Genomic DNA, 144,179 nt, shown 5'->3' on the forward strand with positions numbered 1-144,179 from the left:
GCAATGCTTCTACTAATGCAGTCCAATGTGCCGTTAGCCTTCTTGGCAACAAGGGGACACTGTTGACTCATATGCAGCTTCTCATTCACTGTAATCCCCAGGTCCTTTTCTGCAGAATTGCCGCTTAGCCAGTCGGTCCTCAGCCTGTAGCAGTGCATGGGATTCTTCCATCCTAACTGCAGGACTCTGCACTTGTCCTTGTTGAACCTCATGAGATTTCTTTTGGCCCAATCCTCCAATTTGTCTAGGTCACTCTGGACCCTATCCCTACCCACCAGCATATCTACCTCTTTCCCCATCTTAGTGTCATCCACAAACTTGCTGAGGGTGTAATCCATCCCATCATCCAGCTCATTAGTGAAGATGTTGAACAAAACTGGCCCCAGAACAGACCCCTGGGGTATTCTGCTTGATACCGGCTGCCAACTAGACATGGAGCCATTGATCACTACCCGTTGAGCCCAACGATCTAGCCAGCTTTCTGTCCACCTTATAGTCCATTCATCCAGCCCATACTTCTTTAACTTGCTGGCAAGAATACTGTGGAAGACCTTATAAAAAGCTTTGCTAAATTCAAGATATAACACGTCCACCGCTTTTCCCATATCCAAAGAGCCAGTTATTTCATCAGATATACTCATTCTTCTCTTAGAACCATACCTCCACCCTGAAGTTTTCTCATTTCTCTCATCTCTTGGCATCTTTCTCTTTGTTTCTGTGGCCTTCCTTCCTCTCTTTCTTCTCATGCTGTGTTGCCTTTTTCCATGTCCTATATTGTCCACCTACCTTTCAATGTTTCCCACCAGGTTCTGACTCCCTTCCCAGGTTTTCTCTTACCTCATCCCCGAGGCAGCAACAAGTGATGCTCATCAGAGTAAATGGGCTGTTACCTTGGCTACTTCTGGGCAATCTTTCCTCTTTGTACCCATTTGTTGCACACTGGAATCATGCTGGCAATGCCCTTGCTTCCAGTGTGAAATATATTTAGGAATGCTTCCACTATCTTCAGTATCAGAGAGACGCCCACATGCAGTTAGAGAGGATTTCTTTACTGTGCTGCTGCAGTGAGGGATGGCACAAAGGACCCTGCAGACATAGGCGCCGACTTCTGCTCCCACTAATTCTATCTGTTGCAGTGGTAAACTTTTATGTCGAACCATGGCCATCTATTTTTAATCAAGCCTCCAAATAATTATGGTAAGAAGTTTGGTCTTTTATTAAGAGGAAGAGTTGATTTTTTGGTCTCTTCTACATGAGAACATAAGAACGGCCATACTGGGTCAGACCAAAGTTCCATCTAGCCCATTATTCTGTCTTCCAATAGTGGCCAATGCCAGGTGCCCAAGAGGGAATGAACAGAATAGGTAATCATCAAGTGATCCATTCCCTGTTGCCCATTCCCAGCTTCTGGCAAACACAGGCTAGGGATATCATCCCTGCCCATCCTGGCTAATAGCCATTGATGGACCTATTGTCCATGAATTTATCTAGTTCTTTTTGGAACCCTATTATAGTCTTGGCCTTCACAACATCCTCTAGCAAAGAGTTCCACAGTGTGTGTTGTGTGAAGAAATACTTCCTTTTTTTTGTTTTAAACCTGCTGACTAGTAATTTCATTTGGTGACCCCTAGTTCTTGTGTTATGAAAAGGAGTAAATAATATTTCCTTATTTACTTTCTCCACACCAGTCATGATTTTATAGACCTCAATCGTACCCCCCCCTTAGTTGTCTCTTTTCCAATCTGAAGAGTCCCAGACTTATTAATCTCTCCTCTTATGGAAGCCATTCTATACCCTTAATCATTTTTGTTTCCCTTTTTTGAATCTCTTGCAATTCCAATATATCTTTTTTGAGATGGGGCAACCACATGTGCATGCAGTATTCAAGATGTGGGCATACCATGGATTTATAGAGAGGCAATAAGATATTTTCTGTCTTATTAGCTATCCCTTTCTTAATGATGCCCAACATTCTGTTCACTTTTATGACTGCTTCTGCACATTGAGTGGATGTTTTCAGAGAACTATCCACAATGACTCCAAGATCTCTTTCTTGAGTGGTAAAAGCTAATTTAGACCCCATCATTTTATGTGTATAGTTAGGATTATGTTTTCCAATGTGCATTACTTTGCATTTATCAACATTAAACTTCATCTGCCATTTTGTTGCCCAGTCACCCAGTTTTGAGAGATCCTTTTGTAGCTCGTCGCAGTCTGCCTGGGACTTAACTGTCTTGAGTAATTTTGTATCATCTGCACATTTTGCCACCTCACTGTTTACCCCTTTTTCCAGATCATTTATGAACATGTTGAATAGGACTGGTCCCAGGACAGACCCTTGGGGGACACCATTCTTTACCACTCTCCATTCTGAAAACTGACCATTTATTCCTACCCTTTGTTTCCTATCTTTTAACCAGTTACCAATCCATGAGAGAATCTTCCCTCTTATCCCATGACAGCTTACTTTGCTTAAGAGCCTTTGGTGAGGGACCTTGTCAAAGGCTTTCTGAAAATCTAAGTATACTATATCCATTGGATCCCCCTTGTTCACATGCTTGTTGACCTCCCCTGCCTCAAAGAATTCTAGTAGATTGGTGAGGCATGATTTCCCTTTACAAAAACTATGTTGACTCTTTTCCAACAAATTATGTTCATCTATGTATCTGACAACTTTGTTCTTTACTATAGTTTCAACCAGTTTGCCCAGTAATGAAGTCAGGCTTACCGGCCTGTAATTGCTGGGATCACCTCTGGAACCCTTTTTAAAAATTGGTGTCACATTAGCTATCCTCAAGTCATTTGGTACAGAAGCTGATTTAAATGATAGATTACAGACTACAATTAATAATTCTGCAATTTCACCTTTGAGTTCTTTCAGAACTCTTGGGTGAATACAATCTGGTCCTGGTGACTTATTACTGTTTAGTTTATTAATTTGTTCCAAAACCTCCTCTAATAACACCTCAATCTAGGGCATTTCCTCAGATGTGTCATCTGAAAAGAATGGCTCAGGTTTGGGAATCTCCCTCACATCCTCAGCTGTGAAGAGTGATGCAAAGAATTCATTTAGTTTCTCTGCAATGGCCTTATTGCCCTTGTGTGCTCCTTTAGCATCTTGATTGACCAATGGCCCCACTGGTTGTTTAGCAGGCTTCCTATTTCTTATGTACTTTCTGATGTAAATTGCTATTACTTTTTAAGTCTTTGGCTAGCTGTTCTTCAAATTCTTTTTTGGCCTTCCTAATTATATTTTTACACTTAATTTGCCAGAGTTTATGCTCCTTTCTATTTTCCTCACTAGGATTTAACTTCTACTTTTTAAAGGATGCCTTTTTGCCTCTCACTGATTCTTTTATTTGTTGTTTAGCCATGGTGACACTTTTTTGGTTTTCTTACTATGTTTTTAAATTTGGGGTACACATTTAAGTTAATCCTCTAATATGGTGTTTTTAAAAAGTTTCCATGCAGCTTGCAGGGATTTCACTTTTGGCGCTGTACCTTTTAATTTCTGTTTCACTAACTTTCTCATTTTTGTGTAGCCCCCCCCCCCCCCTTTTCTGAAATAAATGCTACAGTGTTGGGCTGCTGTGGTGTTTTCCCCACCACAGGGATGTTAAATTTAATTATATTATGGTCACTATTACCAAGCGGTCCAGCTATATTCACCTTTTGGACCAGATCCTGTGCTGCACTTATGACTAAATCAAGACTTACCTCTCCTCTTGTGGGTTCTAGAACTAGCTGCTCCAAGAAGCAGTCATTTGGTTAATTTAAGATTTTTACATCCTTTGACTCTACTCTTTGTTTCAAATATAGTGCCACTACCCACCAGCATAATCGGTTCTGTCCTTCCAATATATTTTGTACCCTGGTACTACTGTGTGCCATTGATTATCCTCATTCCACCAAGTTTCTGTGATGCCTATTATATCAATATCCTAATTTAATACTAGGCAATCTGGTTCACCCATCTTACTGTTTAGACTTCTAGCATTGGTATATAAGCACTTTAAAAACTTGTCACTTTTTAGCTGTCTGCCATTACATGATGTAATTGAACGGGACTTTTTTTCAGTTGACTGTTTCTCATTAGATCCTACCTGTATTTTATCATCTTCCATCCTCTCCTCCTTACTAGGACATAGAGAATCTCCTTTAATAGATCCTCCCCTAAGGAATGCCTCTGCTTGAACCATGTGCTCCTCCACACCTGTCAGCTTTCCCCCAGCCCTCTGTTTAAAAACGGCACTACACATAAGTCTATCTAGATGTCTCAAGAGATCTGCAACCTTTGCACCAGGCAGACAAGTTACCATGCGGTTCTCCCCGTCATTGCAAACCCAGCTATCTAGATTTCTAATGATCCAATCACCCATTATTAATACCTGTCTCTTCCTAAAAACTGGAGTTCCCGCCCCTGAAGATGTATCCTCAGTGTGAGAGGATACCACAACATCATCTGGAAGGAGGGTCCCAACTATAGGATCATTTCCCTCTGCTCCAGTTGGATGTTCTCCTTCCCTGAGACTTTCATCCTCCTCAATAGCACATAGGCTGTCAGAATGGGGGTGGAACCATTCTACTGTGTCCTGGAAAGTCTCTTCTATGTACCTCTCTGTCTCCCTTAGCTCCTCCATTTCAGCCACTCTGGTCTCCAAAGCTCGTACATGGTCTCTGAGGGCCAGGAGCTCCTTGCACTGAATGCACACGTACGCCACCTGCCCATAGGGCAGATAATCATACATACTGCATTGGGTGCAATAAACTCTGTCGCTGGACTTCTGCTTGCATTATCTTTTTACTCCTGAAGCTCATTCCTTTGTTGTTGTTTTGTTTTTATCAGGGAGTGGGTTTGGCTTTAAGTTTAAAAAATGTTACGTTTATCTAGCCTCTGCACCCACGCTTCCCCTGGAGAACTCCCTCGCAAAACTCCCATTAGCAGCTCCTGTTCGCTAGCTTTTCTGGTTGCTTAGGAGCAGACTTTTTAAACCCCTGGTCTTCCTGAGTAACCTCTCTGGTTAACGGTTAATAGGTGCTAAAGGGCTTAGGGAACAAAGCCTCGTTAAGAAGCTGTCAGCCTTGCCCTAGAAGGCCGCTTGGCTCAGCATTAACATGGTCAGCACACATTCCCCCAAACAAAAAGACCACACGGTATATTTCAGTCAAGCAGCAAGCACACCACAAACACAAACACACACACTGCAGACAACAGACTTATCCCAAGGGCAGGGATGAACGTAACTTAAAGGATTTACTGGTACGCCGGAGTCCTGAGCAGGGGGCGGGGTCTGGACCAGAAGGGGCGGGACCTCAAACGGAAGAGCCCCAGGCCCTTTAAATCCCTGGGCCCTTTAAATGAAGATTTAAAGGGTCTGGGCTCGATTTAAAGGGCCTGGGGCTCCGGTTGCGGTAGAGGTATCTGGGAGCTCTGGGCCCTTTAAATCACTGCCAGTGCTACCAGCTGCAGAGGTGGCTGGGAGCCTTGTGGCTTGGGGGTGATTTAAAGGGCCTGAGGCTCCAGCCACTGCTACTGCAGTGCAGCCCCAGACCCTTTAAATCGCCGCTACCCCAGGGCTCTGGCAGCGGGGCTCGGGTGGCGATTTAAAGGGCCCAGGGCTCCCCGCAGCGGCCAGAACCCCATGCTCTTTAAATTGCTGTCCGAGCCCCGCTGCCGGAGCCCCTAGGGTAGTGGCAGCAGCTGGGGGCTCCGGCAGTGATTTAAAGGGCCCAAGACTCCCAGCCGCCACTACCACAGCGGAGCCCCGGGCCCTTTAAATCACCACCAGAGCCCGGGCTCCTGGCTGCTTCGGCTACCCGGAGGCTCAGGCAGTGGGGCTCTGGCTGCGATTTAAAGGGCCCAGGTCTCCGGCTGCTGCCTGGGGAAGCTGGTCCAGTACAGCGCACTGGCTCTTGCCGGTATGCCGTACTGACCCCTACCGGCTTACTTTCACCTCTGCCCAAGGGTCACGTAATTGCTTCTCCTTTACCTGGTGAACTCCCTCGCAAAACTCCCCTGTTTGCTGCTCCTTTTCTAGATAATTTATGTAGCCAAACACACCCTTCATGGATGTGCTAAGTTCTTTACAAAAATGATGTTGGAAGGGGTAAAGAAATGTTCATGAATAGGTAATTACATTTAGGGACAATAGTCATTTTAATTATATTTATTCTGCTAATCAGAGACACCGGGAATTGCATCCATTTAATGAGGGATTGACAGGTTTTATCTAAAAGCAGTTTATCTAAGAGCAGTTTACAATTAAGGTCATATATTAACTCCTTGCTTGAGGTAATAAATATTCCTAGGTATTTAATATGTGAAAGAAAATTTGTTATTCATCTGAAATGTAGACCATATTATTGGGGAGTAATTTTAAACAGAGCAGTCCCTCCACAGTTAACTCTTAATCCTGAAACTTCAAAGATTCCCTATGTTTGTCCATTTTTTTGGGTAAGGGAGACGGGGGGCTGGAGAAACAGATCCGCATACCATCATCATATAATGAGCTGTTAGTTGCAATACCAGCTCCTGCATATTATCTTTATTTAACAGCCTGATTCTATATTAATGGTTAGTGGGGTTTCTAGAACATAGAGGAAAGTTAATACTCAGTTCTCTTGCCAGGGCGGGGAGAAGATAACAGTTTGTCAGCCATCCTCTTCAGGGATGGTGAAGTCTTGTTTGTGCCATTAGCAATGTTTGATGGCCTGGGAAGGATTCACACTGAGATATAGGCATGGAGAGATCTGCACTTGGAGAGTTCCTCCACACCTAGATCTAGTCTAGTATTTCTTAATGTTCCATTACTCACGTCTCTCAGTGGAGTCATAGAATACATTTGACTACAGGATTGTGTCATTTATTTTTTACCAGATTTGTTGTCACTCTTCCATCACCAAGTTCTATGACTGGGATAATCCTTGCTGTTTCCTCTTGTTTGGTCCACCATGTGCTTTTAATGAGCACCCACAGCAGACTGTACTTCAGTTCTAGATGTCACAGTAAATTATGTAGAAATGATGAATTGGCCGTAAGGGGATTTGAATCTTTGGCCCTGAGAAATCTTGGTAATCCTAAACCACGTGCTTAGCCCGCTAAATTCTCAAAGACATCCTCTATAATGCAAATACTAAGAAATTAAATATTGCACATTTGTAATATTTCGCAAGGAAATATTTGCAGCTTTAGAAATAAAAGTGGAGCACATGCACTGGGCTACTCCATTGAATCTGCATTTTTCTTAAAGACTGGGAAGACTTATATTTCTAAAATTGAGGTTTGATTCAATTACAATTGCCCCTCTACCCAACCCAAAACTTTTCTGTGTGAATTTGCAAGGCAGGTAGGCAATGCACAACCTCACCTTCATCTATTTATAGGTACTGTAAGAATACATAAGGCACCTTTAGTTTAATAATAGCTATAAACGATTGTTAGCCTCTGCATATAAAACAAAAGCTAAGATCATAATAACCTTATGTCAAACAATAGCAAATGTAAAGTGTTATCTTGACATTTTAGTAATTGTCCTTGCATGACATTTATATAGTGTATTCTCAACAGAGCTCTTTCAGTTTATTACCTTTCCACTGCATTGGATTATGCAATATGTGTCACTAAGAAGTGAACTGATGGTGATATAAACACCAGTAGGCATACTTTTGGGTATAGTAGTGTTCTTGGTATACAAATTACATAAATGTGCCTTTTCTAGCACAGATTTGAGGCTAATTAAATACCAGTTGTGTTGTAAAACACTCTCATGATCATTCTGGATTTAAGTATTATCAAGAATTTTTAGAACTCTCAAAGTGGTACTAAACTGAAGAATGTACATACTTAAGCACTGTTCTCGTTTGCTCACTTTGTAGCTGATGTCTCCTCGTTATTCAGTTTTTAAAGGGGAGTAGCAGAGAGGTATTCATCTCTTCAACACATTCTGCTGTCTAGCTGTAATTGGCAGACTCCATTAAAATAAAAGTAGCAGACCAGCCAACAAGCACCAGAGGACATACTGTGACACTAAGACTCTGATTAGTATACTGAGAGGCAGTTGGTTATTAGTATTCACTAAAATCTTGAAAAGGTTTAGACTTCCGTGCAGTGCCCAAAGTTCTTTGGCTAAAGTCCTGATGAATCATTTTACCGAACACATGGAATGAAGCTTATGCATGCTGGTAATGCACACACATAAATTCTACAACCATCAGTCCTATTATTTCAATGGAGGATTAATAATTCAAGTATAAATGTATTGCTTTAATACAGTTCTTCCCTATACAATCATTTAAGAAAAATGTGACTCTCTGACATGTCACAGATATGGCAAACATTTAATACTACCATTTAAGTGTATTTTCCCCTGATAAATGTGCCACTGGAAATGTCTGAGTGGATTTACACACATAATATGGCCAATCAGGAGAATAAAATAACAGTTTTTCAGTATGGGAGTATAGTCTGAAAGTTATAATGAATTTCTATATTTGAAAGAACAATACAGGTGAACTGGTTTGATAGAAATGATTGTAATTTTACTCTGAGCTTTCTGTTGTTTTAAAACTTGGACTAATACAGCAAGATGTGTTTTAAAACAAATATATATATATATATATGTATATATATATATATATATATATATATATATATATATATTGATACACTGTAATGTCTTTTGGTTACAGTGGGGCAGTTCTGCTTAAAATTCAATGGGAGGATGTGTCTTTTCTTTCTACTGTTTGTTTTCTTTCTACTTGATTTGTGAAATGTCTCCTAGTGATCATTTCTGTAATTTGGTTGAGAAAGAAGCAAGATACTGTTGCATTTGAACTTGGAAAAATGTTTGTGAGAAAACTAAAGCACTCAAATGCTAAAGGGATAAGAACTATGAATCACCAATTCCCTCTGGAAGTTCTAGTCTTTTATAATAGCTTACATTTTACAGTGTATTAATGTGATATAACCGATAAAATTCAATATAGTCTTCCTAATTACATTAGAAATACAGCTTTCATATTTTTAATTATACAAATTATCCAAGGCATATTAAATACACAAGCTTTCCATATAAGAATAATGTTCTACAGCCTATTGACTTACAATAAATGTTGCCTCCTTGTTTAACATCCTGCTTCTTATTAAGTTAAAATATCATGCAGATTTTTTTTGTTTTATTTTTTTTCACTATGCTTAAGTCTTTGCCACTTTGGGTATAATAGAATCTGAAACAAAACAGTAGTACAGTCCCAGCTAAAGATGGGTTATTTTTGTGCAATCATTACATCCTTTCCCCAGGCTTTATGTTTAAATAAGAAAGCAGAGAAAAACATGGTCAGTTCTTTTATTCACTTTAATTGCTTGTTATGATAGCTATTCCTGGCAGACATGGAATTTAAAGGTCCCAGAGCTGCAGACACGCAGGGAACTACAATGTTTTTTTTCTTTCTGGTCACTAGCCTTTGAGCATTATAAAATATGTTTGCTGGTCAGGAAAGCATTGTTACAAGTCCACCTAAGTGTTGCCAGTCCTGGAAGTTCACAAGATAGCAAACTTTAAAATCACTTCTACCTTGCTGTTTTTCCCCATTTGAACACCAGCCTAATTTAGTGGAGGATGCATTTCCTCAACCATAGCTCTTTCGAGAATGCCATCTCCTCTTCAAAGACACTAAACTCATTGACTTAATCCTGCCACCATGAGAAGTCAATCTTACACCAAGTAAATCAGAGGTACGGTAATAAAAGTCCCAGCTAATAAAAGTTTGCAAGATGATGCCCTAACACAAGGTTACAGACATCTATTTTCTTGCATGTTATTCATATTAATTACTTACCCAATTCTGAATGTGTGCTTGGTGCTTGACAGACAGAAACAGTATCCATTTGTAACTACTTCGTTAGCTGTCATGATAGTATCTGGGAGTGTATGCAAACAGCGAAAGTTACGCTCCCTTGTGGATAATTAATTTTATTTATTATTCTACTATTTGTTTTATTATATTGCATATACTGTTTTACTTCAGGTTGTTTGATCTTATTCTCAGCCAGTTACATACTATTTCACTATGGAATAATAACAATTGCTCAGTTGAAACCAGAGGAAGCTATGAATGCTCAGTAGGTCTGAAAATCAGGCCATAAATAACTTATCAATGGCACAGAAGGATCTATCATTATAGGCAAGTTTAGAATGCAGGGGTCCTGAATCCCAGATCTTTACTTTGTTGATTAGATCATACATCTCTCATAAGATAAAACCTCATCATATAGTAATAATACCTCACTCTTCTCATTCATGGACCTTTACGAACAAGGTCAATGTCATTCGCCTCATTTTACAGGTGGAGAAACTGAGGCACAGAGCAGAAAAGTGATTTTCTTAGGCTCACTCAGCAGGCAGGCCATGAATACAAACCAGGTCTCCTGAGTTTTAGGCTAGTATGTACCCTCCAAAGCCACCCTGACTCTTTCGAAGCAGGTAAATAGCCAGGCAGAACTCCACCAAAATAATTACAATAAGCAAGTTTAAGGAATGGCTGTCTTCACAATACATATTTCCATTCCTTTATGAATGGAGTTGAGAAGACTGAAAATTACTGGAATTCTTTGTCAAATGTTTCCTTGCTAATCATATTACTTTAAACATTTCCCCTAATACAGTCTTATCCTATTAGTAACCATCCATCCTCATTAATTCAATAGAAACAGTGATTTATCATATTGACAGTGTTTTTTATTGAATTAGTGGAGATGATGAATGGTAGTATAATACAATGGAAACAGCTACTCAAATGTTGTGTAAGCATCCTAGCTTTTTGAGGAAGTTTCCTGTACTAAGTCATTTTTGTCATTGCATAAAAGTTAAACAGCCCAAATGTCAATATTTTTGTTGCACATAATCACAACATGGTGTTTATTAGCTTTGTACGCTGAAACCTAGTTTCCAGTACAGATAACCAGAGGAAAAGAGCACAAAAGGCAAAGAAGTTCATTCTTGAAGACTCTTCTCTTTGTCCCTGAAGATTTTCAAAGAATTTCGGTGTCTGCTCAGGGACAGAAGCAATGGACTGGATCAGAGCAGCAGAGCAATGAAGCAGTTCTGTGAAGCTGCAGAATTGTTTGACAAAAGCCCAAAGGCACATATTTGTTTATGGTTATGTTTGGGGAGATGGCAGAATTGGAACCCCAATTATTCTCCCTTGAATTCATCATTAGCCACGTTACTCAGGCACAGTGATTTTTGTGTCTCAAGGAATAAACTTCTCAGGCTTTTAGTCACATGCTGTGAATATACAGTTTTGCTCAAGCATGTGACGGGGGTAGGAAAAAACAAGGGGAAATAGGTTACCTTGCATAATGATTTAGCCACTCCCAGTCTCTATTTAAGCCTAAGTTAATTGTGTCCAATTTGCAAATGAATTCCAATTCAACAGTCTCTCGTTGGAGTCTGGGTTTGAAGTTTTTTTGTTGTAATATCACAACTTTCATGTCTGTAATCGCATGACCAGAGAGATTGAAGTGTTCTCCGACTGGTTTATGAATGTTATAATTCTTGACATCTGATTTGTGTCCATTTATTCTTTTACGTAGAGACTGTCCAGTTTGACCAATGTACATGGTAGAGGGGCATTGCTGGCACACGATGGCATATATCACATTGGTGGATGTGCAGGTGAACGAGCCTCTGATAGTGTGGCTGATGTGATTAGGCCCTGTGATGGGCCTAATAAACTTGATATGACTTTGAATGTGTGTCAGTATTATTCTCATTCCCACACATTACCAATTACAATACTGCCGCACATTCAGTCATAACAAGTTTATTTGAAAGAATAGCCTATTGTATGTACTAGTGTTAGATGTTTACAACCACATATTCTACTAGGGTCATAACCAGGGTGGGGTGAGTGGGGCAGCCGCCCAGAGCTCAAAGCCAGTGGTGGAGGGGGGAAAATGGTAGGGAATAGAACACTGCAGTGAGACTAGGATCCTCCAGATCCCATCATCATACCAGGCCATCCTTACTTCTGTGCTGCTGCTGCTGGTGGCACTGCCTTCAGAGCTGGGCACCTGGCCAGCAGCCACTGCTCTCCAGAGCAAAAAATAGAGATTTTTTTTACTTTCATAATTGACGTTGGAAGCCCAGAGGTGCCAGGGCTATGAACTGTCAAGCCTATAGATGCTGGGGCTCTGCAAAAATTAACCTCACCCCCTAACTACTCTTGTAGTTTGGCAAGAGATGCTGGTGTCCCTTTCAGGTGTAGAGGTTTTTAAGTCATCCATTGAAAACTATCTGAACCAGGCTCATCATACAACAATTCCTTTCGCCCCCTTGGCAGCCCTTTTATCCTCCTCATCTTTGTAGACTTTTCAGTGATATGGGAGCTGTCAATATTTCCTTCCCAAAATAGCAAACACAAACCAGACTGCAAGGAGACTCAAAATGTGTGGCCTAGCTGGGTACACCTCTGACTGCAGCCTTTCATTGCTGTTCCCAGTAACTCTACTGGTTGTCTTCACACCTATCCCTTTTTTGTCCTTCCAAGGTACCTTAGAATAATTTTCTCACAAACATTTTTCCAAGTGCAAATGCAACAGTATCTTGCTCCTTTCTCAACCAAACTACAGAAATGATCACTAGGAGACATTTCACAATTCAAGTAGAAAGAAAACAAACAGAATGTTAGAACAGAATAGTTTTAGACATCAAGGCCCAGATCCTCAATGAATTTGAATGGAAATTAGGATCCTAAATACCTTTGATGATCTGGGCCCCAGTGTTCTGATCATGAGGTTTTAAGCTGGCCCAGCAGGTCTGATTGAAGTCTTAGGATCTGTTTCTTCACAGCTCTGCATGCCATGCAATCATTTATACTTGTGCAAAGTGAGTGTGAAGTTTTAGTCTTCTGATTGGGTAGCTTTCTATGCCCACTTTAAACAAGTGTAGATGACTCCACAAGTTGCAAGGAAGTGGCAAATCAGGACCCCCATCACTCTCTCTTCCCTTCTTCCATCCCATATAGACCAAGTCTCTGTCCTGACAATGGCAGAGAATCAATTAGCAATATTGCCATGGGACCTGATTTTGTAAACATGTATGCATATAACTTTACTCACTTTACTTCCATGCAGATGCTGTTCCTGGGATAGATGGATGTTGCTAGCATCAGAGGAGAATGATAGTACAGAGGGGTACAGTCTGCATACTGCTAGCATCAGAAACATGGGGTGTCTCACAATTTCCCACAGTGGTTTAATGTAGAAGTTAAAAAGCTGTGGGAGAAAATTAAGCCTTATGAGTCTCTGCCAACGAATAATCCGATGGTGGAGGAACATTAACCTGTAACCACTTCCTTGAACAAAAATAATGGAATCAATTTAGTGCTTTCCTGTTGACCTCTGCTACATCTCTCAGCTGACAATGTTCCATGGTTCTATAAGTGCAGGGCTGCAGATAGATCCTGCAGTTTGCCTTTGTCTGTGGCAGAGGGGAAGTCATACATTAGCACCATCAGGGCTAATGTTCTGTTCCATGAGCTGTCTGAAACCCAGCTGTGAGATGGTCTAGGATACTGGTTGTAAATAGGTATGGTTGCTGGTGACTCAAACATCTAAATTTGTTCAAGAATGGGAGGTTGGCTATTGAGTGATAATTTCTGAAGTCTGTTCAGTCAGGGGAAGTTTTCTTGAGAATAAGCACAATTATGAGTGCTTAGAGTGAATGGTAGGGTTTTCCTTATTAAATGTATTGACGTTCTCTGGTAAAAGTGAAGCTAAGTAATTCCAGTTATGTTTAATTAACCATTGTCGGCATGGGTTTGGTTCACAGGTGATGACTTGGATTCCTTCAAGAGCTTCTATAGTCTTGCTTACTATGCTACATTTTGTGTGCAAAGGCAAGTATGTTTTCTGATATGGATTATCTTCAATAAATATGTTGACAGTTCCTTACATGGAACAGCTGGCATCTGTGGTGGCATGGAAGCATTTTGGAGTGACAAAATGGCCCACAGTGAGGAAAAATTCTGCAGGTCAGCCTTTATTTGCTGTGATGGCAGAGGAGCAGAAAGCTGATTTAGCTGCAATCATGAGTGTGTGACATAAGATTTTACAATATCCTTGTGTTAGTTTATCTGCATCTGATTGTGTTTTCTACCAGCATTACTGGAGTTTCTTTCCTTCCTGCTTCATCTGATATTCAGAAGACCATTATAATATGAATGAATTATGGAGTCAAAAGATGTATTTTGGTGGTAGAATGTCTAACACATATCTTAGTAGATCATCTTCTCATTGGCTCTTTGGTTGAGTGTGAGTTTTGCTGAGGAGGCTTTGAAATTTAGCGAGGACCGTGAGTTTATGAGGCCTGACTGTGGTGATAGAAACTTTGAAGTGTGCAGTATGGACACATTAATTGACATGTAATGGAAGATGTTACTATTGGAACTGGAGTCAAAATACAGTTTGTACTTTTTAGCATGATAGTTTCCCCCAATTAGCCAACTGAACAGTGGTACTAGCTCTGGTCAATGAAGTCCCTCATAAAATCTCATAATTCCTTACAAAAGGCAAAGCTTCCATTGCACAGCATCCTTCTGTATAACCAACTGCATTTCTGGATTTATCTGTGGGTGAGCCTGCAGGTGTTTTTTCTGCCTATAGAAATCAATATTCCTCTAGCTGTTAAATTAGAGTATGAAAAACTGAGATAAAACAAAACACTGTGGAAAAGCAGGAATAGGAAAATAATTAACTGAAACTTAAGTATAAAATATGAAAAACATCACTAGGTTAAATTAAATGGAAAACTAGAAAAGGACAAAAAAAGGAGCATGATTCTCACTCAAAAAATCAGAGGAGCTATTTTTTAGGACAGCTTTTGACATTTCAGTGTTCAAAGGACTTTTTAAACATGCATACACTTAATTACATGTACAACCCTCCATATAATGAGCTGAAAAGTACATTTTTTTACATTTGCCCTTTTTGTACCTTAGAAACACATTCCCTTGATATTAATCTGTGTTTCTCACACTCCATCTTAGGTCAGGTTACTCGTTTTGAAACACTATATATCACTAATAATGCAGTTGTAAAACTTTGACAGAACCGTTACAATGTGTTACCAATACCCCCTTTTAAAAACCCATTGTTTTACGCTGTGTGATTTCACTGCATTGTTATTAAGCAATCATGTTAAAAAATTAGTGAGCAGATGAGAATCAGGAATTGCAGGATTTTTTAAAAAACATCATTTATACTTTTATTTGGGAGGTAGCAATATCTCTTTTTCAAGTCTTTCCTGTCAACTTTTACCTTTTGCACATCTCAGCACCTCCACTATTATATAAACAAAAGGGTATTCAAAACGGAAGAGGATGAGTCTGGATGTCACACACTTCATAAATTATTACATTTTTTTTTAGAATCTGTGTAATGCACTGCACATATGCATGAGAATAATGAACTGTGGTATTCCACTACTTTATGCCTATATTGGAAGATCTACCTAGGGACCTCATTAGTATATGACTTTTTTGCAGTCAATGAATGCACGTCTTAGAATGTTATAACTCCCTGAAGAATTGACTAAGTAAAAGAAAGAGCTGAATACTCTTTTTTTTTTTTGCTCATTCTTGCCAGCTGCGACAGAGCTAAATTCAAATTGGACCTTTCTGATTCCAAGTTAATAGGATTAGAATCTTCTAAAAATAACTTAGTATGAAATACACATACATAGTATCCTAATGTGCTAGGAGAGTGGTCCTCAAACTATTGTACCGGTGACCCCTTTCACATAGCAAGCCTCTGAGTGTGCACCCCCTCACCCCCTTATAAATGAAAAACACTTGTTTATATATTTAACACCATTATAAATGCTGGAGGCAAAGCAGGGTTTGGGGTGGAGGCTGACAGCTCGCGCCCTCCCATGTAATAACCTCGCGATCCCCTGAGGGGTCCTGACCCCCAGTTTGAGAACCCCTGTGCTAGGACTTACACTCATTCATTGCCAATTCCTGTATAGCTAACATGAAAAACTTGCATGGAAAAGATAATTATATATACCATATAATTACAAGAAATCATCATTTGTCAACATGGTTTGTTCACTAATCAACAATGTATTTGACTAGTACAACATGTGGCTGGAGTAGAGTTATTTTATACGTCTAAAGCAGAATTGAAGCAGAAATGTGGGTACAAGGCTATATAATGCAAAGAATTGGTTCTGGGATCTCAGGACTTTCAACTCCAAGTAACTGAATTCAGCCCATGTCAATGGTGATTGAAACTTATCATTACCATCAAAGAGCAAATTTGTAACCGGTGAAATGAGTGTTAGCATTTGATCCTGCTGTCGATGACGTTAATGATACAAGCTCCCATCTACTTCAGTGGCTGCAGAATCAGGCCTTTAATAAGCAGACATACACATAGCAGAAACCACAACAACTGGCACAGTTGTTGGTATGCAGTGTAGCTGTAGCTGCATCAATCCCAGTATATTAGAGAGACAAATTGGTTGAGGTAACATCTTTTACTGGAACAACTTCTGCAGGGGAGGGATAGCTCAGTGGCTTGAGCATTGGCCTGCTAAACCCAGGGTTGTGAGCTCAATCCTTGAGGGGGCCATTTAGGGATCTGGGGCAAAAACTGGGGATTGGTCCTGCTTCAAGCAGGGGGTTGGACTAGATGACCTCCTGAGGTCCCTTCCAACCCTAACCTTCTATGGTGAGAAAGACAAGCTCACCAGTAAAAGATATTATCTCTCCCACTGTGTTATTCTTATTGGTAGACTCACCAAGAGGCCAAATATTAAGTGGTGACAGAACTCCCCTCTCACCTTTGGATGTGGTCACTCAAAGTCTGGGCTCATGCATACTAGTGTGGCAGCCACAAGAAATTTGTACTGTTACTGCTGTTGTTGAAGCTATCCCAGATTAACAATGTCACTGAAAACTTACTTAGTGCTTTCTGTCTCCAAGGAGCTGCACAAACGTTAGTTGATTAATATTCACAACTTCTGTATGAGGCATGTCAGAAAACATGATTATGTCCATTTTACAGATGGAAAAAATGAGGCACACAGACGTATACCAATGCTGTAGAAGAAGTCAGAGACAAAGCAAGCATACAAACAGAGGAGCCCAGACTTCTGAGTCCAACTCCCAGTAGACTGCTCCATGAGGCCTCTTACTGGAAATTCACTAACACCCACTTATAAATGCAACATTTTTTAAATATTGTAAGATTCAGGCATGAACATTGAAGCATAAATGAGTGTTTTTGAAACTACAGTGTTATCTATCCATACTAACCTGTGAATTACTTGTTAAATTAGCACAGATCAGCTCTTTCCCGATACTTTACATGGAAAACTCTCTATGCTTAAATTCACCACATTCTCATGGTATCATCCCCTCCAAGAGGGAGAAGGTTTCTCTCCTAAGGAGGGGACAGGGCTGTGACATTCCAATCAGAAGAAGCCTAGAGAGTTTCACTGAACTTTGGGGCAGCTGTGCCAAGGTCAGGAGTATCTGTGTGCAGTATATCCATGCTACAGGCTTTGTTCCCCCACTTCTAAGGAGGCCTTAGAATCAAGTTTCCATGAAGAGTTGTGCTGTCATTGAATCATAGAATCATAGAATATCAGGGTTGGAAGGGACCCCAGAAGGTCATCTAGCCCAACCCCCTGCTCGAAGCAGGACCAATTCCCAGTTAAATCATCCCAGTCAGGGCTTTGTCAAGCCTGACCTTAAAAACCTCTAAGGAAGGAGATTCTACCACCTCCCTAGGTAACGCATTCCAGTGTTTCACCACCCTCATAGTGAAAAAGTTTTTCCTAATATCCAATCTAAACCTAAATTGGTTTCATAGCAGCATCTGCCCCCTCCTTTGTATGGGAATAGGTGAAGATACTGTTGCAACAAGGAGAAGTAACACTGAGAAACTCCATTGAAACTCCCAAGGAATTGGCTGGGGACGAGCAGCCATCTCCTGGCACTGCCCAGGAACACATCCTGCCAAGCTCCATATATTGCACAAGGACCAGTTCCACACATTTTTTGCAGATGGCCTCTAGGGCTTTTCTCTTCCCCTTTCATTCACCTTCCTCTTCCTCTGTGCAAAAGAATGTGTGTGGGGGGGGATGCATGATATAGCTTATAATTATTAATAGATCAGCATGAGTATGGCATTGCTGGACCTGCCTATGGTGTTTGGTATGTAAGTATAGCTTCGGAGTAGCGATATTGTTCTGGCTGGTCGATTCCCTTCCTAATTGTTTTTCAGTTTTTGTTTTAAAAGCTAAATATAACAGTGATGTAGCAAAAACACTGATAAGCCCTCATCTCAAAGCCTTTCGAACAAGAAACAGTAGACTCCTCACACTCCAGTGCTTTTACAGCCCTTATTAGGTGAACTGAGAATTTAGTCTACTTGATTTATAATTGAAAATCATAAACTATAACATTCACCTGCTGTTCTTACGCACAAGTGAAATGATACCAGGCAGTTTCATCACTCAGTATAATAATTGGCATGAACCAGCACCAGTATGTAGTGTTCAGCTCCCCAAGGTCCACTAACAAGTTGATGAGACTACATGTAGCTGTAAGAACATAAGAATGGCCATACTGGGTCATACCAATCTAACTTAAACTCATCTGGCCCAGTATCCTGTCTTCTGACAGTGGCTGGTGCCAGATACAGAGTGAAAATGTGGACACAACATTATTTCATATCACTTTTCTGTCAGAAAAGAATGATTAGTACATTGTGGGACACTCGGAAAATATATTGGACCTCGTTCTGGTCTTACGTACATTAGGGTACATCAGAAATTATTCCATTTAAGTTAATGGCATTATATTGCTGTATGGATGCTGTTTGAGGAGAATCAGGCCTAGTAGTCAATAATGAAACTAAAACCAAAATAAAGGTAAGTTATATAATTACTCATTTCAGATTCTATTCTATGTTATCAAGGTCTGACATTGCAGTATAGACATTGCAATAGAATGACTCATTTACATTTAAAAAATCTAGAGTTCCTGTAAGAATATTTTAACCCAAAGTTCCAACTCAATGTTCACTTACAAGTATAGTAAGGACCCAATTAGTGACATACTTAAGTGTCTACATAATTTCAAGCACATGAGCAGTTTCTTTGAAGTCAACAGGACTGTCCACATGCTTCATGCTATGTATGTGATTAAGTATCTTGCTGAATTCTGGCTTTTGTTATACAAGCTGAAGAGCTAAATATGAAGTCGTGTAGACCAAGTGGAGTTTCCATGAGCTGTTCGGCCTGTGTGGGGCACGTAATTCTGAGTGTTTGGGGGCAGTGTATGCAACAGAATTCCTTAAGGCTGATCTGAAAATGAAAGGCACACAAAAAAGGCAGAATTTAGCCCCAAATATTATATAAATATGAAGGACTCAAATGACCTTGATGCAGCTTTTCTCAAATGTACAACTACCCATGAGCTGAACTAGGAAACTAATTTATTCTTTCTTATCTTTTCATTTAAACAAAAGGAGACTTGATACAATGCCTGTTAAATCAAGACCTCTGGAATCAATGTATCCTATTTCCCCTTGTTTTTTCCACTCCCCCTCTTCTTCCCCCCCCCCCCCCCCACTGTTCCTCAGACGTTCTTGTTAAACCCTGGATTTGTGCTGGAAATGGCCCACCTTGATTATCACACACATTGTAAGGAGAGTGATCACTTTAGATAAGCTATTACCAGCAGGAGAGTGGGGTGGGGGGAGAGAAAACCTTTTGAAGTGATAAACACCCATTTTTTCATGGTCTGTGTGTATAAAACATAGAATAGAATATCATAGAATCATAGAATATCAGGGTTGGAAGGGACCCCAGAAGGTCATCTAGTCCAACCCACTGCTTGAAGCAGGACCAATTCCCAGTTAAATCATCCCAGCCAGGGCTTTGTCAAGCCTGACCTTAAAAACCTCTAAGGAAGGAGATTCTACCACCTCCCTAGGTAACGCATTCCAGTGTTTCACCACCCTCTTAGTGAAAAAGTTTTTCCTAATATCCAATCTAAACCTCCCCCACTGCAACTTGAGACCATTACTCCTCGTTCTGTCATCTGCTACCATTGAGAACAGTCTAGAGCCATCCTCTTTGGAACCCCCTTTCAGGTAGTTGAAAGCAGCTATCAAATCCCCCCTCATTCTTCTCTTCTGCAGGCTAAACAATCCCAGCTCCCTCAGCCTCTCCTCATAAGTCATGTGTTCCAGACCCCTAATCATTTTTGTTGCCCTTCGCTGGACTCTCTCCAATCTATCCACATCCTTCCTGTAGTGTGGGGCCCAAAACTGGACACAGTACTCCAGATGAGGCCTCACCAATGTCGAATAGAGGGGAACGATCACGTCCCTCGATCTGCTCGCTATGCCCCTACTTATACATCCCAAAATGCCATTGGCCTTCTTGGCAACAAGGGCACACTGCTGACTCATATCCAGCTTCTCGTCCACTGTCACCCCTAGGTCCTTTTCCGCAGAACTGCTGCCTAGCCATCCGGTCCCTAGTCTGTAGCTGTGCATTGGGTTCTTCCGTCCTAAGTGCAGGACCCTGCACTTATCCTTATTGAACCTCATCAGATTTCTTTTGGCCCAATCCTCCAATTTGTCTAGGTCCTTCTGTATCCTATCCCTCCCCCCCAGCGTATCTACCACTCCTCCCAGTTTAGTATCATCCGCAAATTTGCTGAGAGTGCAATCCACACCATCCTCCAGATCATTTAGGAAGATATTGAACAAAACCGGCCCCAGGACCGACCCTTGGGGCACTCCACTTGATACCGGCTGCAAACTAGACATGGAGCCATTGATCACTACCCGTTGAGCCCGACAATCTAGCCAGCTTTCTACCCACCTTATAGTGCATTCATCCAGCCCATACTTCCTTAACTTGCTGACAAGAATACTGTGGGAGACCGTGTCAAAAGCTTTGCTAAAGTCAAGAAACAATACATCCACTGCTTTCCCTTCATCCACAGAACTAGTAATCTCATCATAAAAGGCAATTAGATTAGTCAGGCATGACCTTCCCTTGGTGAATCCATGCTGGCTGTTCCTGATCACTTTCCTCTCATGCAAGTGCTTCAGGATTGATTCTTTGAGGACCTGCTCCATGATTTTTCCAGGGACTGAGGTGAGACTGACTGGCCTGTAGTTCCCAGGATCCTCCTTCTTCCCTTTTTTAAAGATTGGCACTACATTAGCCTTTTTCCAGTCATCCGGGACTTCCCCGGTTCGCCACGAGTTTTAAAGATAATGGCCAATGGCTCTGCAATCACAGCCGCCAATTCCTTCAGCACTCTCGGATGCAACTCGTCCGGCCCCATGGACTTGTGCACGTCCAGCTTTTCTAAATAGTCCCTAACCACCTCTATCTCCACAGAGGGCTGGCCATCTCTTCCCCATTTTGTGATGCCCAGCGCAGCAGTCTGGGAGCTGACCTTGTTAGTGAAAACAGAGGCAAAAAAAGCATTGAGTACATTAGCTTTTTCCACATCCTCTGTCACTTGGTTGCCTCCCTCATTCAGTAAGGGGCCCACACTTTCCTTGGCTTTCTTCTTGTTGACAACATACCTGAAGAAACCCTTCTTGTTACTCTTGACATCTCTTGCTAGCTGCAGCTCCAGGTGCGGTTTGGCCCTACTGATATCACATCCTCACTGCATTTTCCACTTTATGCATCCGATGCAGTGAGCTGTAGCTCACGAAAGCTTATGCTCAAATACATTTGTTAGTCTCTAAGGTGCCACAAGTCCTCCTTTTCTTTTTGCGAATACAGACTAACACGGCTGCTACTCTGAAACCTATTCTTATCTTTAGGCATTTGAGTAGTCTCACTGAAACCAAAGTTGAACATGTTTTTAAGTGTTTTGCTGGATCAAGGGCATCTTTTGGGGGTAAATATACCCTTCTCTCACACTTTGCTGTAGGGGAATATATGGAGTGAAATTCTGGCCCCACTGAAGTCAATGACAAAGCTCTCTTTGATGTCAACAGGTAAGAATTTCACACGTCGCCCGTAAATTCTATGAGTTCTTTTCATTTAAACAAAAGGAGACTTGATACAATGCCTGTTAAATCAAGACCTCTGGGATCATGCACACATGACCTATTCTTACAAATCTATTAAGTATTAAAAGTTAAGGCAATTATTTATGTTCAATATATTTTATTGAACATTGTGATAAAATACAAAAAGAAAACAACAAATGCACCAAGGATTCAACATGCACGTACTTACACCTATGCAAAGAAACCAGGGATAAAACTGTTAATGTTGGAAAGGAAAATAATAACTTCATAATGAAGCTCCTTCTGAGCTTTAATTGGGTACAATGCTTATATACTGCCTAATGATAGATGCTATATAATAATCGTGGGTGGATGGATGAATTTGGCCAACTACAGTATTATGAACTGAATCTAAATTGCTCTCCCATGTCTACATGTATATACTTTCTCAGAAGTCTTTAGAATAGTCCCCATTTATCTGTAATTATTATGTTCTCTGTTATTTCTGATATTCTCCTGAAATAACGCTGGGTAAATATGGCCTTTTAATGTCACCCATTGTACCTGGGAAATAAAGAGGACTGTAAACATATTATGGACAGCCACAGCCATCCCATTATTGGAGGGAAATGTTAATGACTGCTACTGTTACCTGTATCTCTAAAGCCATTTTTATATACTGACTAATACTAGCAAAGGAGAAAAAATACTTCTTGACCTTTCAAACAATTGTGCTCTATAAAACCATTAATGGGTCGCTGACATTATAATAGAAATTATGGGAAAGGAGGTGATTGTCATTTACAAACCCATTTCTTTTACCAACCTAACTTAATGGTAGTTAAGAGAAATAATTATGTGACCTGAAGATCACATTTATGGCAGCAGCTGAATAATTAGTGCTGGCGGCCTCAAAAGGTGTCTATGTGCAGCAGTTTTAGAAATTGTTTTAAAGGGAAGGACAATCCTTTTGCTATTTTTGTTTGTTTTTTTAAGAAACAGTTTAAGCAGTTTGAGTTAAGCAGTATTCACTATTAATTTCAGGGAAAGGAAGGATTTTTTCTGTTTATCTTCGGCTGTTAATATAAAACATTACCCTAAAAATGCTTGAAAGTGTCAATACAATAGATACTGAAAAATTAAATTCTATAGGGATTCTACTGCTGTAGTGTGTACTGATTCATGGACCACCATGGCCATTCTTGTGACTCACTAGTGCTCTCATCCGTTTCTGCCAAATGTAATATTTCCTTTGGAAAATTTCAGTTTCTCTCTTTTATGGTCACAAAGATAATATTTCTAATTGCCTACATGAGTCTGTAGACAGTTGGAACTCTAACAAAGCTGTAAATTGTTCTCATTAATTCCAGTATGTTAATTCTGAATCCTAATGATAATGAGATAAATGTGAATATTATTAATTAGTTTCAAACCCCCAGATAATGTGCTTATCTGGTATGATTATGTATTTGAACTGGTTGAAATGCTTATGGTTGAAAATGCCATGTTTTATGTGGAGCAGCTCTCTTCTTTCTTCCTCCCTCAAAGACAGCACTGCTGTGGGCTCCAGGCAGCCATTTTCCCCAACTCCCAAGAAAAGCAATGACAGCAGCACTTCCAGACAGAGGCTGGCAAGAATACCAGCATGACACTGACACTTCGCTACCACCAGGGCTTGCTGGCAATTCCATAATCATCAGGTTGGCAGGAGTGGGACTTGATAGGAGAAACACTGGCATCACACAGACTGGTAGGTGGAGGATCCACCTGGTGACAGGCCCAGCCCAGGAGGCAAGGAGTGCTTGGTGTTTCTTCTCCTGGTGGGGTGCAACAGGTGTTCCATTGTTTGTGTTAATAATCCGGTCACTTTAGAGATCAGATCTCCAGCAGCTAGTTTAGCCTTAGCTCTCCCCCAGCTTGCCTTCAGCCCCCTAGAAATCATATGATTTGGAAGCAGTGTTGCTACCCAGTACCTCTGGCTCAGGCAGGTGTGTGGAAGTGGATGCTCCCTGCCCCCCTGCCTCTCACTTTTCAGGAGCACTTAGTCATTCATTGCTAAGTATCTGATATCCCAGAATTTTGCGTGGTGTCCTCTGCTGCCCCAAAATGGCAGCTATTGGCTCTCTCCTAACTTTCTTTTCAGACCCCTAATGAGAGCTGGGATGTATGCCTCATTTGTGAACAGAATCTTAAGATGGGACACAGCCTTTACTTTAAAATAAAAAGATGCTTGTATTGGGCAATGACTGTGACTGACATTACAAAGTGAAGACCAGGGATAGAGCAACACTATCTTAAAGTTATCCTCAAAGCATCCCTGTCCTAGGTGAGTTGCTGAATGCTTCTGTGGGGCTTGGAGGGAAAACGCACATTTTCTCTTAGAAGAGCTCCCACCGACTGACACAGTGTTTGATCCGATTCCTATTGAAGTCACTGGGAGTTTTGCTATTGACCTGAAGGGGAAAAGGCATAGACTGGATATTGTGTAGTCTAGATTATTTTAAAATACAAGGATTTCTGAAATCTGATTCTGATTATATTAATCTTAAACAATGAAATCAGAAACATTCAATTTTAACATGCTGGCATTCCCTGGAAAGCATGAATTCCATTACCTATGGCTAATGCATATGAGAAAACTGGCACATTTCCAGTTATTCCTCAGTTGTTTTCAGTTCTTTCTTTCAAGATGGGTTAAATGGCTCTAATATCAATATTGTACTGTGCATTAGCCCTCAGGGTTCTGTTACTGTCCCTACAAAGAGTGAACATGTTGGGCTAAAATCATCCCTGGTGTGAGACTATTGACTTCAGTAGAGTTGCTCCAGGGATAAATTTGGACAGACATCTCGAAATTGCAGTTTGCAAAAAAACAAAACAAAAACAAACCCAGTCCACATTGCTTTTGATCGCAGCATGACCACTGAAAAGCAGATTTAAGCTAGAGATATGTGAATAGTGGTGATTCTCCTCAGTTATTATTCCTCATAAATACTAAGCTATTCTAGGAACATTTGCAAGTCTATTTATTTATAATTTGATGGTTAGGAGAAAATAAGATAGCTGTTAAGAAGCCTCCCCATTGCTAAATTACTTTTACATTTTCATTGTGTTAATTGTCTATGTCACTTCTCTTTAGTCAGAAACAATACCCCCTTTTTATCTGTCCCTCAAAGATACAAAAATAAAAAGGATTTGGGACATTCAAAGTATTTAAGACATTTTTCTCTTATTTGTAGCTACAGATGTAAAACTACCCTTTTAAAACTGGACATCAGGATGTTTCTGTCACAAGTTGGCCTTAGTTACCTTCCTTAAATGGAGTGAATCCAAATGGGTGTTTAATGCCATAGATTCCATTGATTCCCATTTGGGAAAATAGGTCTTATGTGGGGCTTAAATAAGGCATGAGGCTTGTTCTGGCACTCCTATAGGAGTTAAATTCACCCTGTTCATTTATTGGAAACCCATTGCAATATTCTGGGTGTGATCCTCCTTCCCTCTTTGTTACTGTACTGATCTATAACTATTAGGGAAACAAGGACTGTAAGCAGCTCGCCATGTATACAGCAATGCATTGTTCACCTTTTAGCTTTTCTGCACAAAAAGATGATTACTTTTTTCCGTACATTTTCCTTGACATGACCTTGCATTGATCCCCCAATTCCTTCCTGGCTAACTGCCAGGAACCATCCTCCTCATTTGGCCTACACATGCTGATGCTCTTTAAAATAAAAATACCATGTTCACATCATATTCTTCCATTCCACCAAACTTAACTTATTGGTTTGGCATATGTCTGGCTTTAGCAATATCTAGCGATGTTTCAGAGATAATTGACATCAGTGGAGCAACAGTGATATATATTCACAAAGGATCTGGCTGAGTGTGGTCAGTGATATTTAGTTCCTTGCTGGTTGGTGTGGTAGTGATCACAACACAGCTGGATAGCGGGATGCTGGTACCTCTGTATGGGGCTGATCCAAACCCCATTTAAGTCAGTGGGAGTATTTAAATTGGGAGTCTCAGCCTATACACCATTTAGAGTTTCATTGTATGCCATCACCCTGATTGTGTTTAATTCTCTACCACTCATCCAAATGTACACATCCGCACTCACAATTATAGCATTGTAAAAGTGGCAGAGAGAATGTATCTGTGCTGCTTTATAACTTGTTCATAAAACCCTTTCATTCAAAACCTACATATGTTTCAAAATCATTGAAAGCAAATCAGTGGCAGTAGCAATTCCACTTCTGTATGCCAGTGCCTTTCTGTTAGATCTTGTCGCCTCAGGTTTTTTTCTTTGTTTGTTTTTAGCGACATTTGTTTACATGGAAAAGAATACTGCCAGCTGGCTTGATTTGTCAGAAAACTTTAAGAGTTCCAAAATAGTTGAAAACCTAATAAGTGACAGAACAATGAAGCATTTTCTACAGCAGCTAGAGCTTCATCCTTTACAGTCAGATTTGTTTGCAAAAAACAAACAGATAAGGAAAGAAGGACCTGCTATAGAATTTGAAATTCATGAAGTTCTTTTTCAAAGTAGTACTTTGAAACCCAACATTAAAACTTGCAAAACTGTGGGTGTCATATATTAGCAGCCATTGACTTGTCGGTGCCATATCACACATGAGCACTTTGCTCAGACTGCTGTAGTACAGTGTGGTCCAGTGGATAGGTCAGTGGATTTAGAATCAGAAGACCTGGTTTCAGTTCATGGCCTCACTAGTGACCCTCTGTGTGACCTTGAGATTGTTATTTCACCTCTCTGAGCCTCAGCAACATGGGGATGATGGCACTTACCCTTCCTCTCTAAAGTGCTTTGAGACCTAGAGATGAAAGGTGCTCTAGGTGAACTAGCTTTATTTGTTCTCCACTCTTCCATGGCAGAGGCATCTCTAAAGAACTTATCTGCCAACTAAACTGCACTTTTCCAACACAAGCAACCCTCAGCTGTCTGAAGAATCAAACTGTGAGTGCAATCAGAGACAGCTTTTTTTTCTACCTTGTTTCCATAAAGTTGCTTCACAGATATGAAATTTATGAGCTGAGCATGCACCCAGTGCATATGAGTCTCCAACAGGGAAACACAATCTCCCCATTCATTTCTATGCCTTTCTAATGAATCATCAATTCAAGCTGAACACGTTATGCTTGCTGAAACCTGTTTGAGGTTCACTCATGCTAACTAGAACAATATTTGAAACTACCAACTACGGCAGACTGTCTGGAAAGTCATCTGTTACCTATTGCTAACATAGTAAATGTTGGGATTCTGAACACATTCTCTCTCAGAAGCTTGCTGTCAACAGTCATTACAATAATCCTTTTACTTGTACCTTTTGTTTCCAGTCTCTGTCCATACTGGAGTTCTGATGCACTTTGTTTGCCAGCCAGGCAAAGTTTTTCTTTGCTTTTCTCAAAATTTGCAAATAATATTTTTTCACAGTTTTCTTAACTATAAATACACATGCTTCAAGTGCAATGGGTTTTTAATTATGCAGGCCTTTAGTTAGCCACAAAAATACTGCAGCATGGGGGAATCAAGTGGGTGATAGCAAGGGATAGCTCACTGGTTTGTGCATTGGCCTGCTAAACCCAGGGTTGTGAGTTCAATGCTTGAGGGGACCGTTTAGGAGTCTGGGGCAAAAATAGGGGATTGGCCCTGCTTTGAGCAGGGGGTTGGACTAGATGACCTCCTGAGGTCCCTTCCAACCCTGATATTCTATGATTCTATTCTCACCCCCACTCTGGGTCCTTCACACCAGCTAAGAGAGCCAGAGTGGTGTAAGGGGGCCCCAGAGCTGGCCAGGTGTTCTTGTTGGTGTAGGAATTGAGAGAAACAATTGCAGTCTGTGCTCCAAGAACCTCCTCAGCAGCTCTGGTATAGGGCATGTGTTGGGGTAGAGCTGGCAGGGGGCTGCCAGGAGATTCTGGGCAGTGCTGTTGCGTATAGGCAGGCAGGAGCAGCCAGCTACTGAAGCAGCTCAGAATCAGGATAGCACAAGGGTAGCTTAAAGTCACTGCTCCTTAGCTGTGAGTTCTAAAGGGCAGCACAGAATCACACCCACAGTTAGGCTCCCCACATCCAACCCTGGTGTGCTTCAAACCTCTTCAATGGGGTCCACTTCTTGTGGTATCAGGGTAGTTTCATCTCCACATTGTTCCATTCTGGGTTTCTTTGCTGAGATTACCAGCAATGGTTCCAATTACTCCTTCGCTTCGACCATGGGTTGAGTATTGTTCACTATTGTTCACCTTCAGCGTTTCTCCAATTTTCCAGGAAGTAAAAGTGGGTCGGTAAAAATCAAACATACTACTGTTTTTCATAAAAGAGGAGAACATTGGTTTTGGCACTTCCTTTCCTGCAAGTCTAGCTTTGTAAAATAGAGTAACAATTTTAAGGGGCGGGTGGGAGGGAAATGCCAAGCATATATAGTAGAGGATAATGGATCTGCAAACAATAAACAGGGTAAGTTTAATGTTGCCAGAAACACTTGATTGCTTTTTTAAAAAACACAGAATTACAAAATTAGAGGAAGAAGAGAAAACAGCAGATGTGATAGATGGTAGTCAAACCCTTAATACATGTTGCACACAATATTACGCTCAAAGGGCTAGACTGTGCCCTGGCCTATGCAGCCATATATTGGAAGTAAAGCCCCTCTACCAGGCCATGTGCAATGCTGTAGCGACTTTCCTGGTCTTTGTGTCTTGATATGGTGGAGGAGCAATGGGTGTTAGCCTAGTACTCCTCCACCTACGAAGCCAATAGGCGGGTATGGCACAGAGAATGGAAGGAGCCTTGGCACCTCCCTCTCCCACCACATATTGGCCACTAGCACTGGCAGGGCACAACCGGTTAATGAACAGCCCCCTTTTTAGGCCTGTAGCAAATTACTTCTTTTGTGAAACAAAAAGAAGAAAAAGGGAGAAATTGTGACTCTCTGAGCCAGGCCCTCAGCTCATTTAAATCAGCTTTAGTAGCTAGACAGGGCAAAGCATTTACAGTCCGTTACAATGAATAATCTTGTGTTAGAAGGGAGGTGGACTCTCTGACTCAGTGGCTCTTATGATGAAACCTATCTAATAGGAACTGAGTTAAGACCTCATATTTTTCTCAAACAATGTACATCTACCTTCATATAATAGTGGCTGTGAATCAAACCAAAGAATCTATTTACTGTATGAAAATGTGCTTATTGACACCAGACACCTGATTATTTTATCTTATCTTACCTTTTAATGTTGATGGTGAGCAAACAAGGTAGAATACAGGCTTTAGTATAAGTAATAGCTTCCTAGTCCCAATGTGACAGCCTAGCTCGTTATCAACATCTTGTTTGCTGCAGTTTTTGCTTGCTCTGCGTAATTACTAACCATAATGTTGGTGCATTTAGTTGCTATGGAAACCCACTACATCTTTTTGACTCTCCTGAGGACTCTGAGCAAATCTGCTGTAAGTTTGACATGACTTTGTCACCTTTTACTGTCTTCCATGAAATAAGTTATGACTCCTGGGAGGAATGTTTGAATTTCTGTCTATTAGCAAAGTTCTATAAATCTGCATAGCAATTTGTCCCTATAGAGTGTTACCAAATATAGTCTCAAGATTTCACCGCTATAGCCTAAATATACTTAATAACTTTCATTCTTGACTACAACCTTATTAATTATATCACCCAAAGGAAGGTTATTAAGCTTTCTTTCCTTATGTGAAACACTCTGTTTTGGCAATTAACATGCTTAAATTTCTCTACTAAGGTACAAATAATGTGAAACACAGCAGGCTGGTTGTTAGAATGGATAAAGTAAGGCCAAATGAGATGCAAAAGTAAAATAAGCTAGTTACATATCTTTATACAATATATTTTTCCTGAAATAAAATAGAGAGTGGAAAGACCTCAACAAATAACGAAGGTCCATTATTATTGCAGTACCAATAGTATGCTAGTAGTTTTACAGCCTAATTATGATAGAAAATAGGTGTCAATACTTTTACAGATAGCATCTGCTTTTGGTTTTTTGGATTGTTGTTTGTTCAACATGACTTGATGCATTATGCTGTGACATCTACTCCAGTTCAACCAATACTTAGAGGCTAGATACAGGGGCAGACAGAGGAGGGATTAATGGAAGTGGTAAATCAATATATGGATGTAAAAACTGTATATGTGTGATTGTTTCACTCTCCCCATCTTTCTCATGTTGCTCATCATTTGAGACTGTAAGCGCTTTGTGGAAGGATCCATGTCTGCCCATTTGATCCTGTAAAGTCTTGCACATGTGTTTAGAGTTAAGTGTTTGCATAAATGTTTGCAAGATCAGAGTCTATATTTTTACAGTCATGGTATACTGTCTTAACAATATGATCTTATCCTTGGGGATGGGTGAACAAGATATAGAAAAAGAATTATTGTTGATGATCTATGCCTGTTGGTACATGCAACTAAAATTTAGTAATGATAATAATAAATATTAAATGATGATGATAATAATAATAATAATTAATAATGACCATAGTCCCTTTTTTAGGAGCTTTCTCTTTTCTCATTCCTCTTTCTTTTTTCCCCCAAGATTGTTTGTGCATTGCCTCTATTGTGCACAAATCACTGACATTATTAGAAAATGTAATGAGGTTCCTCGTTTTCTCCCACGTATATTTGTTGCTTTATCTTAGGGTTCGAGGAAGGGTTGGATTTTCTGCCCCTATGAACTTTACAGAATAATGGATCTTTTCCTCTGATTGTTTGCTTTTTTGTTTAAACTACAGAGGAATATGACTCAGTAGACATACTATAAAAGCACAGGAATGTCATTATATCTGTTACTCTTTATAACTGGACATCGCTGTGTAATTTAAAACTATCAATGAATAATATAGAAAAGGACTCCACTAAGCTACACAAAACATTTCCAGGAGATGGAAGGGTTGCTTTCATCTTTCCAAACAATGGGTGATATTACTTCTGGAGACACAGGGTCAATAGCCCATTGTCTTTTCACAGGGAAATTAGAAGCTTAAGTGGGAGGAACTGAGGGTCTGTACAACAGTTAAGTGCTCAGTCAATTTCATATGATGGCACTGAATAGTCCTGAGGAGCCAGTGCTATTCCTGATATGTCAAATTCTGGCCATCTTCATTTTTTCAACCCTATTGAGTGGCACTTGCTGCTGCAAGTATTCCTATTGGTTTTGAATGCTTGTAGAACTGGGCCCTGCCTGAGTTGATATGAACATGAAAAAGCAAAGTAAATTGTGCACATGTATTCTGGCTGATATTGGCTGCATTATTGCTGCCAAGAACAGGAGATGCCTATATGGGGAAAGGGTGATGGTGATGTGGTGCCATGGCCAGGTCAGGACACGTATATGCTAAAGTATATAAATTGTGCCACACAACTGTTCATCTCAGTGAAAAGCCTTATCTTGGTTCCATTCACCAAGTACCTCTGAAGGATCTGTAGAATGCCCTCACCCTAGTTTCGGAGAGAAAATTTGACCTTTAGAGATATGTTAATTTAATACACTCCCTTCTCTTATTTTCAGTACATTAATTCATTAAATATTGGTGTAAGTATTTTATTACTTTGAGTGATTATTAATAATAATAGACTGTATAACCAGAAACTGCAACACCCAGTGGCAAAGCTTTACAGATTTGGGGCTAGATCCATAGCTGCGTCCAAGGTCTGTCTAGTGCAGCTGATGTGAGTGGAGAGGCAATGTTGAGTGTAAACAACATTTGTGTTCCCTCAGTCCTGGGTGTGGCTTGTGACTGGGTCCCTAGCATAACTAGAACAACCTCAAGGGGTGTTCTTACACCTGTCCCCACAGTTCCCTTCAGGCAGGTAAGGATCATTAGGACTGATATGCCTTACCATTCTCCCTGGGATGCTTCCTGCCCTGGAGGCCATACCATCCAGGGATTCTCTTTTAAGGAGATTCCTCAGGAGCTGATTTCTCTGTGTTGTGAAATTAGAATAGCCCCAATCAGCTGGAGCAGCTCTAAGAATTGGGCCTCCAGTCATTGCTGGATTGTTAAAAGTCCTCACAGAAGTGTATTGAGAGAAATTTGAATGAAGAGAGAGTGGTCTAAGCTTGCTTCCAATGAACTTAGTGGGAATTTTACAACTGATTTCAGTGGAAACAAGATCAGGCTATTGGTGCACAAGAAGAGGGAACCTGTTCCAAGAGGATGGGGCTGTGGCAGCATGGAAAATTTCATGAAGAGAAGACTATGAGAAGGATCCAAAGGGAGCTGTCATAATTATAAAGGGAAGGGTAAACCCCTTTAAAATGCCCCCTGGCCAGAGGAAAAATCCTCTCACCTGTAAAGGGTTAAGAAGCTAAAGGTAACCTCGCTGGCACCTGACCAAAATGACCAATGAGGAGACAAGATACTTTCAAAAGCTGGGAGGAGGGAGAGAAACAAAGGGTCTGTGTCTGTCTGTATGCTGGGTCTTTGCCGGGGATAGACCAGGAATGGAGTCTTAGAACTTTTAGTAAGTAATCTAGCTAGGTATGTGTTAGATTATGATTTCTTTAAATGGCTGAGAAAAGAATTGTGCTGAATAGAATGACTATTTCTGTCTGTGTGTCTTTTTTGTAACTTAAGGTTTTGCCTAGAGGGATTCTCTATGTTTTTGAATCTAATTAACCTGTAAGGTATCTACCATCCTGAGTTTACAGGGGTGATTCCTTTACTTCTATTTACTTCTATTTGTATTAAAAGTCTTCTTGTAAGAAAACTGAATGCTTTTTCATTGTTCTCAGATCCAAGGGTTTGGGTCTGTGGTCACCTGTGCAAATTGGTGAGGATTTTTACCAAACCTTTCCCAGGAAGTGGGGTGCAAGGGTTGGGAGGATTTTGGGGGGAAAGATGTGTCCAAACTACGTTTCCCAGTAAACCCAGTTAGAGTTTGGTGGTGGCAGTGGATATTCCAAGGACAAAGGATAAAATTAATTTGTACCTTGGGAAACTATTAACCTAAGCTGGTAAAAGTAAGCTTAGGAGGTTTTCATGCAGGTCCCCACATCTGTACCCTAGAGTTCAGAGTGGGGGAGGAACCTTGACAGGAGCCTTTTGCAGAGCAAACTGAATGAACCAGAGCTAGTAAGAAACAATCCAAGATGTAAATAGGAATTAAGTTATCTAGAGCTTTTAAAATGTAGCTGGGGAGCTTGAACTTGATGTGAAAAGCAAGGGGAAGCAAGTGCAGGGATTTAAATAGGGGCATGACACCGTCTGAGTGAATTACAGTATGGGAACACTCCAGGCATGATTGTCCATCACTTACACTATTATACATCAGAGGTAATTCCATTAACATATGTGTTGTTACACCAACACAAAACTGGTATATGAGATCAGAACCTGGCTCTACATTATTAAAATTATACCAAGGAACTTTGTAACTTTATTAGCAAGAAGATGAAGTTATGACTCCTCACCTTTCTCCCTTATAATTAGAAGGTGCTTTTTAATAAGCCATTTATTAATTTATTTTCCCCTTTTTAATACTGTAATAATGGGACACACCCCTTTTCCAGGTGTTATTATTATCTAGAAAAATAAATCAGCTCAGAAATAAACAAAAGCAAAAAAAGAAAAGTTTCAGAGTAACAGCCGTGTTAGTCTGTATTCGCAAAAAGAAAAGGAGTACTTGTGGCACCTTAGAGACTAACCAATTTATTTGAACATAAGCTTTCGTGAGCTACAGCTCACTTCATCGGATGCATACTGTGGAAAGTTTAGAAGATCTTTTTATATACACACAAAGCATGAAAAAATACCTCCTCCCACCCCACTCTCCTGCTGGTAATAGCTTATCTAAAGTGATCACTCCCCTTACAATGTGTATGATAATCAAGTTGGGCCATTTCCAGCACAAATCCAGGTTTTCTCACCCCCCCCGACACACACAAACTCACTCTCCTGCTGGTAATAGCTTATCTAAAGTGATCACTCCCCTTACAATGTGTATGATAATCAAGGCGGGCCATTTCTAACACAAATCCAGGTTTTCTCACCCCCCCGCCAACACTTTTCTTTCCCTTGAGGAATTCCACCATGATTTCAACAATTTCCATCCCACCATCAACCTCAGCCTGGTCCAGTCCACACAAGAGATCCACTTCCTGAACACTACAGTGCTAATAAACGATGGTCACATAACCACCACCCTATACCGGAAACCTACTAACCGCTATTCCTACCTACACACCTCCAGCTTTCACCCTGACCACACCACACGATCCATCGTCTACAGCCAACCTCTGCGATACAACCGCATTTGCTCCAACCCCTCAGACAGAGACAGACACCTACAAGATCTCTATCAAGCATTCTTACAACTACAATACCCACCTGTGGAAGTCAAGAAACAGATTGACAGAGCCAGAAGAGTTCCCAGAAGTCACCTACTACAGGACAGGCCTAACAAAGAAAATAACAGAACGCCACTAGCCGTCACCTTCAGCCCCCAACTAAAACCCCTCCAACGCATTATTAAGGATCTACAACCTATCCAGACCCAACACTCTCACAAATCTTGGGAGACAGGCCAGTCCTTGCCTACAGACAGCCCCCCCAACCTGAAGCAAATACTCACCAGCAACCACATACCACACAACAGAACCACTAACCCAGGAACCTATCCTTGCAACAAAGCCCGTTGCCAACTGTGCCCACATATCTATTCAGGGGACACCATCACAGGGCCTAATAACATCAGCCACACTATCAGAGGCTCGTTCACCTGCACATCCACCAATGTGATATATGCCATCATGTGCCAGCAATGTCCCTCTGCCATGTACATTGGTCAAACTGGACAGTCTCTACATAAAAGAATAAATGGACACAAATCAGATGTCAAGAATTATAACATTCATAAACCAGTCGGAGAACACTTCAATCTCTCTGGTCATGCGATTACAGACATGAAAGTCGCTATTTTACAACAAAAAAACTTCAAATCCAGACTCCAGCGAGAAACTGCTGAATTGGAATTCATTTGCAAATTGCATACAATTAACTTAGGCTTGAATAGAGACTGGGAGTGGCTTAGTCATTAGGCAAGGTAGCCTATTTCCCCTTGTTTTTTCCTACCCACCCCCAGACGTTCTTGTAAAACCCTGGATTTGTGCTGAAAATGGCCCACCTTGATTATCATACACAATGTAAGGAGAGTGGTCACTTTGGATAAGCTATTACCAGCAGGAGAGTGAGTTTGTGTGTGGGGAAGGGGGGGGGGTGAGAAAACCTGGATTTGTGTTGGAAATGGTCCGCCTTGATTATCATACACATTGTAAGGAGAGTGATCACTTTAGATAAGCTATTACCAGCAGGAGAGTGAGGTGGGAGGAGGTATTTTTTCATGCTTTGTGTGTATATAATAAGATCTTCTAAACTTTCCACAGTATGCATCCGATGAAGTGAGCTGTAGCTCACGAAAGCTTATGCTCAAATAAATTGGTTAGTCTCTAAGGTGCCACAAGTACTCCTTTTCTTTTTGCAAAAAAAGAAAGGAGAAGAAAAACCATAAGAACGCCAGCCAGAATGGTACCAAAAGAACGTGTGCAAGTCAGGTCTCTCTCTGTATGGGGGCCTGAGTCATAGATATGCTGAACACAGCAGAACACTATGGTGTTGTCTCTAGTTGCCCTTAACAAAGGAGTCGAGCTATGTGATACCGTGGAAGAGAAGATGAAGATTCCCAATTATTCGTAAATGCAACGTACTCTGTTAATTGTTTTTTCTTCTGCCTGCTATTTTGATGGAAATGCTGTCCAAAGCAATTTGCGTAAAATTATCATTCCTTGTTCTTAGTGACATCATTCCATTTCTCAAATGATGGGGCTCTGAGAAATAGGACAAATAATACTTTAAATACTGGGATCAGCGGTAGCAGCCAGTGAATCGTTGCTGAATCATTAATACTGTGGTTCTTGAGGCAATTCACCCAGCCTCAAGGACCCCCAATCTCAGAAAAAAAGTTCTTACTAAACCTTTGGTGTCAGCAGGACAACTATTTCTGCTTCCTCAAACCTGTTGATTCTTGTTCATTGTAGCAAGATATCCATGTGACTTCAGGGTCTTGACATTTCAAACACTTTTTTGTCCACCCAAGGCTCAAATTTTGCTAAATGTAAGAGTGAGAGATTCTGTGACACTTTGTGCCCCAAAGCAAAACCCTGGCACCCCCATATTCACCACTGTCATAGAATTATTATATGTTTTGTATAAAGTATGCCTTGTGAGGTAGCATTCTAAATGTCTTGATCTGTTGAACATTAATATCCTATTGGATTGTATATGCTGTCATTGTATGTGACGATATGTGAATTGTGCCACCCTTTTTACTGGAATTTCAAGTGGAAGGAAGTGTTGCAAAGAGTTATAGTAACAACTTTTTATAACTGTTAAGAATCAGTAATAATCAATAATAATTAAATACATGTTTTAATAAGCAACTGGCTATGTGAAGAGCACTCAAGTTTTTCTTCTGCTTACAGTATTAATATAATGTTAGTAAACGTTTGATGGGGGGGAAATTGTTTCAAATATGCAGTCACATAAAGTTAAAGATGATTAAAAAATACATTGGACAAATATATGTAAAATCAATTTGGTTAGGGGTCATAGCCAGCATCTTCTTTGCTATATAGCTGTATTATGACCTCTGGTATTTTTTCCTTCATAATAGTGTCTTCCAGGTTTGGTGTTTGCATTTCTGACAGCTTAAGTAAAGAGACTCCATACAAAACTTCTGCATAGCTGTTCTGGAGCAGAAGACTGTAAAGGTGTTAACGGAGCTCAGCAAAACTGCAGAGACTATCCTGTAAATTGCCTATCTCAAATTACTGGAATGGCTCTGGCTCCAGGGACACTACAAGGAATCCTGTTGGATATTTTCTTGGTTAATTGTCAATAGAGTACCTTTTTGTTTTCTTTACCTATATAATTTCTGATGTTAAATAATATTGCAGCTCTATTTTTTTTCAGAAGTATAAATAGCCATTTAAATTTGAAGCTATAAGATACAAATGTGGTTCTCCGAGAGTTTGTTGGCACAGATCTTGCCTCTTAAAGTAGGGCTTCCCTATGTGCTGGTAGCTGGTGAATGTGACATTTTGGGATTCAACCCAGACCTGTAAGAGGTTTTGTCATTTCCTGCCCTGTAACTCTGGGTGCCTTAAATGCTCTTCTGCTGTGGCTCAAATCCTGATATCAACAGCCAGCCTACAAACGTGCAGGTTACTCTGTGGCTTCCACCACGCAGTTACGTTTTGCAAAGTGACCTCCAACTCCCTCCCAGTCCCAAATTTCCCCCAAATCATCTGCCAATGTAACAATCTGCTGAGGTTCCCAAAATTGTGAGTTACTGTGTTACTGCTTTTAGCATCAGCAAGTGAGAGTTTTGCAACTGTTATGCTGTGTGACAACTCCTTGACTCAACAGCTTGTCTGCTCAGCTTGCTCTGCCTTGCCAGCAAACTCTTCAGGACTGTGATAGTTCAAACCTTGCCCCAACTCCCGAGTTCCCCAGAGCCATCTCCTTGCAGGGTCCAACCCGCTCCTGGAACACTCACAGAGGTTATAAAGTTTGTTGCTCCTTTAAAGAGATAATCCACTGCAGTTCATTAATTTAACTGCGCTTTTTGACAAACACTCTTATTTCAGTCACAGCTTTGAATTTCTTGATAGTAAAAGGAAAACAAGTTTAGTCCTTATACTTGGTATCACTCTTTGTTTACTAAAGATAAAAAGGGTTACTACCAAACAAAAGTAAAAACATGCTTCTTAGCTTAATTTCAGCAAGTTGCAATCTTTGCCTAAGCAGGTTTCTCACCAATATTCAGTTCCCAGAGACTTCAACCCAGTAAACCTTTGAAATGTATTCTTTGAAAAGTAAGCCCAGACCAAGCCATCCTAACATCCTAAAGTATATTGACTCTGCTTAAAGAGGCAGGAAGACTTCCTGCAGTTCTTCCTTTCCTGTGGAATTTCCCTAATGATTCATATGCAAATAGAGCTTCCGTTGTTTTGATTCCATAAAGCTTAGTTAACATTGGATACCTGTAGATAGCTGTCTTCCCTCGTGTCTGAGAGAAAACCTTTCTTTCCCTTTATTTGGTCACAGACTTTAAAACATAATATCAGTCAGTATCCATAACTCCTCATATCGTGGTAATGCATATATTTCTCACTAACATTAGTCACCAGTGTGTCACGGGTTTTCATAAAAGACCTTACACTTTTATAGAACAGTAGATTTGTATACAACCAATTGATTCAACTGCTTATCATTTGAAGTTCAGACCTCTGTATTTATAGGTAAAAGGCTCTCTCCTCCTCTCTCTAGGTTGATAGTTTTGTTTACTTACTATGTAAATGTACCTTCATTGTCTCTGCTTGATGACCAGGCCAGTCAGACAAGCAAATACACATTCCTTTGTCTACGGCAGACTGCTTACGCTTATGCATTGCTTGCCAAACACATTTTAAGAACATGATTCTAGCACATATTTATAACTCTTTGCATACATCTTCTAATACACCCACACAAGAATATTAATTCATATTAAAATATATTAGTTTTCCAATTATATATTACATGCCACCTTTTGGGTATATAGCATGACAACATTGTGTTAGATGCAATGAGTATGTCACGCCTGATGAGTAACCACCAATGGGCCTCTGTGTCACAATGAACTATAGTGAAATGAGCAGAACCACAGATTAGACTTTCCCCCTGTGTTTCAGCATCTACTCAGTATGCACAGTCCCTGCAATCATTTGAGGAAACTTCTCATTTCAGGTCTATTTTACTCCTTGTGAAGTAGGCATTTCTCACTTTCCTTCTAGCAACCACATGTGATTTCAGCCATTAAGTTCAATATATATTTAAAATACTAAAACTAGCTACTTATAGTTCCTAAAATTGTAAATAATCCCAATACACAGCATATGATAAACACCAGCATTTAAAGGTACTATTTAAGGCTTCACAGAAGCTGTGAATTTTCAAAATATTTCTCCCACAGCATTTTCCAATGGAAAATTGTCCGAAAATTTTCAACCACCTCTACTGTTATCATACCTAAGAGATTCAATAGGCTTACTAAGTCATTGAATGATTGCATCTGATGAAGTGAGCTGTAGCTCACGAAAGCTTATGCTAAAATAAATTTGTTAGTCTCTAAGGTGCCACAAGTCCTCCTTTTCTTTTTGCGGATACAGACTAACACGGCTGCTACTCTGAAACCGGATATAATTCCTGTATTTTAAACTGACATTCCACTTGATCTTAGCCAAAAGATCAAGAAGTCCACTGCTGATCTCCTTGACAGGAAATTATTGACTTTAATGTTTCAAGTCCTATGAGCTTGCAGAAGTAGAAAATATTAGTGAATGTGCATATATACGTTGCTAATGACAGATTAGTTAGAACCTGAAGTTGTCTAGATTTATTCTTTTGACACTCACTGTCACCTGAGAAAGGCAAACTGGTAGCTTGTAGCATGTGGCAAGGAAACTTCTCTTTGAAAACATCAGCAGTATTTGTATATCTGCTAATTAAACCATCTGCCAATGTCTCTCTTATATGCAGTGTTGTTGTAGACGTGTTGGCCCCAGGATATTAGAGAGAAAGGTGGGTGAGGTAATATTTTTTACTGGACCAAATTCTGTTGGTGAGAGAGACCAGAAGTTGATCCAGTAAAAGATATTAGCTCACCTACCTTGTCTCTCTAATGTCCGTTTTAGGCATGCAATGACTCAGCGCTAATCTAAAGTTTTATACATTTCAGCATAGCTATAACAGAAATGGAATAACACATTTATTATCAGATAAGGGTAATCTACTCTACTGATTTTTTTTGACTATCATATTCTCAGTCATCATTAGTCTGGATGTGACATATTAAAGTTTTTCTTTAAGTTACAGTGAAGTTATAACATAGCTCATAGACCTCTAGTCTGTTGGATTCTCTAGTACCATTCATCACTGGACTTGCCTGATATCCTTTTCAGTTTACTCTGCCTCCTTATTGAGCTGTAGTTTACCATCCACAAATCTGGAGCCAGCAGCTAACCGCTGCCTTTGGAAGGCTTTAGAAGTAGCCTGGCAGTCACCAGAAGAACAGTAACTCTCCCCAAACACTTTAGAGAAGGGTAGATTGAAACTTAACCCTTGGTCCTGCTTAATTGAAATAGAGTAACCACTGTTGATAGGTTTTCAAAGTCTGCAGAGGAAGAATTTGTGCCACAAATGGAAATGAATTTAACATTTCATTGCAGTGCCTTTTTAAAAAAATAAATGTGAGGATACCCTGCTGGTCTAGTTCTGAAGTTTCAAATTGATTACTTTCCTTTAATGTGCTGCCTCATATCTGGGCTTATTGCAAAGCATGTATCTGGAACAGCATGTTTTTCAACTAGTCAGCACATCGGCTGAGCTCTGAAACAATCACTCTTCACTTTGAACATCCCAGTTCTCAGTCAGTGGGGGTTCAGAGTGCTCTTTTCAAAGCAGCACAGACAGTTTTTCTTCCTTGAAATAAAAGCATATAAAAATCATATAAGTTATTCTTCTTATGGAGGCAGAAATCATTAAATAATAATGGCACCAAAAGGCAAATTAATCCTCTTAAGAGATTTTACCTTTTATAAACTTCTAACCTCATTTGCTTTTAATTGTAACAGAAGTGCTGGCACACTTCCCTTATTCTTACATCTAGTATAAATACCCTATAATTACCATAAATGTTTCTGCTTATGAGGACAGGGATACCACTGCTTTGCAAAATTGGGTGGTGTGGCTTTTACTCAAGGTAGACTTATAAAAAGACCACAAATGCTGACTGTAAAAGGCAACACCACAGGAAGTCAGTTGCCAACATTGCTATACAAACCAATCTCTTGGTAGTTGATAGTCATTGAATCACAGCTAGTTCTTTGTATATGATAAACAAGAGAATAAGCCCCTTAGGAATGAAATATTACAATGAAATATGAAAATATTCATGTTAATATGAAGGGCTTGATTTAAACCAACAAAAACTGGATAATTCAAAGTTAAGGATGCAACTCTGATCCACTCACTTTGTAGTTCCCGGGTAACTACGGCTATTGTAGCACAGGTTGAGCCAAATGAATCCTTGGTATAACAACACTGACTTCCACAGGCTTGCATCAGGGATGAATTTAATCACATGGTTAGTATGTAAAAGATTATCCTGACTGACAGTCATATGGACAATAACAGTTAGGTATGATGGGGTGACTTTTATTCATTCCCCCAATCTAATCAGCAACATTTAAACCACAATAATACAGAACCAGAAGGCTCGGAATTGCAGCACCTTCCCTGTCAGCATCTGAAAGGGCTTTATAAACATTAACCATAGATTAACAATTCACCAGTTAACTCACTTCCTGTGAGGAAGGGAAGTGTAACTAAAACCATTTTGCAGAGAGGACCTTCGAATCACAGTAATTTGTCCAAGAATGCACAGGATTCGGAGGCAGAGCCAGGAGCACTACACAGAAATATAGCACCGCAACACTGTATTTTGGCTGCCAAGTTATTTTTCCTCTTCATTTGAGGACTCATATAAGTCAGAGATGGAGGAGACCTATTTGGTTATTCTACCTGTCTCTCTGCAAATTCAGGATTGTTTCCAAACATATATTTTCTAATTTTGTACAGGCTACTCTAAATAAACCTATCAATGAGGCTCCCACCACTCCTCTTGCTAGGCTAGAATATAGCCTACAAGAGCTTTTCATCAGTAGACTTTCCTGATAATCAGACTATATTTTATTTTTCCTAATATAATCCATTAAATAAAAGTACTAAACACTAAATAATAATAAAAATTACATCACTTAATCACATTTCTCCTAATTTAGCCATCATGTAACCCACTCTCAGTCCCTCATATGAACTCCTGCAGTCTGCAGGAGGAAATCCTCACTCTGGTGCATCCTAGAGTTGGCTCCAGTCCTGCAAAACCTGCCTTGAAGAAACTGTTATTGTGAGTGGCCCTTGTGCAGTTGTGTTAATGAGTGACAGCTTCCCAGTTGTTCTTCACCCTCTGAGGTTAAAAAAGGGCAGTTACTCATGTGTGCTGATTCAGGAGTCCCTTTCTTTGGGAACTGGACTTTCCTCCAATGACTATTTAAAGAAAGTCTGAGACAAAAAATGTTGCTAAGGTGAAATTCAGGTTGTGAAAGTAAATATCAGTAACTTAAATGTCAAAATCCATACAAAACTATTGTAGTTATCAAAACAACCACCACTAAAAATTCAGGAAATTTGAGATGAAAGCTAAATTTGAAAGAAACACAAACATTTGAAACTATTGACCTGCACATTTAAAGTATCCAAACGACCTTACTTCTGCCCACCAGCAGCCTCCCGTCTTTTCTTCTTAGTGAGTGAATTGTTGAAAAAGAGCTCCAGAGAACATGGGGTTTATATTTAATTTCATACCTACATATCTCTGCTACTAGGTGCGAGGCTTTGTCAATACTCTAACTTTTGCTCTTCTCATGTAAGTGCTACCATTTTATGAACTGGGAACAGAAGGTTTATTATTCTAGCCCTGTATCTAATGACATTTGGGTAACTGGCTGGCACATGAAATAATAGCTTCTGATCCTTTGAGGGGCTGAGCATCTCCTGCCCCTCTGGGTTTCCTGTGGTTAGTTTCATATTACTACTGCTACTAAACTGTTACAAAATTGTCTCATGTCTGCTGCACCAATTAGCCTTGACTCTAAAAGTGAGTGTGCTCCTTCTGGGGGTCCTTTAGCAAGAGATGGGAGCCAGATACCCATAGCTTAAATCCATCTTCTCCTCTCCTTGCCTCCCACAACAGCAACAACACCTTGCCCTTGCTGAATCCTGAACTAGGAAAGATTCAACAACTAGCTGCAAGAGGAGGTGAGTTATGTGGTGATTAGCCATAACAAAAGGGGTATTGCTGAAGGCCGGTCAGGTCTGAGGCAAGGAGACCTATCCCACAGCAGAGCCATCAGAACCCACCGCACTTCCTGCTCTCTGGCACAGTGCCCCTAAGCAGCCTGCCTTTAAATCCAGGTAACTGGATCTAGGGAATGAAACTGGGGATTACCTGATACTTCAAGGTCCTCCAAAACTACAGACTTCACCATTTATAAGGATACAGTCTCATCTGAAGGCTTGTGATTTTACACACGTACTGTGCTATCACTCTTGAATACTAATGGCAGTGAAGCATGTAAATGGCCATGCCTGAAAAAAAAAAGAAACTATACCCCTCTGGTTCCAGTGCAGTCTCTTGAGGAATTTTTGCTTCTCTTTTTGCTGATCATCCCTTCTGTTAGTTTGCAGGGTTACTGCACTGAATTTGTTATGTTAATGTTGTTAACTCTATTTGCTTTCAGAAGGACCTTTCCTTTTCTAGTTGCTTATTTTAAAGATAAAAACCAACCAACCAACAAACACTTCCTTGATATTTGTGTCCCCTTTTTAGATATCAAAATCCTTGGTCCAGGTAAAAAAGGGCTACTTTCACCTCTCTTCTGGTCATCTGGGAGGGATGGGTCAGTGTCCCCACACCGACCTAGTATGAAGCTGTCATAGCAAGCGATTCTCTGGCTCTCTAGCAACACACCTTTTCTGACAAGCCAGACAACAGCCCCCATTGCTTAATCTGTAGTGAGGTCATAGGTACCCTTTTGGAGTTTTCCTTCCTAGTGAGTTCAAACTTTCATGATCCCTGACCCATGTGCTTTTCTGCACTGTAGAAAGGAAATTTGATACTGTAGTATCTTACTTACATTGTAACCTTTTCTTTAAAGTCCTGCCTTTTTGAAAAATGTTGAAAAAAGTTGGAATAAAATAACATTGTTCAGGAGGCAGTTTTTAGCAGAGTTGACCTGAAATGTCTGTCCTAACTTCACTAAATGTAATATCTTAGAGAATGAAAAAGTAAAAGTTAAGAGGGGGTATTATTGTGCTGTGGGCTTATGAACTTTCACAGAGTTAACAACTTCCCCAGAGAAAGCTGTCAGAATATGGAGCTCAGATGTTTAATGCCCAAAGAAATTCCGCCAAAAAATGATGAAGTAGTATCTATTTTATTAACATTCAATTGATTATCAAAACCATAAAAGAGAAAAACACCTAAACTAATGAGACTCATTATTGATATCATACAACCTATATTTTATTTATTTGTTTCAGTCCTCACCTTCCATTCTCTAACCCTTCCATTCTCTAACCCTTCCTTCATTATTATCACCAATATCTAATATTAATTTAATATCTGTGTCCAGACAAGATGAGAACCGCATTGTGCTAAGCAATATAAACATGAAGGAACAGTGGTGGCACTGATGTCTGCTACCTTCATTTTCTATGTTTGATAAAGACTATTCAGGAGTTTGGAAGGAAGGGTTTCTTTCTTTCTTTCTTTCTTTCTTTCTTTCTTTCTTTCTTTCTTAGATCTTTGTAAAATATCAGGAATGTATTCAAGTCAGCGGGGCCTGATGCCATTCACTCTAGAGTACTTAAGAAACTAGTGGAAGCAATCTCAGAACCATTAACAGTTATCTGTGAGAACTCATGGAGGACAGATGAGATCCCAGAGGACTGCAGAAGGGCAAATGGAGTGCCTATTTTTAAGAAGAGGAGCAAAGAGGACCTGGTGAATTATAGACCACTCAGCCTAACTTCAATACCTGGAAAGATGCTTGAACTTATTATGAATTAATCATTTGTAAGCATCTAGAGGATAATAGGTTCATAAGAAATAGTCAGCATGTATTTGTCAAGAACAAATCATGACAAACCAACCAAATTGGAGAGAGTCCAGACGACTGATAAAAGGCTTAGAAAACTTGACCTATGAGAAAAAGTTAAAAAATATTGGACATGTTTAGTCTTGGAAAAAGAAGACTGAGGGGAAACTGATTACAGTCTTCAAATAAATTAAGGACTGTTATAAAGAGGACAATGATCACTTGAAGGTAAAATAAGAAGTATTTCGCTTAACCTGCAGCAAGAAAGATCTAGATTAAACTTTCTAATTATATGGATAGTCAAGCACTGGAATAGGCTTCCAAGGGAGGTTGTGCAATCCCAGTCATTGGAGGTTTTTAAGAACAGGTTAGACAAACACCAGTCAGGGATGGTCTAAGTTTACCTGGTCCTACCTCAGTGTAAGCGATAGACCAGATAACCTCTCAAGGTCCCTTCCAGGCCTACCTTTCTATGAATCGATGAAAATTTATGGTACTATATAAATAAATAATTTATAATAATTAATAGTGTATAACCTGCAGACAAACAGCACATGAAAAGAGCATTGTGTTATTAATATACAGAGTAGGGGGTAGTAGCATGCTTGAACTCTTAGTTTCCATAAATCACCTCAAGGGTAATCTCATAAGCAAAATGCTGCCGGTCATTTTTTTTCATCTTTCCTTGAACTTCTATTTAGAAAAATATTTCTTTCATTTTTCCATGCTCCTTTCATTTTCCTATCAGGATGATTAACCTGATTCAGCATCCATCTAATGAGGTCACTGAGCAAATGACATCATCCAGGATCTTGAAAAAAAGTTAACAGTTGCAATATCCCATCAAAGAGTTGATATTTGCATTTAAACTCCTTTGAAACACAAATCTGAATCATTAACTCTAAGACAGCAGTCAAATCCAGTCTGAATTCCCTCTTTAATTGCCTAGATAAATGCATTTGAGGCTTCTCTATATGTGAACATTCGTTTACAAATCAAAGAGCTATCTTTAATCCTTAGGACCATCCAGCCTTATTCCATCTTATATCATGGCTATTCAGTTTCTTTGAGAGCCTTGGTGAGGGACCTTGCCAAAGGCTTTCTGAAAATCCAAGTACACTATATTGACTGGAAAAAGAAAAGGAGGACTTGTGGCACCTTAGAGACTAACAAATTTATTTGAGCATAAGCTTTCGTGAGCTACAGCTCACTTCATCGGATGCATTCAGTGGAAAATATAGTGGGGAGATTTATATACACAGAGAACATGAAACAATGGGTGTTACCATACACACTGTAAGGAGAATGATCAGGTAAGGTGATGTATTACCAGCAGGAGAGCGGAGGGGGAAAAACCTTTTGTAGTGATAATCAAGGTGAGCCATTTCCAGCAGTTGAGAGGAACAGCGGTGGGGGGCGGGGGGGGGGGGGGCAGGAGGGAAATAAACATAGGGAAATAGTTTTACTTTGTGTAATGACCCAGTCTTTATTCAAGCCTAAGTTACTTGTATCCAGTTTGCAAATTAATTCCAATTCAGCAGTCTCTCCTGGAGTCTGTTTTTGAAGTTTTTTTGTTGAAGAATTGCCACTTTTAGGTCTGTAATCAAGTGACCAAAGAGACTGAAGTGTTCTCCAACTGGTTTTTGAATGTTATAATTCTTGACGTCTGATTTGTGTCCATTTATTCTTTTATGTAGAGACTGTCCAGTTTGACCAATGTACATGGTAGAGGGGCATTGCTGGCACATGATGGCATATATCACATTGGTAGATGTGCAGGTGAACAAGCCTCTGATAGTGTGGCTGATGTGATTAGGCCCTATGATGGTGTCCCCTGAATAGATATGTGGACACAGTTGGCAGTGGGCTTTGTTGCTAGGATAGGTTCCTCGGTTAGTGGTTCTGTTGTGTGGTGTGTGGTTGCTGGTGAGTATTTGCTTCAGGTTTGGGGGCTGTCTGTAAGCAAGGACTGGCCTGTCTCCCAAGATCTGTGAGAGTGATGGGTCGTCCTTCAGGATAGGTTGAAAATCCTTGATGATGCATTGGAGAGGTTTTAGTTGGGGGCTGAAGGTGATGGCTAGTGTTATTTTCTTTGTTGGGCCTGTCCTGTAGTAAGTCACTTCTGGGTACTCTTCTGGCTCTGTCAATCTGTTTCTTCACCTCAGCAGGTGGGTATTGTAGTTGTAAGAATGCTTGATAGAGATCTTGTAGGTGTTTGTCTCTGTCTGAGGGGTTGACATTTGATATTGACTGGATCACCCTTATCCACATGCTTGTTGGCTCCCTCAAACAATTCTAATAGGTTGGCAAGTCATGACTTCTCTTTACAAAAATCATGTTGACTCTTCCCAACAAATCATGTTTATCTGTGTGTCTGATAATTCTATTTTCTACTATAGTTTCTACCAATTTGCCCAGTACTGAAGCTAGACTCACTAGTCTGTAAATGCTAGGATCTCCTCTTCTAAAAATCAGCATTCCATTAGCTACCTTCCAGCCATCTGGTAAAGAGGCTGATTTCAGTTATACTTAGTATTCTGTGATTTCATATTTGAGTTCCTTCAGAACTCTTGGATGAATACCATCTGGGTTCTGGAAACTTAATTCTGTTCAGTTTATCAATTTCTTCTAATATATCTTCTATTGACACATCAATTTGGGACAATACTTCAATTTTGATATCCCAAAAGTATAGCTCTGATGTGGGTATCTCCCCCATATCCTCTGCAGTGAAGACAGATGCAAAGAATTCATTTAACTTCTCTGCAACAGCTTTGTCTTCCTTGAGTGCTCCTTTAATATATTTGCTGTCTGCCTGTTTGACAGGCTTCTTGCTTACGATGTACTTACAATTTTTGTGTGTGTCTTTAGTAAGATACTTCCAAAATTATTTGTTAGCCTCCCTTATTATACTTTTACATTTTACTTGCCAGAGTTTGTGCTTCTTCCTTTTTTCCTCATTAGGATTTGACTTCCAAATCTTCAAGGATGCCTTTTGGCCTCTACTGGCCTGTTTTACTCTACTGTTTTGCCACTGTGCCAAACTTTTTGTCCTACTGTTTTTTTGTTTTGTTTTTAATTTGGGGTATACATTTAGTCTGAGCCTTTATAATGGTGTTTTTATGCAGTCTCCATGATGCTTGCATTTTACCCTTGTGACTGATCTTTTTAATTTCTAACTAGCATTCTTATTTTTGTGTAGTTCCCCTTTCTAAGGTATCATTCCCGTGGTGATTTTTCCCCCTTTTTTGGTATGTCCTCCTATAAGAATGCTAAAGTTAATTACATTATGGTCACTATTACCTAGTGGTTCAGCTATGCTTACCTCTTGGACCAGATCCTGTGTTCCACTTAGGACTAAATTAAGAACTGCCTCTCCCCTTGTCGGTTTCAGGACTAGCTCCTTTAAGCAGCAGTCTTTCATGATGTCTAGAAATTTTATTTCTCCATCATGCTCTGATGTGACATATAGCCAGTCAACATGAAGACAGCTGAAATCACCCATTATTATTGTGCTTTCTGGTTTCTGTAGCCTCACTGACCAACCTTAGCATTTCACAAACACTGTCACCATCATGGCCAGGTGGTCAGTAATATATTCCTATTGCTATACTCTTATTATTCAGTCATGAGTTTCTATTTATAGTACAGTTTGATTCATTTAAGATTTTCACCTTATTTGACCCTATGCTTTTTTAACATGTAGTGGCATTCCCCCACTAGCACTGTCAGTCCTAGATATTTTGTACATTGGTATTACTGTGTCCCACTAATTATCCTCATTCCACCGAGTTTCTATGATGCCGATTATATCAATAAGCTCATTTAATGCCAGGCACTCAAGTTCACCCATCTAAGTATTTAGACTTCTAGTATTTGTATATAAGCATTTATACAATTTGTCAACATGTAGTTGTTTGCTTTCATGTGTTATGTTTAAATGGGACTCTTATATTTGACTGTTCCTCACTTGCTCTTACCTGTTCTTTACCAACTTCTTTCCTATCCTCTAGAGTAGGAAGTAGAGCAACCCCTTTTAATAAATTCATTCCTAAGGGATATCTCTGCCCAGTGTACTCCTCCACACCGGGCAGCTATCCTCCAGCCCTTAGTTTAAAAAATCCTCTACAACATTTGTAATGTTATGTGCCAGCAGTCTGGTTCCTTTCTGGTGAAGGCGGAGCCCATTCGCCTGTATAGGCTACCCTTCTCCAAAAGCTAGTTCCTAATAAACCTAAATTTCTCCTCCCTTCCCCATCATCTGAGTCATGCATTTAAACCTTAGAGTTCTGCTTATCTTACTGGCCCTGCGCAAGGAACTGGAAGCATTTCAGAGAATCTCTTACCTAGCAGCCTAAATCTGTCCTCCAGGACGTCTCTTCTACCTTTTTCCTGTGTCACTGCTACTTCCTTGTACCATGAAAACCAGCTTCTCCTCAGCACTTTCCTTAAGGCTATCTAGATATCTTCTGACAGCCGCTATCTTTGCCCCAGGCAGGCAATTCACAATGTGGTTTTCCCGGTCATCACAAACCCAACTACATTTGTTTCTAATAATTTAATCCCCCTATTGCCTTTTTCCTAATAACTGTGCTCATTTAGACAAACTATAAAATATAAATCAGATTCAGCAACTATATTTGTTTGGTTGATAGGTTCCATCTTCCACACAAAAACATGCAGCAGGGGACAGGAAATGGGAGAGCAGTAGTACTTAGAGATCTCAATTTGGTTAAGCATACAGGGTTTGAGATATACACAGTAGTGGATGCAGAGGGCAGTGGCTATGGTAGAGTGATGGAATCTGTGCAGAATTCCCAAGTCCCTAAGTGAAGCATCTAAATAGAGTGCTGATATTCATCCCGACAAAGCATGCTTATTCATGTGCTCCCATGTTCCCACTGGTGGCCCATCAGCAACAGCAACACCTACTCCCATCAAAATTGATATAAGAAGCCACAGATCCAGATTTAATGTTGCTCTGACCAGCATTCACTTTAATGGATTTTCCAGTGGAAAATCTGCTACGTTGCCAGGGTAGAATGTCACACAAAACAGACGCTCCCCTACTCCCCCTGCTCTGTGCACATAATCTCATAGAAGGTAGTGGATAGAACACTGGACAAGAACTCATGAGACCTGGCTTCTATTCCTGGCTCTGTTTTGACATGGTATGTGTCCTTTGGGAAGTCACCTCACCTCTCTTTTTCCTCTCCCACCCTTCATCTGTTCTCGCTATTTTGATTGTTTACAAGCTCTTTGGGGCAGGGACTATCTTTTACTGTATGTTTGTGCAGTGCCTAGCACTGTGTATTTGCACAGCACCTTGTTAGTTACCACTGTAATACAAATAAATAACAATAAGACAAAGGAAGGAAAATGGCATGCAAGCTCTTTGGTTATCAGCCAGATTTGGCTTACATTTTATCCTGTTTGCTGCCTTCCACTGCACAGCGTTGAGAGGGTGATACGGCTTTTTCTAATGATAGCAAGCAGCATCACCAACATAATTAGTCAGGTAGCGGGGGGGTAACATGTGAACATGAAGCTTAGGTTTGCAAAATACAGCTAATGGTATCCACAAGGGGTAAAGGAAATGCTTTGAGGTCTGTTGCGATTAACAAGATTTTCTTGCTATTAAAGGAGCAATCTGTAGTTCATTTGGTTTTGCTTGCTGGATTTCATCTTTCTGCTGGCAACGGGTCTGTCATTTTTCTTCAAGGATATTACTAACCTTTCAGTCTCAACATATGTCATATTAATTTTTCCTAAAATAAAACAGACTAGACTTCATTCTTCCACTAAACTCCTCACTTAACATGGATTTTGTTCTTTGTTTGTATTTTTTTTAAATCTGTTCATACGTTCATGCTGAAGAACCAAATGTTCTGAAATCTTAGCCAGAAACTAAAGTAATACAAATATTACAACAAAACGTTTTGCATATCTTTCAGAAAGAAATTGGTTTTCTACCCAGATGCAGTATTTACAAATACTTGTGGTATTTACAAGTCTTTGTAAAATCAACCCTGATATATACATGTGCAGCTCCTTGGGAACAACAATTCCTGCTGATGGATGTATGGCACTGTGACGGGGTGCACTCACCCTGAACTGGACTGGGAGGGGTTAACCTTACATTGTGGGCTGAGGAAGCCATGCCCCCTCAACTCTACTGGGCATGCTCCAAATGCACCAGTATGAAAGGGAGCAGCTCAGCTCATTTGGGTCTGACTGCCAGAGAGGAAGGATGCATGCTGCAGGCTCCACGAAGGATCAGCTGAAGCCAGAGGCCATGGGAGCCGGAGACAGCGCAACCCAGGCAGACTCCAGGCTACCCACAGAGGCCCCGCAGAGTCCAGAGTTGCCGTGGACAGCATAGCCTGAGGAACCCAGAGACAGACGAGACACCCAGACTGCACGATGAGAAACATGGTAGGAAGCAGCTCCACATAGTGGCCCAGTTGGTAAACGGGAGTATTGAGTCAGCATGTTTCAGTCGGACCCCCACGCTGACTCAGTAGCACACTGTCCTGCCACTACCAGGGCCCTGGGCCACTACCCCCCTTTCTGGGAATGGAGGCCCTCTACCCCGACTGAGTCCACTTGGCCAGTAGGCCTTATTGCTCTGCAAACAGGGGCAAATGCTTTGACTGTGGCCATTAGGCCTTATTGCCCTGCGAACAGGGCTGAATCCATTGACTGGGGCCACTGGGCCCTACTGCCCTGTGAATGGGGATGAATCCATTGACTGTGACCACTACTGTCCTGTGGACAGGGATGAATCCATGGACTTTGGACACGAGCCCTTACTGCCCTGTGAACTGGGGCGATTCTAACTGACTTCAGCCACAAGGCCCTACTGCCCTGCTAAGAAGGGTGAACCTATTGACTCTGGCTCCTCTGCCACCCTGCCCTGCTAACAGGAGCAGAGACAGTGACTTTGGTCCCCAGGCCTTGTGGCCTAGCAAACTGAGGCGAATCCATTGACCTTGGCTGTTAGGCCTTACTGCCCTGCCAAGAGGGAGGATCTATTAACTCTGGTCATTTGGCCCCACTGAGCAGGGCTAACACATTGACTTTGGCCATTAGACCTCATTGCCCCACTAACAGAGGTGAGTTTATTGACAGACATAGACTCAGGTGATGTACACCCTTAGAGAGATGGGGTGCATTTGCCCTGCACTATACATGGTCCTCCAACCCTGTCAAAAACACAAACAAATTAAATGTAATACCTGAATTCTCTAAAGCTGTCCCTATTTCTTCTCTTTCTTGAGAACTGAAAATCCTAGCAGAAATCACACCCTGATGAAAGAGAATTCAGCAGGAACACCAATAGAGGAACCTCAGGGATTTTTCCTCCCCCAACACTTTCTTCTTGTAGGATTTTCCTGTGATTCAGGCCAATAGGAATAACAATAAATCAGGTTCTATTGTGACACTTAATTATTCTGAATAAATGATATTGATAATAATGGAAACAGCCACAAAAGAATAAACCAAAACATTTCTTTTTCCAGGAAAATTTAGCTAATAACATGGGTAATACTCCAAATAATCACATTAGTACATCAACATGTAAACATCTGCTAGCCCCATCTCACTTCATTTTTCCCTTTCTGAAATATGTTCTTTGCATAGCAGAAATAAAATAAATCTAAAATAGGAGATTGATTGAAATCAATAGAATTCCTTCAATGTCTATAAAATGAGTTGAATTAAGCCTTCACTCTGTTAAATTCTTTAGATATCAAAGAATCATAGAAATAATATGATATCATGATTCCCAGTCCAGTGCTTCAGCTGACACAACCCTTATGTATATGACAGGCTATTGCCCCCCAAAAGTTGCACATCTTTTTTTTCTAGTCTGAGAAAAGTTCCAGATCTCCTCAAGAGTTTTCAGGGTTCCTTTGAACATTAATCTTGCACTTGTCATTCTATTATTTTTATAATAGCTTTATTGTTTCATAAACCTACCACATTGTCAAGAGATATTGTCTCAGAATTTTTTGAATTAGTTTTGAACTCCCAGTAACTGATTATTCTGGGAAAATTTCCAATATCCTATAAATCACTGGACAATTACCATCTTGATAAATATTTGATGCATAATTATTTAGATGATCTTCTGAAGGATATGCTCTAGGAACTATTTTGGGGTGGTTTTATCGCCCGTGTTATACAGGAGATCAGAGTAGATGATTACAGTAGTGCCTTGGAATTTGTTAATCTATAAATTTGGGAAGAGATTGACATCAGTATGAGGTCTATGAGCAGGCTGAGTGGGGATGTAAATGACTCTTACATACCAGATTAAGCACATTTATATTGATACACTTTCTTTAGGAGCTGCTCCTTCACCTTTGTTCATGACAATGTCTAATTTAATTGACCTTGAGACATTTCATTGATCTAAAACAATCGAAAATAAATGCTTTCTGTCATGAACATACATTGAATTTATTGAGGTTTCTTTCACATTGATACTCTGAGGTGCTCATGAACTTTCTAGAGGCCAGAAGGAAATTGGAAAAACAAGGTCTCTGCATTAGCCAATCATTCTGTGATATGTGAGAATCACATTCATTTTTATAAGGTGTTAAATCAAATTATACTCAGCTTCCATGTGAATATAAACTTTAAAGGAAGAATTCATTCTGGTTTTAGTCAAGATTATTAATTCACATCAGGATACTTTTAGCCAAGTCATTACCTCCATCTGAAGTGTTTAAGAAATGCTGTCAAACATTCTGTCCTACTTTGTAGAGAAAACTCTAGAAGATGGCAGGTTACATTTCATCAAGCTTCACTAACTGCTTAGTTTTAACCCATTCTTAAATTTTTGTTATTCCACATAAATCTAGCAATCAATGTTTTGCATTTCAATGTGATTTCTATTGAGGATTTAAATTTAGTTTATCTTGAAACTTTGGAAAAAAAATATTTAGACTCAGTCTAATAGCTCTCTGCACTTATGAAAGATTGTTTTTTCATATGCCATACAGTTTTTACACACAGAGTTGATCTCACTCAATTCCAGTAAATTACCATCATATTTAACATCCGCAAGGGTTTATTTAAGCATGAAAAATGGCATCAAGGTGAAAACAATATTAGAATGTACCCGTGATTGAGAGTTTGGGGTTTGTCAATAAATTAATAATAAATGTGTCATGGCAAGGGAGAATTGATACGCGTAATTTAAATAGAGGCAAAATTCTGCTACCTCTGTTATCTGCTAGATAGAAAGTGGATACACCTGAGAGAAAATGTAATCAAATGCGTCTAGTCAAAGACAATGGACAAAGAAATCAAGTCAATTGCCTTGGCTGGTGAGGAGAGTCGAAGTAAGTGGAAATCAGCATAACTTTTGGAATACTGGACTGAGGGACAGGAAGATGAGTGGAATGTTCCCAGAAGTGATTAAGGAACACAATCTTTACATGGGAAGCAATAACAGACTTTTGCATTTCTTCCAGCCGGTACTGGTGATAAAATATTCCTGTGGAAATGGATATGATATGATAAGATATATGTTATGATATGATAATGAACTCTAATACTGAGCTCTTGATGAGCAGGTTGGATGAGGAGGAAGGAAGGTCTTTCAGAGTGTGAGAACCTGACCACAATAAAGATCAGAGAAGGAACTTGCTTTCTAAAGATGTGAGATATATTCTGTAAATCCATCTCTCTGGGCTTTGCCAAGTATTCAGAGGAAGTATGTTATGTAAGACATTTCTTTTGTTTTACTACCATTTTCCCTTTATTTTTAATCAAACTTGTTTTTCAGAAGGATACTGTTGTACTGAGTAATTTCAGCCAGATGGCCTAAAAATGGCGTTAGATCCCCTTAGCCTCTAGAGAGAGGTGAGGCATTACTGGAGCCTAAGCCACTACTCAGTAGTCTCAGTCATCTGAGGCATGGACAGAGATGTCCTCTCTCATTAAGAGGTTTTGCAAAGAGCTATGAAGGAGCCTAAAGACCAAGGAGGATACATGACTTGGTAAGAACATAAGAATGGCCACACTGGGTCAGACCATTGGTCCATCTAGCCCAGTATCCTGTCTTCTGACAGTGACCAATACCAGGTGCTTCATAGGTAATGAGCAGAACAGGTAATCATCAAGTGATCCATCCTCTGTTGCCCATTCCCAGCTTCTATTAAACAGAGGCTAGGGACACTTCAGAGCATGGTTTTGCTTCCCTACCCCTCCCGGCTAATATCCATTGATGGACCTATCCTTCATGAACTTATCTAGTTCTTTTTTTAACCCTGTTATAGTCTTGGCCTTTCCAACATGCTCTTGCAAAGAGTTCCACAGGTTGACTGTGCATTGTGTGAAGAAATACTTCATTTTTTTTGTTTTAAACCTGCTGCCTATTAATTTCATTTGGTGACCCCTAGTTCTTGTGTTATGAGAAGGAGTAAATAATAATTCCTTATTTACTTTCTCTACACCAGTCACAATTGTATAGGCATCTATTATATGCACTCTCAGTTGTCTCTTTTTGAAATTGAAAATTCCCAGTCTTATTAATCTCTCCTTACATGGAAGCTGTTCCATACCCCTAATCCTTCTTGTTGCCCTTTTCTGTACCTTTTCCAATTCCAATATATCTTTTCTGAGATGGGGTGACCAGATCTGCACACAGTCTTCAAGATGTGGGTAAACCATGGATTTATATAAAGGCAATAAGACATTTTCTGTCTTATTATCTATCCCTTTCTTAATGATTCCCAACATTCTGTTCGCTTTTTTGACTGCCGCTGTACATTGAGTAGATGTTTCCAGAAAACTATCCACAATGACTACAAGAGCTCTTTATTGAGTGGTAACATATAAGTTAAACTCCATCATTTTATATATATGTTTTCCAGTGTGCATTACTTTGCATTTATTAACATTGAATTTCATCTGCCATTTTGTTCTCCAGTCACCCATTTTTGTGAGACAACAGTACCAAGTTGTGTTCCTCTGTAAGTTGTTAGGTATTTGACTTCAAAGCTATTTAGACCATCATCAACTCTATAATAGATGGAAGCCCAGGCTTTTGGTCTTTTAGAACACCGAGTCTACTGTTTTTATGGCCTTCATTCCTTATCTAACTCTGGAGGGTCTCTTTTTGCTACTGTCTTATCCATTGCATTTCCTATTTTGATTCATATTTTTTGTTGCTGAAAATTATAGCTGTACAGTGGTCACCCCCTTAGGTATCTCAGATACCAGTGCAATGTAAATATTGGCCTTTTAATGATAATCAGTCTGAAGGTCTTTCTGAATCCATTTAGATTGCCATTAGCAAATATATTCCATTCCCCAACTTAACTCACTTGATTAAGGAACCAACATAATCAAATTGTGCATTTTAAAAGTGAACAAAAAATGATATTACTGGATGACATGAACTGCAGAACTGTCGCTTAAGCTTTTCCTGAATCAGCCGGGAAGACTTCAGTGAACACACTTGTATTGTTTGTTTTTCTGGTTCCTTAGAATTTTTTACCAGGTGATATTTATTCAGCAGCTGCTTTCTTTTGGGATTTTCTTCTACACTGCATAATTTTTAGTACAGGTTTATTGTGTATTGCTGTGGATACAGATAGCTGCTTTAATTGATTAACCTCTGAAATGCTCAAAAATCCCTATCAAGACGAAACCAGAAAAAAAAAATACAGATCCAACTCCAGTTTTCTGGGTCAAGCTAGATGCGAACATGGTTTTCATATCTAATTAGAGCATCACTATGGGCACTGTATAATTGGCAAGCATATATAATGATAACTGACCTGCTACACCTTGATTTACTATAGTTTGAATTTCCTTTCTGGTATCTTCTGAATTTGCTGCTAAGATCAAATGTCAATATTTGCAATATAAAATGGGTTTCCAGTTTTTGGTGTGTGTGTGTATATAATATATATATATATATATATATATATACCTGTGTGTATATAATAGATGTATGTACACACACACCGCAAAGAAAGCCTTAAAGATTTACCAGATGAACCTCAAAAAGCCCTTTGATGTTTTGAGTGCCGTACTATGACAACATACTCTTCATAAACAGCGATGCATCACTGCTCACATGGGACCTGAGAAATAAAGGCTAAAGCAGCCAGTCAGGAAAGGGCTTGTCGAGACAGCCAATCAGAAAAAGGTTTAGAGAGACTGCCAAACAGGGCCAGGCTGGCCCATATAAAGAAGGGGCTGCTGAGCAGAGGAGTCACTCCCTGAAGAGTTAGGGAGGAGGACTGGCTGCTTAGAAGGCTGGAGCACCATGGACAGAGCAGTGCTGGGCAGGGTCAGGAGAATAGGAGAAAACTCCAGGCTGACGGCTGCCACACCGAAGCCCTGATACAGGGGCCGAGAAGGTGCTGCTAGGGCTGCAGGGAAGTGGCCCAGGGAAACAGATGGCAGAGGTTGGAGGTGACACAGTGCATGGGTGCTGGTTAGAGGGTCCCTGGGCCAGGACCCGGAGTAGCGGTTGCGCCTGTGTTCCCCCTCCCCTTTGACCCCACTTGCCACTGAGGGGAGTGGCTAGAGTATGGGCTGCAGTTTGTCACTGACGCAGGCAGCTAAACCCTTGACTGGAGCCTGCCATTGAGGTGAATGGCTGGACATAGAACTGCCAGCCCCCTGGAAGGGTGGGGAGAGAACCAAGTGGGGCACAGCCGGAGGGCTGTGTTCAGAAGAGGATGATGTAGTCCGGGGAGCAATACAGGTCCTTGGAGTTCGATACAGATGAGACAATGAGCAAGACCGCATGTGAAGGAGGGCGCATTGGCAACCCTGAGCTAATTCCCAGAACAGCCAGTAGGCAGCAGTGGTGAGTCGACCCCGTTACATGTTGTATGTGTGTGTGTATATATGTATACACATACACACAGAAAAATGAATTGTGTTTATTCACTGAATTTGTATTTTTGTTTTATAAATAAAGTGATTTAGTCTGAAAAAATTTAATCTTATACAGTATTTTCACTCTGCTTTTCTTTCTGCCTTTCACTTGCAGTGCTGTGATGCCCAGGGTCACTCGATAATTAGCATTACAATTTTAGCAAGGAAAAGCATAGCTAGAAAAGCCAAAAGAGACCACTTAGGTCATCAACATGACCCCATTGCCTACATCATTCCAACTATGATCTAACTTGTTGTTTAGTACTTCAAAGAGTTCAGCCTTTGACACATGCATTATGATACACTACATCTGGACAGCACACAATGTTCAGACGCTTAGCCAAACCTTAGCCAAACTATCTGAATGTCTTCAGTTTCCAGACTGGTCTGAAAGTCTAAATTATTTATTGTTATTTTATTATTGATTTTCCCCAATGTATCCACATTGTCCTCCAAACATAAAAGAAAATATATAGACTTTATATAATTTCTGGTACTCTGTGTTATGACTCATGCCAGAAACACTGCAAACAGCATTCCACTGTAATTTGGCTCTACTCCCTCTGATTCCAGCCTATATATATATATATATGGGCATGTGGAAAATGGAATGTAATCTGAGAACAAATTGAATGTTTTCAAACTTTGCAAAAGTTAGTGTTCAATTTGTGTTCTAAATAAAGGTACAGGTTGGTTCTTTTTTCATATGACCTAGTTCCCTAAACTTCCTGTAATATATTACAGTGTATATATGTTAAAAGATAGGCTGATATTAAACCAGATCTTTACAATATAAAGTTCAGTTCCTGCCAGCCCTTACTCTCACCAGGTATCTCACCCAACAAGAAGACATTAGGACTACTTGCTTCAGGATCAGGCCCTACATTGTAAGCATAATCTGCATTCCCCCTCATTTTTTTCACTGCTTTCATCAGATACCAAATGGATGTACTCATACTGTGCACTTTATGGGAGATTTGCTCTACCTACTGATACTATATTCTATAATAAAACACTAAAATAAACTAATAATGGGTTCCTATGCCATGCTTGCTTTGCCTAAGATAATTAGTTGCTGACAAGTAAACTAATTTTCTGATTTATGGTGTCCATCTGTCTGTCAGTCTGTCTAGGCATTTATGCAGCAATCTTCACTGTAGAATCTGAGTGCCTAGCCCAAATTGCATGGCAAATTGGTGTAAACCTAATCTGAAGTGTGCCTAATTTTAGCTGAGTTAACTTCCCAAATCCTCTTTAATTCGAGTTTACAATTTTCAAAGAGGCTATAAACTGTTGCCCAGACTCTCCCTCTCACCATAATTTTGCAAGACATGATATCACACAAGTGATGTTACACATATCGAGAGAGAGAGAGTAAATTATATTTTTTAAGATTCATTCCTCCTTTCCCTGAGCTTTTTCTCCTAACCTAGTGCCAAACCAATTTATCTTCCTCTGAATAGTCTCAAGTTGACAATGATAAAGAAAATGTGTTATGAGGTTTGAAAAATCTTAATGCACAACCCTTAGCGAACATGTACAAAATACCCGAAGCAGAGGACTTGATGATTGAAGAATGTAGATACTGTCAGTTTTCTTTTGCTATTAAAGATGATTCCCACAACTCCACCTTTTATATCTACAACTTATTGCTTACTGACTTGGTTACTACTTATTGACATACTATGATATGAACACAGCAGCCTGCCAAGTATACTTGTGTGCTGACAAATCTGGGATCATTTAATAATGTTGGTATGTGATGGAAAAATAATCAACTCTCTAAGGTAAATTTGTTCCCTCGTCTTCCTCTACTTTTAATTTTATATCTTTTACCCTAATTATCCTATGTCTCAAAGTTATTAGCTTTTCTCATGTTCAAACTATCTCTTTTTTAAAGACATCATTATTTCAGGTGTCAGTTGCTGGGTCATATAAACTATAACATGTCCAAATGTACAGTAGGAACTAGTCAACACCCCCCCAAATAGACAGCCAGTGAGCAAAAGCTGCAATTTTTCTAATAATATAACTAAAGGATGAAACATAAAAGATACCACAAAGATATACTTAAAGCTAGATGGTTACTTAGGCACAACCTTGAGCAATGGGTGGTGGATAATTTGCACGACCCCAGAAGCAGCTCTAGGAGACAGCATGCCTCAGACTCAGCCTTCTGAGTCACAATTTCTCCCCGTCTTCCTTCTTGCTCTAGGGTTCAGTACTTTTCTCTTAATCTAGATCAATAATAAAAATTATGACACCCCCATGATGGGGTCAACTGTGCTCACTAACAAGTAGGGGTTCCAACTGGTCTCCGTTGGGAATAAGCAACCGCTTACACCTACACACACAGACGCAAGTCCACCTACCTATCTTAGGGAGTTCTTGCTCCCACTTTCCCTCCAGCCCCTGAACAGACATGTACACCAAGTCACCATCATCCTTAGGTGGTCTCAAAAGAAATAATTTAACAATCAATTGAATTTGTAAATGTAAACTGAGGAGATGATATGTTATTTCAAGACATTTTTCAAAGATACTTTTTCATTTGTGGGAAAATGTGAAGCTTCAGGTTACTAATGATACAGTGAATACCTTCTTATTACTCCTTCCTACTATATAAGCTGTTCTTATTGTTTTGTGTGGACCACATGGGACCAAAATCTAAAATTTATAGATGCTGTATTTATAGCATGTCAGTGAACAAGTATCAGGAAATATCACTTTTATAGGGGAATTAAATTAGTCTGTTATAGTAAAATTTATTGTTTAAACCATGAAAGCTCCATAGACTTCTAAAGGTTAGACCACCAAGTAATAAAGAAAGAGCATTGCAATCATAATCTCAATAAACAGTATAACATGGCTGTAAAATAGAGTGGATAGAAAGATTATACAGATATGTCTAATGCAATTTACAGTTCTACAGGCTTTGTATATGAATTTGAGAGGAGATTACTGAATAACAAGCTGTCACAATTTAAAGCTGATATTTTTGAAGGCCTAATTTGGAAATACGCTGTCAATCTAAACCATCTTTGCAAAGGAAGAATATGTATCTTGTAGTTAAATAAGCCATTTCAGCCAAATATGATGAAAAATACAACCACAGAACTCTGTCAAAATTTACTGTGCTCCCAAATAGCCTGTGTTGTTCTATATCTACCATTCAACCAGTGACCCTTGAGTCTAGATTTAAAATTATGCCCATAGAAGGGTATTTTGTATCAAGGGTAAATTGTATCAAGGAAACAAATTGTAATGTTCTATCAACAATAAACAGTCACCTGATGAAGCCTAAATACTATATAATACTGAATATTCTAGTACTCTTCAATAAAGAATATTGGAACAGTATTAACCAGTAAGATAACATATGCAAATAACTGTCCTGAATAGTTCAACAAAATCACTCTAAATTTTTTTTTTCCGGACTCCTAACTTTAGGGTCCATACCTGTTTCTGCTGAAGTCCATAGGAATTTCAGCCTATTGTATACCTGGGGATGAAAGTGCAGGCCACAAATAATCTCCAAGTAGTCCAATATGCAATGGCCCATCTACAAAGCAATACAGGATGATGAGAGCACATCGTCACACATGCTAGGTAGGGTTCCTACCAAATTTTGGAACAAATTGATAAACTAAACAGTAATAAGCCACCAGGAACTGATGATATTCACCCAAGAGTTCTGAAGGAACTCAAATTTGAAATTGCAGAACGAGTAACTGTAGTCTGTAACCTATCATTTAAATCAGCTTCTGTACCAAATGACTGGAGGATAGCTAATGTGATGCCAATATTTAAAAAGGGCTCCAGAGGTGATCCCAGCAATTAGAGGCCAGTAAGCCTGACTTCAGTACCAGGCAAACTGGTTGAAACTGTCGTGAAGAACAAAATTGTCAGACACATAGATGAACATAATTTGTTATGGAAGAGTCAACATGGTTTTTGTAAAGGGAAATCATGCCTCACCAATCTGCTATAATTCTTTGAGGGGGTCAACAAGCATGTGGACAAGGGGGATCCAGTGGATATAGTGTGCTTTGATTTTCAGAAAGCTTTTGACAAAGTCCCTCACCAAAGGCTCTCAAGCAAAGTAAGCAGTCATGGGATAAGAGGGAAGGGCCTCTCATGGATTGGTAACTGGCTAAAAGATAGGAAACAAAGGGTAGGAATAAATGGTCATTTTTCAGAATGGAGAGAGGTAAAGAGTGGTGTCCCCCAGGGGTCTGTTCTGGGACCGGTCTTATTCAACATATTCATAAATGATCTGGAAAAAGGGGTAAACAGTGAGGTGGCAAAATTTGCAGATGATACAAAACTACTCAAGACAGTTAAGTCCCAGGCAGACTGTAAAGAGCTACCAAAGGATCTCTCAAAACTGGGCAACGGGGCAACAAAATGGTAGATGAAATTCAATGTTGATAATGTTAAGTAATTCACATTGGAAAACATAATCCCAACTATACATATAAAATGATGGGGTCTAAATTAGCTGTACCACTCAAGAAAGAGATCTTGGAGTCATTGTGAATAGTTCTCTGAAAACATCCACTCAATGTGCAGCGGCAGTCAAAAAAGCAAACAGAATGTTGGGAGTAATTAAGGGACAGATAATAAGACAGAAAATATATTGCCTCTATATAAATCCATGGTATGCCCACATCTTGAATACTGCATGCACATGTAGTCATGCCATCTCAAAAAGGATATATTGGAATTGGAAAAAGGTTCAGAAAAGGGCAACAAAAATGATTAGGTGCATTGAACAGCTTGCATATGAGGAGAGATTAATAAGACTGGGACTTTTCAGCTTGGAAAAGCGACAACTAAGGGGGCATATGATAGAGGTATATAAAATCATGATTGGTGTAGAGAAAGTAAATAAGGAAGTGTTATATACTTCTTCTCATAGCACAAGAATAGGGGGTCACCAAATGAAATTAATAGGCAGTAGGTTTAAAACAAATAAAAGGAAGTATTTCTTCACACAACGCACAGTCAACCTATAGAACTCTTTGCAAGAGGATGTTTTGAAGGCAGGGTGCAAAAAAGAACTAGATAAATCCATGGAGGATAGGTCTATCAGTGGCTATTAGCCAGGATGCGCAGGGATGGTGTCCCTAGCCTCTGTTTACCGGATGCTGGGAATGAGCAACAGGGAATTGATCACTTGATGATTAACTATTCGTTCCCCCTTGGGCACCTGGCATTGGCCACTTTCAGAAGACCAGATACGGGGCTAGATGGACCTTTGGTCTGACCAGTATGGCCGTTCTTATGTTCTTTTGTAATGTATTGTCATATGCTTATTGAGGAATACATTAAAAAACTAAAGGACTACACACTGTCACTTTTCTAAAGACAATAAATAATATAGTAAATGGAAAATAATAAAAAAATAATAATTAACCATAATTATTTTAAAATCCATGCCCTCTCTTAATCCATCGTACAGAAAGGAGGAGGTAATACAATCTTTCTGATGGATTATTCGTTTTCCCTAATTGATACTCAGATATTACAGTGATAGGTGCATTGGCAATTCCCAGCCAGAGTGCCTGAACCTGCAGGATTCTGAGCACCCTCTAGTCCCACTGACTCTAATGAGCCTCGAGGGTGCTCAGCATCATGGAGGATCAGGCCCACAAAGACCATCTGCAGTGGGATGGCAGCAGGCCCACTCGTTTAAAAAAAAAAGCCTGTTTCACTTAAAAATTCATGGTCATAACAGAGAGTTTCAGCTATGTTTGGTGAAGATACTCAGAATTCATTGATTTCCTGTTCTGGCATACATCAGCATTTACATTGTGTCTCAAGACACGCATATCAGACTTGGTATTTTTCTTGAATAAATGTTGATCCTTGCACCAACAGAAATGAGTATTTGTTTAGTGTAGATATAAGCCTGAAATAATTCCATAATGTCTAACACCCTGCAACATGTATGAAGAGTATGATGGAAAGTCATTTCACAAAATAAAACCATAGGTCTCTAAATTCTGAGGAATATTAAGAACCTTAGTATTACAAACATAACAAGGTTACTAATAATTGCTAGAAGAGAAAATGAGGCATTTACTATGAAATTAGAAAAGGAGTACTTGTGGCACCTTAGAGACTAACAAATTTATTTGAGCATAAGCTTTTGTGAGCTACAGCTCACGGATAAAGTGAGCTGTAGTTCACGAAAGCTTATGCTCAAATAAATTTGTTAGTCTCTAAGGTGCCACAAGTACTCCTTTTCTTTTTGCAAATGCAGACTAACACGGCTGCTACTCTGAAACCTATCACTATGAAATTAGTATTTTTTCCATTATGTTACCATCATCATTATCACCACCATGAGCTATGAGACATCATCATATCAGAAAAGAACTTCGTTTTCTATAACTTCTTTCATACTTTTATGCCCCAAAGCATTTTTCAAAGTACAGAGTGAGATATTGCTTGTGCACTGATTACTGTAGGTTTTGTTGGATATATGTGGTCTCAGAAAAGTTTTGATAAAGTGCTTTAAACTCTATTCCTGGGTGGCAAGGGTCAGAAACGTGATTTACTTTTCTGATAATATTGAAGATGAACCAGTTTAGTGCCTTCCTCACCTTCACCCAGGGCAGCACAAGAAAGAAAACCTCTCTGCAACCAGTTCAGCAGTAGCTCCTGGAGCAGGCAGAGCAGTAGTAGTATACCATCAGCCTGAAACTGCCATTAAAGAACCCTGAAGAAGCGTCTCTCTATACATCCACTTAACTATGTTCTTATATGGTACCTATCATCATCGTATATCAGCAAGGCATCACCATAATTCATACAGAGCGGTTACTGAGAACATTGCATGTTGTCTCGACCCAATACAACCTAATAATAATAATATCTAGCTCTTATTTTGTGCTTTTCATCCATAGATCTCAAAGCACTTTACAAAGAAAGTGCTTTGTAAAGTATCGTTTTCCCTATTTTACAGATGGGGAAACTGAGGCACAGGGGGAGGTGAAGTGATTTGCTCAAGGTCACATAGAAAACTAGTGGCAGAGCCAGGTCTCTTGACTGTCAGGAAGTGAAGTAGCCCACCAGAAGTTAGACTTTTAATTGAGGTAAACTTTAGAGATACCAAGTTAATGTTATTGTTGATTCATTTTGTAGATAGAAAGATCATGAAAGTTGAATCATTTTGTCTTGCTAACACAAGTCAAATGTTATAAAATAACAAAAGGCAGCTGTAACACTCTACATTAACAATTACTTGCCTGTGAAATTGTATTTTAAAAAATGTGTAGCAAAATTTTAAAAGCACCTAAAATTGATTTTCAACAGCATCAAAAAATCTTAAATAACAAATCAACATCCTTTACATATAACTTAACTGATAACTTATATACCAAATTGCACCCTGATATGATTTAAAATGGCAAAGTTATGTTGCCCCAGTGTCAATAACCTCAGTGATGCTATTAGCATTAACCTGGATTTCGTTGACAGAAAGGGAAGGAGACATTTAATCCCCACCTCCACAGGACAGATAAGCTCCACAGCTATCATCACAGTAAAAATCAGACACATTTATTTTATACGCTCTCCAATTTACACTAGAGATGGACTCAGGGAGGAGGGATAGAAGAGAGAAGGGAGAGGCTGAATGACGGAAGGGGAGGGAACCAAAGCTGCCACAGTACCTAACAGGAATGTATTTCAGTTGCCTCATGTCCTCAGGCTACTCAGATATGCTCCCATGATACATCTCAGCCATGAAATTCAAGTGATGCACCTCACTAAAAGTTACCATGGTGCATCATGGGAGATGTAGTCTAATCATGGAGCCTGGCAGAAAGAGAGGATTGGGAGCATAAGACATCTGAACTATAATTCCCATGAGTCACTAATGCAACATTAAAAATATTTTGGCTTTCAGCTGAAATATTTCAGTTTTTGATTTTTTTATAAAAAGCTGAAATTTTCCACAAAAAACTATCAAAAAATTTGTCACCAGCTTTAGGGAACAGTGAAGAAGGGAGAGAGAAATGAGAGAGAATCTAATGAAAAGGACAACTGTGAGAGGGAGAGAAAGAGGACAGAGAGAAAAAGGAAGGAAAAGGGAGACAAATGACATCTGAAGAGAGAATTTTGGAGGTAGATTATAGGGCAGGAAAGATAAATAAGTACAAGAGAAAACAGACATTGAAAAATACTGTGGATATGAGCTAGGCAGAGATAAAAGAAAGAAAACAGCTCAAGCAAAGAAACGGGAAGAACAGAACATAAAACAAAGAAGACAATAAAAAATGCAAACATTATTGTGACAAGGTATACCTACCCTGCACCAGCCCCGAAAAGGTTAACTGTGCTTTGCAGGCTGAGGAAGCCCTGCCCCTCCGACACTGCTGGGCATGCTCAGCCTTGAGGCAGAGCATAGAATCATAGAATATCAGGGTTGGAAGGAACAGGAGGTAATCTAGTCCAACCCCCTGCTCAAAGCAGGACCAATCCCCAACTAAATAATATCAGCCAGGGCTTTGTCAAGCCTGACCTTAGAAACTTCTAAGGAAGGAGATTCCACCACCTTCCTAGGTAACGCATTCCAGTGTTTCACCACCCTCCTAGTGAAAAAGCTTTTCCTAATATCCAACCTAAACCTCCCTCACTGCAACTTGAGACCATTACTCCTTCTTCTGTCATCCGCTACCACTGAGAACAGTCTAGATCCATACTCTTTGGAGCTCCCTTTCAGGTAGTTGAAAGCAGCTATCAAATCCCCCCTCATTCTTCTCTTCTGCAGACTAAACAATCCCAGTTCCCTCAGCCTCTTCTCATAAGTCATGTGTTCCAGTCCCCTAATCATTTTTGTTTCCCTCCGCTGGACTCTTTCCAATTTTTCCACATCCTTCTTATAGTGTGGGGCCTAAAACTGGACACAGTACTCCAGATGAGGCCTCACCAATGTCGAATAGAGGGGAATGGTCATGTCCCTCGAGTTGCTGGCAGTGCCCCTACTTATACATCCCAAAATGCCATTGGCCTTCTTGGCAACAAGGACACACTGCTGACTCATATCCAGCTTCTTGTCCACTGTAACCCGTAGGTCCTTTTCTGCAGAACTGCTGCCGAGCCATTTGGTCCCTAGTCTGTAGCGGTGCATGGGATTCTTCCATCGTAAGTGCAGGACTCTGCACTTGTCCTTGTTGAACCTCATCAGATTTCTTTTGGCCCAATCCTCCAATTTGTCTAGGGCCCTCTGTATCCTCTCCCTACCCTCCAGCGTATCTACCTCCCCTCCCAGTTTAGTGTCATCTGCAAACTTGCTGAGAGTGCAATCCACACCATCATTTGTTTGATATTGAACAAAACCGGCCCGAGGACCGACCCTTGGGGAACTCCACTTCATACCGGCCGCCAAATAGACATGGAGCCATTGATCACGACCTGTTGAGCCCGACAATCTAGCCAGCTTTCTATCCACCTTATAGTCCATTCATCCAGCCCATACTTCTTTAACTTGCTGGCAAGAATACTGTGGGAGACCGTGTCAAAAGCTTTGCTAAAGTCAAGGAACAACACGTCCACTGCTTTCCCCTCATCCACAGAGCCAGTTATCTCGTCATAGAAGACAATTAAATTAGTCAGGCAGGACTTGCCCTTGGTGAATCCATGCTGACTGTTCCTCATCACTTTCCTCTCCTCTAAGTGCTTCAGAATTGATTCCTTGAGAACCTGCTCCATGATTTTTTCAGGGACTGAGGTGAGGCTGACTGGCCTGTATCCTCCTCCTTCCCTTTTTTAAAGATGGGCACTACATTAGCCTTTTTCCAGTTGTCCGGGACCTCCCCCGATCGCCATGAGTTTTCAAAGATAATGGCCAATGGCTCTGCAATCACATCCGCCAACTCCTTTAGCACTCTCAGATGCAGCACATCCGGCCCCATGGACTTGTGCTCATCCAGCTTTTCTAAATAGTCCCGAACCACTTCTTTCTTCACAGAGGGCTGGTCACCTCCTCCCCATGCTGTCCTGCCCAGTGCAGCAGTCTGGGAGCTGACCTTGTTCCTGAAGGCCGAGGCAAAAAAAGCATTGAATACATTAGCTTTTTCCACATCCTCTGTCACTAGGTTGCCTCCCTCATTCAGTAAGGGGCCCACACTTTCCTTGACTTTCTTCTTCTTGGTAACATACCTGCAGAAACCCTTCTTGTTACTCTTAACATCCCTTGCTAGCTGTAACTCCAAGTGTGATTTGGCCTTCCTGATTTCACTCCTGCATGCCTGAGAAATATTTTTATTCTCCTCCTTGGTCATTTGTCCAATCTTCCACTTCTTATAAGCTTCTTTTTTGTGTTTAGATCAGCAAGGATTTCACTGTTAAGCCAAGCTGGACGCCTGTCATATTTACTATTCTTTCTACACATCGGGATGGTTTGTCCCTGTAACCTCAATAACGATTCTTTAAAATACAGCCAGCTCTCCTGGACTCCTTTCCCCCTCGTGTTATTCTCCCAGGGGATCCTGCCCATCAGTTCCCTGAGGGAGTCAGTCTGCTTTTCTGAAGTCCAGGGTCCGTATTCTGCTGCTCTCCTTTCTTCCCTGTGTCAGGATCCTGAACTCGACCATCTCATGGTCACTGCCTCCAGGTTCCCATCCACTTTAGCTTCCCTTATTAATTCTTCCCAGTTTGTGAGCAGCAGGTCAAGAAGAGCTCTGCCCCTAGTTGGTTCCTCCAGCACTTGCACCAGGAAATTGTCCCCTACACTTTCCAAAAACTTCCTGGACTGTCTGTGCACCACTGTATTGCTCTCCCAGCAGATATCAGGGTGATTGAAGTCTCCCATGAGAACCAGGGCCTGTGATCTAGTAACTTCCGTTAGTTGCCGGAAGAAAGGCTCGTCCACCTCATCACCCTGATCTCACGACATCACCCTTGTTGCTCACGCTTCTAAACTTAATCCAGAGACACTCAGGTTTTTCTGCAGTTTCATACCGGAGCTCTGAGCAGTCATAATGCTCTCTTACATACAATGCAACTCCCCCACCTTTTCTGCCCTGCCTGTCCTTCCTGAACAGTTTATATCCATCCATGACAGTACTCCAGTCATGTGAGTTATCCCACCAAGTCTCTGTTATTCCAGTCACATCATAATTCCTTTACTGTGCCAGAACTTCCAGTTCTCCCTGCTTGTTTCCCAGGCTTCTTGCATTTGTGTATAGACACTTGAGATAACTTGCTGTTTGTCCTGCTTTCTTAGTATGAGGCAGGAGCCCTCCCCTTTCATGTTCTCCTGCTCGTTCTTCCTCCCGGTATCCCACGTTCCCACTTACCTCAGGGCGTTGGTCTCCTTCCACCGGTGAACCTAGTTTAAAGCCCTCCTCACTAGGTGAGCCAGCCTGCTTCCGAAGACGTTCTTCCCTCTCTTTGTTAGGTGGAGCCCATCTCTGCCTAGCACTCCTCCTTCTTGGAACACCATCCCATGGTCAAAGAATCCAAAGCCTTCTCTCCAACACCACCTGCATAGCCATTCGTTGACTTCCACGATTCGACGGTCTCTATCCAGGCCTTTTCCTTCTACAGGGAGGATGGACGAAAACACCACTTACACCTCAAACTCCTTTATAAAGGGAAGCAGCCTAGCTGTGTCTGGGAAGGCTGCTGAAGGTAGAGGACACAGACTGAAGGCCCCCACAGGGAGCAGCTGCAGGCCCCGACCCCAGGAGTAAGGCATGCAGAGGCCAAGTCTGTCTGACGATCCCGTGGAAGAGACCACGTTGGTGGGAGCTAGGCCATTGGAGGACCCCAGAGAACCAGGGGAAATGTGGAGCTTCTCCGAGGGAGAAAGGGAAGGAAGCAGCCCAGGGGACTTAGAATCTTCTCTGGTGAGTGAAAGGGGGAACGTTCAGCATGTTTTGGGAGAAACCCCGCTGATGCTGTGGTGAGCACCCCTACCACCACCAGGGCCCTGGCCTGGGATTTGGAGGAGCCAAGAGGTCGAGTCTCTCTCTTCTAGGTGCCATGCCACCCCTAAGTGGTGCCCCACTCCCCCAGTGGGCCACTAGGTCATGCAATCCTGCACAGGTGGGCTACCCTATTGACTCTGGCCTTTGGGCCCTGCTGCCCGAGCCGAAGAGCCGCTCATTGACTCTGGCCATTGGGCCATTCTGCCCTGTGTGGAAGGGCTGCTTACAGACTCTGGCCATTGGGCTGTACTACCACCTCTGTAGTCAGGGTCATGAACAGAGGACCTGACAAACTGCTATTCAGTTTTTTTTCCCTTCTTCACCCCATACGTGACCCAGTCCTCCCCCCCCCAACAATTATACAAAAACTTTGATGACAAAATGTTACAAACGATAGAAATTTAGGAGTATGCTTAATTTACTTTAGGAGACATCCAATGGGATGATTCTATAGAATACCACTACCCCAGCCACCACTACCCCAGCCGTGTTGTTTGCCTAGGCAGGTGGTGGAATCTCCTTCCTTAGAAGTTTTTAAGGTCAGGCTTGACAAAGCCCTGGCTGGGATGATTTAATTGGGTATGGGTCCTGCTTTTGAGCAGGGGGTTGGACTAGATGACCTCCTGAGGTCCCTTCCAACCCTGATATTCTATGATTCTATGATTATATGAATACAAAGATGTTGGGAGACCTTTGGGTAGATCTGAACTTATGTTAAATTGTTGTTTATTTCTTGACGTTTTCCCTCTAAAACTATAGACTCTTACTATTCTATGCATTTCTCATTGCTACTTGCATACAAATAAGGGAAGGGATCTCAGGTTGGTGGCCAATATTCCTTTTCCTGGGAGAAGTGAATCACCTGCTACATTAGTCCTTATTTTGTTTTATTTTAAATAAATACAAAGTTTATACTTGCTTTTGATGGGGAATCATGAAAGCATTTAAGGCTCTGTAATTTAAGTGCACAATTATTAGTGTGTTAATATGACATAATATGCCACTCTGGTAGAGAATTACAGATTAATACTAAATGGGCTGGCTTGCTTTTTTGTATTTTTCTTTTCATTTTAGAAATATTCATAAATTTTCTGAATCAGGATCATCCAACCCTAATCCTAATGTTAAATTATTATTTGCTTCTGCATGATTCTTCATGGACTCTCCACTCGCCTTCATAGGCTACTGGCGGGGTAGCATGATGGCTGGTGTCATAAATATAAAGGGAAGGGTAATCACCTTTAAAATCCCTCCTGGCCAGAGGAAAAATCCTTTCACCTGTAAAGGGTTAAGAAGCTAAAGGTAACCTCGCTGGCACCTGACCAAAATGACCAATGAGGAGACAAGATACTTTCAAAAGCTGGGAGGAGAGAGAAAAACAAAGGGTCTGTGTCTGTCTGTGTGATGCTTTTGCCGGGGACAGAACAGGAATGGAGTCTTAGAATTTAGTAAGTAATCTAGCTAGATATGCGTTAGATTATGATTTCTTTAAATGGCTGAGAAAATAGCTGTGCTGAATAGAATGAATATTCCTGTCTGTGTGTCTTTTTTGTAACTTAAGGTTTTGCCGAGAGGGATTCTCTATGTTTTGAATCTAATTACCCTGTAAGGTATTTACTATCCTGATTTTACAGAGGTGATTCTTTTTACTTTCTTCTATTAAAATGTTTCTTTTCAAGAACTGAATGTTTTTTTCATTGTTCTAAGATCCAAGGGTTTGGGTCTGTGGTCACCTATGCAAATTGTTGAGGATTTTTACCAAACCTTCCCCAAGAAGTGGGGTGCAAGTGTTGGGAGGATTTTTTTGGGGGAAAGACGTTTCCAAACGATGCTTTCCTAATAAAAATAAACCCAGATAAATGTTTGGTGGTGGCAGTGGAAGTCCAAGGGCAAAGGGTAAAATAGTTTGTACCTTGGGGAAGTTTTAACCTAAGCTGGTAAAAGTAAGCTTAGGAGGTTTTCATGCAGGTCCCCACATCTGTACCCTAGAGTTCAGAGTGGGGAAGGAACCTTGACAGCTCGCTATCTCTGGAAAAGCGCAGAAGAAGGAGAAGGAACAAGAGAAGGCCCTTCTACAAATATATGGATTCCCACAGGGATCTCTCCTAGGTCCAATTTTATTCAATATCTTCATAAATTATTTGGATAATGGCATAAAAGGTTCACTTATAAAGTTTGCGGACAATATCAACATGGGGGGGAATGCAAGCACTTTAAAGGACAGGATTCGGATTCAAAATGATCTTGACAAACTGGAGAAATGGTCTGAAATAAACAGGATTAAATTAAATAAGGACAAATGCGAAGTACTATAATTAGGAAGGAATAATCAGTTCCAAATATACAAAATTGGAAATGACGCCTAGGAAGGAGTACTGCAGAAAAGGACGGGGGGTTATAGTAGTTCACAAACTAAATATGTTTTTTAAAAAAGTGAATATCAGTCTGGTATGTATTAGCAGGAGTGTTGTAAACAAGACATGAGAAACAATTCTTCCACTCTTCTCAACACTGGTAAGGTCTCAACTGGTAGTACCATGTCTAGTTCTGGGCACCACACTTGTGGAAAGATATGGACAAATTGGAGAAAATCCAGAGGAGAGTAACAAAAATAAGTAAAGGTCTAATAAACATGACCTACAAGGAAAGATTGAAAAAAATGGTTTGTTTAATCTGGAGAAGAAGCTACTGAGGAGGGGAGGGGGGACATGATAACAATCTTCAAGTAAGTAAAAGGTAGTTATAAAGAGAAGGGGATACATTGTTCTCCTTATCCATTGAGGACAGAACAAGAAGTAAGGGTTTAAATTGCAGCAAGGGAGATTTAGGTCAGACATTGTGAAAAGCTTCCGAAATGTAAGGATAGTTAAGCAGTGGAATCAGTTACCTAGGGAGGTTATGGAATCTCCATCATTGGAGGTTTTTAAGACAAGTTAAACAGACACCTGTCAGGGATTGTCTAGATCAATCTTTTTCTACCTTTTTGATACCAGGAACCAGCTCGCTGCCTTCCTAAACTATGTCAGGGAGATCTCAGGGACCAGCATCAGTCCAGGGACCGGTCATTGAGAAACACCAGTTTAGATCACATTTAGTCCTGCCTCAATGCAAGGGACTGAAGTAGATGACATACCAAAGTCCCTTCCAATCCTACATTTTTAAGATTCTATGATTCTGCTTCTTAAGACAGGGGTTAACCCTCCAGAAGATAGCAGCAAATAATGAGTCTTGGGACATTTCAGAGGAGGGGTGAGTTCTGAATAACCAGGCAGAGTTTGTAAAGTTTTGCTTTTGAGGTTTCAATGATGCCAAACTTCAGAGTGAAATTCAGGGATCCTAAAACTAAGGGATCTGCACCCAATGGTAAAGGTTGCAAAAGTAGGTGGTGGAATTCCTGGCACAATTGAAGCCAAGGTGAATTTTGCCACGGATTTCAGTTAGGTCAGCATTTCACAAAGTGGATTTTTTATAGCCCTAGGTTTTGTTGCAACACAATGTTTAAAATATTATGCAAAATACCTATTGATTTTTATTTTTACATTTATGTATAAAAGCTTAGAAGAGAAAAAGATTTTCACTCAATTGTTATTTTTAAACTTGCCTTCTAAAATGATCATTGATCTCAAAAATCCAAATACCTCAGTTCTACAAAGGGCTTCAGTCAAAAGTGCCTTTGTTCTAAGAGAAAAGTGCAGTGACAGTGAAAATCCATTTGAAAAATCTATTGTTATTTGGGTTTAAAACTTGAGAACAAGTCAATGGCACCTACATCTGCTATTAGATACACCATTTAGAGGAAAACCTTTTAGAGTCTCAAATGCATGAGAACTATGGAATTGATCTTGTGTGCACTTAATCACAGTAGCTTTATATACATGTTTAATTGTTTGCAGGATGAAGCCAAATGCGGATAAAAAATGGGAGTGAAAGACACTTAGAACCATGTAAATTACTGTCAATAGTAATGGAATGTTTTACACAATATTTAGTTCATTTGTTTTGCTTTGCTTTTGATTGCTTACAAATCTTATGTGGGAGGTTAAAATGTGATATTTACATATTTAAAAAAAAATATTTTATTGAAACAGTTTTTATTGAATCCAGAGTGCAACAATAGTCAGGGTATACAGCTGTATTGTAGCAAAAATACACAAATGTAGTAAAAGTGCAGAGACAGAGTGCATGCAGTGGTTACTGCTGATGCTAAGTGATCAGTCTTTACTCTCCCCCTGCTCTGTGATGCAGAACATGATGCATGATGTAAATATTGCAGCTTCCAAGAGGTGAAAAGAACAACCTTTTTACCAAGTTTGTTACATTAAATCATTTAAAACAGCTGGGTGCCCAGGTAGGTAAATAACAATCTCCTCAGGAATCTTTTCTAAATGCCTATCCTTGCAGGAGCTTTTCTTAAAACAAAAGGTAAATAGATTTTGTTTTAATTATATAGCTTGATTACTCATTTTTCATTAGTCAGTGATCTTTGGGACTCAGCTTTAAAGAATGAGAACAATAATGCAGGAACTATTCATGCTGAATAGAAAAGAAAACAAAAACATTCTAGGTGAAATCACTAACTCTAATGCAACATTAAGGCAGAGAAATCAAGTTAAAAGGAAAGCTCAGCCTTAGCTCTGCAACCTCCTATATATTTTAAGTCATTGGGGCAGATTCTCTGGTACATTCAGGTTGCTCTAACAACACAAGGGGGCTAGAAAGCAGGCAGAGCCATTCAGTTGAGAACTCCCTTGGCAAGGGGGGCATACCCAGCACTTGCACTACTCCCACCCTAGTCCCAGTGTTGGGGGGCTCACTGTGTGCGCTCCAGCTGTCCCCAGTTGGTGTAGTGTCATTTTAAGCCTCCTGGCTATGCTAATCTATGCCAATGCCAGTACAGGTCTGCCTTCAGAAACAGGGAGTCATAATAGGCTAGGCCCGTGCTGCTGCAATGAATTTCACCAGTGCAGGAAGGGTCATGGTCTCTATCAGATGCATACAGACAGGATCAAGAGACTGTGTTTCACTTTTCATAAACTGTGTTTTGGTTTATCAAAGATGAGTGAGTTTGGTCTGGGGTTTACAGCCTCTAGGAAGCAGGGAAAGTTTCCAAACTTCCTTCAGCGGGTACTATAAGGAAGTGCATTGGACTCCCAAGAAGCACTAAACAGAGAAATATTAAAAGGAATGTAGGATCAAAAATGTGAATCAACTAGAGCTATCTACACAAAATTCTGGAATGAGGCAGCTAGTGAACAAGCACCTGGTGAAACATAACTTTGAAGTGGTGGCACAGAAGAGCCAATGAGAGCAAATGCCAACACATGTGCAGAGTTAGACTCAGATTTTTATCCAAATAACATTCCCAGATCCTGAAAATGATTGCGCTTAAAAAGGAAGTATCCCAGTTCATTTATCTAAGCAGGAAACTTATGTCTGGAACATGTTGGCCAGAAACCCTTCTACTGTTTTCACAAGAGAGAAACGCTCCAACCCATGAAAACCCCACAGACCAGCACTTCACTATCCACTGGAGCAGAAAGTCACACTCTAACCCAGAGATCAAAGTTCACATGGAACCGCATACCAACTGCATTAGGTTATGTCCTTTTCCAGAGACAGAGTACATAAAAAGAAGTAAAATGCTTCACAATAGTCAAATTTCTTTTCTCAACAGTATATTGAAGAATCATGATGCAAGAACGTAGACTAAACACAAGTTCCTCCAGTGTAAAACCACTATGTTCTATGGTTTAACTACCAGAATTTTTTGGCTATAGACAGGAATCACTTGGTAACACGATTCTCTTTCGGCAGAATTTTTTTTCTCAGTTCAGAATAGCATACTTCTGCACTGAGCTGTGTATTTGATCAATATGGCCTCAATTATTTCCTGTTGTCTCACAGAAACAGAACGGTTTTAGTTAAATGGCACCTGAAGAAAGTGAAGAGCTGTCATAAATATAAAGGGAAGGGTAAACCCCTTTGAAATCCCTCCTGGCCAGGGGAAAGCTCCTCTCACCTGTAAAGGGTTAAGAAGCTAAAGGTAACCTCGCTGGCACCTGACCAAAATGACCAATGAGGAGACAAGATACTTTCAAAAGCTGGGAGGAGGGAGAGAAACAAAGGGTCTGTGTCTGTCTATATGCTGGTCTTTATCGGGGATAGACCAGGAATGGAGTCTTAGAACTTTTAGTAAGTAATCTAGCTAGGTATGTGTTAGATTATGATTTCTTTAAATGGCTGAGAAAAGAATTGTGCTGAATAGAATAACTATTTCTGTCTGTGTATCTTTTTTGTAACTTAAGGTTTTGCCTAGAGGGGTTCTCTATGTTTTTGAATCTAATTACCCTGTAAGATATCTACCATCCTGATTTTACAGGGGGGATTTCTTTATTTCTATTTACTTCTATTTTTTATTAGAAGTCTTCTTGTAAGAAAACTGAATGCTTTTTCATTGTTCTCAGATCCAAGGGTTTGGGTCTGTGGTCACCTATGCAAATTGGTGAGGCCTTTTATCCAACATTTCCCAGGAAAAGGGGGGTGCAAGTGTTGGGAGGATTGCTCATTGTTCTTAAGATCCAAGGGTTTGGGTCTGTAGTCACCTAGGCAAATTGGTGAGGCTTTTTACCAAACCTTGTCCAGGAAGTGGGGTGCAAGGTTTTGGGAAGTATATTGGGGGGAAGGACGCGTCCAAACAGCTCTTCCCCAGTAACCAGTATTAGTTTGGTGGTGGTACCGGCCAGTCCAAGGACAATGGGTGTAATATTTTGTACCTTGGGGAAGTTTTGACCTAAGCTGGTAAAGATAAGCTTAGGAGGTTTTTCATGCAGGTTCCCACATCTGTACCCTAGAGTTCAGAGTGGGGGAGGAACCTTGACAAGAGCAAAGGGGAAAAAATGGTCTAGTGAGCTAGTCGGGCCCGCAATCTCTCAACTCTGCAAACTGCGTCCTCACTGCTCCAACAACAAAAAGATAATTGCCAGCAGCACATGCCATATCTTTTCATGGGACCTTGTCTCCCAAGGTGCACAACCTGCAGGTCTATTACTCTGAAGTAAGAGAAAATATAATATTAATGGATGAATTAGTGACAGGCATAAGTGGCTTTAAATCATTCCTCCTTCTGAAGGAGAGATTAGTGCAAGATTGCAGCATGGCATGAAAACCCAGTCACCTTGTGCTGGGGAGAATCTATAGTAGAATTCTTATTGAGAGACTGTGGATGGGTGTGAACAGAAGTGGCACTGAACCTGTCCAAAAGAAAGCAAAATGCTTGGAGAAGAGCAATACATTCAGTTTGGCTAGTTGTTGAGAGGCCCATGTATTAACTACAGTGTGATAAATTGTTGCAGAACTGTGCCTCTGGCACTCTTTGCTGTATGTACTTTTAGCCAGCATGTAGTAATAGCCATTTGCAACGTTTAATTATCTTCATAGTGTGCAATGAGTATAGAAAGGACTGCTCTAGAAACAAAATGCATGGCATTTGAATGGGGATTTAGGCACTAAAGCAGAAGGCAACACTTTGAAACAGCTCAGTGAATTGTATATAGAATAAGATTACTACACCTCCACAAACCTTTTCCCTCCTTCATGACAATAATATCCTTTCCACAACAAGGGAGCAGAGCATCTAATGTGAGAACATAATAACGGCCATACTGGGTCAGACCAAAGGTCCATCTGGCCCAGTGTCCTGTCGTCCAACAGTGGCCAGTGCCAGGTACCCCAGAGGGAATTAACAGAACAAGTAATCATCAAGAGATCCATCCTGTTTCGCCCATTCCCAGCTTTTGGCAAACAGGTTGGGGCACTATCCCTGCCCATCCTGGCTAATAGCCTATTGATGGACCTATCCTCCATGAATTAATCTAGATCTTTTTTGAACCCTGTTATAGTCTTGGGCTTCACAACATCCTCTGGCAAGGAGTTCCACAGGTTGATTGTGCATTGTGTGAGATGGAAAGATATAGTACAGTTCACCAGTGTCTCTCTTTTGCCAGCTAGAGCAGTATTTATACTAGAGTCTATTATATAGGAAGTCAAGTTCAGAGTATGGTCAAAACATGGTATGTGCACCATTTTTCATCTCCACATTGGCCCCATTGTCTGCAATGACAAAACCTAGCAAAGACCATTTGAGGTGAGCTATTTCTTTTTCTCAGTCTCTCTCTAGGAGGATTTGTTTCTTTTGCCCTATGTTGTTTTCTTACATTGGAAAGGGAAGCATTGGAAAGGGACGCCTGTCTATAAAAATGTCTGTGGGACTGAGACATTGTGGGGAAGTGATAAGGAAGGCGGTGGCTTAGAAGAGTCTGCATCGGAAATAAATGATGTTCAGTGAACTGTGACTGCCCTATAGTCATTGCTTTGATCACTTGCCCACAAATCCGTTGTTACAGCTGGCGCACTTCAAAAGTTTATTCTGCTTCCAGAAATATGTTGTGCAGAAGCCTGTACTCTTAAGTTGTCCAATGTAATTAAAGTCCATCTCAGCCTGTTACATAAAATTGTGTATGAAAGTCAGCAAAAAATTGAGACAAATAGATTGGTACAAACTGAATTGTTTAAGTTAGAAAACTGTGAAAAGGGTCTTCAAGGCTCTTGCTAATGTAATGTACAGATTGCAGAAGGGTGAGCAGAAAGATTATAGAAATGGTAGGAATGTAAATAGTAAAAATCAAAATGTGTTTTGATTGGTGGGTATTAATAGGATGAGGTTACCATCCCTCCTTGGACTTTGTTTATCTGGAGGTCACTAACTGGGAGATGGGGGACACATGGACTGGAAGAAGAGTTTTACCATAATGGCTGCCATTTCCACCACTTCCTGGAACCGAAGGATTCACCATGACATTGCTGGACCTCATCCTGAAGGCATCATGACCTCACCAGGCCAGACTGAAGGAACTAGTTGACATCGTCACCGCCACTGGCTTCATCTGAATCCTGACCACCACCTAGGACGTGAGCCTCAGGTTCCTGCTGTTACCCCATCCCTTATGAGTCATTTTCCTTTCCTGCCTTATTTCTCCTCTTTCAAGTCTGTCTCTTCCTGCTTTCTGCCCAATAAGAGTCTGGCTTAGCCAAGTCAAGACAACTCCAACTTTTGTAACACTGCTGTGAGCTGCAGTGCCTTAAACAGCCCACCACTAGTACAAATTTGCCAGGTCCCAGAGTAACTAATCAGACTGTGTGCTGTGCCTGTGTTTCTCCAGCAGTTAGGTTACAAGAGAGACTGAGAATCTGAGTCAGAAACTGCTTTTTCTATCTTTGCTGTACCTTTCTCTCCCGCTTCATAGGTGTCTCTTTTTGTCTTCGAGGGAACAGGGCTGGACTTCAACAACAGCAGCAGCAATTTCCTGTAAACGATTTTTTCTCTCTTCCTATAATAACATTTTAAAAGACTGTCAAAAGGGGAGTTCCATTTTAAAATTCTCGAAAAACAATTAGGGAAAGACATTTTAGAAAAAGGACTGTAATAGAAGACTACCTTAATGTTTTAAGTTTCAAATCCTTTCTGTTCTCACCCCTGTCTTTTTCTGTGTCTTCAGTAAAAGGGTAAAAAGATTTTACTGGTGGGTTTTACAATAGAAGTAATCCAGCAGTAGATTGATCTGAAACCCTGGACCAACACTTAACTGTACAATATTGGAACAATGAACAAGGTTTTTTATTAATTTTTTCTCCCAAGACACCCTCTTATCAACGTAATATGCATTACCTGTTCTATCGACATTTCCCATTTTAAATTTAAATGTATTACATTTTTAAAAGCACTGAATGAGGCAAGGCTCCTGAGGAAAAAATAGCATGTGAGAATGTAATTAAAGCATATATCATAACGCCGATGCATGTGAGGGGCCAATTTAAGGTTACACAGGGAACCTTAGTTCTGGCTTTTTCTAACTTTTGTGTGTATGAGACTTTGCAACCTTAATAATGTTGTAACATAGTTCTACATATATATATTACTGTGCTTTTCAAGAATACTGAAAAAAAATTCCATCATGTGGTATCATATTGATACCCACATGGTTCGTCAGCAAATTTAGAACCTTTAGGTCTACCGCAAAAAAACCTTTGCCACTTGAGCTAATAGAGTAAGTGATAGCAGCAGTCTGTTGTTTTCCTCTATGTGGACCAGCACTAGTGGGAGATGGGTCACTTTGCTAGTAGGTTTCACAGAGATTTACTGACAGCAGAGGAATGGTGGGACTCTCAGATCCAGGTTCTCGAGAGACGTGTGCTCTACTGGGAACAGTCTCTTCTCCCCATTCCCCCCAAGTTTGATTCCTTCCCCATCCCTTTCAATCTGTTTGTCCCAGTCCTGTCTCTTCCCCACCTCTGGCTCTTCGTCCCACTCCCATTTTCCTCGTCTACCAAGTCCTAGTCTCCACTCTCTCATTCCAGTTCCAGTCTCCTTGCCCAACAAGTCCTAGCCTCAACCCTCCAGACTCCCCAGCCCAGAGCCAATCTCCCCTTAATACTTCTGGTCTCTTTGCTCAGCTGTTCCCAGTTTCCACTTTCCCAACTCCTAGCTCCTTGTCCTCACCCATCAGTGCCAATCTGTGCCTCCTAGCTTCCAGTCCCATCTTTTTTGCCCCATCAGTCCTAGTACCCACTTGGGTCTCAGTACCAGCCAGTCCTAGTCTCTGCCCCTGGCTTCCAGTCCCAGTCTCCTCCACCCAGGATCCTTGTCCCACTCTACCCGCCCTGCCAACCCCCACTCTTGTCCCCTCTGCATTGCAGTCAGGCAGCTTTCTCCTCTATGCAGCCTTGATGCTAACATGGGGGTCACTGAGAGCACAGGAGTGTTCGGATTTTTCTCCATGATCTTTTCCGCTCAGTTCCCAAGAAATTAGCTTGAATCCAGATTCCTCACTGAGGGTTTTTTTTATTGGTATATAGCAACACTATGCTGAGGTGATCAAGGCCAAATGCAGTGGGATGGGTATAGGGGTTTACCACAACTCCAAAAACACACAATAATAAATTAGATTATCTGCATAGACTAACACATGCATGTTACACAAACAAATAGGATAGGAGAGAGGTCCTGGAGGCCAAATTTCAGCTGCTCAGTAAGAGATTGAAGTCCAGGACCTCAATGGTAGCATTCTCTGAGATGCTCCCAATTCTACGTGCAGTGAAGGGTTCATGTTTAGCTATTCCACCTGGAAGCAGGCAGGGCACACCCTGACTGTTTTGTAGAAGCAATGCACACATTGCTCTATCCAAGGACAAGGGCTAGATATGAACCATGAGAACTTGATTGTTTGGACAGCAACTGTGGGAGGCTTTCTTAGCCTGGGCTCAAGGCCTGAGAATCAGGATTATAGAAGATAAAGGATGGTAACTAAGTATATTAATCAACGTCATACATTCCTTTGTGTAGCAGTGTGTAATGCTTAGGGGGGAGAAATATAATAAAAGGAGAAGGTGGAAGGCGGGGGGGCAGAACAGCCCATCTCCACTGACCAGCCTGCTTGCTTGCATAAAGCTGTGTTCTGTCTGATCATTGAACCGCCACAGTGCAGGGCCAGTTAGACAGGCAGAACTTCAGGATCTCAATGCATGGATGAGATGATGGAGTAGGGAGGAGGAATTTAGATTTATTAGGAACTGGTGAAACATTTGGGAAAGGAGGACCCTATACAGGAAGGATGGGCTCCACCTAAACCAAAATGGAACCAGATGGCTGGCACTTAAAATTAAGAAGGTCTTAGAGCAGTTTTTAAGCTTAAGGCTGGAGGAAAGTCGACAGGTGCAGAAGAGCACATGGGTCGGACAGAGACATCCTTTGCCAGAGGATGTTGTGATGGCCAAGACTTTGCACGCTCTTTATATCTGTACTGTGACAGATGCAGACCAGTGGGGTACATGAGTCTGGTAGAAGGCAAATATACTGGCCACTGATGAATAGTTTTCTGTTCCCTGAGTGACCAGAGCAGGGGCTGCCCTAGAGCAATCAGGAACCTGCTAGAACCAATTAAGACCCCTGTCATGACATCACCCTCGTTTTTACCCCTTTTAGCCGTACCCAGAGACTTTCAATAAGTCTGTCTCCTATTTCCATCTCAACCTCAGTTCAAGTGTAGACATTCTTAATATATAAAGCAACACTTCCTCCCTTTCCCCCTGCCTGTCCTTCCTGAGCAAGTTGTACCCTTCTATGCTAATATTCCACGTGTATTATCCCAGCAATCTGTGATGCAAACTATGTCATAGTTGTGTTTATTTACCAGCATTTTGGGTTCTTCCTGCTTATTCCCCATACTTCTCACATTAGTATACAGACATCTAAGATATTGATTTGATTCCCCACCAGCCCAGTTCTGTCTTGTCTCTCCCTTATTTCTGCTATAACAGCCCATTCTCTCCACAGATTCCGACCCTTCTCCCAGATCTCCATGTTTTCGACTTACCTGTGGGCTTTGGTCACCTGCCGCCTTCAAACCTAGTTTAAAGCCCTTCTCACTTGGTTAGCAAATATGCTCTTCCCCTTCTTCGATAGGTGGACCCCATCTCTGCTTTACAGTCCTTCTTCCTGGAACAGCATCCCATGGGCAAGGAAGCTGAAACCCTCCTGGCGACACCATCCTCGCAGCCAGGCATTTACCTCCAGGATGCAGCTGTCTCTGCCTAGGCCCCTACCCTTGTCTGAAAGGGTTGAAGAGAACACCATGTGCATGCCCAACTCTTTCACCTGTACTCCCAGAGCCCTGTAGTCGATGATTTAACTGGGAATTGGTCCTGCTTTGAGCAGGGGGTTGGACTAGATGACCTTCTGGGGTCCCTTCCAACCCTGATATTCTATGATTCTATGATAAGACAGGCAAGCTAATCAAGACACCTGTAGCCAATTAAGAACTTTCTAGAATCAATTATGGCAGGCAGGCTAATCAGGACACCTGGTTTAAAAAGGACCTTCCATCAGTTAATACGGGGGCATGCAAGGAGCAGGGAGTGAGAAGGCATGCTGCGGGAGGACTGAAGAGTGCAAGCGTGATCAGGCTTCAGGAGGAAAATCCTGCAGTGAGGATAAAGAAGGTGCTGGGGGAAGGCCATGGGGGTTTCTTCGGGTATGTTAGCAAGAAGAAAGTCAAGGAAAGTGTGGGCCCCTTACTGAATGAAGGAGGTAACCTAGTGACAGAGGATGAGGGAAAAAGCTAATGTACTCAATGCTTTTTTTGCTTCTGTCTTCACAAACAAGGTCAACTCCCAGACTACTGCACTGGGCAGCACAGCATGGGGAGGAGGTGACCAGCCCTCTGTGGAGAAAGAAGTGGTTTGGGACTATTTAGAAAAGCTGGATGAGCACAAGTCCATGGGGCCAGATGTGCTGCATCCAAGAGTCTAAAGGAGTTGGCAGATGTGATTGCAGAGCCATTGGCCATTATCTCTGAAAACTCATGGCGATTGGGGGAGGTCCTGGATGACTGGAAAAAGGCTAATATAGTGTGCATCTTTAAAAAAAGGGAAGAAGGAGGATCCTGGGAACTACAGGCCAGTCAGCCTCACATCAGTCCCTGGAAAAATCATGGAGCAGGTCCTCAAGGAATCAATTCTGAAGCACTTAGAGGAGAGGAAAGTGATCAGGAACAGTCAGTATGGATTCACCAAGGGCAAGTCATGCCTGACTAATCTAATTGCCTTCTATGACGAGATAACTGGCTCTGTGGATGAGGGGAAAGCAGTGGACGTGTTGTTCCTTGACTTTAGCAAAGCTTTTGACATGGTCTCCCACAGTATTCTTGCCAGCAAGTTAAAGAAGTATGGGCTGGATGAATGGACTATAAAGTGGATAGAAAGCTGGCTAGATTGTCGGGCTCAATGGGTAGTGATCAATGGCTCCATGTCTAATTGGCAGCCGGTATCAAGCGGAGTGCCCCAAGAGTCGGTCCTGGGGCTGATTTTGTTCAATATCTTCATTAATGATCTGGAGGATGGCGTGGATTACACCCTCAGCAAATTTGACACTAAACTGGGAGGAGAGGTAGATACGCTGGAGGGTAGGGATAGGATACAGAGGGCACTAGATAAATTAGAGGATTGGGCCAAAAGGAATCTGATGAAGTTCAACAAGGACAAGTGCAGAGTCCTGCACTTAGGACGGAAGAATCCCATGCACCGATATAGACTAGGGACCGAATGGCTAGGCAGCAGTTCTGCAGAAAAGGAACTACGGGTTACAGTGGACAAAAAGTGGGATATGAGTCAACAGTGTGCCCTTGTTGCTAAGAAGGCCAATGGCATTTTGTGATGTATAAGTAGGGGCATTGCCAGCAGATCGAGGGACGTGATCGTTCCTCTCTATTCGACATTGGTGATGCCTCATCTGGAGTACTGTGTCCAGTTTTAGGCCCCACACTATAAGAAGGATGTGGAAAAATTGGAAAGAGTCCTGCAGAGGGCAACAAAAATGATGAGGGGACTGGAACACATGACTTATGAGAAGAGGCTGAAGGAACTGGGATTGTTTAGTCTGCGGAAGAGAAGAATGAGGGGGGATTTGATAGTTGCTTTCAACTACCTCAAAGGGCATTCCAAAGAGGATGGATCTAGACTGTTCTCAGTGGTAGCAGATGACAGAACGAGGAGTAATGGTCTCAAGTTGCAGTGGGGGAGGTTTAGGTTGGATATTATTTTTCACTAGGAGGGTGGTGAAGCACTGGAATGCATTACCTAGGGAGGTGGTGGAATCTCCTTCCTGAGAGGTTTTTAAGGTCAGGCTTGACAAAGCCCTGGCTGGGGTGATTTAGTTGGGGATTGGTCCTGCTTTGAGCAGGGGGCTGGACTAGATGACCTCCTGAGGTCCCTTCCAACCCTGATATTCTATGATTCTATGATAAGTAGCTCCAGGAGTTGTAGCTGTTACACAGCTGATACAGGGAACATTGTAAACAGCTGCTATCCACAGGGCCCTGGGCTGGAACCCGGTGTAGAGGGTGGGCCTGGGTTCCCATATTCGTCCAACTCCTGATCGGACACAGGTGGAGTTGACCTGGTCTGTGAGAAACACCAGAAAGGAAGGTCTAAATTGGAAAGGGATCTGGCCTGTTCCCAACCCTCTAGATGGGACACAGAGACTACGGGGATTGTTCTCCATTTCTCCCATGCTTGCCAGTGATGGGGTTAGCTAAGTGGACAGCAGGTTTGAGCCACTAGCAAAAGTGGCCAAACTGAGGACTGCCGGGAATCTCTGAGGCAAGCAAATCCACCAATAAGCTCAGGACCCACCAAGGCAGAGGAGGAACTTTGTCACAGTACGTAGATACTATGGCGGTGGGCATTACAGAAAAGCCAAAGATATATATAGACAAAATATGAAACAGTTTTACATTTACATAGTTAAATCATTTGCCAGTTGACAGAAAGGCAGTAAACTACTGAAGAAGAATAGTGACACCAAACTCAAAGAAATACTATGCACCCAATATTTCTAGCAAGAGTAGTTAAAGGCTGATGCTGAAGATTGATGCAATTAAGGCTCCTGTCACACTTGCTAGGAAAAAGCACCAATATTTTCACATGATTAACCACACTGGTTTTTTGCAGTGAGAATGACAGAACACATCCATTCCATTACACATCCAAATGTGGTTTTACATTTATTTTGATTGCAACTAGTTTCTTTGTATGCTACTTTTCACAATATCTGCACTCAGCTCACCTCCTTAAAAGGGTTGAATTAATTTTTATTTTAAAAACAGCTGTCATGCAAAAGTAAAACACATTTGAAGTCATTATGTTTACAGTCTCTTTAGTCAGGTGCCTTATGGTTCCATTGTTGTTCACTTAAATACTTGTCACATATATTTGAATTGTTGAACTAATTCCAAAACATTTCTTCCAGAGCTCACAACTCCCATATGTGTGATGATACAATTTGCATATATTTAAATATATGCAGCGATACTTTAAACTGGGATATTTGATATCTCCAGCATATTGGAATTATGAATATGAACGATGTATTAACCCACTATATAAAATTGGGAATGAGAAAAAATAAAATGGTGTTATTTATCTGTGACTTATGAATACATCACATTTCTTAAGGCAGCTGTTGAAGATAACAGCTTCTTTCCATATCTCTTTTCTGATCATGTTCCTGAACTATCACACATGACCAGATAAAGAATGTGTGATAAGATATCTATCTAGCAACCACCTATAAATGTTGCTGGGCCATCACACCCAGAGTAGGCCCCTAATTGGTAATGGACACAATTCTCAGATGTATAAAGAAAATCACTTCAGTGAAATGTATGGATACAATTTACAGGCATATGTATTTTGTCTTTTCCAAGGTCAGAATCTTTTAACCTACATACATACTTTGAGGCCTAATGTAAACAGAAGTCTGGAGATGCTCCGTGGTGGTCTCTGGAACTGGTTGAAACATTTTCCATGAAATGGGGGGCATTTTCATTGAAATGTGCTGTTTTAAAGTGAAAATCTTTCATGGAGACTTACCTATTTTGACAAAGTTTTTGATGGGAAAGTTTCTGAGGAACACGGTGGACTCTCAAGTCAGTTCCAAGGAGAAAGCGAGACACAAATAAAAAAAAAAAGATCTTTTCAATCTGAAAAAGAAAGTTTTGACAAAATTCCATTTTGCAAAAATGGTCAAAAGGCTTTGTTTTCATTCCAGTACAGAACCAAAACTAATTTTTCAACCTCAAATATTGTCACAACATAGAATTGTCATCCTGTGGCCAGCTCCAGGAGCTACTTTTTCTATGTGAAATTGCAATATTTTTGCTTTTCTATCAATATTTTTAATCATTCATTAATCATATAGAGAGCTATTAATCTACTTACTGGACTAAAGCAATACAATTAATATATACTACCACCCATATATTTAAATAAACCTATTAGATTAATTAAAAATTCAAATAAAATTACAGAAAATAATGCCCAGAAGTATAAATTCATCAAGGTTCATGAAAAACTACTACAACCCTTCATAAGTTGTTCTAATGATTAGTTATCCTGACTGTTAAAAATGTATCCCTTATTTCCCGCCTGAATTTGTCTAGCTTCAACTTCCTGCTATTGGATTATGTTGATCCTTTCTATGTTAGACTGAAGAGCCCATTATCAAATTTATGTTCCCCATGAAGGTACAGCTAGCCTATGATCAAGTTATCCCTTAATCTAGTGTGTGTAGCTAAACAGAAGAAGCTCCTTTAGTCTATCACTATCGAGCATGCTTTCCAATCCTTTAACGCATTCTTGAGGGCTCTTCTCTTCTTGAACTTATCAACAACCTTCTTGAATCGTGGACCCCACAAGTGGACACAGTTTTCCAGCAGCAGTTGCATTAGTACCAAATACAGAAGTAAAATAACATCTTTACTCAAGGTTCCCCTGTTTATGCATCCAAGGACTGCATTAACCTGTTTGGTCACAGCATTGCTGGGAGTTTATCCACCATGCCTCAAAGTCTTTTTCAGAGTCACTGTTTCCCAGGGGGTTTCTTGATCACCGTGTACATTGGACCCCAAATTGATAACATGCTCTTCAATTTAGCAGACAACAGTATAACAAAATCCAATGGCGGGAACTTTACGCTATTTGGACTGGAAATAAGACTGCTATAAAAAAGAAAACAATTAGACTAATTAATAATTGCAACAACTTACCAGGGGTCGTGGTGGATTCACCATCACTGGACATTTTTAACTCAAGTTTGGACATTTTTCTAAAAGATATGCTCCAGTAATTATTATGTTGGAGATGTTCTATGGCTTGTATTATGCAGGAGGTCAGACTAGATTATCACAGTGGTCCCTTCTGGCCTAATATCTATGGACTCTAGATATCCTTGCATCATATCTATACATGGGCAAAAAAAATCAGGAAAACACATTTGAGAACTGATAGCTGTTGTGTGTGGGAGTTGTAAGGAGTTGAAGCTGCTATTAGTGAACAGCTGGAACAGAGGTCACTACAGCTCAAGCGCTGTGACAAGGTCTATGACCAGTAGATCTAATTAGTCATGAAAACTGTGCCTCTAGCACTGTTCCCTCTCCCTCCAACCCCATATCTACCATTTGGGGATGAATGCAGCCCCTTCTTCCAAGGTAGAAAGGCGGCACAGACATCCTCCTGTGCAGTTGGTCCACCTACTCCCAGCATGTAGCCAAACCTGGCTAAGAGACAGCAGCACGAGGATGATTGTGAGGAGGACATGGACACAGATGTTCCTGAAAGCACAGGATGTGGCAATTGGGACATCATGGCGCCAGTGGAGCTGATTGATAGAGTGGAACGCCGATTTTGGGCCCGGCAAACGAGCACAGACTGGTGGGACCGCATAGTCTTGCAAGTATGGGATGATTCACAGTGGCTGTGAAACTTTCATATGTGTAAGGCCAATTTTTTGGAACTCTGTGAGCTGCTTTCCCCTGCCCTGAAGCACAGGAATACCAAGATGAGAGTTTCCCTGACAGTTGAGAAGCAAGTGGCGATAGCCCTGTGGAAGCTTGCAACACCTGACTGCTACCGGTCAGTCGGGAATCAATTTGGAGCGGGCAGATCTACAGTGGGGACTGCTGTGATTCAAGTAGACAATGCAATCACTGATGTTCTGGTATCAAGTGTAGTGACTCTGGGAAACGTGCAGGTCACAGTGGATAGCTTTGTTGCAATGGGTTTCCCTAACTTGGTGGGGCGATAGACGGAACGCATATCCCTATCTTGGCACCGGACCATCTTGCCAACCAGTACATAAACCGCAAGGGGTACTTCTCAATGGTGCTGCAAACACTGGTGGATCACAAAGGATGTTTCATTGACATCAATGTGCGATGGCTGGGAAAGGTGCATGAAGTTCGCATCTTTAGGAACTCTGGGTTCTTTCAGCAGCTGCAAGAAGGGACTTACTTCCCAGACCAGAAAATTACCGTTGCGGATGTTGAAATGCCAGTAGTTATCCTTGGAGACCCAGCCTACCCCTTGCTCCCATGGCTCATGAAGCCATACAGAGGCAGAGGCAGCCTGGACAGTAGTGATGAGCAATTCAACTATAGGCTGATCAAGTGCAGAATGGTGGTAGAATGTGCCTTTGGAGGTTTAAAAGCTCGCTGGCGCTGTTTGCTGACTAGGTTAGACCTCAGCGCAACCAATATTTCCATTGTTATTACTGCTTGCTGTGTGCTCCATAATATCTGTGAGAGTAAGGGGGAGATTAAGGCAAATCGCCTCGCTGCCAGTTTTGAACAACCAGACACCAGGGTGATTGGAAGAGCACAGGTAGGCACGCTGCACATCAGAGAGGCTTTGAAAACTAGTTTCATGACTGGACAGGCTACGGTGTGACAGTTGTGTGTGTTTCTCCTTGATGCAAACCTGCCCCCTTTGTAGATTTTAATTCCCTATAAGCCAACCACCCTCCCCCATTTGATCACAGCTGGCAAAAGAAATAAAGTCACTATTCTTTTGAAATCATGCATTCTTTCTTTATTAATTAAAAAAAGGGAGATAACTGGTAAGGTAGCCCGGGTGGTGTAGGGTGGGGTGGGGGAGGAGGGAAGAATAAGGGCACATTGCTTATTGTAGACACACTACAAATCAATCTGTTTGAGTGACAGCCTTCTGTTGCTTGGGCCATCCTCTGGAGTTGAGTGGCTGAGTGTGGAGGATATGGAACTTGGGGAGGAGGGCAGGCAGTTGTACAGTGGATGCAGTGGCGGTCTGTGCTCCTGTTGGCTTTCCTGCAGCTCCACCAGATGCCTGAGCATGTCCATTTGCTCCCCCATTAGCCTCAGCATTACATCATGCCTCTTCTCATCACGCTCACTTAATGCTTTCCTGGACTCTGCCACTGAATGCCTCCATGCATTCAGCTGTACCCTATCAGTGCAGGAGGACTGCATGAGCTCGGAAAACATGTCATCACAAGTGTGTTTTTTTTCGCCTTCTAATCTGTAATAACCTCAGGGACGGAGATGATGGGGGAGCATAGAAACATTTGCACCTGCAGCGGGATAAAAAGAGAGTAAAATTTAAGATGATTCATTTCTGAGAACAAAAGGGAGACTCTTTCACAGTGAATCAAGCAATTCAAAGCAGACAGCACATGTGCTTTAGGTACAAGGTCGCATTTTGCCTCTTATATTGAGCGCCTGCTGGTATGGTGACACATCACACACGGCTGGGAAACAGAATTCGGTTTCCAGGCAGCTATGGTAAGCCAAAGGTTATGTGGGTTTGGCTTCTAATGCCTTCATAACATGTGGGAATGTTTTCAAACTGCAGTGTCCTCCTTTCCCGTAGCAAGCAATGCTGGTTGGGTTTGCCATTTAAAAGGAGGGGCTGTGGTTTTTGGGTGGATGTGCAGCACACACTTCCCCCCCCCACCCCTCCACATGACTATTTGGGACAATCCCTTCACCCCTCCCACCACCATGTGGCTATGGGATGATCTCTTTTAGTCAAGCTCAAACAGCCCAGTATGAATGGGGTCCTTTTACTGTTCCCTTACAAAAATTCCCCTATTTCAACCAGGTGACCATGAATGATATCACTCTCCTGAGACTAACACAGAAAGATAAAGACTGAATGTTGCTTGAATGCGACCAAAACCCAGGACCATTAGCTGTCAAGATTTGTGCTGCAATGATTCCAGACTACTTGCTACTGGCTTGGTGTGGTAAAGTGTCCTACCATGGAGGACGAAATAAGGCAGCCCTCCCCAGAAACCTTCTGCAAAGGCCTTCAGAGTACCTCCAGGAGAACTTCATGGAGATGTCCCTGGAGGATTCCTGCTCCATCCCCAGACATGTTAACAGACTTTTCCAGTAGCTGTACTGGCCGCGAATGCATCCCAAGTCTTCAGGGCAAATCACACGTTAAACACTATTGCTTTTAAACCCTGTACTGTAGTTACAAATGTGCACTCACCAGAGGTGCCTTCTCCACCTTCAGGGTCGGGGATCCCGCCTTGGAGGGATATTGGCTCCAGGGTGATGAAAAGGTCCTAGCTGCCAGGGAGAACGAATTCACTGCTTCCCTGCTGCACATTCTCCTCTCCCCCCGCTCCTCTTCCTCATCCACAAAATCTTCCTCCCTGTTGGGGGAGACTCCCCTCTTGCAGGTGTCCATGGACCGTGGTGGGGTAGTGGTAGGGTCCCCCCCTACAATGCCATGCAGCTGATCATAGAAGCAGCATGTTTGGGGCTCTGACCCATAGTGACTGTTTGCCTCCTTTGTCTTTTGGTAGGCTTGCCTGAGCTCCTTTCACGCGGCACTGTTGTGTGTCCCTGTCCATCATGCCCTGTGTGATTTTGGCATATATATTAGCATTTCTTCTTTTTGATTGGAGTTCTGCCTGCACAGATTCTTCTTCCCGTACAGCAATCAGATCCAGTGTCTCCCATTCGCTCCATGCTGGAGCTCATTTGTGATTCTGGGGGGACTGCATGGTTACCTGTGCTTCTGAGCTCGCCACACTGACCAAACAGGAAATGAAATTCAAAAGTTCCCGAGGCTTTTCCTGTGTACCTGGCTAGTGCATTGGAGTTGAAAGTGCTGTCCAGAGCAGTCACATTGGAGCACTCTGGGATAGCTCCCAGAGGCCAATAATGTCGATTTATGTCCGCACCACCCCAAATTCGACCCAGCAAGGTCGATTTTAGTGCTTCTTTCCTCACCAGGGAGGAGTACGGAAGTCGATTTTAAGAGCCCTTTAGGTCAATGGAATGGGGTTGCTTGTGTAGATGCATTCATTATAAAATTGACCTAACGCGGCTAAATTCGACCTAAACCTGTATTGTAGACCTGGGCATATTTATGTTCTGCATCTCTTTCCGAAACTGTGGGATGTCATTTAAACCAGTAGATGGTTCTGAAGGATTCTGAGAGGAACTACCACCTTATACAGGCTAACAGTCACAAATTCAAATTAGGCAAAGTCTGAAAGAGACTTTTGGAAAACTGTCTCATTGCACTGAGAGCTGAGTTCTTCTCACAGTCTTCTACTGGCATTTAGGACCTACTGGATTACTTGCTCAGGGTTTTTTTAAAACCATTATATTTCAGAATTACAAAGCGGGTGAGTAATAACTTTTAGCTGCAGAAAAAGACAAGCTTTCGAGCTTCATACAGCTCTTCTTCTGGTCTTGGAAGAGTAATGAGAATGTCATAGTTCAATACAAGGTGAGACAGATTGTTAAAAGGTTAACACATGCCCCAAGAAACCATTTATAATGAAGTGGGCAATTAATACCTTTGCAGTTGGAGGACAAAGGATGATTAGTAGGTTGTTATATTTAAGGCATGTAGGTGCTGAAGAGTCACTAACTATTGTAAGTATGTGTTAGTGTCAAGACTAAACACGTCTGTTTGATGCATTCTTTTTGCACAGAATTTTCTGTTCTATGTTGTCAAGTATCAGAGGGGTAGCCCTGTTAGTCTGGATCTGTAAAAGCGGCAAAGAGTCCTGTGGCACCTTATAGACTAACAGATGTATTGGAGCATAAGCTTTCGTGGGTGACTACCCACTTTGTCAGATGCATGTAGTGGAAATTTCCAGAGGCAGATATAAATATGCAAGCAAGAATCAGGCTAGGGATAACAAGGTTAGTTCAATCAGGGAGGATGAGGCCCTCTTCTAGCAGTTGAGGTGTGAACACCAAGAGAGGAGAAACTGCTTTTGTAGTTGGCTAGCCATTCACAGTCTTTGTATAATCCTGAGCTGATGGTGTCAAATTTGCAAATGAACTGAAGCTCAGCAGTTTCCCTTTGAAGTCTGGTCCTGAAGGTTTTTTGCTGCAGGATGGCTACCTTTTTGGTAATGGACACATCATAATTCTCAATTGTATAAAAAAAAAAAAAACTTCAGTGGAATGCATGGTTACAATCTACAGGCATATGTACTTTGTCTTTTCCCAGGTCAGAATTTTTTAACCTACATACATACTTTGAGGCCTAATGTAAACGGAAGTCTGGAGATGCTCCGTTGTGATCTCTGGAGCTGGTTGGAACATTTCCCATGAAATGGGGGGCGTCCTTTCCAAATGCAAATGGATGGACATCATACCAAATGGACTGAAAGTGAAAAATCCATTGCTGTCTACATACTGCACAGACCACAGTGAGAGATTATGCCATACACTATCAAAGAAACTGAGGAACCACCTGATCAGCATCCTATACAGCAAACAGGAAAACATCAAAAAAGAGCTCTCCAACCTGGAGACTCTCATAAATAACCAACCTTCCATACAAACAGACTTTACTAAAATAAGAGATCTACATTACACACTTCACCTCTCTACAAAGGAAAAAGGACTGTAAGCTGTCTAAAATCCTACCTCCCACATGGGGCCACAACAGTGGTACCCCTAACTCACCCAGCAATATCGTCAATCTATCCAGCTACACACACAGCTGGCAGAAGAGTCTGTCCTATCTTGGGGACTCTCTTTTTGCCCCACCACCCTCACAAAGATGATGCAGTTTTGTGGTGATCTGGAAGCCTACTTTTGCCATCTGCGACTCAAAGAATACTTTCAAGATAACACTGAACAGCGCACTGATACACAGATCACAAGAAGCGCAACAGCACAAGAAGAAGAACTCCACATGGACTCCTCCTGAGGGTCGAAATGACAGTTTGGATCTACATATAGAATGCTTCCGACGACACGCACAGGCAGAAATCGTGGAGAAACAACATTGCTTGCCTCATAACCTAAGTCATGCAGAATGCAATGCCGTCCACAGCCTCAGAAACAACCCTGACATTATAATCAAAGAGGCTGATAAAGGAGCTACTGTTGTCATCATGAACAGGTCTGACTACCAAAAGGAGGCTGCCAGACAACTTTCCAATACCAAATTCTACAGGCCACTTTCCTCAGATCCCACTGAGCAATACACTAAGAAACTGCACCATCTACGCAGGACACTCCCTACACTAACACAGGAACAAATCAACATACCCTTAGAGCCCCGACCAGGGTTATTCTATCTACTACCCAAGATCCACAAACCCGGAAATCCTGGATGCCCCATCATCTCAGGCATTGACACTCTCACTGAAGGACTGTCCGGCTATGTGGACTCTCTACTCAGACCCTATGCCACCAGAACTCTCAGCTATCTCCGTGACACCACCGATTTCCTGAGAAAACTACAATGCATTGGTGATCTTCCAGAAAACACCATCCTAGCCACCATGGATGTAGAGGCTCTCTACACAAACATCGTACACACAGATGGAATACAAGCTGTCAGAAACTGTATCCCTGATGATGCCACAGCACAACCGGTTGCTGAGCTCTGTGACTTTATCCTCACACACAATTATTTCAAATTTGGTGACAATACATACCTCCAGACCAGTGGCACCGCTATGAGCACCTGCATGGCCCCACAATACGTCAACATTTTTATGGCTGACCTGGAACAACGCTTCATCAGCTCTCGTTCACTCACGCCCCTTCTCTACCTACGCTACATTGATGACATCTTCATCATCTGGACCCATGGGAAGGAAACGCTGGAAGAATTCCACCATTATTTCAACAGCTTCCACCCCACCATCAACCTCAGCCTGGACCAATCTACACAGGAAGTCGACTTCCTAGATACCACGGTGCCAAATAAGTGATGGTCACATTAACACCACCGTATACCGAAAACCCACCGACCGCTATGCCTACCTTCATGACTCCAGCTTCCATCCTGGACACACCACATGATCCATTGTCTACAGCCAAGTGCTGAGGTACAACCGCATTTGCTCCAACCCCTCAGACAGAGACCAACACCTACAAGATCTTCACCAAGCATTCTCAAAACTACGATACCCGCATGAGGAAATAAGGAAACAGATCAACAGAGCCAGATGTGTACCCAGAAGCCTCCTGCTGCGAGACAGGCCCAAGAAAGAAACCAACAGAACTCCACTGGCCATCACATACAGTCCTCAGCTAAAACCTCTCCAACGCATCATCAGTGATCTACAATCCATCCTGGACAATGATCCCTCACTTTCACAGGCCTTGGGAGGCAGGCCAGTCCTCGCCCACAGACAACCTGCCAACCTGAAGCATATTCTCACCAGCAACTACACACCGCACCATAGTAACTCTAACTCAGGAACCAATCCATGCAACAAAACTCGATTCCAACTCTGCCCACATATCTACACCAGTGACACTATCACAGGACCTAACCAGATGGGCCACACCATCACCGGTTCATTCACCTACATGACCACCAATGTCATATACGCCATCATGTGCCAGCAATGCCCCTCTGCTATGTACATCGGCCAAACTGGACAGTCCCTACATAAAAGGATAAATGGACACAAATCAGATATTAGGAATGGCAATATACAAAAACCTGTAGGAGAACACTTCAATCTCCCTGCACACACAATAGCAGAGTTAAAGGTAGCCATCCTGCAGCAAAAAACCTTCAGGACCAGACTTCAAAGGGAAACTCTGAGCTTCAGTTCATTTGCAAATTTGACACCATCAGCTCAGGATTAAACAAAGACTGTGAATGACTAGCCAACTACAAAAGCAGTTTCTGCTCCCTTGGTGTTCACACCTCAACTGCTAGAAGAGGGCCTCATCCTTCCTGATTGAACTAACCTTGTTATCCCTAGCCTGATTCTTGCTTGCATATTTATACCTGCCTCTGGAAATTTCCATTACATACTGACGAAGTGGGTATTCACCCACAAAAGCTTATGCTACAATATGTCTGTTAGTCTATAAGGTGCCACAGAACTCTTTGCCGCTTTTTCTGTTCTATGTTGCCTTACAAATAGGACCAGGATTTTAGACACTGGTTTGGATGTCTACCTGAATATTATTTTTGTCCTGCAAGCCTTTTCTGTGTGTAGGCACACTCAAAAGAGTAGTCACATTGAAGTTAACAAACAGGAGTCAATAGAAAGTAATAGACTTTTCTTTTTGCACATATGAGTTGAAGCATGTCTTCAAAACACAAAAAAGTCCATTTGTGGGCATATGGATTTCAGCACTGTTCTACCTACCACTAACACTTAATGTATCCTATGCCAATGGAGGATTGATGTAGTGTCGCAGAACTCTGCCAACCCTCTCTCTGACCCTCCTTTGGGCCTGCAAGTGGTATAGATGCCCTAGCAGGAAGCAGCCCTCCACCAAGGGGATTCTGTGCTGGTAATCTGCAGCTAGATTATAGCCTCTTTGTGCCACCTGAGTAATGCAAAGAGGATCCCTTCTGGCTTTAGTTTTACTGTTTAATTCTTATTTCTCATTTTAGGTCTACGTAGGCCTTTCATAGATTCCTTAATAGATTCCAAGGCCAGAAGGGACCATTGTGACCATCTAGTCTGATATCCTGTATACCACAGATGATTGAACTTCCCCATAATAATTTCTAAAGCATATCTTTTAGACAAACATCCAATTTTGATTTAAAAATGGCCAGTGATAGAGAATCCACCGCCCTTAATAAATTGTTAATGTATGCTGTATTTCAGTTAGAATCACTGTTTCATTTCAGTTTATTTTGCTCTCCAAGCATAGTTTTCTGCATATTATAACAATCCTGATAACTTTGTTCTTGTTATGAATAGTTTTTTTCTATGTCCAATTTTAGGTACACGTCCACAGTCCGTACAGTACATACTCATTCTTGTACAAGTTTGTCTCTAAAAATCAATGAGTAGAAAATTACATTTTCTTCAATTTTCATGATAAAACTTAATTGAGAGTTAATGTTCCAAACCAACACAGACTGATTAAAATAATCTTTAAATGCACACAATAATACTGCAGCATCGAAATAATATAACACCTCCTATGATTTGAATCAAGCACATCAGACAGAGCACATATCGTTAGCTACATAAGATTATTATAGTATTGGCCCTAGGGTGACAACTTTCTCAAAATGCAAAAATGGGAAATGCCCCAATCTGTGGCCCCATCCCTGCTCCTCCTCTTCCCTGTGGCCCCACCCCCTGGCCAGGCCGGAAGCCAGAGCCAGGCAATGATAAGAGCTGCCCAGGGAGCCCAGGCCACTGTGAGGAGTCCCAAACCCACTACCTACCCTAGGTGGGGAGCCAGGGAGCCCAAAATCAGCTCCCCAGCCTGTGTCCCCACCCTGCAGGGCACGCTGTTCAGAGCATGTGGAGGGTCCAGGACTCTGGGGTTCCCCAGAGTGGCCTGGACTCCCTGGGTGGCTCTTACTACTGCCCAGCTCCAGCTTCCAGCCTGGTCAGAGGTGGAGCCTGGAGGGGGAGAGGAGGAGCAGGGGGTGGGGCATCATGGTGAGGTGGGGTTAAAGGCCCACCTCAGTCCCCCTCACCAGGAAGAGGTTGGTGCCTCCCCTGAATCTCAGGCAGGTGCAGAGTGGTGCCGCAGGGAATCGGGGACAAATTCTGTCCTGGAGTCATTCAACCCAAGACTGGGACTTGAAATGTACATTTCAGGACTGTCCCACCTGATTAGAGAGGAGGGGTCACCCTAATTGGTCCAGGTGTTGTGTACAGTAATGACAGGACCAAGCCCCATTTTGAACATAAATTAAAATGGCATAGCTTCTTTTTTCAGATACAGTTCTAAAATCAAGTTACTCCACGGAGGCCAAAAAGAGTTACTGAACATTCGAACCCGTGTAACTGAGAGCAGAATCTGGCTATATATGGCCAAATTTTACTCTAAAGTATACCAATTTGATGCCATGGACTACTAAAGGGTCAAACTGGTGTCACTAAGAGAAGAATTTATCAAACATAATAAAAAATCTATACACGAGTGTTAATGTTTATGATTCCTTAACATGCTAATACCATAGTCTCAATACACTGATTACAACAGAAATGGGACCTGTGTAGGTGGGCTGCATGAGGAGGCCCAAGTGGACATATCCAGTTAAAAGAACAGGAGTACTTGTGGCACCTTAGAGACTACTAAATTTATTAGAGCATAAGCTTTTGTGGGCTACAGCCCACTTCATCAGATGCACAGAATGGAACATATGATAAGAAGATATAGATATATACATACAGATAAGTTGGAAGTTGCCATACAAACTGTGAGAGGCTAATTAGTTAAGATGAGCTATTATCAGCAGGAGGAAAAAAAAATTCTGTAGTGATAATCAAGATGGCCCATTTAGACAGTTGACAAGAAGGTGTGAGGATACTTAACATAGGGAAATAGATTCAATATGTGTAATGACCCAGCCACTCCCAGTCTCTATTCAAACCCAAGTTAATGGTATCTAGTTTGCATATTAATTCAAGCTCAGCAGTTTCTTGTTGGAGTCTGTTTGTGAAGCTTTTCTGTTGCAAAATTGCCACCCTTAAATCTTGTGGCCGGAGAGGTTGAAGTGTTCTCCTACTGGTTTTTGAATGTTATGATTCCTGATGTCAGATTTGTGTCCATTTATTCTTTTGCGTAGAGACGGTCCGATTTGGCCAATGTACATGGCAGAGGGGCATTGCTGGCACATGATGGCATATATCACATTGGTAGATGTGCAGGTGAATGAGCCACACCCTACTCTCTTACTGCAGTGAACTCTACATTTTCAACACATTGCATGAGGTTTGATCTCCATGACACCTTTTAAAATCAATGAATGTTTGAAAATTAAATGCTTTGAAAAGTAGTAAAAAAAACCTTTGTAAATATCTAAAACTTAAGATTCCCTAGTTGTGCATCATTTTGTGCATTTGTTATGACAGATATATTGCTAACACGTGATTCTCAAAGTATTTCATTGAAGTGATTACTGTACAGAATACAAGATCTTCAAATCCATGCACATCCATCTTGACAAAGCTTATTAAACAGTCTATTTTGTCATACACACTTGAATGGAAAAGAATGTTGTTTCATTTTCATTTACAGCTTCTCTCTGCCTAATGTCTTAAATACCAAACTGAATAAACATAACATTTGTAGCTACAATGTCTTGCTCTTTCATGATCTCCTTCCTGACTTTTTCAAGATATTGATTTCATGTCATAATGCAATGAAGAACCTTTTCCATGCATGGGAAAGTGATCTAGTGCTTATGCAATGCTTTCATTCTCCCAGGCTGAAAATTTATTTAAGGCTACACAATCAAATCAACTCCTTTTCTTCATCTTTCCTTCCCCACCTGGCCGTAGATAAAGAAAAGAGACTTGGGTGGTGAATTTTCATTTGATATCAACAACAACAAATGTTGACAGCATTATATATGTCTATTCCAGTGCACTGGGTCATTTATATTTTGGAGTTTCTGTGCACTATGAAGATCATGTGAGGGTTTACAAGACTGGACATTTATTAGGTAACTGAATAGATGCAATAAGGTAGCAGACCCAAAATGGGAAAAAAATTAAATGCTCCTGAATTATTTTATTGAAATTGCAGTTCTGGCTTTATTATAACAGGCAGGGCTAGAATTTTAAAAATTCATTTTCATAGTGTTTTTATGGAGTTCCCGTTTTTGACTACTGAAAGCTGAAATTACCACAGTGAAACCATAGGATGAGATGCCAATATATCATATCTTATGCCAGTGCAACAATATGTTCTACAAATAAACTCTACTAGAACTGAGCAGATTAATATAGCATTTCAGGTATTCACAGCAAGCAATTCATGTATCCAGGATATTTTTTAAAATGCACATCTAAAAAACATTAAATTTCATGATTAAGGGAGTGAAATATTTTAGTCATTGGATTTTGATTCTACAGTCTCTTAGGGAAAGACATTGACTGATTGCCTAAATATGAAGGAACCACTAAATAAAATGCAATTGATAGCCTTAGCTAAGTAGCAACACAAAGATTTTTTTCTGGAGTTTTCTTCTTTTCAACATAATGAAAATCTCAAAGACTTGAGATTTCAGCACCTAAATGGTACTAAATGCCTTATCGGATTGGGCCCCTTGATTGTAAGAACCTAGGGACAGGGATTTGTCTCATACAGTGCAGAACACAGTTTCATTCCTTAATAATTTAACAATATTATCTCCCTTGCAGGTTGTGGATTTGTGGAAGTTGACTTTTTAAATAATTAGTTAAGGAAAAGTTGGACCCTTTCAAAGTCACACCGTTCTTTGATTTGGGTAGAAAGTGCAGAGAAGAACTTGGATCGGAAAAATCAAGCTTATAAGCATAAAGCTTAATTTAAAATGTAAAACCAAAGTTATAAAAAAGTGTAACATTTTGAAAGAACTACATATGTTGTACTAAGAGTACTGCACAGGATCTTTTCAGGGGGGATAAGGCAACGCGCCACATTTATTGGTAATACATGTATCAATCAACACTGTATTATAGGCATATGATATATATTACACTCATGCACTCACATACACACACAAGCACACTGCATCTAGAAAAAATTTCCCGTTTTAAAATCCCCAGCCACTTTGCCATTGCCTGGAGATCTGAGGCACAACCAGGCACTGCTGTTACTGTTTCACTCCCACTGCCCTCTCTCCTGGTTGTGACTGCTCTCTTTGTTACAGTTGCAATGGCATTTTGGCCCTGGGAGGAGGAATCTACCCAAATGTCCCCTTCCCAATCTCGAGAGGGATCCCAAAAGTCTGCCCCTCCTGGGGTCTCAAATATCCCTTCTCCTGATGTTACTGCTGCAGTTTGTCTATTTGCAAATCTCAATTTTTGTTCCAGTTGTTTAATGAGTGATTTACAGCGGTTATAGGCAGTGGGGGCTCTCTGTTATAAAGTTAACTTTTTGACCATTCCCTGTAATACCTGATTTTCTTTTTCAATTTTCTCCTTTTCTTTCGTATGCTCCTGTAAGATTTGAGAGTGCTGCTTTAACTTTCTGTACCCATCCTTAAGGGCATCTAACTGGGTTTGGGTACAAATGGACATACACTTCCATTTCTCTGCTTCTGCAGCAGAGGCTTGTAAATCTTGGTGCAGTTTCCTGTTTTCATTTTTACATTCAGCCAACTGAAGGAATACCTCATGACAGGTTTTCCATAGAAGCCAAACTGCGGCTGCTTCTTTTTTCACTGGAGTTGAGAGTTTATATATCAGTAAGTACCTGGCCAATTTGTCTTCTATGTCTGAAATTGTATGGACATCAGCTAGCACTGGATCAGACCAAGGGCTGTGTCCGAATTTTTGCAAGATTTATTCAAAAGGGGTAACATCTTTTACAAATGCCAATTTCTTAGTCTCCTCTCTGGGAGCCTACTTAAAAGACTGCTTACGTTTAAACATTTTCTAGTATACCACACCTCCTATTGGGACTAAATAGCAATGTTTATCCTCTTTACTCTTATTTATCAATACCTCTTTTTCTGGAGTGAGAGATTTAATTCTCCTCCTTTCTTTCTAATGCTGGCAACTCTATGACCGGGGTAGCGAGAAAGCTAATTCTCCTCTCTTTATCCAGCCTTCTACCACCGGAGGTGTGCACACCTTAATGATCGATCACCTTTTAATACTTTTCCAGGTTTATGATCACTTTTCCATACTTCTCAAAGTTGGTTTCATTACTCAATAAATGCTCATGATACCTTTCCCCCTTTCGCAATTCTCTACCAAAATGTTGTACTTAAAGTACTGCACAGGATCTTTTCAGGGGTGGGATATGGCAAAGCGCCACACTTATTGGTAATACATATATCAATCAACACTGTATCATATGCATATGATATATATTACACTCATGCACTCACACACACAAGCACACTCTGTCTTGTTGTTGTTACCAACTAGTTAATGCAAGAAATGCACCGCTTAATGAGCATTTTTGCAGCCCCAAGTACCAGACACACTGTGGCAGAGACCGAGTTGACTCCCACGCAAGCAATAGAGTTAGCAAAACCCCTGGATGCCATAGATAAAACCCTGGAGGGAAAATGGGCACACCGCAGACAACTCAAACAAGCAGGGTCTGCCGCAGTGGGAGCACTGTGCTAATTTGTTTCTAAGCTTCTATCTTTCAGCCTCCGAACCAGAACATCACGAGAGCTGGTACCAGCTGAAAAGCTATAAAAATACCATGGTTATAGTGTTGCGACAAAGTCTGTGTTGCATGTTCTGTGTTGCATGGTCTGTGTCTGTCTCTGGTGGGTGTCCTGTGCTAGCATTGGGTCCAGAAAGAGAGGGGATACTATACTAGACAGGGTAAATGTCTTTTCCTCTCTCTACTTCCCCCATCTCCAACTAAATTATCAATCACATCCACCTCTGTCCAAAAGACTTTTGGTCCCCAATGCATCAAGTTTATTTTTGTTAGGTTCTCTAATAATCATTTTGTTGTTGATTTTTGTTATTGATACCTTTGTATTGTTAGTTACATTTTCTTGTATTGTTGATTCCACCACCAAGGTATATTTTAATGGAAAGAATTGTGTCTGTGTTGTGGGTTTGGAACCTGTAATATGGCAAAACAAATTTTATTCAGATCCCCCGGTCCAAAAATTTATGTGTAGTGTCTCCATACTACATACCCCTAAACTAGTATGCACAAAGAAAAAGAAATAGTTATGGAAACCTTGGATCTGGTGAACCTTGACCCTGATTTCTATCTGGACATTAATTGGACAGGTGTATATGGGTGGATGTACAATAATAAACAAATTAGTAAATTAACAAAAGCTACTCGAGAGAAAATCCAGACCAGAAGTTTGGCTCTCCTCCACGAGGGAGAAGAAATACTTAGGGTGGCTGACCAGGCAAGGCAATTAAGTATTCACCACTGGTATGACATGTTTAAGGGTTGGTCACCCACCTGGTCAGCAGTTCTAAATACAGTTTTTCATCCCATCATTGTTCTATTAGTAATTCTGACTCTTATGTTGGTTCTAATGCCTGCATGTGCTGCTGGATAAAACAGATGTATTCTAAATTGAAACCCCAGGCTGAAATCATGACTCAATACATAGCTTTAAAACAGATACAGAAGATTTAAATGGTGACCACTCAAGAATTGTTCTTGAGAGGTCAAAAGGGGGACAATGTAGATAAATCTCTGTATTAAGGATCTTTACATAACTCTGTATTGTTTTCATAGGACTTTGTATTATGCCTCTTCATATAACCTTGTATTAAGTCTTTCCATATAAAAGCACTATTTTCATACAACTTTGTATTGAGTCCTTTGATATAGGAACTTTGTATCAAATCCTTATATAGAAACTTTGTATTGAGCCTTGGTATAATGTTAATAGCCCCTAAGGATAGTTAAGGTAGAAGGAAAATGTCTTTTTGCTAGGAGTAGAATAAGATCTCTCCCTTTTTAATCAATTGCCCTGTTGAATGAATGAGGTGTGAGTGAGTAAGGCGTGGAGGGCAAGCACCTCCATACAGCTGCAACAGTTGGAGAGGGGATGGGAGTCAGACCCAAGAACAATAAAACTTGTCAAGTGGGCTCATTAAAGAAGATCAGACATATTGACAGCCTTGGGAGTTAGAAGCAAGCACCTTCTTTTGAAAACACCCTCTTTGAAAATAAATGTGGCAGCATTAAGACAACACCCAGAAGGAAGTGCCACAGGTGACCAACTGACACAGACACAGAGGAAAGCTGCTATAAATGTGAGGTGTCTTGTAGAGGACCCTGGATCTTGTCTTATCAACAGCGGAGCATCGATCTGGATCGACAGAAGCCCGGGTCCATCCCTCCCACATCTAACTCACCTGGCCAGTGAAGTTAAAGGGAGCAACTAGTTGGTAACAACAACAAGACGGAGGGTGCTTGTGTGTATATGAGTGCATGAGTGTAATATATATCATATGCATATGATACAGTGTTTATTGATACATGTATTACCAATAAATGTGGTGCTTTGCCTTATCCCCTTGAAAAGATCCTGTGCAGTACTTTAAGTACAACACATATATGGGGAATCATGCCTTTGTGTATGAAATTCCCACGTTCACGGTGATGAAGGTGACAATAACTTATTTCTTGCTAAAATTTTCATGCAAAGAAAGTGGGCCTTAAATCAAAAATATAGGTATTTTGGGGCTTAGTGTGGAATATAGTCATAACCAAGTCTGAAAAAATGTATAATCAAGTTATATGGGAAATCAAATCAGTCATTGTATATCTTGATACAAGAGACTTTCTAAGCTGTTCTAAATCCCATGTAAAGAAATCAACACCAGAGACAGCACTGTGCCACACAGCTGGAAGCAGGCAGAGAGGAAGAAAAATATCTTGAATTTTACCTGCCCCAATAAGCATAACAAAAGTGGTCACAGTATCATGTTTGACATGCATAAAAATGTAATTAGTTATAGATTTAAGGCTTTTCACAAATATTAAATTGTGATATTTTAAAGCAGGATTAGTTAGAAATCCAAAATGGCAGCTGCAATGATTTTACCTTAGGAAATCAAAATGGTGGTCTTAGGTGAATTGATCAATAGCAGACAGGTAAGTGAAGTGAAGTTCACTAGGTTAAAATTAAGTTCACTTCAAATACCTGAAGGGAGGGGGTCAGTCAGGTAAGAGGTAGGCTTTCAAACAGGTCCAGGTTTCAAACCTGATTGGCCAAACAGGTATACTAATGACTGGCACTGAGTGAGAAACCAAATCAGAAAGGGTCAAAAAATCATATACAAGGCAGAGAGCTGACAGGCTTCAGTGTGAGTGAGCAGTGGCTGCAGACAAGAGAGATGACAGAGGAAGGTGGAGCAGAGCGAGGACAGTTGAAAGCGAAGTAGAGAGCAAGAATAGAAGCAGACAAAGAAACAAAGCTGAAATCCCTATACCTGACAGAAGGACCTTAGATGGAACCAACCAATTTAAGAATAAAAGTAAAATTATTTTTAATTATAAGGAATATATGGGTGTGATTGTCAACAAAGCTGGATGTCTGCATATAAATGGATTTTAAGATCACCGCATACATTCTACAAGTGACTGATCACCACTTGTAAATGTCACCATTTGATAATGCTTAAGGTTCGTCATTTAATGTATAAATATTTCAAGATTCTTTAAGGCTTACATTGTAGTAGATTTAAGTACTGTATTATGCAGCATTATATGATTTATGTAGTATGTTTCGCCCTCTTATTGTATGCAATATTGTATTATGTTATGTAGCTTGCATTATGTGTTACACTGTATTTTTTCTTGATTATTAAGTGCACTGTAGTTTAATATTATGTTTAAATAAATGTTATTTTGTTTTCAAAGAATTAATTCTTGAGTGTCAATCCTCTGAGCAGAGGGCTGTATCTGTGTCCTTCCAGTCTGTTCTGGGGAGTCCTCTGAGGGTTAGACTCGAACACCTGGTAAAACCTGGGCAATTCCTCAAGAGTGGCCGACCTCCTGTTACCCATTTAGACAGGCCAAATTGACAACTGTTTTACAGTTATAGGCAGGCCATTATTAGGGTGCCTTGGGTCCAAATTTTGGGGTTACAATCCATTCAGATTTTTTGCAGAGGCTAATGAAGCCATGCCCCCACATTTTACAGATTGATAAAGAGAGAGGTGGCTCTTTAGAAGCTACTTTGGGGCCAGTTTACATGTGGAAGACTGTAAATATCTCAATAAATATAAACAGAGTTCTTTTGCCTGATGGGTTATAAAGCTCTTAACCCTGCAAAGTGCTCTGACCTCTCAAATCTCTTTGAAAACGACAAGGGATATGTCATAGATTTTTAAGATCAGAATACATCATAATGACTATCTAGTCTGACCTCTTTGCCTAATAGAGTCTATAGAATTTCACTCCATAACTCTCACATCAAGCCTCTTTTGGTTGAGCTAGAGCACTTATTTAAGAAAAAAAATCCTTAATTTAAAAAGACTTCAAGTGGTGAAGAATCCACAAAACTTGGTAAATTGTTGCAATGATTATTTACCTTCACTATTAAAAATTGCACCTTATTAATGGTCTGATTTAATCTAGTTTCAACGTCCAAACCACTAGTTCTTGTTATGCTTTTATCTGCTAGAGTAACAGTCTGCCATCAGAAGTCTTTTCAGGTTGTGTGATAGACCCAGGCTAGTTGGGTACAGCAAAGTAGTCCTGTTGGTATCCAGAAAATCAGCAACCCCCAGCACCTCGGGCGGGGGAGAACAGAGTAGCCATTCTAGCCATACAAACTGTGAGATGGCTAAGATAGATCCTGTCCCCCCCATGCCAGCTGCCAACTTGCTTCAGCAGCTGGATCCGTATGGATCTCCTGCAGGAAAACCACAGAGTACTCCACCTCCTGAAGGAAGGAGAGCACCTGGCACCTGCGGAGACCCATCCTACAACCCCTGGTGTTTAATGTTGCAAAGATGATGGGTGCCATGGGGAGGGCTTGGGGGAATCCTCACGGCCCCAGTTGGGCCACGCAGCAAACCGTGACCTACCCCATAGGTGAGCAAAGAGTCACAGAAGCCAAGGGCCCACTGGTAGGCCAAAGTGGCCTGCCTCCTGGTCCCTTTACCCTCCACCAAAATGGCCCTTATGGCCTGGAGGATTTGATAAAAGTCCCCCCAGAGCTGGAGAGCAAGCTGCACCTTGTTCCAGGACCCACGGACATCCTGGAGAAACTCTCGCAGCTCCTCTCGCAGCCTATTGAGGCCAGGTTACAGGCCCCTGGCTGTCGTCTAGTGGGGCCCCTGTCGAAGCCCCATGGCCTATTGAGACAGGCAGGCAGGGGGTGGACCCCCAGCATGACTCCCAATGTGCTGGCGCCATGCAGCCCGCCTCAGACCCTTGCTCAGTAGGGGGCAGCAGAGGGAAAATTTCAGCCCCTGGGGGGTCGGGACTGGGCAACACGAAGGCCGCTCCCCAGGGGTTGTCTTCCGGGAGGGGGAAGGAGATGGTCCCAGGGGCGGCAGTAGCAGCAAGGGAGGTGGAGGGGAGGAGGCCGGGGTTGGCAGCAGGGGCAGGGCAGAGGTTAGGAGCAGGGTCAGGGAGGGGGTGAAAGTGGAATCATGGGCCTCAGCAGCCGAGCCACCGGGGGGCGGCAACTCTCAGCCAGGCTCAGGGGTCTGTGGAGTGGGAAGGGGGCCCTCGACGATACCAGGCTTGGGCTCCAAGGCAGATGTTGTGGCCATGGCATCGATATGTGGGGAAGCAGCAGTGGGGCCCCCACCCAGGAAGGAGGTCAGCTGCCCCGCATTAACAAGGGATGCCCCTGGTGACTCAGGTCACACCTGCGTGGCACTCGCTGTTGCCTCAATAGCCTCAGCGGCCGTTAGCGGGGCAGGGGAGAAGGGGGACATCTGCAGCAGGGTGGAAGAGTTCAGGGGTTCCTCGGACGTGGGAGCAGAAGCAGCGGTTAGGGGGATGGAACATGGGGAGAGGTCACCCAGATTGAGGCCCGCTGGCAGAGGGTTGTCCTCCCCGTGAGTGACTGGGGTCAGACCTAGGGCCTTGATCTCCATGAAGATGGAGGGAAAACCACCACCCACAACCCCAGGGAGCTCCTTGCTGGTGTCTGAAGTGACTCTCACCTCGGAGCATGCAGGGAGTTCAGGTGGCAAGGGGGCAGGCGGGGTTCCATCAGGGAGCCCCCAAGGGAGGGACTCCGGAGGAGGGACAGTGCTACCCTCCATTGCTGCCACATCATCCCCATCTGACTAACAGATGGGATGCACCCAGGGGCAAGGCAGAAAGCTCGGTGTCGGTGGCCCCCTTCCTGGTCTTTCGGTAGGCCTCCACATCAGATGGAAGGAGCAGAGCTCAAGCCTTCCACTTGCCCTGCTTCCCTTGTACTTGGACCCAGCCCTCCATGGCATCATCTGTGGGCTGGCCAGAAGGGGTTGGGTCAGGAGGCAAGGGCGATGGCACGGGAACACGGGGAGGTGGTGGTGGGGCGGCACAAGGGAGGGAAGATTCCCCCTGGGGTGGGCCCTCTCCCACTCTTGGCAGTAATATCGCTGCACTCTCCTCCATAGGTCCCGCCAGATTGCATGCAGTGGGGGCGGGGCTCTCCCTCTCACCCTGGTGCACTGGGGGAGGTACCCCTAGGGCTCAAATGGGAGCAGTGGTGGGCTGGGAAGGAGGAGGGGGCGGCTCCGGGCAGCGATCAGCCAGGCGCGCCAGCGATGATGGGGCTGGCACCCTGCTGGGCTTGGGGATCCCGGACACTCCTCCGTGCCAGGCCAAGGGGCAGTCCCTCTGGACATGCCCCATTGCCCGGCAGAGGTAGTACTGGTCCTCCCCGGAGAGTAATGCACCCGGTAGCAGGCCCCCTGGTAGGGGACCAGAAAGGACCCCCCGAGCGCCTCTTCATCATGCGCCGCCAGCGGCAGTTGAAGCTGCACCCGCCGGTAGAACGAGAGGACGTGACAGAGGGTGGGGTCTTTGCAGCCCAGGGAGAGAGGGCTGACAACTGACAGTGGTTTCCCCAGGGCAGAGAGGGCTGGTAACAGGGCAGCATTAGGGAGGAACGGAGGTCAGGACCAACTGGATGCCCAGGTTCCTCCAGGGGGACAAACATGCCACCCACCACCAGGCCCTTCTCCACCGCCTCTTGGGCGGCAGCCTCTGAGGCCAGGAAGAAGACGACCTTCCCATACATTTTGGAGGCTGCCACGATGGCTGTGGGCCCCACCACCCTCGCCAACGTCCGCACGTAGGTCTTCACGTGGGGTGAGGCAGGCACCTGGAGGCAATGGATGCCGTGCTTCCTGGTCAAGAGGGGGAAGAGACCCCAGACTCCAGAGATGGTAGCGAAGGCGGTGGCCAGGAGAGATGACGTAGTGGCAGGAGGGGGAGCCATCACGACCTGGGTGTATGCTCTGGAGGCCAGGAGAGGGGCACCCGCAGAGCCGGTGGAGGGCGCAACGGGGAGGGACGCCGTGGCCGCTGGTGGGGCTGCTGCAGAGGGAGCAGTCCCTGCCATGGAGAGCCTAGTCTTTTTGGAGAGCCCTTACCCTTCTTTTTTCCCTGGCCTGTCCTGCCGGCTGCCCTCCCCCATCCCCCCGAATCAGAGGGGGCAAAGGACGCGGCAGCAGTGGAGTTCACCCTGTTGTCTGTCACTGCCGGTGCCCCCCCGGGGGGGGGGGGGCGCAGTATCAGGTGGTTTGGCAGCGGCAGTTGAGGTGGGAGCCACAGGGGATGACAGGGGGGGAGGGCAGGTGGAGGATGGGCAGTGGGGACTGTCCAAGGGTTCCCACCCACCTTGTTCCCCACTATAATGAGCAGGGATGGAGGACAAACACCAGAAGGGGAGTAGGAAAAGGGGAAGCAGGTCAACCACTCCTCCCTGCTAGGCTGCAGGAAGGGAAGGAAGGTGCCGGGGATGGGGGGGCTGCATGGGGGGGCTATCAAGGACTTGGGGGGGTTGGTCAGTAACCGACACAGGTTGGGGTTCCGGTTCCTCTAGCTGCACTAGGGGAGGGGGGTTATAATAGCATTGGGGGGGGGCGCAGTGAGTCAGGGGTTCAAACTGAAACAGGGGAGGGGCACAAGCAGTGGTGAGCTGGAGCCAGTTCGCACAAACTGGTTGTTAAATTTTTAAGCCGGTTTAGAACCAGTTGTTAAAGGGGTGAGCAAACTCCGGCCTGCGGGCCACATCCAGCCCGTGGGACCGTCCTGTTCGACCCACCTGAGCTGTCAGCTGGGGAGGCTCCCCTGAGAACCCGTTTTTAATTTTTACTCACCTGGCAGTGCTCCGGGTCTTCGGCAGCACTTCGGCGGTGGGCCCCTTGCTTGCTCCGGGTCTTCAGCCGCACTTCGACGGCAGGTCCTTCAGTGCCACCGAAGACCTGGAACGAGTGAAGGAACCGGTTCTTCAGCTTTTGGCACTCATGACTGGGCACAAGGGCGCACAGAGCAATGGGATAATCAGGGCAGTGGGGTTCACAGGGGGAGGGGAACAACCAGGCTGGAGGTGGGACAGGGAAACCAAGGGGCTAGCTTCAGAGTCTGGGGCGAGGCAAACAAACTGAAGCTGCTGAGGGGCTGGGGCAAAAAAGGGGGGGCAAAGGGCTGCAAGGGGAGAGGGCGAGACTGCTGCAGGGGAGGGGAAGTGTCAGTCCAAAGGGGGGTGGCACATACACCCACATGCGCTTGAAAAAAAGAGTCAATGGTCGCTGGCTGCTGGTTCAGGCCCAAATGGTGGAAACAGGGCGTGGCAAGCCAAGCAAGCAGCTGAGTCCCAAAGGCAGGAGCTGAGGCAGATGGTAAGCAGCCAGCGTGGGTGGTGGAGGGAGTAGCAGTAGCGGTGGGGGGGAGGGGAAGTTCAGGGGTGGGACACAGATGGACCAGGCTCCATACCACACCCCCTGTATCCCCACAAACACAGTCAAGACCCCCATCACAAGAGCACAGTTCAAAAGTTCCTCAGCCCTGGAAGGCCCCCTCCACAGTGGTCTGCAGAGTCTCTGCGTGCTCCCCCAGCAGCAGATGGTCCCCTTCTTCCTCCTCAAGGCTCCAGCAGCTCCCAGGCAGCAACAGTAGTTCCAGCAGGCAGTCTGGTGGCCAGGCAGGAAGGACCCCTCGCAGGTGGTGATGGTGTGTCCACAGCAGCAATAGCAACAGCTGGGGCCCCTCACTCCCCTCCTCGGGGAGCCTGCTGGCCCACTCTCCAAAGGGGCTGCAACAGGAGCAGCAACAACCAGTGAGGGGGAGGACTCTAGCAAGCAGGTAGCAGAGAAGAGGGGTGTTGTCTGGCCCAGCCAGGGGAGTAGCTGGAGGAGCAGCAGCAGTGAGAGCCCAGGGCCTAGTAGCAGTTTCCCACCTCTCTCCAAGCTGGAGGGCTATAGGAGAGGAGTTGAAGGCAATCTATTAGCCATTGGAGAAGCAGCAGTGTTCTGTTCCCTGACTGACCAGAGCAGGGGCTGCTCTGGGCTCAGGTGGATACATGACTCCAATTAGCCTACAAAGAGTCAGTTGAAGCCGTTAGGCTAATGAGAATACCTGCCTCCAATTAACCTGCAAAGAGTCAGGTGAGGCTGTTAAGCTAATGTGAACACCTGACTCTAATTAAGGCCCCTCTAATACTATAAAAGGGCTCACTCCAGTCAGGCTGAAGACTGGCAGGGGAACCAGCAGAGAGGAAGTGTGGTTGAAGGGCTGAGTAATGAAGACATTCTCAAGCCTACTGGAAAGGGAGCCCTAAGGTAAGGGTGAAGAAGGAGTTAAGAGAAAAGCAGGAGAGCTGTGCAGAAGTGGTTAGGGAAATGTAGCAACTCTTACACTGAAAGGTCAGCTAAGAACAGCTGCTGCCATTCCGGTCACTGGGCTGGAACCCAGAGTAGAGGGCGGGCCTGGGTTTCCCCAAACCCGCCACTACAGAAACCACCTCCTGGGAGGAGAAGGCAGGCCCCTGTCAGGCCAGGAGGCTAAACTGCTCTGGAATTGTCCCATAGGGACAGAGACTGGGAGTTCTCTCACCAACCTCCTTGCTAGCTTATGATGAAAAGGGCTCAATAGACTGTACCCTGGCCCTAGAGAGAGAAGGGCTATGTGGAGGGTCACAGTGGGCCTCTGAGGCTAGTATAAACTGCCTGGAAGTGTGGGACCCACAGGGACAAGGTCAGAGCTCTGCCACAGTAGATGCTTATAGTATGTGATCAAACCACCTTTTAATCGTCTCTTAAATTAGCTAAATGCATTTTGCTGCTTACATTTCTCACTATGAGGAGGTTTCATTCTTGTATATCTTTTCTGAACCCTTTCCAACTTTTCCACATCCCTTTTGAAGTGTAGATACCAGAACTTGACAAAAGTATTCCAGTAGTCTGAACTTGTCTAGGCTTAGCTTCCAGCCATTAGAACTTGTTATGCCTTTGTCTGATAAAGAGCCTGCTGCTATCATAAATCTTCTCTCCATGTAGGTACTTATAAGCTTTGATCAATCACCTTTTAACCTTCTTAGATTAAATAGATTGAGCTTCTAAAATCCCTCACTGTAAAGCAGTTTTTCCAAACCTCAAATCGTTCTTGTAATTCTTTTCTGAACACTTTCCAAATTTCCACAAACTTTTTGAAATGCAGATACTAGACCTGGGCATAATTATAAAGTAATGCCATCATTAATGAAGGAGAGAGCGGTAATATCACAGCTTTATCTCTATTTGGCATTCCCCACTTTAAACATACCAGGACTATGTTATTCCTTCTTAAGTACAGTATTGCACTGTGAACTCATTTTCACTTGGTTATCTTACATGGCTCCTAAGTCCTTTTCAGAGTCACTGCAGTCTAGATTGCAGACTGTCCCCTCTATGGCTATGTCTACACTGGGATGCATAATCAAGTACTGGATTGTAGTGAGGCAAAGTGGCCTCCCTCTGGGCCTGAGGGACCACTACACTCCTCCTAGGAAGTGGAAGGACCCAGAAGCAGAGGGGCATAGTAGGAAGTAGAAAAGGTGGGCCCTGCAGCTCAGTTAGGCCAGAGCTGGGGATGGAGGCAGAGCCACTGCAGAAGTCTAGCACTGAACCTGTGCTCTGCGGTGCCCTGACCCTGGAGAGACTTTGCCAGGACTGCCATCCGCAGTATATCCTGAGGAGATGGAGGACCCTTAGACTATGGAACCCTCCACCCGGACTGTGATTGGAAGTAGTCCAAGGAAACCAGACTTTAGTCTGGTTTTGTTGCTGGAGCACGAGTCATGGTGGGAACCCCGCTGACCCAGTGATGGAACAATCCACCATTGTTAAGATCCTAGAGTGACCCAGTGAAGTAGGGTGGGCCCAGGTCCCCCTACCTCCTGCTGCCAACCCCCTGCCTAAGGTGGCAGCCTACTGACCCCCTAGGCCAGAAGGCCTGTGCTTTGTTTATGACTTGCCCCAACCAGACGGCCAGAGCCCAAGACTGTTTGCTGGCTGCCTTAGCCAGGAGGCTTAGGCAAAAGCCTGCTTCCTGCTCTTCCCTGTCCAGAGGGCCAGAGCTCTAAAGTGTGTTGGCTGGCTGCCTTAGCCAGGAGGTGTAAGCTAAAGCATGCTCAGCCCCACCAAGATTGCCAGGGACCCTGTCTGTGATTGCCCCTGCCCTAACCCAGAAGCTTGGGCAAAGGACCACTTGCTGCTGTGCCTACCAAAGGGCCAGAGCCATAGAATGTTAATTGACTATTGCCTGACGAAGCAACACAGAGTGGTCTCCCTCTGAGTGTGAGCCTGAGGGACCACTACATGGATCATGCGCAAGCTTACACGTGCTTGCTATATCTACCCAGCGTGTCCACATTATACTGCAACAGACATTGGTATAGCACTGTGTACACACACACAGCCCTATCCACTGTCACTGATATATGATGTTAGTACTATCATTTCAGGGGCAGTAACAGGGTTCTGTGCAGACAGCAGGACACTTTAGGAACTGCTTTGATGTGTGTTTTCCCCCACCTTCTCACATTTGCTGATTCCAGTTCCTGATCACATCATCCTTCACTGTTATTCCCTGCCAAACTGGGAAGACATGGAGCAATGGAATTTTGATCTGGTTCAGCTTCTGTTCCTTAGTGCAGAACAAATAATTTGGGACTGGAGTAAGTGACTGATGAAATGCTAGCTGGAATTTCAGCAGAAATTTTTGGCATGCTGACAGTGGTGGATCATGAGGGCCAATGACAAATCATTCAATCACATGGTACAGATATGGTGCATGCCAATATTGCCACCATATACTGTTGGGTGGACTGTCACTTCTGGTGCCAGAGAACCAGCATAGTGTGGTGGAATCATGGCATTTTGGAAATCTGGGAAGACCAACAGTAGCTTCACAACTTCCAAATGAGGAAGCAGACCTTCATAGAACTGTCTGAAGAGCTTGCACCAACCTCCAGTGCCAGAATACCTGATTCAGGGAAGCTATATCAGTGCAGAAGTAGATTAATGTTGCCCTGTGGAAGCTGGCTACACCAGACAGCTATAGGTCCATTGCAAACCACTTTGGGACTGGAAAGTCCACTGGTTGTGCAGGTTTGCATAGCAATTAACACTGATCTAGCCACAGGTGGCTGCAATAAGGGAAGTTCCAGAAATAACAACTGGATTTGAGAAGATGGGGTTGCCAAACTGTGCAGGGCTATCAGCAGCACTTATACCCCAATACTTTGCCCACCATAAAGGCCAAATGAGTGTATGAACCAGAAAGATTCCTATTTACTCATTCTGCAAGAATTAGTAGGCCAGAGGCAGATTAATACAAACATATGAAAAACACTGGCAAGGTTCATGACCTCATGGTTCTGAGGAGATCAGGATTGTACTTCAGGGGGAAGGGATTTTATTCCCCTTAAATGACTGTTCTGCACAGAGTGTCTGACAACTTATTTTGTGGGACCCTGCATACCTGCTCCTAACATGGCTTAGGAAACCATACCTCCAAAATCAATAAAGGTAATTCAATTACAAGCTCAGTAGGTAAAGAACCTAAAGTACACATATGGTAGACTGAAATCTCGCCTACACTATCTGGGAACAGGAGGCTATGCCACAGGAACTTAAAGATGCCAGCATTATTCACCTTTACCAAAGGAAGGCATAATCACACTTCTTGCAATTACTATCTGGCTCTTTTGCCACTGCAGGGAAAGACAGTCACCTGAGTCATGCAAAATTTAACTGATCAACTTGCAGAGAAGATACTGCTTGAAAGTCAATGTTGCTTTAGTGCTGGGTATGGTACTTCAGACATGATCTTTGCATTCTGGCAAATTCTGGAGAAGGGACATGAGCAGCATAAAGATCTACAGGTAATTTTTGTCAATTGTACTAAGGCGTTTGACTCTGCAAATTAAGATGGCTTGTAGACAGTACTCCGCAAGTTTAGTTGCCTTTATTAGTTTGTCAATGTTATTAAATCTTCTTATCTTCTCCACTCCCTTTGTCATCACCAAGGGAGGGAAATAAGGCTGTATTTTCCTCACACATTATTTAGCATCATGTTTGCATCTGTTCTAATAGATGAATTCAGAGACATTGATTGTCTTGAATCTGCAGTGCCTGCATGCAAAGACAAACGTTAAGACGACAATTCTTCATGAATTACTGTTTGCTGATGATTGTGCTTTACTGGCCCATAACCTCAGGGATAGTCAGTTCCTCACTGAGTGCTTTGCACATGCAGCAAAATGTTTTGGGTTAACAATCAGCTTAAAGAAAGAGAAGTCATGGTCCAGCCTTAACCAGGAAGTTATGTAACAACTCCAGTTGTGTCCTTCGATGATGCCCCCTCAAGGTCAATTGACAAGTTTTGTTACCAATGTCTTCAGAAGATGCAATGATTGACAATGACATTATGAAACACATTGGTGTAGCCAGAGATGGCTTCAGGAAACTTTGGAGTCATCCCTGGAATGAACATGGTGTCAAACTGCAGTCAAAAATTGATGATTAGCTTGCCATCGTCCTTGAGTACTACAACACCACAGCCATTGATGCTTTTATAGTGACTGCATCTCAGATACTGCAGTCATGTGGTCCATGTGTCTGACAGGAGAATAGCTGTCTTCTACAAAGAAATGCAGACTGGAACCTATTTTAGGGGCAGACCAAGAAAATGTTACAAAGACCCTCTCAAGGCTAACCGCCAATCTTGCAATGTTGACATTCACACCCAGTAATTCTTAAACCATGACAAGATCCAATGGCAGCAGCTCTACCACCTTGGACTCAAAGACTTTGAGAGCTTGCAGATTGCTTCTTGATGTCAGCAATGTGTAAGGTGTAAAGTTAAAAGCAGTACATGTTAATCGACAATTGTCTTCACCTGTGGCACTTGCAGACAGGGCTACAAGTCTCAAATTTGCTAATGGTCCTATTTCAGGACCCACAATAAGTAACTGTAGCTCATCAGCCAAACCCAATGGGAGACTCCAGTATCTGCCGAAGAATGGTGATCTAATACCGGTTTGGTAAACTGGCATTGCTAAGAGATTCTAATGTGGCAAAATACTTTTGTATAATCACCAGCTGCTGCTGAATAACATTTGTGAGGGTAAAGAGCTTGGGACAAAACTGGTGTGCAAACTCTGCACAAGCAGCTGGATCCACCCATGTGCACACTGATTTGCAAGGGAGATCAGGGATGCCATATGTGTACACATTTTAGCACAGCTGGAAGGCAGGTGATATCTGCCTGTGTGGAGACACCTTCACACCCTGTACAGCTGCTGGAAATTGGCACATACCTGTGGGCTTCATAGCTTTGTTCATGATTCTGTTCCCCTATACCTGAAGGTCATTAGCTGTTAGTTCCTGTAACATTGCACGCATCAGATTATAACAGGGCACCTCCACTGGGTTATCACTTTAGAATTGGGTTTGTAGTGTGGAAGGTGGCAGCCATGTTTAATGTGGTTATTAGGCAGTGTTTTTGTTTTCACTATTCACACTTTCTTACAAACCTTTGTTATGGGGAGCACTCACTCTCTTGATGACCATATCAACATTTGCTGAGGGGTGGGGGTGTACTCAGCCCTTCCTTTTTTCCAGTTCATTATCTGCAGTACTAATTGCACTTAGTGGCTATTACAAAAGTGCCAATCCCTCCTATGGCTGAAAGTGGCCAAGGTTTAAGAGTTGCAGGGGTGGGGAAGGAAAGGAAGGGCCATTTATGCACAGGGTAGTGGCGGATGCTGTCATTGCCTGAATTGTTACTGGAATTGTGTTTTGGTTGTCTGCATGTGAACTAAACCATAAAGAGGTTGATCTACCCCTTTTCTGTGCTATAGAGTTCTGCTGCATTGAAAACCACTCCTGCTTTATATAAGCAACACTCATTGCACTTTCCCCATCCCTCCTGTATATCCTTGGGACTTCAGATACTTCTGAACTTGAGGCAATGTGGGTAGGACACAAAACTGTTTGCAACATTGACACCAGATTCTTAGGAAGGACAGACCACACACAAGTCAAGGAAACTATAACATTCATTAAAATAACTAGATGGAATGTGTAATTAACGTATTTTAGGAAGAAAGGTCAACAACAAATCCTTAAAACAGTAAGGAAATGCATCAGTGGACACCGGCCAAATGTTACTGTCTACACCTGTCTCCTTGCCTTCCTCCTGGATGTGGGGTGAGGGGAAGAAAAAGAGGGGGGGAAATCTCTCCTGGGGATAGTCAGGGATGTCTCCTGCATGGGGTTTGTGGGGTGAGCACTTGGGGGGATTGTGGGACTTCTGCAACTCATTCACTTCCTGGATGCTCAGGGAGGTCCCCTGAGAGATGTTTGGGGCTCCTGCAGTCTCCATATTCTCCTCCCAGTCAGTGGAGATCCTTGAAAGAAGGTCCTCCAGCTCAGCAGTACCCTGGGTGGCAGAGGCAGTGACAGCAGTTAGGTTTAGTGGCACTGGAAACAGGCAGACTCCAAAATCATTCAACCATCAGTTCAACGAGCCTCTCTTTCCCTGTGGCTTAACTCCTTCTCCATGAACTGGTTCATCAATGGTTCTTTGGCTGAAGACCCTGATTCTCCTCCGCTTTGAAGGATTCAAACTACTCCAGGTTTCTCCTGTCCATCCCTATCAGCAGTTATTTCAGGGCTGTTCTCAGTCTGCCTCTATCTCTAGGGTGCTGCTAATGGCTTCCCCTCAGGAGCTGAGGTCCCTGGCAATTCAGAGGAAAACGTAGCATTATTCCTCCCCCTCCTTATAAGAAGCCAAGAAGTCTCCCCCACCCTTCTCCAATAACTTTGCTATAGAAGGCCACAATACTGATACTGTTCAGCATCCCAGAAATGCAACTGTTAGTCTATCCTTGGTTCTCAGGACAACTTTTGTAGTCCATGAAAAAGGAGCAGAGGCTACTAAAGGTAAGAGAAAAATAAGTAATATTTTTAAAAATGTTCAGAGAGAGTCTTGGACGAATGGCAATTCCTTCCAGGGCGTGTGTTACCAGTTTGCAAGTTCTCCCATTCCAGTTTCCCCTGGCTTGGGCAGCAAGCTTGGTGTGGGGAGAGACCAGACATCAGGGGACAGTGTAAAAAAAAAAAAAAAAGTTGTAACCTTCCCAGGGACAAAAGACATTGGTTCTAACTTTATACAACTAAAGTATAAGTTTTCTACAACTGCCCCATACCCAACCAGCCAGGACCGTTCTAAAATGTCTCCTCCCATCCACCAGTCCTCATGGCCTGGGATCATCACTGCGTGCTGAGAAATTCACTGACCCTGCAGCACAATGATTTTATGTTAGTCTGTTTTTAAGACATAGCTTTAGCCAAATGCATAACCGTGGTTCATCAAAAAGTAACATAAAATCATTGCTTTAGATATGTGCCTTGCTTGGGGACTATTTTGGGGTGGATCGAGCAGGGAATGGACAGAAGGGGATGAGCAAGTAAGGGGATAGCGCATGATATGCCATGGGCTCAGCACTGCAGTTCAGCCACAGACCTAGCAATGCCTGGCATATTATCCAGAGAGGGAAAAGTCAGTGCACAGTACTTCAAATGTTCTTTGACTGTAGCATCGGTAATGTGCATCAGAACAAAAGGAGATAGCGGTAAGGAGGGTGGGGTCCATTGTAACTTACCAGACTAGGGTTCTGGTTGTTGCAGTGGCTCAGGATCCTCCTTGGGCTTTTCAAGGAGAACTACTTCAACTGGCTCCTCTGGCTACAGGAGCAGAATAACATGCTCCTTGTCCTCAGTTTTTTGGGGCATCCTCTGCAGTCCCTGGACCTCATCAGCATCCCATCAGACATTGAGGCTGGCAGAGTTGAGAAGGGGTTTGAGAGACACTTCATGGTCTGTCCTGCGTGCCTTGACAGCACCATGATCAAGCTCATCATAGAAAGGGCATGTATGACGAGCCATCCGAGGGCAACTGCTGGAGTCTTTTGCCTTCTTGTACTGTAGCCTCAAGTGATGTGTTCCCAGTACTGGCCTGGAGTCTGCCAACTGCCCTTCTGCTCCAGCCTCCATGAAATTTCCTGGTATAAGTAAATGTTCCCGCCATTCCAGGTGAAGTTGCAGAGGAAAGTGTATTTGGACCACATATTGATCAACACCTGAGTGTGGTTGCCAGGCCAGGCAGCTGCTCTTGGAGCTGCATCCATGTTCCCCTGTATGGATCTGTAGAGAATGCAGCAGAAAGCTGTTCTGATGTGATCAGCACAGGATACTACTGCTGGTGAAAAGAGGTGGGGATGGGGACCTTCATAGACCAAGTAAAGGGACAGGAAGAATATGGTGCAGTGCATTGTGGGAATGGGAGTGGAGGACTATTGAATTAAAAACCTGGTATGCCCCTTACCCCCATCCACTATACAAACCAACATGGGTATGGGGGCTGTGCTACAACCTAAGGTGTGTACTTACCCACACCCCTCAGGTGTGCTAGCTTACTCGCCCTCTCCTTGCCTTCACACAAAAGCTTCTGTGGTTTAGGTGTGGACAAGAGTGGGAAACAGCACAACCATTGCAGAGATATGTCCACAGTTTCTAGTGGAGATGTACATTATGTTTCACCTTTAGGTTGTATTAAAATCTGGGTCTAAATCCAAACACCACACCTTTGCCCCATCTCTGGTTTCTGAGAAGAGAGATCATACATCTGAATATTACTCTAACTTCCAGCGCTTTATGATGGGCACTAGTGTATGCCCTTATGTAAAGGGAGTGTCCAGGATTTCCATTGTAAAACACTTTCAGAGTTTTCCAACTCAATATAAACATTTGTTCGATGTTGAAAACCAGCACACCCTACAGATTAGAACAGCTATATAGTCACAATGCAATCACTGAAACCCTCACCTATCCTTTCTGGGATTCCAAAGGAGTGGTGTCAGAAAGAAACTGTCTTTTCTCCAAGGATTTAACACCACAACCCTACCTGTTCATATAAACACAAGCTAAACATAGCATTTTCCCAAACACTGTACAAAATGTAGTATACTCCTTACCCCCCCTCAACATTGTTCTTTTAATTTTTTTTCTGCCCCTTTGAGGACATATGATATACATTTTCATCAACATCCTTTGCATCCTCCACCTCCCCTCCCCACTTCTCTCTATATTCCCTCTCTCACACACTGAGGATTTGAAATTAATACACATAGAAAAAAAATCGTTTAGCAAACTGTGACACAATGAGCCTGTTATGTTAGGCTTAGAATATGTTCCTAGCTACAACTGTTGAGTATCTCTTAATGAAACATAATGCCAGTGCTCATAGCTTAGACACCTCAGTGATGGTGGTATAGAAAAAAAAATCTAAAGGTATTTTCCATGTTGAAATGATTGAGTATTAGAGGCAGCAGATCTTATATAATATCAACTAAAATGAGTGGCGTCTGCTACCAATGCAGCATATATTGTATGAAGGCTACTTGAAGACATTAGCACTAATGTTTACTGAATAGAGGCAATACATTATGCCTGCTCTCTCACCAGCCTCCATCCAAGATTTTAATTAGTAGTTGCTACAGTACCACTGTACATTCATGACAATGCTTTTTGGCTGAATCAGTTCTTGGCATGCCATGTTGTATGAGATTATTAGTATTTGACAAGTACAATATGCATAGATTACCCACAAAGTCTTGTAAAAGTATTCATTGCTGATGGCTGATCCACACTGGGAATTTGTCAGAATAGCTACATTGTTTAGGGGTGTGAAAAATCCACACCCCTGAGAGACAGCTAAATTGAACTAATCCCTGGTGTAGACAGTACTAGGTCAATGAAAGAATTTTTCCATCAACCTAGCTACTACCCCTCGAGGAGGTGGATTACTTACACTGAAGGAACAAGCCCTCCCATTGGCAGAGGTAGTAGCTACACTGAAGTGCTACAGTGGCACAGCGGCAGCCGTAGCAGTTTAAGTGTAGACATACCTTAAGAAAACATAGAGCACATCCCATTAAATTTAAGAAGAACCCTATGAACCACAGAAATAGTTTCTGCACAATAAGATTGGAGTTTCTGACAAAATACCGGACATACTTTGTGTTTGCTCACAACATTGGACTATAGAAAGAATAAGTGTTTCTAACAATAAGATATTTTAAAAGAAATATCCAGACAGATTCATTATCAAAATTTGAAAACAAGAATGCCTGATCAGCCTGACCGCTTCCCTAAGGGAGTCTGCAGAAACACAGAGGGTGGTTCCAAATCTACAAGACAGGGCCCTCCAAGTAGAAGAAAACTGCATTACCAAGAGGGAAGATATGGGAGATCCAGCAACATGTGATGTCCAGCATCATTCTGCCGGCAAAGGGAGTTTCTGAGCAGAGCTAGGCAAATTTACTGATTTGTTTGTTTGAAACAAGAACTTTGGTTGATCCAAAGTAATTTTTTGTTTAAGATTTATGGTTTGGGGTTTTTTGAGGAAGGGATTAAACGTTTAATATTTGTGTTTAATTAAATTTAGGTAAATTCCAAAATGAAATGTCTTTGTGAAATGAAAAGCTTTATTTCAGAAAGGCCAAAAACAGTTTTGATGTTTCGAAAACTTGTTTTTCACTTTTTTCAGATGGAACTATTTGCCAATGTAACCCAAATTTTCCTATGGTTTTAGTTGACCTGCATTTTTGGGTGAAAATAAAGTATTTGTCTGAATGATTTCACGCAGTTCTGCTTTTAAGCTCCAGAGACTATCCCTGTAATTACCCATTCCTCATATCTCCAATTATCCCCCTTGAGTCAGGTAGAAGAAAGGGCTGGAGCAGCAAGTGATGCCAACAGAAAGGAAGAGAGAAGTGGGGGGGAAGTGAAAGGGGGCAGTAGAATCTGCCATACTGGCTCCCTCACTACAGATTCATTCCCTAGTTGAGGTGCAAACTACTGTGACAGAACGGCTGGCAGCTCCTTGTCAGCCATCCACCCAATAACTTTTGTATTCTCTTCACTGACACCCAGAGTACCTCATCTCTTCTCCCACAACAGCACAGAAGCAGTAAGTGTCCCTCTGGTAAAGTGGGGAAATTGGAGGTGAGAATAGACACCACTAAGAGAAGAGAAAAGGTGAGAGCAAGATTAGGCTAAAGAACTGAGTAGGGAAAGGTTGTGGCTGAGAGAACTGGGGGAGAGAAAAAGAGGGAATAAGGAGAGAGGGCTGAGAGAGAGGAAAAGTGAGAAGGGGAGAGTGCAAGATAAGTAGGAAGAGAACTAGAAGAGAAAGGGAAAATGGAAAGAGAAAAGGGGGGAGAACTGTAAGTGAAAGAACAGGAAGGGGAGAGAGACAGGAAGGAAAGGGCAGGATATTCTAGTGAGAGGAAATGAGTGTGTGGGGGGCGGAGGGAGAATAAAGAAAATAGTGAGAAATGGAAGGCAGAATTTCTATAAGTACATAGCATGGGGGTGGCTTGGAGAAGAGAGACCAAAGAGAAAAATCAGGCCTACGGAGGACAGTAGGTAAATTCTGACAACTATGCTGTTGCATGCCATAGGGAACATTGTGGGGAGGCTCAGAATGTGATCCTTTACAAAGTGAGGAGAGAGGGACCTTTAATCCTAAGGGTTTGGGAACAAATAGGGTGTCAGTCACTGAATTACCCTACCCCCAAGAGCTACAACACAATTGGGTGTCTAACAGCAGCGCACAGTATACACAGCAGCACCACAGTGGAGTGGAACAGGATGTGTGTCAAGCTTTAAGGAAGCGGGACTAAAGTAAAAGTAACGTGATTGGAGCCATTGTAATCATACTTCCACTACACCGATTTACAATCTTTAGTGAAGTAGCAGCTTCACAGTATATGCTATTTTGCTTTCTGCATTCACACTGTTATGCCACTACATTCTTATTGCTTTCAAGTGGCTTTATGGGTGACATACTGTTGCATTTCCCACGCTAACTACTTAGTTTTTAATAAGTGGCACATTAAAGGGCCAAAAAAATCATATTAAGTGGTTAGAACTCAACTTTTAATAGCTTTAATGCATGCACTCTTATTGCTCACCATTTTTCCTTAGCTTAATCTAAGGCCAAGATTCTCTAACTTTTTTGTAGTATGGACAACATTTTAACAGATATTGTTTTGTGAACAAATCCCTTGCCAGAATATCTTGTCTCATTCACATTTGCATGCTATAACATCCTTATAGCAGTTAATTAGATGGGAAAGTAATATCAAGAAAGCATTTACATGTTTTTAACATGTTTTATCCTTTGTGCCTAAAAGTGAATCACATTCCACTTTTGCTCTTCATTTCAATTCCCTCTCCCATTTGTTCCGTTCCATTCCCTCCCGCTACACCCTTGCATGTGGTTGTCTGTTGCCTGGCTTCCTCCCTTCATACTTCCCTGCCACTGTATCAGTTTTTTTATCCCACATCTACTAGGTATATTGCCCAGCTGCCTCATTCCTGAACATTTAATTTCTATTGATGGCTGGTAGGTCAGGTACCACTGGTAACTCCAGTCATTGACAGCAGCACTTGTTTGTTTCTCCATCTCTAAGTGTATAGCAGCCCCTAAAGAGTACAGCTGCTGCCTCCTCCTCACTTCCACCATGCAATAAAAACCAGTCAATGCTCTTCTGTGCAAAGAAAAGCCTGGTGACTGTAGAGATGGCCAGCACATATAACTAGCTTGCCCTCTACATACCATCAGCACATGCTTTGTAGAACACAGTGATTCATGAACCACAGTTTGGGAACCACCAATATAAGGAGGCACTTTCACACACTTTAGGATAAAGAGATTTTCCCCTACTGTCTATTGTTTTCAATACCCACTACAAGGTTAAAATTAACATTTCTTTCCATACCAGTTATGTTTCCCCCCACATACACACTTTATGAACATTCGCTCCATTTTCCTACAGAGCACAAGGAAACATGGCAGTGGATGAACTGTTTGTCCATTGTCATTTTCATAATTAGTGCCTGCCACAGTACTATAAATAAGGTTGGTTCAGTTATCTACTTCCTCTCATGGTTGGATGGCTGCTTCCACAACAACAGAGATATAATAGGGCCATTTTGTTGATGTGTCATTGTCAGTTTCAGGCAACTGCGCCATGGGCAGGGATTCTTGTCCCACTCCCTTCGAGCTGGGGTGTTTTAAGCCTGCATAGATCCCTGCCTTATGCTATGATATCACCAGCAAATCAGTCTGCCTCCAAGGTCTATGAACAGTGTATTGTCAGCAAGTTACGAGTTACCACGCAGCTCTTTCTAAGCAAGCTCATTTATTCTTAAGGTAAACGCGTTAGAGAAAACATAATAGAAAGCAAACCAAATAAACAGATTTATTTATGCGGCCCTACTAGGCTACAGTATTTCCAATCCTTCAACAAGGTCCTGTGCATTTGCTAGATCAGAAAGAAAGTCCTAAGACAGTTTAAACCCAGTCTTTTTATATCAAAAAACTGTGTCTGTTGGTTCCTGGAAAACCCAGTTTTAACTAATATATGCAAGACTCCCCAACAGGTGGTACCTTCCTGGTGGTGTTTACAACCTAAATTATTAACCTTAGTCACATACCACTGTTTTTGGTTCCCAGACAAGCTTTGATAACCCTGCCTCCCAGAGTCACATACAATTCCTGGTCCACAGTGATCCAAATCATTCACAAAACTTAACACAATTTGGTCTCCAAAGATATTGCAGGGGGTTGCAATATCTGTCACAGTTACTATCATTTTTGCCAATTCTGACAAAAGCAAAATCCATACACTTACCCCATTGTTCAGAAATTCACTGACATTTTCTAAAAAAAATAAGATGTGTCCCATTTGTGTTTTTCCATTTGCTTTCCCACTCCCACCCTCCCTTTCTTTTCCACCACCAATATTACGCAGCCAACAGTCATTTCACTTTGAGCTGTGACCTTGCCAAATTGCATAAATTTAGCAGGGATGAGACTGCTCAGTACTGTGTAAGTGATTTCAAAGGAAAACCGAGGCCATTAAAGCCTGCAGGAAGTGTTGCTAATGAGCAAAAGGTGGCCCTTTGCCCTCTGTGGTGTTAGAGGACATCATGTTGCTGCCTTTGGGATAAGACATTGAATCTAGGTCCTGACCACCATGGCCATTAAACATTCCACAGCCATGTTTTCAAGAGGTTTTCCTTGTCAAATTCCTACTTTGGGGCTAGTCCTACCTACCTAAATTCCCCTACAGTTCAAAGGTTAAAAATCAGTAGACAAAATGATTCCTTGATATGTTTCTGAATGAAAGGTATCATACCCCAATACCTCACTAATGTGAATTTCACTTACCCACAACACTTTATAATGTGTACAAAAATATGTCCATCTTCCCCCTAGCACAAAGACTTAATTTTCATAGAATTTTTACCAGGAAAATCTAAACTATTATACTCTGAGTATTATAATAGCCACACAAGAAGTAAGAAAAAAGAATCTCACATTATTCCCTCCCTTGTATTTCCCACTGTGACTTGTCTTCTCTTTGATTGCGCAAGCATGTGTCTTTACCTCTAGGGTGCCTCCCTCATGCCCAGATGTGTCTGTGCAAAAGACTTTACCTCTCACATGACCTTTGGTGCGTGCAGAAATGGTCAGTCTTAGCTGGTCTCTTCTCCAGACTGACTTAGCACATCTTCTGTGTCTCAGCCCTCCAGCCAAGTCACAAAATAGTTTGATTCCCTCCTGTGGTTCAGCTCCAAACAAAAGATACTTTGTCCCTCCAGGGCTTGTCTCTCAAAAATCAGTCTTTTCCCCTCCAGGGCTTGTTTCTCATTCCCTGGTCCTCACAAACACTAGCTCAAGGCTCCTCTCCAGTTTAGGGCCCCATCACAGAGTTACCATGCTCCTGTAGCTCTACTTCCTGGCCCCAGCCAATCCCAAACTACTGGACCTTCCTCCCAGGGAGCGAGAAATCTCCCTAGTAGTTCTCCTCTACTGAGCTTTCGCTGCTCCATGGGAAATCTAGCAATGCCTCCTCCTTTGGCCAGGAAACAATCATTTAATCACCTCCCACTTAGAATAACTAATTAGGGTCTCTCCCTTGCTTTACAGGTGATGGGGATTAAGCCCCATTATAGGCTGTCTTCTTCAACATAAACTCTTCAGTGTAGGAATTGTCTTTATTGTTAGTACACCATCAAAAGTTGTCAGCACTTAGCAAATAATATAAATAAAACTGATCTACAACTGTCAAAATAAACCAAACATATTTGATTAACCACGCTGCTTTTTCATTGTTCATTCATTAGCTAATTTGCAGTATTGTTTAATTCACTATGGTTCTCCCCCATCGTTAATGCAAATTAACAAGGTTCTAGATAATGTATATACCAGCCCTTGCATAAAATGCACGCAATTTCCCAATGAAACATGGCATATTGCTTACAAATAGGCTAAAAGATGTAAGAGTGACATAAATGTGACAAAATAATTAACTTAATTTTAAGAGAATTTTAAGAGGGCAGAGAATGGTGAAAATTTTATCCTTTGTTTAGCATAACAAGCTTGGTTAAAAAAAAAGATATGTTAGTAATGAGGCAGAGATGAGTACTCAATTTTAGAAACAATATGTTCATCAGAAACTGTATCCTGTGAGAACCATTAACAAATCTCTGAGCCACCTAAGTGCAAACAAGAGTTATATAATGTCTCTGGCATACTAAATTAAGTTGTGGCAGTGAAAAAGGGTTAGATAAATATTCCTTTAACTTTTAATGCACAAAATCTGTTTTTCCTCAGTAATCTCTTTAATCATAATTCAAATTAGTCATAACCTTATTTTATTAGGTCATAATAAAACAGTATTATGTAGGTTATAAATATGATTTGGTTACTTACTATTAAAAACAAGAGGTGCATTATGTTCTGTGAGGAAGCTCTCCATTCAGAGATATGAGACAAACTATTCAGATTGTCATTCAACACGTGAGCTATTGATTCCCCTTTTGTGAAGTTTCTGTACTTACGCCATCATTATTCCTCAAAAATGGGCCCTTTTCTCAAGCAAAATTGTTTCAACCTCAAAACCTTGTGCAACTTCATAACTGATGGTGTTTTTGCAGCCAGATTACTGTTTTCATGACATGACATTTGAGAGATGTAGAAATCTTTTCCACAATCCTGATTTTACAAAGCCGAGCTTAATTAATCTTTTAGAATGTGACACACAAACAAATCACACATTCTAGCTACAGTAATGGTGTCTTTTGCCATATTATCTAGAATTTGAAAAAGATAGCCCTTCTTTTTTATTGTCACCATTTCTCTTCTCAGTTTTTAAGAAATCATAGAGCAGGGGGTGGCCAGCACTGCACTCACCCCACACCGCTTCCCACAGCCCACATTGGCCTGGAACGGCAAACTGCAGCCAGTGGGAGCTGCAATCGGCCGAACCTGCTGACAGTGCTGGTAAACAAACTGTTCCGGCCCACCAGCAGACTTCCCTGAAGGGTCGTGTGCCAAAGGTTGCCGGTCCCTGTCCTAGAGACTGACTGGCAGAATTGGTATCCACTGGTCCCTAACGAGATTTCCACCAGCAGGTCTCCTCTAGTATCAAACTTAAGTTGTGAGTTCTTTTCACTGTGCATTTTATACTCCAAGGGGGCGGGGGGAGAGAGAAGGATGAATGACAAAGGAGTGAGTTGTGACATCTGTTATACAGTGGAGGCAAGGAGGGATGAGAATCTCCTGGAGGACAGTGAAGTAAACTCTGCTCAGTTTTCTTTGCATTGTGCCTTGTGTCATAGCAACTACATCTATATTTCCCTTCAGTGCTCCAGTAAGGGCAACTGCTCTCAGGCTTCTTCAGTGGGTTGCCTCTCCTGGGTGGCAACATGTGTCCCTCTTCTTTCTGACTACCATATTTCCAGGCAGCTCAGTTCCCTGCCTACACTGTGTTATCCCCAGCAAAAACAGGCTGCCGAAGCAGAACCTGCTTGCTTTCTCTTTAGGGACAGTTAACAGGTATAATTGCTACAGGTATAAAGTACCCCGCAGCACTTCTTATGCAAGCAAACTCTATTCTTAAAGTAGAATGTGTTACAGAGAAAACATCAAAAACAATAAAAGAACCTACATGCCTGCTAATAACCCTAACGAGAATTCTGGAAGGAGCAGTCCTTCAAACCTGCACCCAAGGGGGATTACTTATGGCTATAAGTTCATCACAGCTTCAGCTCAGAACAAACATTCAGTCTTATGATGCCTCAATAGGCTCAGTCCTTCCAGCCCTATTGCTAAGGATTGGTGCCCTCCATGGAACAGGGTACTTGTCTATTTACTGGGACAGGAAGAAGGCCCTGAGCTAGTTTAAAATAAGGTTGTTTGTCCAAAAATCCTTTGTCTAGGGTTGCCAACTGTCTAAACCAGGGATCGGCAACCTTTGCAGGAAGCAGCATGGGCTGAGGGTTATGCTGGCCGCAGCTTCCCACAGCCCCCATTGGCCTGGAATGGTGAACCACGGCTAGTGGAAGCTGCGATCAGCTGAACCAGTGGACTCCGCTGCACATAAACAAACCGTCCCAGCCTGCCAGCGGATTTCCCTGATTGGCCACGTGCCAAAGGTTGCCAATCCTTGGTCTAAACACACAAACCCAAACACCCTTCCCCGTCCCTGCCCCACCCCTTCTGCGAGGTCCTGCCCACTCACTCCATTCCCCTCCCTCTCCCCACCCTCATTCACTTTCACTGGGCTGGTGTGGGAGAGGGTGTGGGCTCTGGGCTGGGGCCGAGGCGTTCAGAGTGTGGGAGGGGGCTCCATGCTGATCCTGGGGCAGGGGGTTAGGGTGCAGAAGGGGGTTTGGGGTGCTGGCTCCAGGAAGGGGTTCAGGACTGGGGCAGGGGGTTGGGGTGTGGGAGGGAGTGAGGGATGCAGGCTCCAGCCAGGCGGCACTTACCTCAGACAGCTCCCGGTCAGCAGCACAGTGGGGCTAAGGCAGGCTCCCTGTCTGCCCTGGCCCTGCGCCACTCCCAGAAGCAACCATCACGTCCCAGTAGCCCCTGGGGGGTGGCCAGGGAGGCACTGCAAGTTGCCCCTGCCTGCAGGCACCGCTGCCGCAGCTCGCATTGGCTGTAGTTCCCTAAAATCTCCCAGTTTGGCTTCAGTAGCCTCTGGAGATAGTGCCGATTCTGGGAGACTCCCGGCAAAACCAGGAGGGTTGGCAACCCTACCTTTGTCTGTTGGTGTCCCCAGAAAATCCAGTTTGAACTAGTATATGCACACCTTTCCAAGGGGGTGCCTTCAAAGGGCTGATAATAAAGTATGTATGTTAGTATCCTCCTCCCTATTAGAGAAGGAACATACAATGCCACAAGAACACGTACACAAATGCATTTTTAATGCAATGTACCCCAAGAGTGTTAATCCTCATTGAGTAAGATTTACCTGTATTATTAATCTTAATTCCATAAGGTTTATTCAGGATATTATGGGATGTTGTCTCACACCCTAGTTTTACTTAGAAGAAAGACCTGAGATGCCAACCTAGTTCTGGAAGCTGAGGAAGGAAACCCTAAGTTTAAGAAATCTTTTGACTCAGATCTTGTGCAAAGAGACAGCAATAGTGCAATGCCAGGCTTGCAGGTGCGTTGTTGGCAGCATGGACCAAGTCTGGTATCTCTGAATCTTAAAGCATGAGCCACTATTCCCTGAACTAAAAGCCTCACCTCTGTTAGCCCTGGTCTACACTAGGACTTTAGGTCAAATTTAGCAACGTTAAATCGATTTAAACCTGCACCCGTCCACACAGTGAAGCCCTTTATTTCGACTTAAAGGGCTCTTAAAATCGATTTCCTTACTCCACCCCTGACAAGTGGATTAGCGCTTAAATCGACATTCCCAGCTCAAATTTGGGGTACTGTGGACACAATTTGATGGTATTGGCCTCCGGGAGCTATCCCAGAGTGCTCCATTCTGACTGCTCTGGACAGCACTCTCAACTCAGATGCACTGGCCAGGTAGACAGGAAAAGAACCGCAAACTTTTGAATCTCATTTCCTGTTTGGCCAGCGTGGCAAGCTGCAGGTGACCATGCAGAGCTCATCAGCACAGGTGACCATGATGGAGTCCCAGAATCGCAAAAGAGCTCCAGCATGGACCGAACGGGAGGTACGGGATCTGATCGCTGTTTGGGGAGAGGAATCCATGCTATCAGAACTCCGTTCCAGTTTTCGAAATGCCAAAACCTTTGTGAAAATCTCCCAGGGCATGAAGGACAGAGGCCATAACAGGGACCCGAAGCAGTGCCGCGTGAAACTGAAGGAGCTGAGGCAAGCCTACCAGAAAACCAGAGAGGCGAACAGCCGCTCTGGGTCAGAGCCCCAAACATGCCGCTTCTATGATGAGCTGCATGCCATTTTAGGGGGTTCAGCCACCACTACCCCAGACGTGTTGTTTGACTCCTTCAATGGAGATGGAGGCAATACGGAAGCAGGTTTTGGGGACGAAGAAGATGATGATGAGGAGGAGGTTGTAGATAGCTCACAGCAAGCAAGCGGAGAAACCGGTTTTCCCGACAGCCAGGAACTGTTTCTCACCCTAGACCTGGAGCCAGTACCCCCCGAACCCACCCAAGGCTGCCTCCTGGACCCAGCAGGCGGAGAAGGGACCTCTGGTGAGTGTACCTTTTAAAATGCTATACATGGTTTAAAAGCAAGCATGTGAAAGGATTACTTTGCCCTGGCATTTGCGGTTCTCCTAGATGTAGTCCTAAAGCCTTTGCAAAAGGTTTCTGGGGAGGGCAGCCTTATTTCGTCCTTCATGGTAGGACACTTTATCACTCCAGGCCAGTAACACATACTCGGGAATCACTGTAGAACAAAGCATTGCAGTGTATGTTTGCTGGCATTCAACCAAAATCCGTTCTTTATCTCTCTGTGTTATCCTCAGGAGAGTGAGATATAATTCATGGTCACCTGGTTGAAATAGAGTGCTTTTCTTCAGGGACACTCAGTATAGCCCATTCCTGCTGGGCTGTTTGCCTGTGGCTGAACAGAAATGTTCGCCGCTGTTAGCCACAGGGAGGGGGGAAGGTTGAGGGGGTAGTCACGCGGTGGGAGGAGGCAAAATGCGACCTTGTAACGAAAGCACATGTGCTATGTATGTAATGTTAACAGCAAGGTTTACCCTGAAAGAGTGTAGCGACTGTTTTATAAAATGTGTCTTTTTAAATACCGCTGTCCCTTTTTTTTTCTCCACCAGCTGCATGTGTTTCAATGATCACAGGATCTTCTCCTTCCCAGAGGCTAGTGAAGCTTAGAAAGAAAAAAAAACGCACTCGCGATGAAATGTTCTCCGAGCTCATGCTGTCCTCCCACACTGACAGAGCACAGACGAATGCGTGGAGGCAAATAATGTCAGAGTGCAGGAAAGCACAAAATGACCGGGAGGAGAGGTGGAGGGCTGAAGAGAGTAAGTGGCGGGCTGAAGAGAGTAAGTGGCGGGCTGAAGACAGGGCTGAAGCTCAAATGTGGTGGCAGCGTGATGAGAGGAGGCAGGATTCAATGCTGAGGCTGCTGCAGGACCAAACCAGAATGCTCCAGTGTATGGTTGAGCTGCAGCAAAGGCAGCTGGAGCACAGACTGCCACTGCTGCCCCTCTGTAACCAACCGCCCTCCTCCCCAAGTTCCATAGCCTCCACACCCAGACGCCCAAGAACGCGGTGGGGGGGCCTCTGGCCAACCAGCCACTCCACCACAGAGGATTGCCCAAAAAAAAGAAGGCTGTCATTCAATAAATTTTAAAGTTGTAAACTTTTAAAGTGCTGTGCTTAAAGTGCTGTGTGGCATTTTCCTTCCCTCCTCCACCACCCCTCCTGGGATACCTTGGTAGTCATCTCCCTATTTGTGTGATGAATGAATAACGAATGCATGACTGTGAAGCAGCAATGACTTTATTGCCTCTGCAAGTGGTGATTAAAGGGAGGAGGGGAGGGTGGTTAGCTTACAGAGAAGTAGAGTGAACCAAGGGGCGGGGGGTTTCATCAAGGAGAAACAAACAGAACTTTCACAGCGTAGCCTGGCCAGTCATGAAACTGGTTTTCAAAGCTTCTCTGATGCGTACCGCGCCCTCCTGTGCTCTTCTAACCGCCCTGGTGTCTGGCTGCGCGTAACCAGCAGCTAGGCGATTTGCCTCAGCCTCCCACCCCGCCATAAACGTCTCCCCCTTACTCTCACAGATATTGTGGAGCACACAGCAAGCAGTAATAACAGTGGGAATATTGGTTTCGCTGAGGTCTAAGCGAGTCAGTAAACTGCGCCAGCGTGCCTTTAAACGTCCAAATGCACATTCTACCACCATTCTGCACTTGCTCAGCCTGTAGTTGAACAGCTCCTGACCACTGTCCAGGCTGCCTGTGTACAGCTTCATGAGCCATGGCATTAAGGGGTAGGCTGGGTCCCCAAGGATACATATAGGCATTTCAACATCCCCAACAGTTATTTTCTGGTCTGGGAAGAAAGTCCCTTCCTGCAGCTTTTGAAACAGACCAGAGTTCCTGAAGATGCGAGCGTCATGCACCTTTCCCGGCCATCCCACGTTGATGTTGGTGAAACGTCCCTTGTGATCCACCAGAGCTTGCAGCACTATCGAAAAGTACCCCTTGCGGTTTATGTACTCGGCGGCTTGGTGCTCCGGTGCCAAGATAGGGATATGGGTTCCGTCTATAGCCCCACCACAGTTAGGGAATCCCATTGCAGCAAAGCCATCCACTATGACCTGCACATTTCCCAGGGTCACTACCCTTGACATCAGCAGATCTTTGATTGCGTGGGCTACTTGCATCACAGCAGCCCCCACAGTAGATTTGCCCACTCCAAATTGATTCCCAACTGACCGGTAGCTGTCTGGCGTTGCAAGCTTCCACAGGGCTATCGCCACTCGCTTCTCAACTGTGAGGGCTGCTCTCATCCTGGTATTCATGCGCTTCAGGGCAGGGGAAAGCAAGTCACAAAGTTCCATGAAAGTGCCCTTACGCATGCGAAAGTTTCGCAGCCACTGGGAATCATCCCAGACCTGCAACACTATGCGGTCCCATCAGTCTGTGCTTGTTTCCCGAGCCCAGAATCGGCGTTCCACAGCATGAACCTGCCCCATTAGCACCATGATGCATGCATTGGCAGGGCCCATGCTTTCAGAGAAATCTGTGTCCATGTCCTGATCACTCACGGGACCGCGCTGACGTCGCCTCCTCGCCTGGTATCGCATTGCCATGTTCTGGTGCTGCATATACTGCTGGATAATGCGTGTGGTGGCTGATGTGCTCCTAATTGCCAAAATGAGCTCAGCGGCCTCCATGCTTGCCTTGGTATGGCGTCCGCACAGAAAAAAGGCGCGGAACGATTGTCTGCCGTTGCTCTGACGGAGGGAGGGGCGACTGACGACACGGCTTACAGGGTTGGCTTCAGGGAGCTAAAATCAACAAAGGGTGTGCCTGTACATCAAGGAGTATTTCAGGCAGGACTGCACGGAGGGTTCCAATAAGAAATGGTGCACCAAAGTTATCGTTGTTATTGGAACAAGGAGGTTAGCCTGGCCTCTGATTGATACATGGCTAGATTAACCTCGCTGCGCCTTCTCTGTGACTGACTGCAGTGTGATCTAGACAGGGGAGGAGGAAAATGAGTACAAAACAAATCTGGTCTATTTCTTGTTCTGACCCACTCCATCTATCCTTTACATCTTTGGCTGGCAGCAGACGGTGCAGAAGGACTGCATGCCATCCACATCTCATGGCTGCTTGGCAGAAGATGGTACAGTACGACTGCTAGCCATCTTCATCTCTTGCCTGCCTGGCATAAGATGGTACAATACGACTGCTAGCAATCCTCATCTCTTGCCTGCCTGGCAGAAGATGGTACAGTACGACTGCTAGCAGTCCGTATCGCCTGCCCGCTCACCATAAGACGGTTCAATAGGACTGCAGGACTAAAGAGAATGACCTGGTCAAGTCACTCCAAATTTAGTCCCTGCGCCCATGTCTGCCCAGGTGCTCCCAGCTGACGTGGCCAGGAGCACCTCGGACACGACGAGGACGACTACCAGTCGTATTGCACCGTCTGCTGCCAGAAGGCAATGGGTTGCTGCCACTGTGCAGCAAAGCCGTACCGCGTCTGCCAGCACCCAGGAGACATAGGGTGACTGTTACCTGAGCGGGCTCCATGCTTGCCGTGGTATGGCGTCTGCACAGGTAACTCAGGAAAAAAGGCGCGAAATGATTGTCTGCCCTTGCTTTCACGGGGGGAGGGAGGGTGGGAACGGGGTCCTGACGATATGTACCCAGAACCACCCGCGACAATGTTTTAGCCCCATCAGGCATTGGGATATCAACCCAGAATTCCAATGGGCAGCGGAGACTGCGGGAACTGTGGGATAGCTACCCACAGTGCAACGCTCCGGAAGTCGACGCTTGCCTCGGTACTGTGGAAGCGCTCCGCCGAGTTAATGCACTTAATGCACTTAGAGCATTTTCTGTGGGGACACACACACTCGAATATATAAAACCGATTTCAAAAAAACCGACTTCTATAAATTCGACCTAATTTCGTAGTGTAGACATACCCTTAGTCACAGCTGTAGCAGGCTCATTAACCTCTATATATTGTCTAGCCACCACTAGACAGGGACAGAATGCCACACTAAGTGTGTGTGGTTTATATTAGTTACACACAGTTTAGTGAAAGGAGCTGAAAACAGAGCTGTTCTAGTAGAACATAGGCAGGGGAAAGGAACCCTTGAAAGGCCCGTTTTGTTTAGGGAAAGTATATCCTGGTTTTTCCCTTTGCTAATTTGTTTCTGCAAAATACAGACAGAGAAGGAAACCTTTAGGGGTGGATTATGCCAGAATCCAGGGGACGGGAAAAACCTCTGGCTGGGGAAAATGTTGATTATATTTTGAAAATGACTCCATGGGTATGACCTGTTACGAACTATTCCAGTTAGGATACGTACAGTTTGTTCCTAGGCTGAGGTAACCAAATAAAGACAAACTGCAGAGTGTCTCAAAGTTTGTAGGTTTATTACGCTCGAGTGTGGTACCGCTCTGTTAAGCAGAAGGGGACCCCAATTACAGGTTACACAAAGATTATATACTGTTGGCAAAACATCCTGCATGTGTGCCTCGGGGGGCGTAAACTAATAAACAGGCCTTCTCTTTATCTATCACCAATCCCCTGCAGCCACCTTCCCCCTGCAAAAAAGCTGAAGCGGCAACTATTTCAGGCATGTCGGCTGGTTCTTGTCTCCTTTGTTTCCCTTTTCTTGAAACTGTCCAGCTGTCCACCTTGAAGGATCCTTCCTTCCTTGGTATATGATGTGCTCGCTTCTAGTTAATGGCCGACAGGAAACCCAAAATGGAGTCACATATGCTAACTAGGTTGATTTCCCCTAACAGTCCCTCCTTTTCTTATGTATGTCAGTAAACTATACCAGAGCAGAATAACCTCAATGCAAGATTAAAATTTGCTGGCAGCACATACTACAGCATTGAAGGCATACAAGGAATAATACAAAAACAGAAACAGCCGTAAGAATGAGGTACAAAATACACCTTCCCCAAGCCCCCAAGTCTGGCAGCCAGGAGGTGAGCCAGCTCCAGGCCTCATGGAATCCAGTACTGGTGTCATCAAGGGTGACACGGTGAAGCGAGGTGGCCTGCTGCATAAGGGTGTGGATATCGGTTTCCACCCTGCGGTGTTGATTCACAAAGACACAACAGCTTGAGTTAACAAGAGCACAACCCCACTCCCACCCCCCGGGTTTGCAAGGAGATAGTCCAAGGCTAAGCAGTTCTGCAGTGTGGTCTGAGATAACTGAGTCACCTCAATTTGAAGGGTAGACAAGGCGCCTGCGGTGGCATTTGCCATTAATTCTAAGGCTGCAGAAATATTAACTATAGCCTTTTCCAATTCACTCACTCCCACCCAGGGCAAAAACCAACGAACAAAGGAGTAAAAGCCTGTAGGCTGTTCAGAGAGAGGGTTTAATGGGACATTTCATCGGTTCCTCCATACCAAGTTCCGAATTTCCCCCTGAGCCAGGGTCTGGTGTATTGCAAAGCGGGTACTATGGCTCCTAAGGTGCATGTGCCACACCAACCTGCTGGGAGGACCTTATAAGCCATGTGGTTGCACAACCAGAACCAGCCCGATCCCTCAGGGACCAGCAACAGCGCCCTGGAATACTTGGGGGAACTTGCCGCACCAGAGCTAATGTGGGTGGTGTCCTTGCACCCTACAAAATTACTCACAAAAACTGTATTTTCAAAATTCTTACATTGTGACACACATAAAGCATAACTACCCTGGGCCACCATATCAATAGACCAAGTTTGGATTGTAACATTCCAGTTAAATGGAGTGTTTGTCCATAATCCAGCCTGGAGGGTTCGGTTGAGAGGGATAGGCACCCTTACCAACGGAATTCCCTGACCTATGTATGTGGGGGTATGAATACAGACCCAACACTGTGTTCGGTTAACCCCCTGTGCTATAGCATGGGTTAAATCCAGGAAGCTGTTGCCTTCCCATCTGTGTACCGAACTTGAGAATAGAGAAGGGATTCCACAGGCCACCCATACCAGTATTTGCATCCTCCCGTGTACCACGCAAAAAACAGGACAACAAATATAAGTCCAAGTAACAAGAAAACAAGAAGTCCTGATGGAGTCTCGAGATCCCAATAGTTGGGGAGTTCAGCCCACCCAGGGACGCCAGTGGTGTGCATTCACGGGGTGGCTCGTCAGACAGCTCGTCAGGCCCAGGCAGGGGACCCTGCACCAACTTAGTGTAGCTATGATGGATCCAGGAACTTCTACCTACAACTTTTAAAGCAGAATAAGTACATAACAGAACCTGGTATGGCCCCTCCCATCGGGGTTCCAAGGGGTCTGTACGGGGGAATTTTTTTACCACCACTCAATCCCCTGGTTTGAAGGGATGAACCTGTAACCCCAATGGCGCAGTATGAAACAATTGAGCTGCAGACTGGTTGTTATTGAGCTCTATTTGTAATCTGGCTACATACCTGGCCAAGGTCTCATCTCCATCCAAAAGGCTAGTGTGAGCGGGAACATAGTTTCCTGGAATCAAAGCCGGCCTCCCAAACAATACCTCGAATGGGGATAAGTCCAGGGGCATGCGTGGGGCCCACCTTACGTGCCACAGGGCTATGGGCAAAACCTCTGGCAACTTCAGTCCAGTCTCTTTGCAAAACTTTGCTACCATCATCTTCAGGGTTCGATTCATGCGCTCCACCTGCCCTGCCGACTGGGGGCGGTAAGGGGTGTGGAGTTGTCGTGCAATCCCCAGGCACCAGTACAGCTCCTCTAAAATCTTTGCAGTGAAGTGTGATCCTCAGTCCGAGTCGATGACTTCAGGGACTCCAAATCTGGGCACAATGTCTTTCAGCAGAAATTTTACCACAGATCTGGCATCTGCTTTTCTGGTTGTTATTGCTTCGGGCCATCTGGAAAGTTGATCCACTATTACAAGGAGGTGGCAAAACCCTGAGCTTTTAGGCATTTCTGCATAATCCATCTGTAATTGCTGAAACGGGAAGTTAGCCCAAGCTCTCCCCCGTAGTGTTGGCATCGAGCTGAGAACGAGCAGAGAAGGCCAGGCAAGTAGAGCAGGAGCCAAAAACTCACTTCACCGCTGGATAGACATGAGGCACTGCCCAACATTTAAGAATAGCAGCTGCAGTGGCCTGAATGACAGCATGACCTAAAGAATGAAAATAGTGGGCGGCCGAGAGCAGATAGCGACGGGGGAGAATAGGTTTTTTCCCGATTCGCCAAACCTTATCAACGCCTTGAGAGCCTTCCCAACGTTTCCAGTCCTGGAGCTCGTCAGGCAGCACATCAGCATACAAGTGTGTCCAGTCCGTCAGCTGGAAGGACGTATCCAGAAGAAGAGTTGCTGACACCGGGAGGGGCTGAAGGCAGCAGTCTTTGCGGCCGCATCAGCCAAGGCATTACCTTGAGAGACAGGATTCTCAGAGTGCTGGTGGACAACAGCCAGTTCAAGAGGACCTTGAATGGCGCCCAAAAGTGCAGAGATTAAAGGGCCATTTGCAATTTTAGTGCCTGAGGAGGTTAGAAACCCTCGCTGTTTCCAGAGCTGGCCCGTAGCATGGCAAACCCCGAAGGCATATCTAGAGTCTGTATAAACGGTAACAGATTTCCCAACAGACAACAAGCAAGCCCTAGTAAGAGAGTGCAATTCCGCGCCCTGAGCACTAAAGGAAGGTGGAAGGGGGGCTGCTTCTACAACAGTTGTCTGAGTAGTGACGGAATAGCTGGATACCCACTGGCCCTCCAAATAGAAGGAGGAGCCATCGGTAAAAAGGGACAGGTCGGGGTTTTTCAGAGGGAGGTCGCGTAAATCCAGGTGAGGCTTACCGCTCTCAGCGACGACATCCATACACACATGGTGAGCCGTGCCATCCTCCGGAAGGGGTATCAGTGTAGCAGGGTTGAGGATGTTGCAGCGGTGAAGGGTGATGTTGTCAGCAGCCAGCAGAATCAGCTCATATTTGTGTGCCCGCTGCGGAGACAGTGCCTGCATTGTATGCTGTTTTAAGAGAACCTCAACCTTGTGGGGGACCCAGACAGTCAAAGGGTGCCCCAGAACAAGAGGGCGTAACCGTTCCACCATAAGGGCTGCAGTGGCAATGGACCGCACACAGGAGACTGATCCCCGAATGACAGGGTCTAATTGTACGGAATAGTAAGCTATGGGGCGTGGGCGATCCCCTAGGTACTGCAATAGGACACCGCTGGCCAATCCCCACTGCTCATGACTGAAGAGAAAAAATGGTTTACCATAATCCGGGAGTCCCAAGGCGGGTGCAGAGATCAGGGCTTTCTTTGTGGACGTGAAAGCGGCTTCCATCTCTGGGTCCAGAGAACAGGATCGGGGTTAGAAGTTGTGGTGGCCTGGACTAACGGTTTCACCAAATTCCCCGAAGGCCAGTATCCAGGGTCGGCAGAACCCCGCAGCCCCCAGGAAAGCCTGCAACTGCTTTTTTGTAGTAGGGCACGGGTAATCCTGGATTGCCTGCACCCTATCAGGGGAGAGTAAATGCTCTCCAGGCTGAATCACTAAACCTAAATAGATCACCTGGGTTTGGCACAGCTGCAGCTTGGATGGAGATGCACGGGGGCCCTTATTAGCTAATGCAGTAAGCAGAGTAACAGAATCAGCTAAACACGCATTATAATCAGAGCTAGCAATCAACAAATCATCCACATATTGGACTAGAACAGAGGAGCTAGGCAAAACAATGTCTTTCAAATCATTGGCTAGAATTCGGGAAAAAATAGTGGGGGAGCCTGAGAACCCTTGGGGGAGGCGCGTCCAGGTTAGCTGCTGACCCCAAGTGAACGCAAACAGATATTGGGAGTCGGGGTGCAAAGGAATACTGAAGAATGCAGCACACAAGTCTACAACCGTGAAACAAGTAGCCGACTGGGGAATCAGTGTCAGGATAGTACTCGGATCAGGGACCACTGGGTGGGGGGTTATAACATAACTATTTATCGCACGCAGATCTTGAACTAACCAATAAACTGGGTGCCCATCCGGGCCCAGTTTTGGCTTTTTCACAGGAAGGATAGGAGTATTACAAGGAGAACTGCACGGAACCAAGACCTCCTGGGTTAAGTAGCTAGAGATAAGAAGAGAAATACCTTCCTCCGCCTCCTTCGGCAAGGGATATTGTTTTACAGAGGGAGGCGGCCCATCCCTCACCTGCAGACTGACTGGAGTGGCTGATTTAAGGAGGCCCATGTCGGTGGAACTCACGCTCCACAAATTGGGTGTAACGCAGGACAATTCTGTGGGGAGATCGGGAATCGGGGTAACCGAGGCCATAAGAGAAGCAACCGCCGAGTCTAGGACGGACATGCGAAGCCCCTCGGGGGCACAATATATGTGGGCTCCCAGCTTGCTAAGCACGTCCCGCACAAGAACATTAGCGGAGCCTTCTGGCATAACAACAAATCTATGTGACAACTTTAAAGAAGCCAGCTCCACAGGGACGGGGCAGGATAGGGGAGCCGGGCACGGGTTGCCCTCAATACCTTGCCCCCAGACCTTGGTATTAGAAAGAGAGCCCGGAACAAAAGTTAAAGTGGAAAGGGTGGCTCCGGTATCCGCCAAAAAGGGCACAAACCGTTCCTCAATTTTCAAGTAAATTTGCGACTGCAATCCAAGATCCCATTCCAACTCTCCCACGGTTCCCAAAATCTCCACCTCTAGTCACTGGGGATTAGCAAAGTCCTGAGGAGCATTAGGGGGAAAGGAGGAACCGGTCTCCGGCTGATCCTGCCAAGGAGCCCCTCGTGGAAGCAGGGGGCATTCCCTCTTCCAGTGCCCCGATTGCTTACAATAATTACAGTTCCCGTTCCTTGTCCCACCCCATCTTCCTCCCCGTCCTGTCCTGCGTCCGCGTTCCCTCCCCCCTGTATTCCCGTGTCCCTGCCAGTGCTGATTCCCCAAGGGAACCTGCAATGCGGCTGCCAACATACTTACTTCCTCCTTCTTTTGCTTACGTTTTTCCTTAGCTATCTCCTCGTCCCTACCATTGAACACAAAAGTGGCCAGGCGAACTACTTCGCTTAGGGGTTTCCCTGGCCAATCGGGAACATGCTTAGCTAAACACTTCTTTATGCCCAGTGCCGCTTGATCGACAAAGTAAGAGACCAGCATTGTGCAGCTAACCTCGGCTTCTGGCTCCACCCCTCCCCCATACATTCTAACCTGCTTAAACAAGCGGGCCAAAAATGCAGGCGGATGCTCGTTTAGGTCTTGCTGGCATTCTCTAATTTTTGACCAATTTGCTGTCGTACTACCCGCCCTATGGATGCTCTCCAGGAGCCCTTCCTAGGCAGCTGAGAGGCTGGCCTGGTCATTGAGGTCGTTAGGATTCCAACCTGGATCGGCTTCGGGCCAAGGGGTGCGATTCTCAGCGTCCCCCACCCAACACCGATTAGCGTCTAGAATAGAATACCTCTCATCAGGGGTAAATAGGGTTTGCAAAATAGCCTGGACGTCTGCCCAGTTAGGGTAAAATGCCGTAAAGACTGAATGGATAGTCTGTAGGACTCTTTCCAGATAGTCGCGCAACCTCGGCATCTGTGACTGCCAGGTTACCAGGTACCCAGGACCAAAAGGGCGGTGGACCGTGATCATAGTGACACGGTCAGTGCCCGTCGCAAAGGGCTGTTGTATCAGGGGCACTTGAAGCGCAACAGGGGGTAGGGTTAGAGACGGGGCAACAGGAGGAGGAGTAGGGGGAAGAGACGAAGGAGGGAAAGCAGCATAGGGCGGAGCGGAACCCACAAGCGGCACGCAAACCTTAGATCTGGTACCAGAGCCCAAAGTCGAGGGGCACCCCTTATCTCGGGCGTATGCCCAATTATCCCATACATACCAATAATCCATTTGAGCTGGATGCTTGTCCTCCAGCTGTTGTCTAAGGCAGGTTAATTCATCCTGTCCAAAAGTTCTGTCGGGTGGCCATCCAAAGGGCCTCTGAATAGTAAGCGCTGGCCACTCAACTTTACACAAAATTACAGTTCTCCTTTTAACTAACCCATGGGTGCCAGAAATATTTTTCCAATTCTCGAGAATCTCAGCCAAAGGGGTTCCCCTGCTCACACTCTGCCCAGAGCCCATTCTAAGGCTACCAAAACAACGCCTAATGTGCCACCTTTTCGCCTAAGCGACAGCCCACACTCCCGTTCCTCGGAGTTCTCGAAGGTGAACTCACCCGGTGCCGGCTGGAGTTGTCCGAGGGAAGGAGTGCGGCTTTGCTTACAAGGGCGAGCCTAGGGTGCCTTCATGGTCACCAAAACTGTTATGAACTATTCCAGTTAGGACACGTACAGTTTGTTTCTAGGCTCAGGCAACCAAATAAAGACAGATTGCAAAGTGTTTCAAAGTTTGTAAGTTTATTACGCTCGAGCGTGGTACCGCTCCGTTAAGCAGAACGGGACCCCGATTTCAAGTTACACAAAGATTATATACTGTTGGCAAAACATCCTTCCCGTGTGCCTCGGTGGGCCTAAACTAATAAACAGGCCTTCCCCTTACCTATCACCAATCCCCTGCAGCCACCTTCCCCCTACAAAAAAGCTGAAGCGGCAACTATTTCAGGCATGTCAGCTGATTCCTGTCTCCTTTGTTTCCCTTATCTTGAAACTGTCCAGCTGTCCACCTTGAAGGAGCCTTCCTTCCTTGGTACGTGATGTGCTTGCTTCTGGTTAATGGCAGACAGAAAACCCAAAATGGAGTCACATATGCTAACTAGGTTGATTTCCCCTAACAGACCCTTTATTATTTGTGGTTTACTACACACTGAGAAGTAAACCCTGTGGAGAGAGACTGAAAACCCAGAGTACTGGGAAGGAAAAATCTTGACAGGAAAGTTTTTATTTATTTGGACAACTCCATAAGCATAGTCATTTGTCCATATTACCGGTCAAATTTAACAAAGTTAGAATTCACAATAAAGGATTCCGCTTCCAAGCAATACTGGAAAACTCAGAAGGAAGCTGCATCATCAATATTCTAAGTTTGATTTCCAGACAAAAAAAAGTTTGGAAACTTTGGATAAACTTGTAAAAACATAGATGTGTAGCAGAGTGATTATTATTAAACTCCTAAACCCAGTTAGGTTACCCTTGCTGGATATGTTGAAATATTTTTTTTAAAAATAATAAGCTTCAGAGAATGCAGTACACTCTTTGTATTTATCTTTCTGCTAATCAACCTGCTCCTTTCTCATTTGTCCTGCCAATTACTGCATTCCCTGACAGTCTAGGTTTTCAGAGTTGACCCCCCTACATCCACATTGCCTCAAAACACAACACAAATACCACCTTCGGCTTACACCCTACACAAACTAGAGAAAGCTTCACCAGTGATGGAATATTATATTTCATTTAAACGAAATGTATCTTACTAAAGGTGGACCTGGACAACACCTGAATTATAAACATTCCCGGATCTTTGTACAGCTGAACTTTGCATCTTGAGCCCTTCTCTATAGCTTACAGGCATAGTAGCTGAATCTTGAGAAATTCCAATTTTTTGTCCAGTTCTAGAAAATAGGTAATTGATTATATGACATTTGCAATTGCAAACGTTTCTTTTTAATTTGCAACATATTGTACATACAGCAGTAGACTACAGTGAATAAGAACAAAACACGTTATGTTATGTCAAGTAGGCCTGCATCTGATTAACTAAATTGACCAAAACTAAAATAGTGTAATACGACTCAGTAGATCAAGTTAGAAATATGAAGAAAAACGTTTAAAGTACTCTTGAGATCAACTAGTACATATAATGGCAATCCCACATTGATTATGCATGTAATAGTAAAAATACATCACTTCTTATTAACCAAAAAGGTTTCTCAGTTAAACTAAAACACAGTAAAGAAAACTATTTTTGCATCTCAGAAACAATGTATTTTCTTTCATATGCAGCATGTCTCTCCTCAAAAATTATGATACTTTAATGAAACATGTCAACAAAATAATAGCCTCCACATACTAAAAGTTATAGTGTATTTTTAGGTCAATAGCTAAATTATATAAGAGTTACTCCGCAAGGAACTGAGACCTTAATTCAGCAAAACACATGCTTGACATTAATTTTATTCTGTTCTATATAGTTTCTTATCCTAACCTCATCACAGTCCTATCTGAGTTTCTTCCACTAGTGCATTAAGCAACATGACTTAAATCTGTCTCATACGATTCGTTCTTTCTCGCTCATCCTCTCCCCAAGGGAGAGCTGTGTGTGCAGTGGAATCTTTATCTGGGTAGGGTTTGGGGGTAGGTGGAAGGTGGTTTTGGGATGGTCTTTCGTTCCTGAGAGGAGTTTTGTGTAGGCAATGGGGAGGAAGGGACCATTTGGGGGCCAGTGTGACCAAGGTTGAGGCTAGCATATAATGAGTGTGACTCACTAGATCTTTGACTCATCTGGTGGGTGGATTGCTGCTGTCCTTTAGCATGCTCTGGAAGTTGATGCAGAGTCTTTTTGGTCAAATCAGGGTCATGATTGCCTGGGAGCTGAGAGCTCTGACCACAGCCTTAATAAGATGATGGTCTGTCCAAAACAGTGGCTGAATTGAGATATATTTGATATTGACTGACATCTCAACCAAAGACAAGGTCCAAGGTGGACCAGAGATGATCTGTAAGATTCCTAGAGAGGCAAGTGGGGAGAGAAGGTAGTATTGCCTAATAGGCAGAGCATTGCACTAATTCAGCAGAGCTAGGTTCCAGTCCCAGCTTTGCCACTGGCCTTCCAAATGACATTAGGCAAGTCATTTCACCTCTCTGCACCTCAGTTTCCCCATCTGTAAAAGGGGGATAATAATGAATACTTTCTGTGTAAGTGTTCCGAGGTCTACTGATGAGAGTGCAATACAGGAGATAGGTAGTATTATTATTTGGGTTTTGTCACATTGGATACTGAAATTTCATCACCATTATGCACAAAGTATCAGTGAGCTCCTTTATGAACCCTTTAGATCTTGGGAGGGGGCTTTAATTTAATTTAAAATCTGCTAGCTTTGATGTTGTTAGATAAATTAATTCAAATGAACTTGTTTTTTACCTGAGCCACCTCTTTTGGATTTGATGTTTGAAGAAAAGATGAATACAAAGCTGCCCACCTTCCCTG

This window comes from Lepidochelys kempii, chromosome 1 (genome assembly GCF_965140265.1).
Source record: "Lepidochelys kempii isolate rLepKem1 chromosome 1, rLepKem1.hap2, whole genome shotgun sequence".
Classification (NCBI taxonomy): domain Eukaryota; kingdom Metazoa; phylum Chordata; order Testudines; family Cheloniidae; genus Lepidochelys; species Lepidochelys kempii.